Raw genomic sequence first — 139041 nt, forward strand, 5'->3', positions numbered from 1 at the left:
TCTCCAGAGTCGCGATCAATAACATTGATCAAAGTTACTAAAGTTCCCGGTGGAGCATTTTCTGGGACATTCCTCACAACAGGTGTCACTTTTATCTCGGGTGCATTGTCGTTTTCATCAATTATATCGATCAAGACTTGAGCGTGCCCGCTGATTGCAGGTGATCCGTGGTCCACAGCTTGCAAATTCAGAGAATAACTGTTTGATTCTTCAAAATCTATTCCTCCATGAACCCTAATCTCCCCTGTATAAGGATCCAAACGAAACGATTTGAGATCTCTTGCTGAAGCAACGTTGCTGAAAGAATATGTTAATTCAGCATTCAAACCTTCGTCCAAATCACTTGCTCTGATTTTCAGTACCACGGTACCTTGGGGTGCGTTTTCTCTTACGCTGACCTTGTTAATTTCATGCTGAAATACTGGTGGGTTATCGTTCACGTCCCCTACAGTAATGAGAATCTGAGTTGTGCCAGATCTCTCAGGTGTCCCGCCATCAATCGCCGTCAGTACTAGATGCAAGTCTACCTGCAGCTCCCTGTCCAATGGTTTATCTAACTGTAACTCGGCATTTACCACACCGGGAGCAATTCTCTGCGATTTTAGAATAAAATATTCGTTGGAACTGATCGTGTAAGAAACGACAGTATTTAGTCCAATATCTGGATCATTAGCGCTCTTGAGGGGAAAGCACGCACCAGGTGCAATCGCTTCGGATATCTGCAAGGCAATGCTGCTATCCTGGAATGTGGGGGGATTGTCATTTACATCAAGAATCTCCACTTCCCCACGATACACCACCATAGGTGCTTCCAGTATTAGTTGAAAAGGTATAGTGCACACAGGTTTTTGGTCACAAAGAAGCTCCCTGTCGATTCTTTCACGAACAGACAAAATCCCGTTCTCCAAATTAACCTTCAGATAATGTCCGCCATCATCGGAGGTTAGTCGCAATTTACGAGCCGACAATTGCAATATATTCAATCTCAAATCTTCAGCGATTTTCCCAACAAAAGCACCTATCTTCATTTCCTCTGGAATAGAATAGCGAATTTGTCCGAAATTAAGACCAGTGGTACATCCCAAAATAAAGAAAGCAAACCTACTGAACGTAATGGCGCTGCCGAGCGCCAGATTCGCCATTATTCCGCGATGAATTCTGTTCTAAACCCGGGCGTCTGCTCAAATAAACTGAAGAACGGATCTCACCACCGAATTACTTCACCAGTGTGTATACTGTCTGAATACATAAAACCGCGACGATTATCCTGCTCACACCAGGAGTCCACAAGCTGAACCCGCACTGCTCGCTTCTCACGTCGATTCTGCTCTTTCTTGCTCGAATGTGGGAGGGTCAATGGATCCATCTCTGCGTTTCAGATTCTGATTGGTAAACAGCGACACAGCCAGTCCCTTTTAATAACTGCATCTGCATTTCTTAAAGCTGGACTGTGCTCGCGAAGATTTCAGAGTGTACAACCAGAAATTGTAGTCCCTGATAAATTAGCTTTTCTATCTATTTTGCAAGTTAAGCCCTCAAAACTAATGATACCAACTTTAGAGGATAATGTAGCTAAAATAATACCATTTGGTGCCGATGCGCCTTCGGCGTAATATGGGATTAAGAATATTTCATCCAATGCAAGCAACCTGACATACAAACGGCTTGGGCATATAGCATTTTGTTTTTATTAATAATTTTCAATGAAATTTATACTACTGCTGCATCACAAGCAAAATAAATCAAGTGAATGATGACCACTTTCAGACTTACAGCAGCTGTCAACAGGTCGAAGTTGATGTTAGGTAATGTGCCAAATGAACGTACGATATCTCAATATATTAAGTGTCTTCACATTGGATGCAATCAATATAAATTAAACTTGGCTATTAAAAAAATCCATCTAGAAAACTGAACAGAATTATATTACTATCATGACTCTCACAAATCTCTCGAGTACTGTAATCAAGGATGTTTTAAATATATACTTGTACACTGACTCGATCATCTAAACGCGCCGTTCCCTTAACTTTTTATATGCGCAGTGGCAGGACAAATGGATTCATCGTTCTATTTGATATTCTCATTGGTACACTGTGGCATAACTGTTCTTTTACATAACTACTTCGACTGTGGATAAAGCTAGACTACTCCTGTTAAATATTTAATCGTGCACAAATACAAAACCTAGTATTTCTTAAGTTAACAATTCATTTACCTTTGCAACGCCTGCCCTCGATAGTTAGACGTTCTAACAAATATTTAACAGTTTATAACTACAAACCATTGGCATGACACAACTATTCAATTTATTTCGCAACATCCTTTTTCAAACCTCATGATTGTAAGATTAGCATCAAGATCGACCTAAAATTACGCAGTTCTAGACAAACATATCTATGATGTGGAACAAAATATTTAATCAATTTAAGAGAATTGGGCAAATGAACGTTTTGGGACCACAGTAGAATTCCATAACCGTGGAACCTTAAAGAGGTACTTTTCACATTCCTTCCAACATAAGTGAAAGAAGAAATGAACTTCCAAAAGAAGATACACGCAGTTGGCGTGTCAGATATTTCGGGCCACTGATACAAATTTCTTCCAGAACACTCATATCAAGCATCACGCGAAAAAGTATAAAATAATAACGCCGAACTTCAAATTCCGCGGCTTGACAGTGCAGAAATACTTCTGCTATGCCTTGCAGTTCAGTACTTTTGTGCACTCTGACGGTTGATACTGATTGGGCACATCCTCGAATATTTCTTCCTGGATGAACATTTTATTTGACACACCTCACATTACGTGGTTGACTGTGCAGTGCCGAGTTCGCCTGTGTGTCCAGTGCAATGTAACTTATTTTGTTGCACAAATGTCGTCTCAAAGGTAAAACTAATTGCTGTCAAAACTAGGAAGCGGGCGACCGTGTAACACTATGGGATGATGGAGGAGAAGGCAGGTTTCTCTTCGTAATTCTAACATGCGAAAGTGTTGGCACCCAAAATTATTCAATAGCGGCTCTAGTTCACATTCATTAATTTTCACAGAATAATTCTAATTCAGATGGTTTATTTCGCATGTGGACCACGTGCGTAAAAATGACCGAATGCTGCAAAACTGTGAGAACAGCATTCCAATGGAAGTACAATGGCACAAGCTGAGAAGTTGAAGTTGTATGCACGAATATGCTCCCGAGTGGAAGATCTACATAAAAAGATTCAGAAGTGTGTACCATGGTGATTCAGTAATGCGAGCTAAAACCTAAGAAGTATCATATTTATAATTTTTGGACTATATTCAATCGATGTACGAATCCATGGATTTCACATTTCCAGTAAAAAACAAAACATCAAATCTGAATCCGAGTGTATAATCCTGCTGCGTAATTGGTTAAGCTAGATCATATAATGCACTACTTCCATTGCACTGGTCATATACTTCCATTGAAGTATATGACCAGTAATGCACAATTAATTTGCAAATTGACGCAAAATTAAGATTTGAGTTGGAAGTTCAGAAACTAATAGTAAGCATCGCATCAACATAAACAAATATCAGTTCAATTTCTAGTTACAGCGGGTTTTATTATCGATACACAACAATTCACGCCATCTATCGCAGAAAACAAAAACAAACGCAGCGAAAGAACATATTTACCTAATTATATATTTGATAAGGTTCCGCATGGTAAACCGCTCTCGAAGGTTAGATCGCATGGGGTCCAATGAGAGCTAGCTGACTCGAGAGAAAATTGATTTCATGGAAGGGAGGGGAGGGTGACTGTGGAATGTTGTTTCTCAGACCGGGGGCCACAGGGATCGGTGTTCATCAGTGATTTTGCTGGGCTCATTGGTTTTGTGATTTATATCGACGATTTGGATGAGATTACACAAGACATATTTACTACATATGAAGATTGGCTAATGCAATGTAATGCAGAGAAGTGTAAGGTTTGCATTTGTAAAGTCAAACTATGGCAGGATGTACACGGTGACTGATACGGTCCTGGTCCTGATGTAAAGCTAATGGATCTAAGAATACACGTATATGATTCTTTGAAAGTGCCAGTACACGCAAAGAAAGTTTTAGGTCGCTTTCCCTTCATTACCCAGTGTATTGAATAGATTAGTTGTGACGTTATGATACAGTTGCACAAGACTTCTATGTGGCTACCTTTGCAGCATTGTGTTCAGTTTTGGTCCCCGTGCCATGGGAAGGATGTCAATAATCTGGAGAGAATGTAAAGAACAATTATGAGGATGCAGCTAGCGGTGAAGGCTTAAGTGATAGGGAAAGGTTTGGGAAACTAGGAATGTATTCCTTGGAGTTAGGAGGTGAAATGTTGATCTCGCAGACATGCATACAATTATGAGGGGGATATGTAGCGTGAATGCACAGAGAACTTTACCCAGATAACAACAATGAAACAAGCTAAACCGAAGCCTCGGTTTGATGGGAGGGAAAAAGTTTTTAAGGAACTTGAGAGTTTTTTTTTTCCATTCCGAAGGTGTTAGATATATGGAAGTGGTATTTGAGGCATATACCTAAACATCATTTAAAACACACTTAGATGGGTACATGGATAGGAAAGGTTTAGGGCGATATCACCCAAACACGAGCAAATTGAATTATTTTAATGCGGTGTTTGGGTGGCATGGGTAAGTTTGCCCAAAGAGCTTGCTTCCGTGCTCTATGACTCTGTGACACCGGTCGATGAGACCCACATTAATGCATTTCGAAAACAAAGGAAGCTGGGCAAAAAGCCAATCGCGATGTAACAGGATCTTTGCAATTTATCAATGAGCCTGAGCTATCGGAGCGCTGCATGGCTTTAAAAAGAGAAAACCGCTCTTCGCTGATTCAGGAGACAAACAAACTGAGTAATGGTTGGCTTCCGGCACGCGGACCATCCGGCTAGTCCCAGGATACCGTAACGTTTCTTCCATTTCAGATCTTCGAGTAACGGTGTCGCGAGAACTCCCGCCATTGTAACAAAAACGTCTTGAATTATATTCCCGGGTGATACTCATGCTCTGCTTGCATTTAATGCCAATGAGCATAATGATAATCATTAGAAAGAGAGCGGAAGTGCAACCGAACATGATGATCAAATACATATTTAAGTCGGAGAAATTAACTGAGCTTCTCAATAACTGATCATTTTCAGAAACGTTTTCAGTGATGTTCTCCAAAACAGTAATGTGCATTGTTGTTGTGCTGGAGAGAGTTGGCTGCCCATTGTCTTTAACCAAGATTAACAGCGTTTGTGTAATAGCATCCGACTGAGAAATACTGCGCGCTGTTCTAATTTCACCGGAATTTTGCCCAACCGTGAACAAAGTGGGATCGGTAGATTTCACTATCTGATAAAAGAGCCGTGCATTCTGACCAGTATCTGCATCCGTTGCCATTATCTTGGTGACCAAGTGCCCTTGACCCGCTGAGTGGGGCACGATCTCCGTTGCTGCTGATCTACTCTTTTCTGAAGGTGAAACAATTACCGGCGCGTTGTCATTTTGATCCAGGATGATCACATTCACCGTGGCGCTGCTGCTTAGCGGAGGCGCCCCGGCGTCACGGGCTTGTACATGGATCTGGAAGCTCTTGAGTTTCTCATAATCAAAGGAACGCAACGCGTAAATTGTGCCGTTAATTGAGTTAATGCTGAGGTAACTGGACACTGGTAACTTCTGGATTAGGTCCTCCTGAAAGGTGTACGTAACATAAGAATTCTGGTACAAATCTGGATCTGTTGCAGTTACTGCGAAAGTAGAGGTACCCGGAGCGTTATTCTCCATAACATATGCGTTGTAGGATAAGTCACTAAACCGTGGGGCATTGTCGTTTACATCAGATATTGCAATCTGGATGGTTTTATTTATTTCTTGACAGTGAAGGCAACCCAAAGTCCCGAGCTACAATATTTATGTTATACTCAGAGACAGCTTCACGGTCCAGCGGCTCACTGGTAATCAACTCGTAATGATTTTTCGATGACGTTCGAAGACTAAAAGGTGTATTTTTCGGAATATCACATAGAAACTGTCCGTTTTCACCAGAGTCGCGATCAATGACGTTAATCAATGTTATCATCGTTCCCGGTGGAACATTTTCCGGAATTTTATTCTTAAATGATTTCACTTTTATCTCTGGTGCATTGTCGTTTATATCAATTACCTCGAGTAAGACCTTGGAGTGCCCAATAACTGCAGGTGATCCGTGATCCTCAGCTTGAATATTCAGAGAATAGCTGTTTGCTTGTTCATAATCTAACTCTCCTTCAACACGAATCTCCCCGGTGTAAGGGTTCAAACTGAACAATCGGAGAAATCTCGGTGAAACTAGGCTGCTGAAAGAATAGGTTAGCTCAGCATTTAATCCTTCATCCAAGTCACTTGCTTTGACTTTCACCACCAAGGTACCTTGGGGTGCGTCTTCTCTCAATCTAGCTTTATAAATTTGATGATAGAATACAGGTGGATTGTCGTTCACGTCCACCACAGTGATGAGAATTTGAGTTGTGCCGGATCGCTGAGGGTTTCCGCCGTCGTTCGCAGTGAGAACAAGCTGAAAGGCTGACTGCAGCTCTCTGTCCAATGGTTTCTCTAACTGTAGCTCTGCATTTACAACACCATACTCAGTTTTCTGCGCATTTAGGCTAAAGTATTCATTGGAACTGATTGTGTAAGCAGCCACGGTATTTATACCAATATCGGGATCCTGGGCATTTTCGAGGCGGATGCGTAAACCAGGCGTCATCGCCTCGGATATTTGTAAGACAAAGCTGGTGTTCCGAAACGTGGGGGAATTGTCATTCACGTCAACAATTTCCACAACCCCGCGATACACCACCACAGGGTTTTCCAGTATGATTTCAAAAGGTATATTACACACGGTTGCTTCTCCACAAATATGCTCCCTGTCGATTTGTTCACGAACAGACAAAATCCCATTCTCCACGTTAACGTTCAGATATTGTTCGCCATCATCGGAGGTTAGACGCAATTCACGAGCCGACAATTGCGGGAAATTCAGTCTCAAATCTTCGGCGATATTCCCAATAAACGACCCTATTTTCATTTCCTCCGGAATGGAGTACCGAATCTGCCCAAGAATCAATCCCGTTACGTACCCCAGAATCATGAAGGCAACCCGACTGAACGCAATGGCGTTGTCGAACGCCGGATTCGCCATTTTCCGCGTTCAATTATTTTCCAAACCCGGGCGGCAGCTTCAATAAACTGCTCAGTGCGATTTACCAGCAAACAATTCAACAATGTATGTACCTTTTAAAAGCTTAAACGCACAACGTTTAACCTTCTCATCTTGGATTCACGATCTAAACGCGTACTGCTTGCTTTTCTCCTCGATTATGATTTTTCTGTGTGGGATGTGGGAGGGTCAATGGATCCATCTCTGTGTTTCACGTTCTGATTGGTAAACAGCGACACAGCCAGTCCTTTTCAATAACTGCATGTAAATTTCTTAAAGCTAGACTGCTCTCGTGAACATTTAAAAGTGTGCAACCTAAATTCCTATTCGTAGCTAAATTGGCGATTCAATCTACTAACAAAAGTTGTGCGTTCTAACCTTATGATACCAACTTGAGAGGATGACATAACACAAATATTGTCCTCGAGGAGTCTCCAACGTAATATGGGATAAGGATATTTCATCCACTGCAAACAATCATTCAGACTAAAGGCTTGGGTCTATATAATTGTGATTTAATTAATAATTTCCAATGAAGGTTATACCCCTGCTGAAACACACTCAATAAAATCATGTTGCAGATGATCAGAATTTGAACACATGTAGATATTAGGCAATTGATAGTAACCGAATTGATATAAGGAATCCTATGAATATAACAACTCCCAACATTTTATGTATCCTCACGTTGGATGCAAGAAATATACATTAAACTTGGTAATCAAAAGTCACATCAAAGGAACTTGGAATGTGTTGCGATGTTAGCGTGAGACCCACGAGGCTATTCACGGCATTATAATTATAGAATGTTCGACTTATGTGACTATCATCGAAACGCGTAAAATTAGCCGTTGCCTTGGGTGTTGACCTTTTTACTATGTAACGTCTTTTCAACAACAAGGTCGACAATACTTAAAGCAACAGTGCCCTCGTGAAATAGTTAATAGGGTATAAATACAAAACCTGATATTTCTAAAATTAACAATTAATTTTAATTTGCAACAGCTGCGCTCGAAAGCGAGACCGTTCTCGCAAATGTTTAACAGTGTATAACTGTAAAATATATTCATGACACTATTCAATTTTCATCGCAAAATCACTTTGAAACTCATGGTTGTCAGTTTAGCGTCAACATCTACGTAAAAAGAGGAACCTCGCCACAAATATATATGATGTACAATTGGACCAAAACACTTAATCAATTGAGGAGAATCAGGCGCACGATACTTTTGGAAGCACAACAGAATCCGCTGGCCATGTAGTGGGAAAGCGGTACGTCTTTTCGGCGTAGCAGTACAGAAATCCTCCTATGCGATGCCTTGTAGTCAGGTACTGTTGTGTCATCTGGCGGTTGATACCAATTTAGTCTCTTCCACTGGTCCATCATACTGGATGACTATTTCATTGGACACGCCTCGCATTATGTGCTTGACATGCATACTGCCGGATTCCCGTGGTCCGCGTAGAACATTGTAGCTTATTTTGTCTCACAAATGTCTTATTGAATTACAGTAATCTATAACGACGGTAATCAATAACGAGGGTATTGCGACCCGAAGATGAAGCGAGCGACGGTGCAACACTATACAGTATAAGATTACGGTGGAGAAGACTGCTTTCTGTTCGCAATTCGAATCCTCGAATTACCTTGCTGTCGAAACATATTAAATCGGGTCTGTAGTTCACAATAATTGTCACCGGTAATTCCATTTCAATCTCTGCCACCAAGTATATCACCGACTCCGGTGGCGAAGAATGGGAATGGTTTATATTGCACATGTGCACGTCTTGCTTGCACGCCCACCTTTTTTTCCCTTTCTCTCAGTCTTGAGCTGTATTAAAATGAAGTAACCTATGCTGAATTGCTAATACAAGTGTGGATCCTCATCACTGTGTGTGAGTTATGTCAATCCAACACCCGCCGCCCTTTGGAAACAAAGCGCTATCAGCCGCAGACTGGCGCGTAAGGCAATGCACAGCAGCACAGACGGCGCACATTATAATACACACAGCGCTACAGACTTGGCACGTAAAGGTAATACAGCGCTGCCTGTTTGGCACGTAAAGGTTTAAACAGAGCGTTGTCCGTATAACGCGTGGACATTTAAATAAAGAGCTGTCGGCTGCAGCGCTATGGGCTTTAAATAAACCGCTAATGGCTACAGCGCTATGGGGTTTAAATATAGCACTACCGGCCACAGCGCTGTGGGTTTTAAACATAGCGCTATGGACTTTAAACATAGCACTATAGCCACAGCGCTATGCGTCACAGACTATTCACGAAAATGCTCGTGTAACACCCGGCATCATGGGCTTGTACATGGATCTGGAAATTTTACAGTTTCTCATAGTCAAAGGAATGCAGCGCGTAAACGGTGCCGTTCATTTACTTAATGCTGAGGTAGCTGGACACTGGAAAGTCCTGGATAAGTCCCTCCTGAAATGAGCATGAAACATGGACATTTTGGTTCAATTCAGGATCCGTTGCTGTTACTGTGAAAATAGAGGCACACGGAGCGGTATTCTCCATCACATATCTGCTGTAAAATAATTCAGCAAACTGCGGGGCGTTATCGTTTACATCAGCTATTGTAATCATGATGGGTTTATTTCTGGACAGCGAAATCGACCCAAACTCCCTAGCATTTATTTCATACTCAGCGAGAGCTTCACGGTCCAGTGGTTCATTGGTAATCAACTCATAATGATTTGTCGGTGATGTTCGAAGACTAAAGGGTGTATTTTTCGGAATGTCACATTGAAACTGTCCGTTTTCTGCAGAATCGCGATCAATACCATTGATTAAAGTTACAAAGTTCCCTGTGGAGCATTTTCGAGAACTGCGGTCATGACCGAAGTCAATTTGATGTCGGATGCATTTTCCTTTTCATCAATGACCTTGCTCAACACTGTACATCATCCATAGCGCTATATTTGACACAGCATGAACGTTCAGAGAATAACTGTTTGCTTTTTCGTAATCTATCCCTGCGTCAACACGAATCTCCCCGATGTTGCTATCCAAACGGAACAATTTGAGAACTCTTGGTGGAAGGAAGCTGCTGAAAGAAAACGTTTACTCGGCATTCAAGTCACTTGCTTTGACTTTCAGCACCAAGGTACCTTGGGTGGGTTTCTCAGAAGCTGCCCTTATAAATGGTCTCCGAGAATACATGTAGATTGTCGTTTACATCCACTACAGTAATGAGAATTTGAGTTGTGCCGCATCTCGCGGGAGTTCTTCGTCATTCGCCGTCAGAACAAGCTGAATGGCTGATTGCCGCTCTCTGTCCAATGGTTTCTCTAATTGTAGCTCGACATTAACACCACCATGCTAAGTGTTCTGCACTGTCACCCTAAAATATTCAGTGGAGCTGATTGTGTAAGATGCGACAGTAATTATTCCAATATCGCGGTTATCCGCGCTCTCGAAAGGAAAGCGTCGTACACCAGGTGAAACCGCTTCGGCCATTTGTAAGACAAATCTGGAGCCCCGGAACATGGAGGAATTGTCATTTACGCCAAGATTTTCCACTACCACGCGACAAACTACCAAAGGGTTTTCCAAAATGAGTTCAAAATGTATATTACATACAGTTGCTTTTCCACAAAGATGCTCCCTGTCGATTTTTTCACGTCAGCCAAAAACCCCATTCTCCACACTAATCTTCAGATACTGTCCGCCATCATCAGAGGTTAGACGAAATTTGCGAGCCGACAATTGCGGTACATTCAGTCTCAACTGTTCCTCGATATTCCCAACAAACGATCCTATGTTCATTTCCACGGGAATAGAATACCGAATACGCTCGAGAATCAATCCCGTTATACACCGGAGAATTGTGAAAGCAACCCTACTGAACGCAATGTCGTTGTCTATCGCTGGATTCGTCATTTTCCGGATTGAATTATTTTCCGAAACCCGGGCTTCTGTTCCAATAAACCGCTGATTAAGGGTTACCAACAAATAGTTGCAACGATGTATCCACTTTATAAAAACTTAAGGGCACGACGTTTATCCTTCTCATCTTGAGAGCACAAGCCAAACGCGTATTGCTTGCGTTTCTCGTCGATTCTGGTCTTCCTTTCGGAAATGTGGGAGGGTCAATGGATCCATCTCTTCGTTTCAGGTCCTGATTGGTAAACAGCGACATAGTCAGTAATTTTCAATAGCTGAATCTAGATTTCTTAAAGCGGGACTGCCCTCGTGAACATTGAACAGTGTGCAACTATCAATCATAGTCTTTTTAATATTACTATTTCAGTCAATTTTCTGAGATGTGTTCGAACCAAATGATATTAACTTGAGCGGATGACATGGTAAATATTTACCTTTGAAGAATCGTCAACGCAATATAGCATCCTGCAAGCAAACATTCAGACTAAAGACATAGGCATATATCATTTTGATTGTATTAATAATTCCCAATGAAAGTTATACTCCTGTTGTAACACAACACAACGTTGATGATGGTCATATTCTGAACGCCAGCAACATAATTCTAAGTAGATTTTCGACAATAAAAGCAACGGAATGGATATCAATACAATTCTGAACGTATAATCTCCCAACGTTTATGTCTCCTCAAGTTAGATGCAAGTATAAATTAAAATTGGTAATTAAAAATATACATTAAAAAAACCTGAAATGTAAATACTTTGCTGTCGTGCCGCCCACGACGCTCTTCAAAGCATAATAATTATAGAATGTTTTAGGCGTCTTCTTGTTATCTTGCTATATCATCTAAACGCGTTAAATTTGTGGTTTCATTAGTTGTTGATCTTTTTACTACGACGTTATATTTGCGATTCTCACTGGTACACAGTGACTTAACTGGCATTTTCAACAACAACTTCGACAATAATGAAAGTTATACTGCCCTCGTGAAATACTTAATCGTGTGCAAATACACAACCTTTGTCTTTCTTAAATTAGCAATTCATTTTCACTTGCAACAGCTGACCTCGAAAATAAGACCCTTGTCGCAAATGTTTAACAGTGTGTAACCGTAAAATATAATCATGACACAATTATTCAATTTCCATCGCAACATTAGACATTGGAATTCATTATTGGCAGTTTAGCGTCAAGATCTACTTATAATTACGAATTTCACAAGTATGTATATATGATGTACGATGGGACCAAAATAATTCATAATTTGAAGCGAATCAGGCGCACGAACATTTTGGAACGATAGTAGCATCCGATAACCGTGTGATGGGAAAACGGTACTTCGCAAGTTGCACCCAGAAGCAATGAAAATATAAATGGCGTTGGCGTCAGGCTTTTCAGGCTATCAAAATCCATTTCCTCCAGATATTTAAATCCGGTGCAAAATAGCGTAAAATAATATCAACTATCTTGAATTTTCAGGCCTTGACGGCGCACCAAGACATAAATCATCCTGTAATATTGTACACGCCGACAGTTGGTGCTGATTAGTCACTTCCTCGGATCTATCTTATTGGATGAAATATACCTTTAACACACCTCGCATTATGTGCTTGAATGTACAGTGCCGGGTTCCCGCGGTGCGTCCAGATCATTGGAGCTTCTTTTGTCCCACAAATGTCTTCTTAAATTGCAGCATTGAATAAAATATTGTTATTCACTGCCGTCAAGGCGATGAAGCGGCCGATCGTGCAGCAGTATAGGGTACTGGAACATGGCGCAGAAGTCTGGTTCCGCGTCGCGAAAGTACTTTCCTACCGAAATAGGCTGCCGTTCACTTTAATTCATTTTCCTAGCAAAATTCCAATGCAGTTATTTCATTCCGCTTGTGGATTACATGCGTAAAACCGAGGAAATACTATAAAACTGTCAGAACAGCAGCCCAATCTAAATACAATGACATAAGCAAAGTAGCCGAATTAATTTGTACGAATTTTGTAAATAGTAGAAGATCTACTTTAAAAGTTACCTTGGTGATGGACTAATGAGATATAAAACCTAAGATGCATCCCGTTGATACTTGAGACACCATTCATACAATGTAGGATGTACTGCTTCGAGCGATCTCATTCGAGTTATGACGTTATATCTAACATGTGATAACAAGCATTCGTAATACCAAGGAACAGAATAACCGGTAACCTAATAACTATTTATTTCGTTACACTTCAGTCGAAAACGATACCATTTATGCTGTCACTTTACTGGTTTATCTCACCAATTTCGGACGAACTGCGAAACAACAATACATACACTGTTCAACTGAATATGAATTCTCAGAATGCTTTGTCTTGTGATGCTAAACGTTGAAGTACTACAACAAGATTCATGTACTACATTTATTTGGATAGTTGGCCCAATATCAAACATTTGAGTTGGAAAGTCAGAAACTAGTGGTTTGCATACATTCCACGTAAACAAACATTATTTCGAATTCTACTGTACATTGTGTTACTGATACACAAAATATCGCCCGTGCATTGCAGAAAACAAAAATAAACACAGAGACAGAACATATTTACTTAAATATATGCTTGATATGGGTCCGTATGGTAAGCTGTTTTGGGTGGTTAGAACGCATCGGATTCTATAGATCATGCTGACTGGATAGAGAATTGGCTTCATGAAAGGAAGGCAAGGTTTGTTGTGGAATGTCATTTCTCAGCTTAATTACTACGTATGCAGATGATAGTGAAGTAGGTGGCAACGTAGATAGTAAAGCTAGTTATCAAAAATTACAGCAGGTTCCTCATCAACTGAGCAAATGAGCTGCAGTATGGCAAATGCAATCTAATGCAGATAAGTGCGAGGTGTTTCATTTTGTGAAGTCAGAGCAGGACACGACCGATTTAATGTCTGACGCTGTCCTGGGAAGTGTTATAGAAACATAGAAACATAGAAAATAGGTGCAGGAGTAGGCCATTCGGCCCTTCGAGCCTGCACCGCAATTCAATATGATCATGGCTGATCATCCAACGCAGTATTCTTTACCTGCCTTCTCTCCATACCCCCTGATCCCTTTAGCCACAAGGGCCACATCTAACTACCTCTTAAATATAGCCAACGAACTGGCCTCAACTACCTTCTGTGGCAGAGAATTCCAGAGATTCACCAATCTCTGTGTGAAAAATGTTTTCTTCATTTCGGTCCTAAAAGATTTTCCCCTTATCGTTAAACTGTGACGCATTGTTCTGGACTTCCCCAACATCGGAAACAATCTTCCTGCATCTAGGCTGTCCAACCCCTTAAGAATTATGTAAGTTTCTATAAGATCCCCTCTCAATCTCCTAAATTCTAGCGAGTACAAACCAAGTCTATCCAGTCTTTCTTCATATGAAAGTCCTGACATCCCAGGAATCAGTCTGGTGAACCTTCTCTGTACTACCTCTATGGCAAGAATGTCTTTCCTCAGATTAGGAGACCAAAACTGTACGCAATACTCCAGGTGTGGTCTCACCAAGACCCTGTACAACTACAGTAGAACCTCCCTGCTCCTATAATCAAATCCTTTTGCTATGAATGCTAACATACCATTTGCTTTCTTTACTGCCTGCCGCACCTGTATGCATACTTTCAATGACTGGTGTACCATGACACCCAGGTCTCGTTGCATCTCCCCCTTTCCTAATCGACCACCATTCAGATAATATACTTTCCTGTTTTTGCCACCAAAGTGGATAACCTCACATTTATCCATATTATACTGCATCTGCCATGCATTTTCCCACTCACCCAGCCTATCCAAGTCACCTTGCAGCCTCCTAGCTTCCTCCTCACAGCTAACACTGCCCCCCAGCTTCGTGTTATCCGCAAACTTGGAGATGTTGCATTCAATTCCCTCATCCAGATCATTAATATATATTTTAAATAGCTGGGGTCCCAGCACTGAGCCTTGCGGTACCCCACTAGTCACTGTCTGCCATTCTGAAAAGGACCCGTTTACTCATACTCTTTGCTTCCTGTCTGCCACCCAGTTCTCTATCCACATCAATACTGAACCCCCAATACCGTATGCTTTAAGTTTGTATACTAATCTCTTATGTGGGACCTTGTCGAAAGCCTTCTGGAAGTCCAGATATAACACATCCACTGGTTCTCCCTTATCCACTCTACTAGTTACATCCTCGAAAAATGCTATAAAATTCGTCAGACATGATTTACCTTTCATATATCTATGCTGACTTTGTCCAAAGATTTCACCACTTTCCAAATGTGCTGCAATCCCATCTTTAATAACTGATTATAGCAGTTACCCCACTACCGACGTTAGACTAACTGGTCTGTAATTCCCCGTTTTCCCTCTCCCTCCCTTTTTAAAACGTGGGGTTACATTAGCTACCCTCCAATCCACAGGAACTACTCCAGAATCTAAAGAGTTTTGAAAAATTATCACTAATCCATCCACTATTTCTGTGGCTACTTCCTTAAGTACTCTGGGATGCAGCCTATCTGGCCCTGGGGATTTATCGGCCTTTAATCCATTCAATTTACCTAACATCCCGGCTAACCTGGATTTCACTCAGTTCCTCCATCTCATTTGACCCCCGGTCCCCTGCTATTTCCGGCAGATTATTTATGTCTTCCTTAGTGAAGACAGAACCAAAGTAGTTATTCAATTGGTCTGCCATGTCCTTGTTCCCTATGATCAATTCACCTGTTTCTGACTGCAAGTGACCTACATTTGTTTTAACTAATCTTTTTCTCTTCACATATCTATACAAGTGTTTGCAGTCAGTTTTTATGTTCCCTGACAGTTTTATTTCATAATCTATTTTCCCTTTCCTAAGCAAGCCCTTTGTCCTCCTCTGCTGGACTGAATTTCTCTCAGTCGTCTGGTAGGCTGCTTTTTCTGGCTAATTTATACGCTACATGTAGCATGATTCTGGACCCATCTGCTACATTTATGTAGCAGATGGGTCTAGAAAGACCGGTACATGGTTCCCTAAAGTGGGTCACATGTACAGAAGGCTTTTGGTACATTGGCTTCGATCACCTACACTATTCAGTAGAAACTTTGGGGCGTTATGCTAGAGTTGCATAAGACGTCGGTGACGGACACATTTGGAGTATTGTGTTCAGCTTTGAATACCCGGCCATAAGAAGGATGTTAGTGACCTGAAATGAGTGTAGAGAACATTTAGGAGGATGCTGCCAGGACTCGAGTGCTTACGTTCTAGGGAGAGATTGGGAAAACTCGGAGCCAGAAGGCTGAGAGCTAATCTTATAGAGTTGCATACAATTATGAGGGGAATAGATAGCGTGAGTGCGCACGGTCATTTACCCAGCGAAAGGCAATCAAGAAGCAAAGGACATGAGTTTACGTTGAGAGGAGAATGTTGTATTAGGAATGTAATTACAAAGAAACGCAGATGCTATTATATTCCAAATGTAGTTACACAATGCTGGAGTAACTCAGCTTATCCGGTAGAATCCGGTAAAATGGAGAGGTGAAGTTTCGGAAGAATCCTGACCCGAAACGTCACCTATCCATATTCTGATGAGACGTTCCCTGACCAGTTGAATTGCACAGCATTTTAAGTAAAGGTTTATTACGGTTCTGAGGGACATTTGTTTTCGCGCAGAGCGTGATCGGTTTACAGATCGACCTTCCAGAAGAGACAATTGAGACAGGTATCTTAATAACATCTAAAATACACTAAGATACAAGATACATGCATTGATAGGAAAGGTTCAGTGGGACATAGGTCAAACGCGACCTAAGGGATTATCTGTTAGGGGGGCATTTGGGGCGTCATGGACGAGTTTAGCCGGAATAACTGTTTGGATGCTGTTTGACTCTATGAAACCGCTCAAAGTGATCCATCTCAATAATCTAAAAAAAAAATCGCTGAAACGCCAATCGCAATATTATCAAATCCTTGCAATTCATCATTGCGCCTAAGACGTGGGAGCGCTGCATGGCTTCAAAAAGAGAAAATCGCTTTTCGCTGATTCAGGAGACAGGCAAACCGAGTAGTGGTTCGCTTCCGGCACGCGGACTAACCGGCCAGTCCCGGGATACCGTAAAGTTTCCTCCATTGCAGATCTTCGAGTAAAAGTATCACGAGGATCCCCACTATTGTAACAAAAACGCCTTGAATTATATTCCTGGGAAGCACTCATGGTCTGTTTACATTTAATGGCAATTAACAGAATGATAATCGCAAGAAAAAGAGCGGAAGTGCAAGTGAAAACGATTATTAAATAAAGATTCAAGTCGGTGAAATGATTTGAACTGCTCAACAAGTTATCACTTTCAGAAAGGTTTTCCGTGATGTTCTCCAAGACTGTAATGTGCACTGTAGCCGTACTGGATAGGCTTGGCAGCCCATTATCTCTAACCAAGAATAAAATAGTTTGTGCAATAGTATCGGTCTGAAAAATAATGCGCGCCGTTCTGATTTCACCGGTATTTTGTCCAACGTTGAACAGTGTTGGATCAGTAGATTTCACCATCTGATAAAAGAGCCGTGCGTTCTGACCGGAATCTGCATCAGTTGCTATTATCTTGGTGACCAAGTACCCTTGGCCAGCTGACCGGGGCACAGTCTCCACTGCTGCTGATCCACTCAGTTCGGAAGGTGAGACAATTAGCGGCGCGTTGTCATTTTGATCCAAGATGATCACATTCACCGTGGCGCTGCTGCTTAGCGAAGGTACACCAGCGTCACGGGCGAGTACATGGATCTGGAAGTTCTTGAGTTTCTCATAGTCAAAGGAACGCAGCGCGTAAATCGTGCCGTTCATCGAGTTAATGCTGAGGTAACTGGACACTGGAATATTCTGGATAAGCCCCTCGAGAAAAGAGTAAGAAACATAGGAATTCTGGTTCCGATCAGGATCTGTTGCAGTTACTGCAAAAATAGACGTACCTGGATCGTTATTCTCCATAACATACAAGTTGTATGACAATTCACCAAACCGCGGGGCGTTATCGTTTACATCAGATATTGCAATCTGGATGGTTTTATTTGTTGACAGTGAAGGCGACCCAAAGTCCCGAGCTACAAATTGTATATTATACTCAGCAACGGCTTCACGGTCCAGCGGCTCACTGGTAATCAACTCATAATGATTTTTAGTTGATGTTCGAAGTCTGAAGGGACAGTACTTAGGAATGTCACATTGAAACTGTCCATTTTCTCCAGAATCTCGATCAATGACATTGATCAAAGTTACCAAAGTTCCTGGATGAGCATTTTCTGGAACATTGCTCGGAGCAGATGTCACTTTTATTTCGGGTGCATTGTCGTTTACATCAATTAACTCAATCAGTACTGTGGTGCGACCCGTCATTGAAGGTGATCCGTGGTCCACTGATTGGACAGTCAGCGAATAAATGTTTGCTTCTTCGTAATCTACCCCGCCTTCAACGCGAATGGCCCCGGTGTGGGGGTCCAAACTGAACAATTTGAGAACTTTTGGTGGAACTAAGCTGCTGAAATTATAGGTTAGCTCAGCATTCAGACCTTCGTCCAAATCACTTGCTTTGACTTGCAGTACCAATGTACCTTGGGGTGCGTCTTCTCTTAAACTGGCCTTGTAAATTTCGCGATGAAAAACTGGTGGATTATCGTTAAAGTCCACCACGGTAATACGAATCTGCGTTGTGCCAGATCTTGCAGGTGTCCCACCATCATTCGCCGTCAGGACCCACTGAAAGGCTGCCTGCAGTTCTCTGTCCAGTGCTTTTTCTAACTGTAACTCAACATTTATAACGCCGGACGGAGTTCTCTGCGCTTTAAGAGTAAAATATTCATTAAAACTGATTGTGTAAGCAGCGATAGTATTCATACCAATATCGGGATCTTCCGCGCTCTCGAGGGGAAAACGTACACCGGGTGCAATCGCTTCGGACATTTGTAAGACAAAGCTAGTGTCTCGGAACGTTGGGGAATTGTCATTTATATCAATAATTTCCACTACCCCGCGAAACACCACCAAAGGGTTCTCCAGTATTATTTCAAAAGGTAGAATGCACACAGCTGTTTGTCCACAAAGCCGCTCCCTGTCGATTCTTTCACGAACAGACAAAATCCCATTCTCTAAATTAACCTCCATGTACTGTCCGCCATCATCGGATGTTAGTCGCAATTTCCGAGTCGACATTTGCGGTACATTTAGTCTCAAATCTTCAGCGATATTTCCAACAAAAGACCCTATCTTCATTTCTTCGGGGATAGAATACCGAATTTGTCCGAAAATCAATCCGGTTGTACAAACCAGAATTATCAAAGCGAACCTATTGAATGCAATGGCGTTGTCGAGCGCTGAATTCGCCATCATTCCGCGTTGAATTATTTTCCAAACCCGAGCTTCTCATCGAGTATACCTCCGACAGGCCTTACCATCAAATAATTCCAGCAATGCTAATTGCATAAATGGGTGACGTTTATCCTTCTCAGTTTCTGTAATCTGAAACCGCACTGCTAGTTGTTCTCGTCGCTTCTCGTCTTTATTTCTGGGATGTGGGAGGGTCAATGGATCTAGCTTTGCGTTTGCGATTCTGATTGGTTAACAGCGACACAACCAGCCTCTTTCAATAGCTACATGACATTTCTTAAAGCTAGACTGTGCTTGTGAATATTTAATAGTGAACAATCCGAATGCGTCTTTTTTCACAAATTGGCCATTCAATTTATTTTGCAAGGTCCATCTTCAAAATAAGTCGAATTTATTGTCATTTGCACAAGTACACAGAGGTACAGATGTAATGGTCATTTTACTTGCAGCAGCATCACGGAATCAAAGATACCGACAATATCACAATAATATGATTAGACACAGATTATATGTAAGATAAACAGAAATTCGGCAGAAAATAACTGTGCACATGACAATCGTTCATGATCAACACAAACAAGTCTTTGGTTCTGCGGGAGGTCGTCCGTGATATTCCGTTCTCGAGGGAGGATTAGTGTTGACCAAGTTTGTTCAAGAACTGTGTATGTAGGAAAGTAGATACACAATACTGAGGTAACTCAGCGCGTCATGCCACATCTCTGTACAAAAGGAATAGATGACGTCTCGGGTCGACGCCCTTCTTCAACCCTTGCTCCCCCTTTGTGGGGAAAGTGACAATTCCAGAAACTGATGGCGTGGCACCTCATGACCTCAGTACCTCTTGCATGATGGTGGCAGCGAGAAGAGATAGGAGGGGACCCTCGACGAGAAATTCCTCCTTTATGAGGCAGTGCCTCATGTGGATGCTTTCGATGGTGGGCAGATTTGTGCCCCTGATGGAGCCCGCTCATTTCATGTCTCTCTGCAGCCTCTTGAATCACGTGTGTTATAATTGCCATTCCACGTGAAGTTGCAATCAGTCAAGATACCTTCCATAGCAAACCCGGGCATGTTTGTTAGAGAATGTGTTGATATGTTGAATGTTTTGAAAATTTCGCAAGCAGTAGAGGTACCGGTGCGCCTTCCTATTATTCTATGCGCTGGGTTCAGGGCAGGTCATCTGAAATGTGAACGCTCTTAAATTTCAAGATACTAACTATATCCCCCGCCGACCACCAATTAAAAATTACATATGTTCTTCCTGATTCCCTTATCTGAACTCAACGATTAGTTCCTTGGTGTTGTTGAAACTGAGTGAGAAGTTTTGTTCTGGCACCACTTAAGCAGATGCCTTATCTCTCTCCAGTACGCTGACGCATCACCATCCGTATTTCGGCCGCCAACAATTATGTCATCTGTGAATTTATAGATGACACTGGATATTCGTTTAAACGCACAATCACAAATGTACGGAAAGTAGAGATGGTAACTAAGAACACAGCCTTGGGTTGAACCCGTGCTGATGGTCAGTGAAGAGATAATGGCGTTATCAACCCACACTAATTGATATCTGCACTGGGGGAGACAAATATCCAGTTACAAAGGGAGGTACAGAGATGCAGGTCGTGGCAAACTGAGGTGAATTTCGAGAGGTGTGGTAATGCTGTACTTTGAGCTGCAGTCAATGGCCAACAGCATGATGTGTGTATTTCTGTTATCCAGATAGCCCAATACAGAGTGGAAAGTCAGTAAGATATCACATGCTAGAAAATAAAAGAACTGCAGATGCTGCCTACACAAAAGGGCAACAAGTGCTGGAATAACTCAGCGGGCCAGGCAGATTTCCCGGAGAAAGGGATAGGTGATGATTCAGATCAGGGCCTCTCTTCAGCCAATTCTGGTTTCTTGGAAACGGGTATGATAGATGCCCTTTTGACACAGCTAGAACCTCATGCAGCAAAAGTTAGAGGCTGAAGATATCTTAGAATACTCCAACCAATTGGCCAATTCTTTAGAAGTCAGCCAGTAAATCGTCCGAGCGGTCACAATGTAACAAGGTTCCTTGAAGTCGTGAGTAACAACATTAACAGTCTGAAGAAGGTTCTCGACCCGAAACGTCACCTCTTCCTGTTCTCCAGAGATGCTGCACGACCCGTTGAGTTGCTCCAGCTTTTTGTGTCTATCTTCGGTTTAAACCAGCATCGACCGTACCTTCCTAAACAGTAACTGCCACGCCACCAGGTGGCTGATAGGCAGAGTTGACCAGGGGTAACCGATTGGTTGATCAGGTCTAAAGATCTATTCTGTTATTATACATGATATATTTGCTCTCATTACAAACTTAAATGGATTGAATGCTGACACCAGTTTCTCAAACTTTAATACACATTCTGCTCATTATTGTGCTATGGTATTCAAAAATAAATCCTACAAATCTGTAAATTCACCAGACGTTTTCGAACTGAGCATCCATGGCTTCAATGGAGCCACAATCATAACGGAGAAGTGCGCTCTTCAACAGCTAACCAGGAGCCAGAACAACTAAACAGAATCTGATATTATTTTACTGTATTGCAGAAGTCATCCCAGGATATGATGTGGTCAATCGGGCGAGGAGGTACAAGATTCTTGGTTCGCCGTACCTAACATGTCGCATGGAAAGCAAATGGTGGTGACATAACGATTACCACAGTCATAAAGGGCCAGACTATTATTAGTTCTGGCTTATGGTTATATGAATGCAAATTTCCTTGCCCGAATTCTATTTTATATCCCTGTGATATGTTTGTAATCGTAATCACTAAAGATCCAATTTCCACAATATTTGCAGGGAGTAAATTATCGTTTTGAAGTGAGATTTGAACTCAGATCTCTGAATTATTAGCTAAATTCTCTAGATTATCCACAGTCGCTCATGGCTATCGCGTTTTATCTTATGGTACCTTAAATGTACCGGAATGAGCAAATGAGAGGAACAGCAAACTCCTCGCGTGAGCGACAACATCTTTCAGTACTTACCAAATACCTGGAACATGGAAACCAGATTTTTAATACTTCTTCTGGTGCCTGGACTGGGCTTTCAGGTCCTCAGCTTCTGTTTCAGTGGCAAATTAGTCACCCAATGCCCCAGCCCATCCACACACACAAATCTCTGATACAGTTATTAACTGTGAGTCGAGGAGCCAGGAGCTGCAGATGCGGGAGTGTGCTGGAGGAACCTGTGAGGCTGTTTCTGCGGGGGAAATAGACGGACGGCACTTCGGGTCGGAATCCTTCCGTCTGAAGTTGAGTCTTTTCCCACCACAGATGTTGCCTGACTCGCGAATTTTCTTCAGCACTTTAGTTTCGCTATTAATTTTCAATGATATGTTCCTAACAATCACCACGATTAAATGCAAGGTGTGTCAGCGCTGCAGAGGTTAAGGACCTATTCATATCCCAGGTAAGTATCTTACTCCAAAATTGTCTGTCACGATCGAATTCGTCAAGTTAACTCCATGATCTTCATGATCCAAGGCGTAACTGTGGGCACTCGCATGGGCCACAGCTTTGCCTGGCTCTTCGAAGGGTACGTCGAACAATCACTGTTCCAGGCGTACACTGGCCCTATCCCCGAACTCTACTTCCGCTACATTGACGACTGCATCGGCGCTGCCTACTGCACCCATGCAGAACTCACTGACTTCATGAACTTCACGACTAATTTCCATCCTGCACTCAAATTCACTTAGACCATCTCCGCCATCTCCCTACCGTTTCTGGATCTCACCGTCTCCATCACAAGAGACAGATAATTGACCGACATCTACTGCAAACCTACTGACTCCCATAGCCATCTGGACTACACTTCTTTCCAGCCTGCTTCATGTAAAGACACTATCGCCTACTCCAAATTTCCCCGTCTACACCACATCTGCACCCAGGATGATGTTTTCCTTACCAGATTATCGGAGATGTCCTCATTCTTTAGGAAATGGAGGTTCCCCTCTTCCATTCTAGATGAGGCTCTCACTAGTGTCCCCTCGATACCCCGCAGCTCTACTTGCCCCCCCCCCCCCCCCCCCCACTCGCAACAAGGACAGAGCACCCCTTGTCCTCACCTTCCACCCCATCAGCCGTCGCATACAGCGTATATGTATATAAGCATAAATATATATATAAACGCGTCCCTTCCACTGCAACCGCAGGAGATGCACCATCTGCCCATTTACCTCCTCACTCGACTCCATCCAAAGACCCCGACAGTCTTTCCATGTCAGACAGAGCTTCATTTGCACCTCCTCCAACCTCATCTACTGTATCCGCTATTCCATGTGTCAACATTAGTACATCGGCGATCGTTTCGCTGAATACCTCCACTCAGTTCGCCTCCACATTCCTGACCTCCCTGTTGCTCAGCACTTTAACCCCTCCTTCCATTCCCAATCTGACCTTTCTGTCCTGGGCCTCCTCCATTGTCGTGGTGAAGCCCAGCGCTCATATTTCGCTTGGGTAGCTTAGACCCCAGCGGTATGAACATTGACTTCTCTAACTTCAATCAGCTCTTGCTTTCCCTCCGTCTCCATCCCCTCCCCCATCCCAGTTTTCCCATTCGTCTTCCTGTCTCCGACTACATTCTATCTCTGTTCCGCTCACTCCTCTGACATCAGTCTGAAGGGTCTGGACCCGAAATGTCACCCATTCCTTCTCACCAGAGATGCTGCCTGACCCACTGAGTTACTCCAGCATTTTGTGTCTATCCATGATCTTCAATTGTGGTCAGCGAATGATGGATCGCAACACGTGGACTTCGGTAACAAATAATCTGTTTATAATGCATTTCGGTTTCAGTTAGTAAATAAGGCGCCAATAAACCCAATTTCGGAGACGTCAAATTGATACCTTTAATATCGCTTCTACAAGTTCCACTATGTGAAGGAATTTGTCAAACGGAGCTCTTCGAATATCCATATCCTCCAAAGATGCTGTCTGACCCACTGGGGTACTCGGCACTTTGTGTTTTACAGATATCCTTTTCAAAATTCCCCGTGTATCACCGCACCTGCCAATCTTTGAAAATTTGGAGCTGGCATCATTCTAATGCCTGATATGCATTCTCGATGTATTAACTCCAAACCACCGCGTGAAATATTTTTTTTTTGTTGCATTCCAAGATAATTAAACTGGCACAGAAGTATCTTTACGCATCCAACAAACGGGCTCATGGAAACACATCAGCGATGCAAAGTTCTCCACAAATCTGGGCCTACAGCCTGCCTTTCTGGTTGGCCATGGGAATGGACGGCGTGACGTTAGCAGCCTGGAACAATGCAAAGAAAGGTGCTTATTAAACGGACCAAACATTGTTTTCCTAATGTTTACAAATCATATTTCGAATTGCCTGCCGAGGGGAACGATCGCATATAACAATTAAAGTATTGAACATGAAGCAGTACAGAACTGGGATAGGCCCTTCAGTCCACCATGAATGCGCCCACCACAAAGCCAATCTACCTACTCAAATCTGTCTGGACACGGTCGGTAAGTTTCCGTTCGATATTTCTCCATGCGCTTGTTCAATTGTCGCTTAAACGTAATCATCTGATTCAACCATCTTACCGGCAACGCATTCCAAGCAGCTGCCTCTGCCTATGTAAAGCATTTGCAACGCAGTCGTCTTTACATTCCCCCCTCGCACTGTAAATCTATGCCCTCTTCTATGTGTCATTGCCATGTTCGGAAAAGATTCTGACTATATCTTCTGCCTCTACCGCATTATAAGAGGTTTGGAAAATGTACAATTATATATTTCTATCTGCTCGCCCTCGCAAAATTACAATCCAAGTTTGTCTAAACGTTCCTGATCAAAAACACCCCGCGGGCATCGTTGCACTCACTGCAAATCCACCATATCTTTCCTGTAGCATGGCGATCAGAAATACGCAGAATAGTTCAAATGTGGCCAGGTTCATATTGATGCAACATGACTTCCCACCAGCTATCTTTGTCAGCAACACCACTTGCATCCCTACTCAGGATTGTTGTGCGGCATTACCATGGAATGATTGTTAATCGGTTGTCCTGTTCTTGAAATCCGCTTTGCCCGTACATCAAGAGCGAGAGAGAGGGGAAATCAAGCAAGGTAATAACTGGAAAGGCTAAGATCTGAGAACCTATAAGGGAATTGATCAATTCTGAAATGAAAATACTAACTAGTGAAGATATTTGCAAATGCCTCATTTAAATGACTGGTTGTAAAGATTATTCGAACATGGTTTATTCTGTAAGAAATGTATCAAAAATAACTAGAATGTGCACCGATTCACTTACTGAAATAAGCACGTCCACATTTCCATTCGTGGAGTTCTGCACTGTTATCATGGCAATTTCAAACAATTTCAAACGCTCCGACCTAATGCAGCACGTTCACAATTCACAAACGTGCACGAACAGGCATACACATCACATGCTGCCCGTGACGCGTTGATAATCCATGCACTGGTGTGGAGTTGGCATTTTAACTGACGAATGGACTACAACCAGGATTTCTTGAGGATTGTGCAGGGAAAGCGAACGACGGAAGGTGCGCCCCGAAATACTGGATTTCCAGCGATTGGCACTTGGTGGAAACGGCCTTACAGAATCCAGTATCTCGAGAATGTGAACATCAGAAATGATGCAAAACCCTGTAAAGTAATATCACTCAAGTTGAAATATCAGACGCTGTCGGTGACGGTGTTACTCCAATAGGCTCCCTTCACTACTTGCGGACTCTTCGGTCAGGTGACATCAATCAGACATCACCTGGCAACCTTTCAATGTTCTTCTTTCCTGGGATATAGCGTGATGCTATAGACAATTTAGCCCCAGCCTCTTGTGATTTGTCCAGTCAATCGCAGCTATTTTGGCCCAGAAATCACTCCCCAAACTGCTGCAAACAATATCACGGAATTCATATTCGCGATGGAATTGTGAAGTAATCTAAATCGGAACACTTTGAACGATATATTAACCATCAAATATACATTTAGTGCTCATCTAGAGTACAATCATATTTATTGCCAACTGCGGCGAAACATTTTATTCTTGGATCTGATTTGATTAACCTGCACAATAAAAGACTTCAGCAGCTACTTTTAAATTAATATACAACAACTACTCTTACAGCTTTTCCTTTATTCAATGTAATATACTTGCGTTTAAAATCGATATAAATGAGAGGATCACGTGCACATTGTATCTAAAACAAAATCTACACATATCGAAACAGAATCACCGTCAGATTCAATTAGATGGCTGAAACGATTAATACATAATCCTTTTCAACAAGTTTGACGACATATTCTTGTTGATAAATGTTTTCAATGTCTGCAATTGTGCGGACGCACTGAGATGTTTCTGTGTAGTTTGCAGATCAAAAACGGTATAATGCAACATTCGGTGATCATTTGTAGGTTTTCCTTCGCAGATGTTGGTCGTCGTTTTTTCCGACCTTTTCCAGAAATGAGTTCCTTTTCTTAACAGCGTAAACACAAATTGAATATTTGCATACATATTTCACTCCATATAATAGCATAACTAGATATAACATTGCCCGACAATGGTTCGTTGCTGCTTTATGTCAGTCGACCATTCTAATTCAGCATCGGGCCTGGGACGTGGAAACGCCGTATGGCTTTAAAAACAGAAAATCGCTCTTGGCTGATTCTGGAGACAGACAGACCGAGTATTGCTGCGGTTCTGGGACGGAGAGCACCCGGCCTGTCCCGGGATAGCGTAAAGTTTCCTCCATTGCAAGCCTGCAAGGAAACGCATCTCGAGAATCTCCAGGTCTGGAACAATAGCTTGAAGAATTGTATTCTTCGACGGTATTTCTGTCATGTTTACACATGATGCCAATCAGAAGAATGATAACCACGAGAAAGAAAACGGAAGTGCAGCCGAAAATTATAATTAAGTAAAGATTCGCATCAGAGAAATATTCTGGTTTTGCTACGAAGTTGCTGATTTCAGTAATTATTTCAGTGATATTCTCCACAGTTGTGATGTGAATTGAAACCGTACTGGAGAGCGAAGGCTGCCCATTGTCTTTCACCAAGATAACGAGAGAATGTGTGGTCGTACCTGATTCCAAAATAGGCCTGGCAGTTCTGATTTCACCGGACGTTCGTCCAACGTTGAACAAACTGGGATCGGTGGATCTTTGCACCTGATAAGATAGCCGTGCGTTCTGACCAGAATCTGCATCTGCTGCTATGATCTTGGTGATCAAGTACCCTTGGCTCACTGTTTGGGGCAGCATCAACACTGCTGCTGATCCCATCTGTGGTATTGGTGAAACAATTACCGGAGAGTTATCATTTTGATCCAGGATTATCACAGTCACAGTAGCACTGTTGATTAGCGGGGGTACACCAGCGTCACGGGCTTGAACATGGATCTGGAAGCTTTTAAGTTTCTCATAGTCAAATGAACGTTGTGCGTACATTGTGCCGTTTATCGAGTTGATGCTGAGGTAGCTGGACGCAGGAAAGTCTTGGCGAAGATTTTCCTTAAAGGAGTAGGAAACATATGAATTCTGGGCCTGGTCAGCATCGCTTGCAGTCACTGCGAAAATAGATGTACCCGGTGCATTGTTCTCCATCACATATACGTTGTAAGAGGATTCACCAAAACGTGGGGCGTTATCGTTTACATCCGATATTGAAATCTGGATTGTTTTATTTGTTGACAGTGACGGTGACACCATGTCCCAAGCTAGAAAATGTATGTTATACTCAGAGACACTTTCACGGTCCAGGGATTCACTGGTAATCAACTCATAATGATTTTTGGACGACGTTCGAAGTCTAAATGGGATATTTTTTGGTATCTCGCAGTGAAACAGCCCGTTTTCTCCAGAATCGCGATCGACAACATTGATCAAGGTTATTAATGTGCCCGGGGGACCATTTTCCTGAATTTTGCGTTTTGTTGATGTCACCTTTATCTCTGGTGCGTTGTCATTTACATCTATTACATCGATGAAGAATTTGGAGTGCCCTGCAATTGCAGGTATTCCATGGTCCACAGCTTCAATATCGAGTGAATAGCTGCTTGTTTCCTCAAAATCTAGCCCTACTTTGGTCCGAATCTCCCCAGTGTGCGGGTCCAAAGTAAACAGTTCTTTAACTCTTGCTGAGGACAGCTGGCTAAAATAATATGTTAACTCGGCATTCGGCCCTTCGTCCAAATCAATGGCGTCGACTTTCATAACTAACACGCCTTGAGGTGTATTCTCCTTTACGCTGCCCCGATAAATTTCATGGTCGAATACAGGTGGATTATCATTTATGTCCACCACGGTGATAAGTATCTGAGCAGTGCCTGATCTCTGAGGGATTCCACCGTCAGTCGCGGTGAGCGCCAGTTGAAAGGATGACTGCAGCTCTCGGTCTAAAGGCTTCTCCAGTAGTAACTCAGCAATTATAACACCGTCATCGGTTCTCTGCGTGTTTAGACTAAAATGCTCGTTGGAACTGATTGTGTAAGCAGCGATGGTATTTATTCCAATGTCGGGATCTTCCGCGCTCATCAGCCGAAATCGAACACCTGGTGCAATCGTTTCGGCTATCTGTAAGGAAATGCTGCTGTTCCTGAAGCTGGGTGAATTGTCATTTATATCAAGAACCTCCACTTCCCCGCGTTGCGATTCCAAAGGATTTTCCAGTATTATTTCGAAAGGAATAGTACAGACGTCTGTTTGTCCACAGACCTGCTCTCTGTCGATTCTTTCACGAATTAACAAAATCCCATCATTCAAATTCACCTTCATGTAATGTCCAGCGCCCTCGGAAGTGAGCCGAAATTTACGAGCATACAACTGCGGTACGTTCATCCCCAAATCTTGAACAATATTCCCAACAAATCCCCCTACTTCCAATTCCTCGAGAATAGAATAGCGGATTTGCCCGGTACACAAATCTGATGTACATACCAGAATCAGGAAAGCGAAGGTTTTGAAAGCAACGCCTCTGTTTTTCACCGAATTCGCCATTGTTCCGCATTGAAATATTTTCCAAAACCAGGCCTCAGGTCGACGAAACCGGGGAACCGATCGTATCATCGAATTACGGCAAAAAAAAAAAAAAATATTCTGAATGGACAATTATATGATGTTATCCTTTACACCTAGACTCCACGATCTAAACGCGTACTGCTCGCTATTCTCGCCGATTCTGATCTCTTTCTTTGAAATGTGGGAGGAGCACTGGATCCATCTCTTCATCTGTGCTTCTTATTGGCACACAGCGACACAACCAGCCCCTCTCAGCAACTACATCGATAATCCTTAAAGCTAAACTGTTCTCGGGAATATTTATGTGTGTACAATTGTAATATATGATCATTCACAAATCAGGTACTCAGCTTAAAAATTAACATCCGAAAGACCCGATGCCTTTTTTAGGAGGATATAAATAGGTGGAATTATCAGTTCTCCCCCCATGATAATTTCAATATAATGTTGATCCATGAAACTTCATTCACTCAAACCTCTCAGAAGAATCCTATTTGATTACACCGATCGCGGAGTCGACTATAAACGAGAATTTCTCTAATCAAATTGATGGTGTGACTGCACAGATTGTCCCTAACTGGTTGGCACTAGCAAAACGAATATGCATTGAGTATCACAGATAAACAGATATTGCGCATTAAAAGCGATTAGAAAACGAAAGTGATATAAAGACCCTCTTTTCTCGCTGTTTATTCTTGGGCGACAAAACAGATGCAAACGCAACAAATAAAAACCTTTTCTGGTCGCTGGTCTAATTCAAGACGACTAACAAGGTGAACTGGTCTTAAGTACATCGAAAGCAATGCATTGTGATTGATGGGAAGTAAATATTATTCTAACTTTCTGCAACACCTGTCATACATTTGCTACATTTGAAACTGCTAGAGTCAGTTATCAAAGATGGGATAGCAGCACATTTGGAAAGTGGTGAAATCATTGGACAAAGTCAGCGTGGATTTACGAAAGGTAAATCATGTCTGATGAATCTTACAGAATTTTTCGAGGATGTAACTAGTAGAGTGGATAGGGGATGACCAGTGGATGTGTTATATCTGGACTTTCAGAAGGCTTTCGACAAGGTCCCACATTAGCGATTAGCATACAAACTTAAAGCACACGGTATTGGGGGTTCATTATTGATGTGGATAGAGAACTGGCTGGCAAACAGGAAGCAAAGAGTAGGAGTAAACGGGTCCTATTCACAATGACAGGCAGAGACTAGTGGGGTACCGCAAGGATCAGTGCTGAGACCCCAGCTATTTACAATATATATTAATGATTTGGACGAGGGGATTGAATGCAACATCTCCAAGTTTGCGGATGACACTAAGCTGGGGGGTAGTGTTAGCTGCGAGGAGGAAGCTAGGAGGCTGCAAGGTGACTTGGATAGGCTGGGTGAGTGGGCAGTATGGCAGTTGCAGTATAATGTGGATAAATGTGAGGTTATGCACTTTGGTAGCAAAAACAGGAAAGCAGACTATTATCTAAATGGTGGCCGATTAGGAAAAGGGGAGATGCAACGAAACCTGGGTGTCATGGTACACCAGTCATTGAAAGTAGGCATGCAGGTGCAGCAGGCAGTGAATAAAGCGAATGGTATGTTAGCATTCATAGCAAAAGGATTTGAGTATAGGAGCAGGGAGGTTTTATTGCAGGTGTACAGGATCTTGGTGGGGGATAGAGGGGAAATCCTATAAGACCGAGATGAGAAAAACATTTTTCACAGAGAGTGGTGAATCTCTGGAACTCTCTGCCACAGAAGGTAGTTGAGACCAGTTAATTGGCTATATTTAAGAGGGAGTTAGACGTGGCCCTTGTGGCTAAATGGATCAGGGGTTATGGAGAGAAGGCAGGTACAGGATACTGAGTTGAATGATCAGCCATGATCATATTGAATGGCGGTGCAGGCTCGAAGGGCCGAATGGCCTACTCCTGCACCTATTTTCTATGTTTCTATGTTTCAATATCAAGACCCGCCCACAATGGCTGTAGGAAATACAAAGGGGTAAAGATTGTAGTAGTGAAAGTAGTGAAGGTCTTCCACTGTTGTCGCAACTTTTCTCTCGGCTATGTATTTTCAGGGACAGTGTAAGATAACATTGGAATTGTCATTACTATTTTACGATACACTAGAAACAGCAAAGGCCGGCAGATATGGAGATATATATTAACAACAGAATGAACTCCAGATCCTGTAATCATGAGAAAGACACAAAATTATAGGATAACTCAGGCAGCATCTGTGGACATAACGGACTGACAACCTTGTATGGACGGATCACTTCAGTCTGAAAAGATTTCCTGACGAGAAACGTCGCCTGTCATTTCCCTCCACAGATGCTGCCTCGCCCGCTGAACTCCTCCGGCACTTGGCGTTTTGCTGACGATAAATATTGTTCATTGTACAACATTATTCTGCGTTGGCCATGTTTGGATATTTTAAATTTCATGGGCTGAGTGCACCTTCCATGGTCGGCATTTAGAACACAACCCAAATTGCACGAAATTGAGTGATTTGATAGGCAATCGCTCAAATTGAAGCCACTTGTTCCACGCCGATACCGAGGGAGGGGAGTGGGTGCTGGTGTGTGTCTATTGCATCGGTTATATTTCCCCTTCTGTTGATTTACTGTCGCCTTGTATTTTTTTCTTGCTAACATATGTCCATGAGCGCTCCAATTTGGTCTTTTCTTTGTAAATTGTGGGTTATTTATATCATCTCATAATCACAAAAGAACAAATATGTGGCGGAAAAATGGAAATCGTTAATTGGCGGTACCTCTGACAGGGCGAAGCGATCAGTCTGCACAGAGAGGAGGGAAAGTTAAGATAAATCCCCCCGTTCCTGAAACGTGAGGAAATAGCTGCGCCACCGTGCGGCCTAAAGACGAAATTAATGGGAATGAACAACAAGAATATAAATACATCTTACACTTGCTTTCCCCCATCAATGTGCGAGTCTTGTTGCATTCGTAGGTCTTTGGTCTTCTACAGACAAATATCCATGCAAGGAATATTGGCTTTACACGCTGTTAGATTTTAATTGACTATCTATTCTTGCCCTCGCGAAGCTCCCTTCTTTAACCGCTACAATCTTCAAGGTCCGAATGTACCCACAATAAGAGGCCTGGAGTCCAGTTCCTGGAAGTCTAGACTTGACCATTGCAATATCCGAGCCCTAATTTTTGCGAAAAAATAGATAAAGGTAGGTAGGTAGTTTTGAACAACGTCAATGTAACCAGATTGGAGTTTCAATAATTGTAATTGTAAGATAACTGTTTCGAAATTTGAGACTGCGTTCAGCCACGATACTAATCATACTTGCTTTACGTTTGTGCTAATATTTCTCGGCAACTGTTTCTCTAATCAGAAAATCAAAGTAATTGATTGTACATTCAAACATACTGTACAAGCCAGTGTAACTTTCCTTGCTTCGTGCCGTCCTCTTTTTAGTTTACACATAATTCTGAAATGCACGATGAATATTTTAAGAATTGTCAGCATTCAACTTCCGTACAATTGATTAATTTACTTTTAATTCCCTAATCTCCAACTTTCAATATTAAAACAATCTTGTCCAAAGCATGCATGCAATCTACCATGACTGACTCTTTCTCGTTAGAGCCACAATTAAGACAGCACATTAGCTAATGCGTTATCTATAAAGATGATACCCAAATAAACATGCCGGATATGCTCCAGTTTTGGATAGATTACGTCTTTGTGATCCCGAGTTGTTAGTTACTGTTATTCTGTTGTTCGGTATCTCCTATTTAATTCCAGCCAGCATGACTTTTGCATAGCACGTCTAAAGAGCATAACATCTCATGTAAAGCACAGGGAAATTCCAAACGTTTTCCTTGCAATAAAATTGAACATTGAAAATTATATTAGATTGATGATTGTTGTTCATTTTCTGTGCATAAGACCCATTGCCCGTCTCATTACATGGTTCCCAACATATATGAATAATCAGTTTATATTCCATATTAACCCGGATTCCATATTAACCCGATGGGGGGGGGGGGGGGGGGGGGGGGGGCAGTCATATGTTGATAGAATGGAGAGACTAAGCTTGTATACACTGGAATTTAGAAGGATGAGAGGGGATCTTACTGAAACATATAAGATTATTAAGGGCTTGGACATGTTAGAGGCAGGAAAAATGTTCCCAATGTTGGGGGAGTCCAGAACGAGGGGCCACAGTTTAAGAATAAGGGGTAGGCAATTTAGAACGGAGAGGAAGAAAAACGTTTTCACCCAGAGAGTTGTGAATTTGTGGAATTCTCTGCCTCAGAAGGCAGTGAAGGCCAATTCTCTGCATGTTTTCAAGAGAGAGTTAGATAGAGCTCTTAAAGATAGCGGAGTCAAGGGATATGGGGATACGGCAGGAACGGTGTACTGATTGTGGATGATCAGCCATGATCTTAGTGAATGGCGGTGCTGGCTCGAAAGGCCGAATGGCCTACACCAGCACCTATTGTATATTGAGCCTACTTCGTCATTCAACGATGGGTGATTTTCATGCAAACCATCTTACGTTAACTTTGGTCAAGAACGTTTCAATCTTCGCTTTAAAAATACCCAATGAACTGGCCTGCACAGCCTTCTGAAGCAATGATTTCCTCAAATTCCTCCTTATCTTTCTAAATATACACCCTTTCATTCCGCGGTTCTGCTCTCTGATCATAGACTCACCCACTGGTGGAAACAACGCCTCCACTGCCACTCTTTCTAGGCCTATCACTATTTATTGAGATGTCCTCCCCCGCCCCCCTCCCCTCACCCCCCAGGGTCTCGACCCGAAATGTCACCCATTCCTTTTCTCCAGAGATGCTGCCGCTCCCGCTGAGTTACTCCAGCATTTTGTATCTACCTTCTTCTCTATGCGATTTTCTTACTTTGTGACATGTAACTTCTCGGCTGACATTAACCCCAGAGAGTCCATCTCGGGCCTATTTTAATCAGACTCTGACGATCGATACTGACCCTAAAGGTTGTCTGTCCATTCCCTCCGCAGATACTGCCTGACCCGTTGACTACTTCCAGCACTTTGTACTTAGTTCAAAATTCCAACATATGCAACTCCTTGTGTCAACACAACGTGAAGCCCATTCACCAACTAGTAGTACAATTACCTTCCAAATTAACAGAAACGAATTACAGACGGTTGGATGATAATTAGCGTAGCCTTTATTTTAGACTATTAGTGTAACCAAACACCAACCCTCTCCCAGAAATACCGCAAAAGAAACATACAGAAATTGAATATTTCTTTCAATACTTTACGCACAGTAATCCACATTCCCAGATATGAAGAGATCCCTCCATAAATTGGCAATTTCTCTTCGCATTACCGGATTGTTGCAATTTATCTTTCGGCCTGATAACTAAGAACGGTATAAGGCTTCAAAAAGCTAAAATCGCCCTTCGTTGAATCTGGAGACAAACAGACCGTATAATGGTGTGGTTCTGCCTCGTGAATCAATCTGCTGGTCCCGGGATAGCGCAATGTTTCCTTCATTGCATGTCTTGGGTGAAAGGAATCGTCGGTATCTCCAGGTTTCTAACAGCGATTAGGAGGTATGTGCCCTCGCAGGGGTTTCCTGTTCTGTTTGAACTTGATGCCTATTAGCAGAATGATGATATTCTGGAGGCATAGTCGCGATTCTCGTCTAAAACCGAAATGTGGGCTGTAACCCAGTTGGAGTGGCTTGGTCGCCTATTGTCCTTCACTAAGAACACGAGAGAACGTGCTGTGGTATCTGACTTCAATATTGTTTTCAAGCATTTCTGATTTCACCGGAGTTCTGACCAACATTGAACACACTGGAAGATAGACACAAATTGCTGGAGTAAATAAGCAGGCAGCTTCTCAGGAGAAAACGAAGACGTGACGTTTCGGCCCGGACCCCTCTTCAGACTGAGAGTTAAGAGAGAGGGAAACTAGAGGTATGAAAAGGTTCAGAACAAGTCAGATCCGACACCGATGACAAAGGAGAAGAGGTGCCCGCACTGGCCATTTGTCGTCTGTGGAAGAGGTGATAGTGATTAGATCCAGGCAGAAATATCTCTCGCTTAATTGAACAAATAGCATTTGTACCAGACTTGCTTGAAGACTTGATTGCATCTGTCTACGCCGATTTCATTGCAAATAGTAAGAAATCGGTGCCACTTTTAGAAGATTGGATTGCATTTGATGAAAATGTTAATTTCGACCATTACACCAGCTGGCCCCTCTTTTAATGAGGGTCTGCAGATGCTGGAATCTAGAGTAAAAGTCAAATTGCTAAGTATCTCAGCGGACCAGGGAGCAGGGGGGCGGGGGGGGGGGGAATTATTTTCTGAAATATTACATACACATCCATTTATATATTTGTATAGACTAATGGTTTCATATAAGTGGGCGTTCATTAAATATACCCATCATTGAGCCTGGGAGATAGGAGCTCCGCATGGCTTCAAGAAAAGAAAATCGCTTTTAGCTGACTCTGGAGACAGACAGACAGAGTACTGATGAGATTCCGGCACACGGGCTACCCGGCCTGTCCCAGGATAGCGTAAAGTTTCCTCCATGACGGCTCTTCCATTAAACGTTCCCAGCGAATCTCCACGATTGTAACAATAACTGGGGGAGTTATACCCTTGGATAATACTTCTGTCCTGTTTACACTTGATGCCAATCAACAGAACGATGATCAGAAGAAAGACAGCGGACGTGCAACTGAAAATGACGATTAAATAAACATTTGGATCAGTAAAAAACCCCGGGTTTTTCACCAAGGTACTGCTTTCGGACATTCCTTCAGTGCTGTTCTCCAAAACTCTAATATTCATTGTAACGGCGCTGGAGAGGCTTGGCTGCCCATTGTCCTTGACCAAGATGACCAGAGTTTGTGTAGTCGCATCTGACTGCAAAATATTGCGCGCAGTTCTGATTTCACCGGAATTTTGCCCAACGTTGAACAAACTGGGATCGGTAGATTTCACCATCTGATAAAAGAGCCGTGCATTCTGACCAGAATCTGCATCAGTTGCCATTATCTTGGTGACCAAGTACCCTTGACCCGCTGACCGGGGCACGATCTCCTCTGTTGCTAATCCACCTTGTTTCGAAGGTGAAACAATTACCGGAGCGTTGTCGTTTTGATCCAGGACGATCACATTCACCGTGGCGCTGCTACTCAGCGGAGGCACCCCAGCGTCACGGGCTTTAACGTATATCTGAAAGTTTTTGAGATTCTCATAGTCAAACGAGCGCAGCGCATAAATTGTACCGTTCATCGAGTTAATGGTAAGGTAAGTGGACACTGGCAAGTTTTTGACTTGATTCTCCAGAAAATCGTAGGAAACATAAGAATTCTGCTCCAGATCAGGATATGTTGCAGTTACTGTGAAAATGGACGCACCCGGAACATTATTTTCCATGACATAAATGTTGTAGGAAGATTCAGCAAACCGTGGAGTGTTATCATTAACGTCTGAAATTATAATCTCAATGGTTATATTTGCGGACAGTGATGGCGACCCTTTGTCCCAAGCTGAAATATATATTTCATACCCAGATATCACTTCACGATCAAACATTTCACTGGTAATTAATTTGTAATGATCCGTCGCTGATTGTAGTTTAAATGGAATGTTATTTGGGATCTGGCAGCGGACTTGGCCGTTCTCTCCAGAATCTCGATCCATAACACTGATCAACGTTACGAAAGTTCCTGGCGGAGCATTTTCCGGGATTTTGTTGGATGCTGATGTCACCTCTATCTCGGGTGCATTATCGTTCACATCAATTACTCTGATCAGCACTTTGGAGTGTCCAGTCATTGCAGGCGAGCCGTGGTCCACAGCTGTAACATCTAGAGTATAGCCGTCTGCTTGTTCAAAATCCAAGGGGCCTTCAATGCGAATCTCCCCGGTATCTGGGTCTAAACGGAACAAATTACGAGCTTTTCGCACGGCAACATCACTAAACAAATATGTTATCTTAGCATTCTGTCCTTCATCCATATCATTTGCTTTGACTTTCATCACTGAGGTACCTTTGATGGAGTTCTCGCTTACACTTCCCCTGCAAATATCACGATCGAACACAGGCTGATTATCATTGAAGTCCAACACAGAAATGAGAATCTGAGTTGTGCCTGATCTTGGAGGGGTCCCACCGTCAGTCGCAGTAAACAAGAGTTGAAATGATGATTGTATCTCTCGGTCCAAAAATTTATCCAACAGCAATTCGGCAATTATAAACCCGTCATCGGTTTTCTGTGTTTTTAGACTAAAGTACGCACTGGAACTGATTGTGTAGGCGGCCACGGTATTTATTCTAATGTCAGCATCATCTGCGCTCTCGAGACGGAAACGTACACCGGGTGCGCTCGCTTCCGATATCTGGAGGACAATGCTGCTGTGCGGGAAAGTGGGCGCATTGTCATTTACATCAAAAATCTCGAGTTTTCCGCGATGCACCTCGGAAGGATTTTCCAGTATTGTTTCGAAAAGTATAGTACACTTATCGTCCTGTCCGCAAATACGTTCCCTGTCGATTCTTTCACGAAGAGACAATATTCCATTCTCCAAATTAACCATCAGGTACCGTCTGCCATTATCAGACTTCAATCGTAATTTGCGAGCAGACAATTGCCAGATATTAAGCCCCAAATCCTCGGCGATATTCGCAATAAATGCCCCCAGCGCCGTTTCCTCGCGAATAGAATAACGCATTTGCCCGGAAATTAGACCAGGTGTACATTTCGTAAACATGCACACAAACACAGTGAAGGCAAACCTCGGTCGGTACGCCATTGTTCCGCGCTCAGTCAATGTCCAAAACCAGGCCTCTACTCGGCTATTCCGTAAAATGTTCCAATCACAAGATTTAAATATATATATATATATATAATCTAAATACAGAATCGAAACAGTCGGGATATGTTCCTCCTAACATTGATTCCGCAATCCATACGCAGGCACTGCTCGCCTTTCTCCTCGCGTCTGACGTTTTTATTCTGGGGTGTGGGAGGGGCACTGGATCCATCTGTGCACTTGAGCTTCTCATTGGTAGACAGCGACACGACCAGTTCGTTTCGACAATTGCAGCTACAATTCTTAAAGCGGCACTGCTCTCCTGTTATTTAAAGGTGTGCAACCTTAAAACCTGTTAAAAAAAAAAACAATGGTCCTATTTGGTTTGCAGCATGTAACATCGCAATTCACGTTCCGAAGGGTTTTGACCCACACGGGATAGTCATAATGCAATGGAGAATAAATGGATGGCATCGGTACTTCTATGATGCAACCTACCACATCGGAAACATATATTTCCCTACAGTTGTTGGAACTCTCACAGTCGCACATAAGGATAGGAGGAAAAGATATCCTTATAATGATAACGTAATGACTCCTTCTTTGACATGTGAAGTCTAATATCATGCCCTCTCTAACAAAAATACTTTATGTGAAGTTGACCTCCACTGTAATCAGAGGATATAATCTGAAAACATGCATTATCGCTTTTCAGATATTGGAGAAGGTATTCGTGAACATACTACTTTCGACTGGGCAATTGTTGAAGCAAATTCCTGTTTGAAGTAAGTGCTTATTGGATAAAGACATCGTCACGTCCATGTCAAGACGAGTTTGTTGACACATGCAAAAGTAAGCTGGGGCATTGCTGCTAAATAAATCTTGCATGCAGCAGTTTCACAGGCACATAACCCGCAGACCCTGACGGATATTAGGGGAAGCATGGAACACAGGGATTTGTGTATGGTTGAGCGCGGGAAATTTGGTGAACTTTTGAATTATTATTTCCTTTGTAAATCTACGTTTCATGTTTTTCCATCCAATGGTTCCGTTATTGAAATTTGTAAATAAATGACATAATCACCCATTGATTTGCAGGTGATTGTTCGTTTAAATGCGCCCTTATTAACACTAATATTTTGGTGCTATATTTACAGTGTAAAATGGCATTTGCAGTGAACGTTGAGTTATAATGTGGTCAGAAAAATGTAGTTTCATTTCTGCAACTTGAGTTTCCAGTGGATGGTCAAAGTCGGGCATGATCCTGGCAACTTTAAAATGAGGCAAGGCGCAGAGGATACAATGTTAATCAAAATATTACATTTGTCGTGTTCTCCATTGGTTGCAAGATTTGTGAAGATTTCTAATGTCGCAATAGGTCAAATAGATGCCTATTGGACGACATTCTCAATTTAGCTCTGGGATTTACATTTTAATATCCCATAACAGCGGGGATATAATACAATAACCGAACCACGCGAAAGTATCAACAATCAAATCCTAAAATAAATATCAATCCAAAATTTGTAATAAAACCTGCAAAAAATCACCACGAAAAACTATAGTGAGATTGGGAATCATTCTTCCACTAAACAGGAAACATGCTGCTATCGTGATTTAGCTATTGCTGAAAACACTTACACCGACTCAAATATCACCCGAGGAAGGTAATCAAATTATAAGTACTGTGGAATAATGAAAATATGTTTTTTTTCCTCAATAGGTGAGGATGGGAATAAAGGAGACAAATATACGCAGGTAGTTGATGGAGCTGTTAGGACAAACTATGCTTCATTGTTTCTGTAATAGCTTATTTAATGAATGGCTAATAAGGCAATGGGACATGCTCCTGTTAACAAACTGAAGTGGATATGTGGTAAAAGAAAGGAGATTTTTTGTTTAAATGGGAACACGTGTAGACAATGTTGTGATGAAGGCATATGGCATGGTCGCCTACCTTAGCAGTGGTATTGAATGCAAGAATTGAGTTTTGGTTAAACACAACAAATTGGCTGGATTTGAATTATTCTGTGCAGGTCTCGGCAGTACGCTGCAGAAAAGGTTTGTTTAAACCAGAGAGGGAAAAAGCCAGACTCCAAGAAAGTTGCCAGGATAAGAGGGTTTACGTTAGCATGGCTGGTTGTTTAGGCGAGAACTATACTCCCTGCAGTGAACACAGTTGAGGAAAGTCATGAGAGCGATATATTCAATCATGAGAGGCACAGGTAGGGCAGTTGGCCAATAGTCATTTCAAATGTTACGGACGTCCAAACGTATAAGATGTAGTTTTAAGATCAGAGATCTAAAGCATTTCAGCGGTCTCATCATGTCTAAAAAGAAGAACAGAATCTGGGTTGAATTAGCGCTATAGGTGGTCGAGACAGGAAAACGTAAATGCGTCATAGGTACTTAACGATAATTTGAAAATGCAGGGAATTGATAGATATGTAAAACATGCAAGTGTTGAATTAATGTAGATAAACATTATTGTCAGCGTAGATGCGGCGTGTTTCTATGTTCTATTCTTTAGAAACATGTAACTTATAAATGGACTGGACAAGCTAGATGCAGGAAAAATGTTCCCAATGTTGGGGATGTCCCGAACCATAGGCTAAGAATAACGGGGAAGCCATTTAAAATTGCGATGAGAAAAAAAACTTTGCACTCAGGGGATTGTGCATTTGTGGAATTCTCTGCCACAGAAGGCAGTGGAGGCCAATTCACTGGTTGAATTTAAAGTTGAGTTAGATAGAGCTCTAAGGGGTAGCGGAATCAAGGGATATGGGGAGAAGGCAGGCACGGGTTACTGATTGTGGATGATCAGCTATGATCACGATGAGTGGCGGTATCAAAGGGCCTCCTCACACAACTATTTTCTATGTTTCTACACCTCAATGCAAAATAGTGGAAAACCGAACCTAAATGATAACAGACAACAGTGCTGAGATCAAGAGGGTTCCAACGTCCATTTGGAAGACGAAGTTCAGTTTTTCAATCGAGCGCCTTTGCTTTGTCCTTGTTCCAACAGTGCTGGAAGTCAGAAACAAAATTGTTAACGTGATGAAATTGTGAATAAAAATGTTATGCAAACGGAAATATCAGCTTAATCCCTGCAGATTGTACGCACGTGAAGATAGATACACATGCTGGAGTAACTCAGCAGGTCAGGCAGCTTCTCTGGAGAAAACGAATAGGTGACGTTACGTGTCGGACCCTTCTTCACACTGGGAGTTAAGAGAAAGGGAAACCAGAGGTATGAAAAGTTTCAGAACAAATCACCGATCGCCGACACCAATGAGAAAGGATAGGAGGAGCCCGCACTGGCCATTTATTGTCCGTGGAAAAGATGATAGCGAGGGGATATGTGGATACCAAGAATGGAGCTAGTAGGCCGAACCGGATGAACAAGAACGAACTAGCAGTTGAACGAACTAGGATCAGTAATCCACTCCATCTGAAATGAGCCATGTTTACTGACTTGTATCTCCTTCAGTTGCTATAATCGCCATGACCGAGTACCCCTGACTCGCTGACTGCGGCACGATCTTCAATGCCGCTTGTCCTCTCCATACTGGCGGCGAATCCATTACGGGTGGTTTGCATTTTTTATCCAGAATGATTTTCAGATCACCCGTACAATAATTCTATGCTATCCCACTTCCGCATGTTAAACTCTGGAGGGAATTTACAGACGCTAATTAATCTATAAACCTACAAGTCTTTGGTATGTGGGAGAAAAACGAATACTCGGAGGAAACTCACGGGGCGTACAAACTCCGTACAGTCAGCATCCACGATCAGTATTGAAACGGGGTCTCTGACGTTTTGAATGAATGAATGAATCAATAAGTTTATTGGGTAAGTATGTACACAAACTAGGAATTTGCCTTGGTGCTCCGATCGCAACTAACAACAGCCATTAAACAATTAAGAATGAAGCATAAAACATTAAGAATAAAAAATTACACTTTAAACATGTGAATGAAGTAAAATACCAGAGCGAAAGAACTTTTGGTTATTGAGTAGAGCTACTTCTCGTGGGGGAAAAAAAACTTTTTTTATGTCTGGCTGTGCCGGCTTTGACAGTCCGGAGTCGCCTTCCAGATGGAAGTGCTTCAAAGAGTCTGTGGCCAGGGTGAGAGGGGTCAGAGATGATTGAGGCAGCAACTCTGCCGCTGAGGCACTAAGCCGAACTTCATCGCCTTCAGCTTGGTTCTCCACCACCCCCCCCCCCCCCCCCCCCCCTCCAAGATTCCAGCATCACCATATTGTATTCAATAATGTTGTCTTCATTTGAAATGTCTCCGTTTGTAATTTTAACTCTTTTATGCTATGGATGATCTTGTCGATGAATGCTCGGATAGCAGTGTTCCAATATTAACACATCAGCAAACAATTGGCTACAGACAGAAATATATTTCGCGTAATTGAACAAATAACATTTGTACCACTCTTGCTTGAAGGCCTGATTGCATTTGTGTACGCCCATTCAATTGCAAATAGCAAGATTCCCTGCAGAGAAAATCGGTGCCACTCTTAGAAGATTGGATTGCATTTGATGAGTATGTTAATTTCGACCATTACACCAACTGGGCCATCTTTGCGCGGACATGAAAAACCGAAGGAGCGGGGAGGACAGAGGCGAAATTTCGGATCGGACCACTTCTTCAGACAGAAGTGCTTATTTACCGAAATGTTACATACACAACCATTAATATATTTGTATAGACTAATGGATTCATATAAAGTGGCCATTCATTAAATGTACCTATCATTGAGTCTGAGAGAGAGGAGCTCCGCATGGCTTCAAGAAGAGAAAATCGCTTTTAGCTGACTCTGGAGACAGACAGACAGAGTACTGATGCGATTCCGGCACACGGGCTACGCGGCCTGTCCCAGGATAGCGTAGAGTTTCCTCCATGACGGCTCTTCCATTAAACGTGCCCTGTGAATCTCCACGATTGTAACAATAACTGGGGGTGTTATACGCTTGGATAATACTTCTGTCCTGTTTACATTTGATGCCAATCAACAGAACGATGATCAGAAGAAAGACAGCGGACGTGCAACTGAAAATTACGATTAAATAAACGTTTGGGTCAGAAAAAACCCCCGGCTTTTTCACCAAGGTACTGCTTTCGGACATTGCTTCAGTGCTGTTCTCCAAAACTCTAATATTCATTGTAACGGCGCTGGAGAGGCTTGGCTGCCCATTGTCCTTAACCAAGATGACCAGAGTTTGTGTAGTCGCATCTGTCTGCAAAATATTGCGCGCAGTTCTGATTTCACCGGAATTTTGCCCAACGTTGAACAAACTGGGATCAGTAGATTTCACCATCTGATAAAAGAGCCGCGCATTCTGACCAGAATCTGCATCAGTTGCCATTATCTTGGTGACCAAGTGCCCTTGACCGGCTGACCGGGGCACGATCTCCTCTGTTGCTGATCCACCTTGTTCCGAAGGTGAAATAAATACCGGAGCGTTGTCATTTTGATCCAGGACGATCACATTCACCGTGGCGCTGCTACTCAGCGGAGGCACCCCAGCGTCACGGGCTTGAACGTGTATCTGGACGTTTTTGAGATTCTCATAGTCAAACGAGCGCAGTGCATAAATTGTACCGTTCATTGAGTTAATGGTCAGGTAAGTGGACACTGCCGAGTTTTTGGCTTGATTCTCCAGAAAAGCGTAGGAAACATAGGAATTCTGCTCCAGATCAGGATCCGTTGCAGTTACTGTGAAAATGGACGAACCCGGAGCATTATTTTCCATGACATAAATGTTGTAGGAAGATTCAGCAAACCGTGGAGTGTTATCATTAACGTCTGAAATTATAATCTCAATGGTTATATTTGCGGATAGTGATGGCGACCCCTTGTCCCAAGCTGAGATAAGTATTTTATACACAGATATCACTTCACGATCAAACATTTCACTGGTAATTAATTTGTAATGATCCGTCGCTGATTGTAGTTTAAATGGAATGTTATTTGGGATCTGGCAGCGGACTTGGCCGTTCCCTCCAGAATCTCGATCCATAGCACTTATCAACGTTACGAAAGTTCCTGGCGGAGCATTTTCCGGGATTTTGTTGGAAGCTGATGTCACCTCTATCTCGGGTGCATTATCGTTCACATCAATTACTTTGATCAGCACTTTGGAGTGTCCAGTCATTGCAGGTGAACCGTGGTCCACAGCTTTAACATCTAGAGCATAGCCGTTTGCTTGTTCAAAATCCAAGGGGCCTTCAATGCGAATCTCCCCGGTATCTGGGTCTAAACTGAACAAATTACGAGCTTTTCGCACGGCAACATCACTAAACAAATATGTTATCTTAGCATTCTGTCCTTCATCCATATCATTTGCTTTGACTTTCATCACTGATGTACCTTTGGTGGAGTTCTCGCTTACGCTTCCCCTGTAAATATCACGATCGAACACAGGCTGATTATCATTGTTGTCCAACACAGAAATGAGAATCTGAGTTGTGCCTGATCTCTGAGGGGTCCCACCGTCAGCCGCAGTAAACAAGAGTTGAAATGATGATTGCATCTCGCGGTCCAAAGATTTCTCTAACAACAATTCGGCAATTATAAATCCGTCATCGGTTTTCTGTGTTTTTAGACTAAAGTACGCACTGGAACTGATTGTGTAGACTGCCACGGTATTTATTCCAATGTCAGCGTCATCTGCGCTCTCGAGACGGAAACGTACACCGGGTGCGCTCGCTTCCGATATCTGGAGCACAATGCTGCCGTGCGGGAAAGTGGGCGCATTGTCATTTACATCAAAAATCTCGAGTTTTCCGCGATGCACCTCGGAAGGATTTTCCAGTATTGTTTCGAAAGATATAGTACACTTATCGTCCTGTCCGCAAATACGTTCCCTGTCGATTCTTTCACGAAGAGACAATATTCCATTCTCCAAATTAACCTTCAGGTACCGTCCGCCATTATCAGACTTCAATCGTAATTTGCGAGCAGACATTTGCCATACATTAAGCCCCAAATCCTCGGCGATATTCGCAACAAATGCCCCCAGCGCTGTTTCCTCGCGAATAGAATAATGCATTTGCCCGGAAATTAAACCAGGTGTACATTTCGTAAACATGCACACAAACACAGTGAAGGCAAACCTCGGTCGGTACGCCATTGTTCCGCGCTCAGTCAATGTCCAAAACCAGGCCTCTCCTCGGGTAATCCGTAAAATGTTCCAATATTTAAATATATATATATATATAATCTAAATACAGATTCGAAACAGTCGGGATATGTTCCTCCTAACATTGATTCCGCAACCCAAACGCAGGCACTGCTCGCCTCTCTCGTCGCGTCTGACGTTTTTATTCTGGGATGTGGGAGGGGCAATGGATCCATCTGTGCACTTGAGCTTTTCATTGGTGGACAGCGACACGACCAGTTCTTTTCGACAATTGCAGCTACAATTCTTAAAGCTGCACTGCTCTCCTGTTTTTTTAAAGGTGTGCAGCCTTAAAACGTATTAAAAAAAAACATCGCTTCTATTTTATTTTGCAGCATTTAAGTTCGCAATTCACATGTTTAGAGAGGGTTTGACCCAGAACGTTAATACGTTAATACGTTCTGTCAGATCAGTCCTAATGCAATAGATAATACATGGATGGCATCGGTGTTTCTATGATGCAACCAATCTTGCAGTTGTTGGAACTCTGACAGTCGCACATAAGGGTAGGAAGAAAATATATTCATATAATGATTACGTAATTATTCCTTTGACATGTGAAGTCTATTATCATGCCCTTTCTAACAAAATACGTTATGCGAAGTTGACCTCCATCGTAATTAGAGGATATAATCTGAAAAATTGCATTGTCACTTTTCAGATCTTGGAGAAGGTATTCGTGAACATACTACTTTCGACTGGGTAATTGTTGAAGCAGGTTCCTGTTTGAAGTAAGTGATTATTGGATAAAGACATCGTCACGTCCATGTCAAGAGAATGTTATTGACACATGCAAAAGTAAGGTGAGGGATTGCTGCAAAATAAATCTTGCATGCAGCAGTTTCACAGCCACATAACCCGCAGACTCAGACGGATATTAGGGGAAGCATGGAACATAGGGATTTGTGTAAGGTTGAGCGCGGGAAATTTGGTGAATTTGTGAATTATTATTTCCTTTGTGAATCTACGTTTCATTTATTTCCATCCAATGGTTCTGTTATTGAAATTTACAAACAAATTACCCAATTACCCATTAATTTGGCCCGGACAACCGTTGGTGCGAGGAGGAGTTACCTGGAGCTGTGAGTATAAAAACAGCGCGGGGCTTGCTTCTACAGAGGCCCAGGTTGGTGCGAGGAGGAGTTACCTGGAGCTGTGAGTATAAAAACATCTGCAACGTTCCATCTCACTTCCAGAGAAGGAGTCTGGTGGAAGCCTTTGATTGGTCGAATGGACTAGGGGAAGCAGCTGATTGGCTTATATCCCGGGTAAGGCTTTATTGTATTCGGATAAGGGGGAGAATAAGGGCCAGGGCAGTTTACTGTTCTGGATGTCAGATGTGGGAGGTCATGGAGTCTGAGTGCCCTCCAGACGTCCACATCTGCCCCAGGTGCGTTGAGATGGGGGTTCCTAAGGGACCGTGTTAGGGACCTGGAGCAGCAACTCGGTGACCTATATCTGCTCAGGGAGAGCGAGGAGGTCATAGAAAGGAGTTACAGGGAGGTGGTCACTCCAAGACCACGGGAGACAGAAAACTGGGTCACAGTTAGGAAGGGCAATGGGCAGAGGCAGGGACTGGTGAGTACCCCGGTGGCTGTACACCTTGAAAATAAGTACTCATGTTTGAGTAATGGTGGGGGAGACAGGCTACCTGGGGGCAGCGACAGCGGCCGGGCCTCTGGCAAAAAGACCGGTCCTGTTGCTCAGAAGGGTAAGGAAAAGAAGAGGAGGGCAATTGTAAAAGGGGACTCTATAGTCAGGGGGTCGGATAGGCGATTCTGTGGACGCAGACAGGAGACCCGGATGGTAGTTTGCCTCCCTGGTGCGAGGGTCAGGGATGTGTCTGAACGTGTCCAAGAAATCCTGAAATGGGAGGGAGAGGATACTGAGGTTGTGGTACATATAGGTACCAACGACATAGGTAAAAAAAGAGAAGAGGTCCTGAAAGAAGAATTTAGGGAGTTACGTAGAGAGTTAAGGAAAGGACTGCAAAGGTAACAATCTCAGGATTACTGCCTGTGCCACGCGATAGTGAGAGTAGGAATGGAGCGAGGTGGAGGATAAATGAGTGGATGAGGGACTGGTGCAGTGGGTATGGATTCAAGTTTCTGGATCATTGGGACCTCTTTTGGGGAAGGTGCGACCTGTACAGAAAGGACGGGTTGCACTTGAACTCGAGGGGGACCAATATCCTGGCGGGGAGATTTGCAAAGGCTACTGGGGAGACTTTAAACTAGTATGGTTGGGGGGAGGGACTCAAATTGGGAAAGCTAGCAGTCAGTGTGTGAGGCAGGAGGCAGAGAATGGAAGCACTCTGACCCAAAATGTAGGGGAGAGAGAAGAAAAAGACAATAAACAGAGAATAAGAGAGGGTGGGTTTCTTAGATGTGTATATTTTAATGCTAGGAGCATTGTAAGAAAGGTGGATGAACTTAGAGCCTGGATTGACACCTGGATGTATGATGTTGTGGCGATCAGTGAAACATGGTTGCAGGAGGGCTGTGATTGGAAACTAAATATTCCAGCATTTCGTTGCTTCAGGTTTGATAGAATTGGAGGGGCAAGAGGTGGAGGTGTTGCATTGCTTATCAGGGAAGATATTACATCAGTGCTTTGGCAGGATAGATTAGAGGGCTCGTCTAGGGAGGCTATTTGGGTGGAACTGAGAAATGGGAAAGGGGTAGCAACACTTATAGGGGTGTATTATAGACCGCCAAATGGGGAGCGAGAATTGGAAGAGCAAATATGTAAGGAGATTGCAAATATTAGTAGTAAGCACAAGGTAGTGATTGTGGGAGATTTCAATTTTCCACACATAGACTGGGAAACACATTCTGTAAATGGTCTGGATGGGTTGGAGTTTGTAAAATGTGTGCAGGATAGTTTTTTGCAGCAATACATAGAAGTACCTACTAGAGAAGGGGCGGTGCTGGACCTCCTGTTAGGAAATGAGATGGGTCAGGTGGCAGAAGTATGCGTTGGGGAACAGTTCGGGACCAGTGATCACAATACCATTAGTTTCAATATAATTATGGAGAGGGTCAAAACTGGACCTAGGGTTGAGATTTTTGATTGGAGAAAGGCTAACTTTGAGGAGATGCGAAAGGATTTAAAAGGAGTAAATTGGGACAGTTTGTTTTATGGGAAAGATGTAGAAGAGAAATGGAGGACATTTAAAGGTAAGATTTTAAGAGTACAGAATCCTTATGTCCCTGTTCGGTTGAAAGGAAATAGTAAAAATTGGAAAGAGCCATGGTTTTCAAGGGAAATTGGACGCTTGGTTCGGAAAAAGAGAGAGATCTACAATAATTATAGGCAGCATGGAGTAAATAAGGTGCTTGAGGAGTATAAAGAATGTAAAAAGAATCTTAAGAAAGAAATTAGAAAAGCTAAAAGAAGAAATGAGGTTGCTTTGTTAAGGTGAAAGTAAATCCAAAGGGTTTCTGCAGCTATATTAATAGGAAAAGGATAACGAGGGATAAAATTGGTCCATTAGAGAGTCAGTGGACAGCTATCTGCAGAGCCAAAAGAGATGGGGGAGATATTGAACAATTTCTTTTCTTCAGTATTCACCAAGGAGAAGGATATTGAATAATGTGAGGTAAGGGAAACAAGTAGAATAGCTATGGAAACTATGAGATTCAAAGAAGAGGAAGTACTGACACTTTTGAGAAATATAAAAGTGGATAAGTCTCCAGGTCCGGACAGGATATTCCCTAGGACATTGAGGGAAGTTAGTGTAGAAATAGCAGGGGCTATGACAGAAATATTTCAGATGTCATTAGAAACGGGAATAGTACCGGTGGATTGGCGTACTGCGCATGTTGTTCCATTGTTTAAAGAGGACTCTAAGAGTAAACATAGCAATTATAGACCTGTTAGTTTGACGTCAGTGGTGGGCAAAGTAATGGAAAGGATATTTAGAGATAATATATATAAGCATTTGGATAAACAGGGTCTGATTAGGAACAGTCAACATGGATTTGTGCCTGGAAAGTCATGTTTGACTAATCTTCTTGAATTTTCTGAAGAGGTTACTCGGGAAATTGATGAGGGTAAAGCAGTGGATGCTGTATATATGGACTTCAGTAAGGCCTTTGACAAGGTTCCTCACGGAAGGTTGGTTGAGAAGGTTCAATGGTTGGATATTAATGGTGGAGTAGCAAGATGGATTCAACAGTGGCTGAATGGGAGATGCCAGAGAGTAATGGTGGATGGTTGTTTGTCAGGTTGGAGGCCAGTGACTAGTGGGGTGCCACATGGATCTGTATTGGGTCCACTGTTGTTTGTCATGTACATCAATGATCTGGATGATGGTGTGGTAAATTGGATTAGTAAGTATGCAGATGATACTAAGATAGTTGGGGTTGTGGAAAATGAAGTCGATTTGCAAAGTCTACAGAGAGATTTATGCCAGTTGGAAGAGTGGGCTGAAAGATGGCAGATGGAGTTTAATGCTGATAAGTGTGAGGTGCTACATCTTGGCAGGACAAATCAAAATAGGACGTACATGGTAAATGGTAGGGAATTGAAGAATGCAGGTGAACATAGGGATCTTGAAATAACTGTGCACAGTTCCCTGAAAGTGGAATCTCATGTAGATAGGGTGGTAAAGAAAGCGTTTCGTGTGCTGGCCTTTATAAATCAGAGCATTGAGTATAGAAGTTGGGATGTAATGTGAAAATTGTACAAGGCATTGGTGAGGCCAATTCTGGGGTATGGTGTACAATTTTGGTCGCCTAATTATAGGAAGGATGTCAACAAAATAGAGAGAGTACAGAGGAGATTTACTAGAATGTTGCCTGGGTTTCAGCAACTAAGTTACAGTGAAAGGTTGAACAAGTTAGGGCTTTATTCTTTGGAGCGCAGAAGGTTAAGGGGGGACTTGATAGAGGTCTTTAAAATGATGAGAGAGATAGACAGAGTTGACGTGGATAAGCTTTTCCCACTGAGAGTAGGGAAGATTCAAACAAGAGGACATGACTTGAGAATTAAGGGACAGACGTTTAGGGGTAACATGAGGGGGAACTTCTTTACTCAAAGAGAGTGGTAGCTGTGTGGAATGAGCTTCCAGTGGAGGGTGGAGGCAGGTTTGATTTTATCATTTAAAAATAAATTGGATAGTTATATGGACGGGAAAGGAATGGAGGGTTATGGTCTGACCGCAGGTATATGGAACTAGGGGAGAATACGTGTTCGGCACGGACTAGAACGGTCGGGTGGCCTGTTTCCATGCTGTAATTGTTATATGGTTATATGGTTATATGGTTATATGATTTGCAGTTGATTGTTCGGTTAAAATGCGCCCTAGTTAACACTAATCTCTTGGTACTATATTTAAAGTGTAAAATGGCCTTTCCAATGAATATTGATTTGCAATGTGTTCAGACAACTCCATTTCAGTTTTATTTGTCATATGAGGTTAACACAGGGTCAACGGTACAATGAAATGTGTTTGACAAGACAACGGAAAAGATTAGATAAAAGTGACATTGGTAGGTAAAATACAATAATAAATAAAATAATCAACATGCATGATATGTTTATGAGTTCTGAAGCCTGATAAAGCATGTTGATAAAAACTGTTCGTATGTCTGTTGGTGCGTGCAGCCATGCTCCTGTATCGTCTGCCTGACGGTAACAAGAAGAACACTCTGCGTGCTGGGTGGCTGTGGTCCTTGATGATGCTGTGTCGCTTCCGCAGGCACCGACTGTGGAAAATGTCCTGAATGACCGGGATACAGTTGCCTGTGATGTGCTGTGCCACCTTCACCACTCTATGTAGTGATTTGCGGCTGTGGGCAGAACAGTTCCCGTACCAGACTGTGATGCAGCGCGTCAGCAGACTCTCGATGGTGCAACTGTAGAGGTTTGTGAGGATGCTGGCGTTAATGTCAAACTTCCTCAGTCTCTTCAGAAAAAAAGAGCCGCTGGCGGGCTTTCTTAGTTACTGTGTCTGTGAGCAGTGTCCAAGAGAGGCCCACAGTAATGAGCACACCGAGGAGCTTGAAGCTGCTGACCCTTTCAACCTCAGCATCACCGATTTCCTGGCACCAGTTATTTACCTCCTCTCTATAGGTTGTTTCATTATTGTCCGTGATGATGCCCAGGATGGTCCTGTCGTCAGCAAACTTAAAGATGATGTTGGAGCTGTGCTTATCAATACAGTCGTGCGTGAAAAGGACTGAGCACAAAGCCTTGTGGTGCGCCTGTGTTGAGGATTAGTGAGGAAGAGGTGTGACTGCCCATTCTCACCACCTGGGGCCTGCTCGTCAGGAAGTCAAATATACAGCCGCAGATGGAGGTCCCCAGTCCAAGATCAAGGAGCTTGGGGATTAGTTTTGAGGGAATGATATTGTAGTTTCATTTCTGCTACTGGAGTTTACAGTGGATGCTCAAAGTCGGGCATGATCGATAGTGAGATCAAGAGGGCGCTGCATGATGGCTGCCTCTGACTACAGTCTGTTTGTTTTCCTAACTTTTTTATTTTTTAGTTTGTTAAAAGTATGTTTTGGGGGATTTTTTCAGTATTTTATGTGGGGGAGGGGGGGTCGGGGAAAACCGTTTTTCAGTCACTTCCTGGCGAGGATGCGACTATTCTCCGAGTCGCGCCCTCTCTCCCCTCCTCGCGGCCTACCAACTGGATTGACGCGGCCTTTCCTGCCGGGGATCGGACCAGAGCGTCAGCAGCGGCGGCGCAGCGCTGGATACCGCGGAACCAGCGATGCGTCAGCAGGGAGCGCCGTTTGAGGCTCCGGAGCGTTGGGCCTGCTGCATCAACATCGCGGAGCTGTGGTTTGCAGAGCTCCCAGCGCGGGCGGCGCTGACCAACATCGCGAAGTCTTTGGAATTTGTGGAATTCCCTGCCACAGAGGCCAGTGGAGGCCAAATCACTGGATGGATATAAGAGAGAGTTAGATAGAGCTCTAGGGGCTAGTGGGATCAAGGGATATGGGGAAAAGGCAGGCGCGGGTTATTGATTGGGGACGATCAGCCATGACCGCAATGAATGGCGGTGCTTGATCGAAGGGCCGAATGGCCTCCTCCTGCACCTATTTTCCATGTTTCAAAAAAATCAAAATCACCACGAAAAACTATAGGTGAGATTGGGAATCATTCTTCCACCAAACACGAAACATGCTGCTACCGTGATTTAGCTATTCCTGAAAACACTCACCGACTCAAATATCACCTGAGGAAGGTAATCACATTGCTTACACAAAACAAGCTGGCGAGCCTCAGCGGGTGCAGCAGCATCTATGGAGCGAAGGAAATAGGCATCGTTTCGGCCCGAATCGTTGCCTATTTCCTTCGCTCCATAGATGCTACTACACCCGCTGCGTTTCTCCAGCTTTTTTGTGTAACCTTCGATTCTCCAGCATCTGCAGTTCCCTCTTAAACAAGGTAATCACATTATCGCTTCATGCCTTAGATCCTTTATAAGTACTGTGAACGAATGACCAAATGTGTTTTCAAGGAGGGAAGAGATGGAAACTAAGACTTTGCCTCCATCACAGTGAGGATGTGCTTGGTGAACTCACTGTGGTGGATGTTTAATTGGTGTTTATTGTATGTTTTGTTATTATTGATTCTGTGTATGACTGCAGGCAACATAGTTTCGTTCAGACCGTAAGGTCTGAATGACAATAAAGGATCTATCTATCTATTTCAGTGTTTGAAGATGGGAGCTGTTAGGACAAACTATGCTTCATTGTTTCTTTAATAGCTAATTTAATGAATGACCAATAGGAAGGGAATTGGACATGCTCCTGTTAACAAACTGATGTGGATATGTGGTGAAAGAAAAGTGTATTTTGTTTAAAAGGGAACACGCGTGCACAGGGTTGTGATCAATGTATATGGCATGGTCGCCTCCCTTAGCTGCGGTATTGAATGAGATAATTGAGTTTTAGTTGAACAAAACATTGCATTGGCTGGATTTGAATTATTCTGTGCAGGTCTCGGCAGCACACTGCAGAAAGGGTTTGTTTAAGCCAGTGACAGGGAAAAACAGACTCAAAGAACTTTGCCAGGGTAGGAGGGTTTACGTTAGCATGGCAGGTTGTATAGGCTAGAACTGTATTCCCTGCAGTGAACACAGTTGAGGGCAGTCATGAGAGCGATATATTCAATCATGAGAGACACCGGTAGGGCAGTTGGCCAATAGGCATTTCAAATGGGACGGACGTCCAACAGTAGAAGATGGGGTTTAAAGATCAGCGGGAGGAGGTTTAAAGCCGCCTGCCGGTCTCAACATGTCTGAAAAGAAAAACTACATGTGGATTGAATTAGCGCTTTAGGTGGAGGAGACAGGATAACGCAAATGTGTCAAAAGTGCTTAACGGTAATGTGAAAATGCGGGGAATTGACGGATATGTGAAATATGCAAATGGTGAATTAATGTAGATAAACATTATTGTCAGCGTAGACGCGGCGTGTTTCTATGTTCTATTCTTTAGAAACGTATAAAATATAAATGGACTGGACAAGCTAGATGCAGGAAAAATGTTCCAAATGTTGGGGGTGTCCCGAACCAGAGGCTAAGAATAAAGGGGAGGCCATTTAAACCTGCGATGAGAAAAAAACAACTTTGCACTCAGAGAGTTGTGCATTTGTGGAATTATTTGCGACAGAAGGCAGTGGATGCCAATTCACTGGTGAAAGATAGGGCTCTAAGGGGTAGCGGAATCAAGGGATATGGGGAGAAGGCAGGCACAGGGTTACTGATTGTGGATGATCACCTATGATTACAATGAGTGGCGGTGCCAAAGGGCCTCCTCCTCCTACAACTATTTTCTATGTTTCTACACCTCAATGCAAAATAGTGAAAACCCGAACCGAAATGATAAGAGACAACAGTGCTGAGATCCAGGGGGTTCCAACGTCCATTTGGAAGATGATGTTCAGTTTTTCAATCGCGCGCCATTGATTTGTCCATGCTCCAACAGTGCTGGAAGTCAAAAACAAAACGGTTAACGTGCAAATATTGTGAATAAAAATGTTATGCAAACAAAAATATCAACATAGTCCCTGAAGATTGTACGCACGTGAAGATAGATACACATGCTGGAGTAACTCAGCAGGCCAGGCAGCTTCTCTGGAGAAAACGAATAGCTTACTAGAATAGAATATTAATATAGATATTAATCTAGAAACCTACATGTCTTTGGTATGTGGCAGTAAACCGAAGTGCTCAGAGGAAAATCATGCGGTCACAGGTCGGGATTTACAAACTCCGTACAGACAGCATCCGTAGTCAGGAGTGAACCGGGGTCTCTGATGTGTTGAATGAATGAATGCATAAGTTTATTGGCTAAGTATGTATACATACAAGGAATTTATCTTGGTGCTCCGATCGCAACTAACAACACGACATTCAGTAAACAATTAAGAATGAAGCATAAAACATTAAGAATAAAACAGGATAGTTGAAACATGTTAATACAATAAAATACGAGAGCGAAAGGAGGCTGCAGACTTTTGGTTATAGAGTAGTGTTACTGCTCTTGGGGAAAAAATGTTTTTTTTTTAAATCTGACTGCGGCAGCTTTGACAGTCCAGAGTCGCCTTGCAGATGTAAGTGCTTCAAAGAGTGACCCGGGTGACAGGGGTCAGAGATGATTGAGGCAGCAAGTCTACCGCTGAGGCACTAAGCTGCACTTCTTCGCCTTCAGCTTGCTTCTCCCCCCCCCCCCCCCCCCCCCCACCCCAAGATTCCAGCATCACCATATTGTATTCAATAATGTTGTCTTAATTTGAAATGTCTCCGTTTGGATGTTTTATGCTATGCATGATCTTGTCGATGGATCCTCTGATTGCAGTGTTCCAATATTAACACATTAGAACATTATTAGATCCAGGCATAAAGATCTTCGGCGTAATTGAACAAATAACATTTGTGCCACTTGCTTGAAGGATTGATTACATTTGTGTACGCCCATTCAATTGTGAATAGTAAGATTCCCTGCAGAGAAAATCGGTGCCACTCTTAGAAGATTGGATTGCATTTGATGAGTATGTTAATTTCGACCATTACACCAACTGGCCCATCTTTCCGCTGACATGAAAAACCGAAGCAAGGGGGGGGGGGGGGGGGGGGGGGGGGGGGGGGGGGGATAGGCGAAATTTCGGACTGGGCCACTTCTTCAGACAGAAGTACTTATTTACTTAAATGTTACATACACAATCATTAATATATTTGTGTAGACTAGTGGATTCATATAAAGTGGCCATAAATTAAATATACCTATCATTGAGCCTGAGAGAGAGGAGCTCCGCATGGCTTCAAGAAGAGAAAATCGCTTTTAGCTGTCTCTGGAGATAGACATACAGAGTACTGATTCGATTCCGGCACGCGGGCTACCCGACCTGTTCCAGGATAGCGTAAAGTTTCCTCCATGACGGCTCTTCCATTAAACGTGCCCTGTGAATCTCCACGATTGTAACAATAACTGGGGGAGTTATACGCTTGGATAATACTTCTGTCCTGTTTACACTTGATGCCAATCAACAGAACGATGATCAGAAGAAAGACAGCGGAAGTGCAACTGAAAATGATGATTAAGTAAACATTTGGATCAGAAACCCCCCCTGGATTTTTCACCAAGCTACTGCTTTCGGACATTGCTTCAGTGCTGTTCTCCAAAACTCTAATATTCATTGTAACGGCGCTGGAGAGGCTTGGCTGCCCATTGTCCTTCACCAAGATGACCAGAGTTTGTGTAGTCGCATCTGTCTGCAAAATATTGCGCGCAGTTCTGATTTCACCAGAATCTTGCCCAACGTTGAACAAACTGGGATCGGTAGATTTCACCATCTGATAAAAGAGCCGTGCATTCTGACCAGAATCTGCATCAGTTGCCATTATCTTGGCGACCAAGTGCCCTTGACCGGCTGACCGGGGCACGATCTCCTCTGTTGCTGATCCACCTTGTTCCGAAGGTGAAACGATTACCGGAACGTTGTCATTTTGATCCAGGACGATCACATTCACCGTGGCGCTGCTACTCAGCGGAGGTACCCCAGCGTCACGGGCTTGAACGTGTATCTGGAAGTTTTTGAGATTCTCATAGTCAAACGAGCGCAGCGCATAAATTGTTCCGTTCATCGAGTTAATGGTCAGGTAAGTGGACACTGGCAAGTGTTTGACTTGATTCTCCAGAAAAGCGTAGGAAACATAGGAATTCTGCTCCAGATCAGGATCCGTTGCAGTTACTGTGAAAATGGACGCACCCGGAACATTATTTTCCATGACATAAATGTTGTAGGAAGATTCAGCAAACCGTGGCGTGTTATCATTAACGTCTGAAATTATAATCTCAATGGTTATATTTGCGGAAAGTGATGGCGACCCCTTGTCCCAAGCTGAGATAAGTATTTTATACACAGATATCACTTCACGATCAAACATTTCACTGGTAATTAATTTGTAATGATCCGTCGCTGATTGTAGTTTAAATGGAATGTTATTTGGGATCTGGCAGCGGACTTGGCCGTTCTCTCCAGAATCTCAATCCATAACACTGATCAACGTTACGAAAGTTCCCGGCGGAGCATTTTCCGGGATTTTGTTGGAAGCTGATGTCACCTTCATCTCGGGTGCATTATCGTTCACATCAATTACTTTGATCAGCACTTTGGAGTGCCCAGTCATTGCAGGCGAGCCGTGGTCCACAGCTTTAACATCTAGAGCATAGCTGTTTGCCTGTTCAAAATCCAAGGGCCCTTCAATGCGAATATCACCGGTATCCGGGTCTAAACGGAACAAATTACGAGCTTTTCGCACGGCAACATCACTAAACAAATATGTTATCTTAGCATTCTGTCCTTCATCCATATCATTTGCTTTGACTTTCATCACTAAGGTACCTTTGGTGGAGTTCTCGCTTACGCTTCCCCTGTAAATATCACGATCGAATACAGGCTGATTATCATTGAAGTCCAACACAGAAATGAGAATCTGAGTTGTGCCTGATCTCTGAGGGGTCCCGCCGTCAGTCGCAGTAAACACGAATTGAAATGATGATTGCATCTCTCGGTCCAAAAATTTCTCCAACAGCAATTCGGCAATTATAAACCCGTCATCGGTTTTCTGTGTTTTCAGACTAAAGTACGCACTGGAACTGATTGTGTAGGCGGCCACGGTATTTATTCCAATGTCAGCATCATCTGCGCTCTCGAGACGGAAACGTACACCGGGTGCGCTCGCTTCCGATATCTGTAGCACCATGCTGTTGTGCGGGAAAGTGGGCGCATTGTCATTTACATCAAAAATCTCGATTTTTCCGCGATGCACCTCCGAAGGATTTTCCAGTATTGTTTCGAAAGATATAGTACACTTATCGTCCTGTCTGCAAATACGTTCCCTGTCGATTCTTTCACGAAGAGACAATATTCCATTCTCCAAATTAACCTTCAGGTACCGTCCGCCATTATCAGAATTCAGTCGTAATTTCCGAGCAGACATTTGCCATACATTCAGCCCCAAATCCTCGGCGATATTCCCAACAAATGCCCCCTGCTCCATTTCCTCTGGAATAGAATAATACATTTGCCCGGAAATTAGACCAGGTGCACATTTCGTAAACATGCACACAAACACAGTGAAGGCAAACCTCGGTCGGTACGCCATTGTTCCGCGCTCAGTCAATGTCCAAAACCAGGCCTCTCCTCACGTAATCCGTAAAATGTTCCAAGCACAAGATTTAAATAATATATATATATATAATCTAAATACAGACTCGGAACAGTCGGGATATTTTCCTCCTAACATGGATTCCGCAATCCAAACGCAGGCACTGCTCTCCTCTCTCGTCGCGTCTGACGTTTTTATTCTGGGATGTGGGAGGGGCAATGGATCCATCTGTGCACTTGAGCTTCTCATTGGTGGACAGCGACACGGTCAGTTCTTTTCGACAATTGCAGCTACAATTCTTAAAGCTGCACTGCTCGCCTGTTATTTAAAGGTGTGCAGCCATAATACGTATTAAAAAAACAACAATGGTTATTTTGCTTGCAGCATTTAACTTCGCAATTCACATGTTCCGAGGGTTTTTGACCCAGAATGTTAAAACGGGACAGTCATAATGCAATAGAGAATAAATGGATGGCATCGGTATTTCTATGATGTAACCTATCATATCAGAAACATATCTTTACCTACAGTTGTTGGAACTCTCACAGTCGCACATAAGGGTAGGAAGAAAATATATTCACATAACGATTACGTAATGATTCCTTGTTTGAAATGTGAAGTCTATTATCATTCCCTCTCTAACAAAAATACTTTATGCGAAGTTGACCTCCACCGTAATCAGAGGATATAATCTGAAAAATTGCATTATCACTTTTCATATATTGGAGAAGGTATTCGTGAACATACTACTTCAACTGGGCAATTGTTGAAGAAAATTCCTGTTTTGAAGTAAGTGATTATTGGATAAAGACATCGTCACGTCCATGTCAAGACGAGTTTGTTGACACGTGCAAAATTAAGGTGAGGGATTGCTGCAAAATAAATCTTGCATGCAGCAGTTTCACAGGCACATAACCCGCCGACCCGGACATATGAGGGGAAGCGTGGAACATAAGGATTTGTGTACGGTTGAGCGCGGAAATTCGGTGAACTTTTGAATTATTATTTCCTTTGCGAATCTACGTTTCATGTTTTTCCATCCAATGATTCCGTTGTTGAAATTTGCAAATAAGTGACAATTGCCCATTGATTTGCAGGTGATTGTTCGTTTAAAATGCGCCCTGATTAACACTAATCTCTTGGTGCTATATTTACACTGTAAAATGGCCTTTGCAGTGAACGTTGAGTTATAATGTGATGAGAAAATTGTAGTTTCATTTCTGCTATTGGAGTTTACAATAGATGCTCAAAGTCGGGCATGATCCTGGCAACTTACAAATGAGGCAAGTCGCAGAGGATACAATGTTAATCAAAAATGGTGCATTGGTCATGTTCTCCATTGGTTGCAAGATTTGCGAAGATTTCTGGTGCCGCAATAGGTCAAATAGATGCCTATTGGACGACATTCTCAATTTAGCTCCGGGATTTACATTTTATTATCCCATAACAGCGGGGAGATAATACAATAACCGAACCAGGTGAAAGTATCAAAAAATCAAATCCTAAAATAAATATCAATCCAACATTTGTAATAAAACCTGAAAACCAAAATCACCACGAAAACTATAGGTGAGATTGGGAATCATTCTTCCACTAAACACGAAACATGCTACTATCGTGATTTAGCAATTGCTGAAAACACTCACCGACTCAAATATCACCTGAGGAATGTAATAAAATTATAAGTACTGTGAAAGAATGAAAATACGTTTTTTTTCTCAGTAGGTGAGGATGGGAATAAAGGAGACGAATATACGCAGTAGTTGATGGAGCTATTAGGACAAACTATGCTTCATTGTTTCTGTAATAGCTTATTAAATGAATGGCTAATAGCAAGGGAATGGGACATGTTCCTGTTAACAAACTGAAGTGGATGTGTGGTAACAGAAAGGTTTTTTTTTGTTGTTTAAATGGGAACACGTGTAAACAAGTTGTGATGAAGGCATTTGGCAAGGTCGCCTACCTTAGCAGCGGTATTGAATGCAAGAATTTAGTTTTAGTTAAACAAAACATTGCATTGGCTGGATTTGCATCATTCTGTGCAGGTCTAGGCAGCACACTGAAGAGAGGGTTTGTTTAAGCCAGTGGGGGAGAAAGGCAGACTCCAAGAAAATTTGTCAGGACAGCAGGGTTTAGTTAGCATAGCACGTTGGATGCGAGGTATTCCCTGCAGTGAACACATTTACTGGGTTATGAGAGCGATAATTTAAAGAGACACATGTAGAGTTGCTCACTCCAAATGGACTCCGTGAAATTAACGGGATAAGGGGAGATTTAAAGCCGACCAGCGGCACTGAAATGGTTACTGATTGTGGAGGTGGTGGATCAGGAAAAAGCAAACGTGTCAAAGTTACTTAACGGTAATGTGATAATGCGAGGAATTGGCGGATATGTAAAATATACTAATGTTGAATTAATGTAGATAAACATTATTGTCAGCGTAGACGCGGCGTGTCGAAGGGTGTGTTTCTATGCTCTATTTTTTTATAGAAATATAAAATTATAAAAGGACTGGACAAGCTAGATGCATGAAAAAAATTCCGAATGTTGGTTGAGTCCCGAACCAGGGGCCATAGTCTAAGAATAAAGGAGAAGCCATTTAATACTCAGATGAGAAAAATCTTTTTCACTCAGAGAGTTGTGAATTTGTGGAATTCTCTGCCATAGAAGGCAGTGGAGGCCAATTTACTGGGTGAATTTAAAGGAGAGCTCTATGGGCTCGTGAAATTAAGGGATATGGGGAGAAGGCAGGCACGGGTTACTGATTGTGGATGATCAGCCATGATCACAATGAGCGGCGGTGCCAAAGGGCCTCCTCCTGCACCGATTTTCTATGTTTCTATATTTCTACACCTCAATTGAAAATAGTGAAAACCGAACCGAAATGATAACAGACAACAGTGCTGAGTTCCAGACTCCAACTTGTCCATATGGAAGATGAAGTTCACTTTTTCAATCGCGCGCTTTTGGTTTGTCCGTGTTCCAACAGTGCTGGAAGTCAGAAACAAAAATGTTAACTTGTACTGAAATTGTGAATAAAAATGTTATGTAAACAGAAATATCAGCTTAATTCATGCAGACTGTACGCATGTGACGATAAACACAGATGCTGGAGTAAATCAGCGGGACAGGCAGCTTCTCTGGAGAAAAGGAATGAGTGACGTTTCTGGTCGAGATCCTACTACAGACTGTACGAATGTGCTTTACAAAACAATGGCACAACCCTCTTTCAATGTCTCCAATACAGTGTCATCACTTTGGGAAGGCCAAATACACACGTTATATTGACAGAAGAGCAAGAAAATCACTGCTTCACCTGAAAGAATGTTGGGTGCTGGAAAGGATTTGGTAAAAGAAAAGTGTTACACGTTTTGTGGTTTCATGGAAAACTTCCAAAGGACGGTGAGTGATCGGAAGGGTCAGAAGCCCAAAACAGGGATTGATGAAGGCCACATACTTTTGAACTACTAAACAGGTAGAAAAGGATCATCTGTGCTCAGTAACGAAATATATTTCGAATTGTGGTAAGCTGCATTGAATGTGAAAGCTAGTGAGTGGACGATGACAAATAGGGGAACATTATTATTGTTCTCCCCAGCAACAGAGGCGGGGAGAAGCCACTGTGAACAGATCCCTACGCGATTGCTGGGTGTGTTGGCAGCACTTTACACATCACAAAAAAAGCACAATTTGAACCTCACGGTTATGCCTGCTACTATATTCGCTCGTTTATCCTCCCCCTTTCATAGATATATATATTCTATTAATACATTCCTCATCTGTCTGCTTCTTCCAAAATAACTTTCCTCATTGTGCCAAAATGCCCGTTTCTCAACAGAATTTGTCCTTTCCCAATATGTGCAGCCCAACGTGCTCAGTGTTTCCAGTGCCTCCAACCCGAGATCCATAGGCAGGACTACCTCGTTTGGCCCATTCATTTTAGCCTACTGTTGCACAACTGAACTCATATGCTCATACCTCGAGTCTATCGCCGAATCCCCACCCCAGTCCTGTCCCTTACCTCTCCATCAGGAAACAGCTCACCACTTATTCAACTTGCAAAATCCATGCCAATCCTCATTTTACCATGGACAACGTCGATTTTCCGCTTCCATTCCGCAACAGGAAGCCATTGGAGCATTCCGTTTAATCTAAGAATGGAGATTCAGTCTGTTCTCCTCAACGTATGCTCTCCTCCCCATGAATGAACTGCCAAAATGTTGCTTGGGTTTCAGCAACTAAGTTACAGAGACAGGTTGAACAAGTTAGGTCTTTATTCTTTGGAGCGCAGAAGGTTAAGGGGGGACTTCATAGAGGTCTTTAAAATGATGAGAGGGATAGACAGATTTGACGTGGATAAGCTTTTCCCATTGAGAGTAGGGTAGATTCAAACAAGACAACATTACTTGAGAATTAAGGGACAGAAGTTTAGGGGTAACATTAGGGGGGACTTCTTTACTAAGAGAGTGGTAGCTGTGTGGGATGAGCTTCCAGTGGAAGTGGTGGAGGCAGGTTCGATTTTATCATTTAAAAATAAATTGGATAGGCATATGGACGGGAAAGGAATGGAGGGTTGTGGTCTGAGTGCAGATAGATGGGACTAGGGGGAGAGAAAAAAGTGTTCGGCACGGACTTGAAGGGCCGAAATTGCCTGTTTCTGTGCTGTAATTGTTATATGGTTATAAAATGCCCTCCTCACCTGAATCCAAACTACCACTTGCTATCGTTTACTCTATGCCTTCCCCGCGTCTCTATCTACCAACAACTTTCCTCTCCTGTACTCACGAAAGGCTCGACCCTAAAAGTTGGGCTGGTTGGGCTCCGCAGGTGCGGTCTGATTCGCTGATTTCCTCTGGTAAGTTGTGCTCACGATCTCAGCATCTGCCGTCACTTGTCATTCAAATATATGGGTTGATTTATTTCCTGCGCCAGCTATTTGTTCTTAAGCATTTCTGTACGAGCTCGTATCTACAATTCCAATGGAACGTATCGTTACGCGATCGGGAATCTTTTCACCGCAATTTTCATACATTAATACTTCAACTTGTAACTGGATCCAGCCAATCAAATCAAACACGCAATCCAATAAATGGCAACTAATTAGTGCATGTTATCGAATGACTAGCAGAAGGTCTGCCGTCGGAATTAACGGACACAATTTCAAGATACTTTCATTCCAGGTGCAGGAGCAATTTATTTTTCACAATTACAACAACCGTACTCCCATAAAGCGAAAGAGAACAATGCAACAATGGAATGTGTTCTCGAATATTTCACTAGCACTGATTCAGATTCTTGCGCAGATAAAATGGCCGCATTATTTTTAATAGTGTTCCTTTATACTACACATCAGCGCAATTTAGCTTTGAGCTTGAGAGGTGGAAGCGCCGCATGGCTTCAAGAAGAGAAAATCACTTTTCGCTGACTCTGGAGACAGACAGACCGAGTAATGATTCATATCTGCAACGCGGACTACCTGACCTGTCCCAGGATAGCGTAAAGTTTCCTCCATGGCAGGCCTTCCTTTAAACGTATCGTGAGAATCCCCACGATTGTAACAATAACTGCGGGAGTTATACTCTTGAATATTATTTCTGTCTTGTTTACACTTGATGCCAATCAACAGAATAATGATCAGAAGAAAGACAACGGAAGTGCAACTGAAAATGACGATTAAATAAACGTTTGGATCAGGGAAATATTCTGGATCCATCAATAAGATGCTTGTATCCGCGATTCCTTCAGTGCTGTTCTCCAATATTTTAATGTTAATTGTAACCGTACTGGAGAGGCTTGGCTGCCCGTTGTCCTTCGCCAAGATGACCAGTGTTTGTACAGAAATATCTGACTGTAGGATGTTGCGCGCTGTTCTAATTTCACCGGAATTTTGCCCAACTTTGTACAAACTGGGATGAGTAGATTTCACTATCTGATAAATGAACCGACCATTCTGACCAGAATCTGCATCAGTTGCCATTATCTTGGTGACCAGGTACCCTTGACCCGCTGACCGGGGCACGATCTCCATTGCTGCCGATTCACTCTGTCCTGGCGGTGAAACAAATATCGGAGCATTGTCATTTTGATCCAGAATGATGACATTCAGCATAGCACTGCTGCTCAATGGAGGCACCCCTGCGTCACGGGCTTGAACTTGTATTTGGAAGTTTTTGAGTTTCTCATAATCAAAGGAGTGTAACCCATACATGGTCCCGTTAATTGCGTTGATGCTGAGGTAAGTGGAAACTGGCAGGTTTTCTATGTGTTTATCCACAATGGAGTAAGATACATAGCAATTTTGTTCTATATCAGCATCCATTGCAGATACTGTGAACATTGATGTACCTGGGGCGTTATTCTCCATCACATATACATTGTAGGATGATTCAGCAAACCAAGGGGCGTTGTCGTTTACGTCTGAAATGGTAATCTGGATGGTTAGATTTGCGGAGAGTGAAGGCGACCCCAAGTCCCATGCCGAAATAGTCACATTATACTGAGATATCGCTTCACGGTCCAACATTTCACTGGTAATTAATTTGTAATGATCCGATGCTGTTTGTAGTTTAAATGGTATGTTCTTTGGTAACGAACAGCGGACTTGGCCATTCTCTCCTGAATCACGATCCATAACATTGACCAACGTTATCAAAGTCCCTGGCGGAGCATTTTCCGAGATTTTATTGGAAGCTGATGTCACCTGTATCTCGGGAGCATTGTCGTTTACGTCCATTATTTTGATCAACACTTTGGAGTGTCCTGTCATTGCAGCCAAGCCGTGATCTATAGCTTGAACATCTAGATAATAGACCTTTGTTTCTTCAAAATCCAAGTGCCCACCAACTCGAATCTCTCCAGTATCTGGGTCTAAACTGAACAAATTACGAACCTTTCGCACGGCGACATCACTAAAAGAATATGATATCTCCCCATTCAGTCCTTCGTCCATATCGTGTGCTTTGACTTTCAATACCGAGATACCATTGGCGGAGTTCTCGCTTATACTCCCCCTGTAAATATCCTGGTCGAACACTGGTGGATTATCATTGATGTCCAATACATTAATGCGAATCTGAGTTGTGCCTGATCTTTGAGGGGTTCCACCGTCAGTCGCAGTTAGCAAGAGTTGAAATGATGATTGCAGCTCTCGATCCAAAGATTTCTCCAACAACAACTCGGCAATTACAAACCCGTCCTCGGTTTTCTGTGTTTTTAGACTGAAGTGCTCACTAGAGCTGATTGTGTAGGCGGCCACGGTATTTATTCCAATGTCAGGATCTTCTGCGCTCTCGAGACGGAAACGTACACCGGGTGCACTCGCTTCAGATATCTGTAAGGCAATGCTGCCGTGCGGGAAAGCAGGGGGATTGTCATTTACATCAAGAATCTCTATTTTTCCGCGATACACCTCCAAGGGATTTTCCAGAACAATTTCGAAGGGTATAATACACACATCCGCTTCTCCACAAATACGTTCCCTGTCGATTTTTTCACGGATAGACAACACTCCATTGTCAGCACTAACCTTGATGTACCGTCCGCCATTATCAGAGCTCAGTCGAAATTTGCGAGCTGACAATTGCCGTATGTTCAGGCCCAGATTTTGAGCGATATTGCCCACAAATGCCCCTTGCTCGATTTCCTCGGGAATAGAATAACGAATTTGCCCGGAGATTAGATCCGGTGCATATATCGCAAACATGCAAACACACACTGTGAAGACAAACCTCGGTAGGCACGCCATTGTTCCGCGCTGTCAATGTCCAAAACCAGGAATCTCTTAGGTTAATCCGTAAAAAGATTCCAACTACTAGCTTTAAACAAAATCATACATATTCTAAATACCGATTCGAAACAAACGGGAAATCTATCTTCCTCAGCTTGATTCCGCAATCTAAACGCAGGCACTGCTGACCTCTCTCGTCGCGTCTGACGTTTTTATTCTGGGGTGTGGGAGGGGCAATAGATCCATCTGTGTGGTTGAGCTTTCCATTGGTAGACAGCGACACAGCCAGTTCTTTTCAATAACTGCAACTTCAATTCTTAAAGCTGTAACGCTCTCCCAAACATTTCAGGGTGTACAGCCATAAAGCGTCTTCTTAAAAAGCGAGCTTTCTGCATTTAACTTCGAAACTCAGGGTAGACACATGCAAAGGGATTTTTGATGGAAAATGTTATCATGGTCTGTTGTTTCACTCATAAGGCAATACCGAATTAATAGATGGTATCAGTGTTTATATCAGATACATGATCTCTACGTGCAGATTCTCCCTGCGCGCCTCATCGTAGCAAAAATATATTCATTTAATGACTTCATAATTTTCCTTTCTTTGACGTGAATTCTATTATTATGCCTCTTGCACAAAAATAATTTTCGAGTAAAGTTGAGCTAGTTAGCGATCATATAAGATAATCATGAGAATATCAATGCAACTTTCCAAATGTTGAAGTCGCTGCCCGTGCACATTATGCTTTCCATTAAGTAATTGTTGAACCCATCTCTTGTTTCAAGGAAGTGATTCCTGGAGAAAGGCATCGTCACGTCCATTTCATCTTTGGTTTGCTAACACATGCATATGTAAGGTGAGGTCCTGCTGCATTTTAAACCATGTTTCCAGCAACCTCACAGGCTCATGACCCAGCAGACTCCGATTGATATTGTAGGGATCAGAGAAAACAGGTGTCCATGTCTGGTTGGACATGGAAAAAATTGTGAATTTTTAACTTTTTATTCTTATTTACCTTGAGAATCTCCGTTTCATACTGGGTTTCTTGCAAAGGATCCTTTATTTCAATTTGCAAGTAAACGACACAATTAACCTTTCATCCATGGATCGTTGCTCATTTAAAATTCACCCGTGAAATCATTACTCCCCTGTTACCAGATTTATCCTGTAAAACGCCCTTTTCGGTAAATGCCATTCGGAATTTCAGAGCTGCCATCTTTGTTGACATGCGCCATCTTTTGAGGAGATTTTCCAGAAACAGATACATTTCCTTAGAAACAGATACAGCGGGTAAAATAGAAAAATCGTATTCGCAGGGCAGACTCCAAACCTCTACTTTCTTTTCCCACATTGAAGGCTGCAACAACCTTGCTACGCGCAGTCATTTGATGCACTCCATTCATTAAAGTCCCAACCCTTACTTGATACGGATTTCAACTTTACTTTACCGTCATATCCTTTTATCCCAAAGTTGCAGAAATTGGTTATAATGTGATCAAACAACTGCAGTTGGTTAACAGCGGATATTCAACGACGCACATGGTCTCGTCAAAACGGTGATGGAACAAGTTGTTTATGTCGTGGAAGATAGGATGTTTAATCAAACACAGTATTTCAATATTGGCACCAGATATACCATCGGATTCTAGTTTTGTGGTAAATAACTTCGGCTGCCTGTCAAATTAGAATCCATGGAAAGACTCAGACGAGCCAACGATAATATTTCGATGACATGATGAGTGTAACAATGATGACATTTCGTGCGCGTCAACAACTGAAAATGCTGAAAACACGGATTGCGGAAACATCATCTGCGGAAAGAAATACAATTAAAGGGCCTGTCCCACTTGGGTGACATAATCCGCGATTCCAGAAGAGTGCCTTCGACTTTCATGCTCGAGGGCACTCTTCTGGAAAGTGGATCGACCGGCCGCGTTGAAACCGCGAGCGGCATCTACCGACCACACACACACACACACACACACACACACACACACACACACACACACACACACACACACACACACACACACACACACACACACACACACACACACACACACACACACACACACACACACACACACACACACATCGCGAAGGAGGGGGCCAGGGAAAGCGGATGAGCACTGTCTGCGTGGTGAAGAGGAAGGTAAACGGCTACCACAGAGCGCGTAAGTCCTTTAGATAGCGCGGGGGGGGGGGGGGGGGGGGGGGGGAGAAGGGAGAGACGGAGAGAGAAGCGGAGGGAAGGGGGGGGAGACGGGGGAGAGGAGAGAAGGGGGAGAGGAGAGACGGTGGGGAGAAGGAGTGGAGATATATAATAAAGTTTAGCGGGCACTTTACCTACCGGTAGGTCTTCCTAGGTCGTGAAACTCCAATGAGCCAATCAAATTGGCCCTCAGCGAAGGAGATGGCCTACGACTGCCCTCCAGTGCCCTCCAGTGAATAGCGACCGCACTCCCCTGCACCGCACTCCAGTGGATGGAGAATCTGGCGGATTCATTGCCACAATGTTATGTCGAAGTCGTTATAGTATATTGTTAAGGCAGAGATTAATAGGTTATTGATTAGTAAGGGTATCAAAGGCTAAGGGAGAGGGGGGAAATAGATCAGCCTTGATCGAATCACGGAGCAGATTCGAATGTGCCCGTGGCCTAATTGTGCTCCAATATCTTATGGCAGTGCCACCGCATTGGGAAGACCAAACATCTACATTACATTGAAAAAAAAAGCGCAAGCAGATCACTGCTTTACCGGGAAGATGTTTTGGTCCTGTACAGTGCAAGGGAGTGGTACTGTACAAGAACCTTACATATTTTGTGTTTTCATGCGAAACTGCCAACGGAAGGTGAGTGGTTACAAAGCGAGAACAGGGATTAGTGAAGGGGTGATATTTGCCAATTTCTGAACAGGCATGGAAGGGAAATATTTGCCCAGTGAATTGCATTGAATGTGAAAACTAGTTAGTAGAATGGGACAAGCAGGGACAACCTGATCTCTTGCCGATTGCTGGGTACGTGAGCACTAAATTACAAAGAGCAAATGGATAATGCGAACCTCGCGGTTATCTGCTGCTACATTCACACGTTTTTCCTCCTTATTCTGCTACTCACCAGTTCACCAAACAAGTGTGGTTTCACTTGTTCTCGGTGTGACAAACAGCCCCGTTTCTCGACATAGCATTTTACTGCTCCACATGTGTAGCCCACATGTTCAGTGGGTCTTGTGTACTACCTGGGATCCTTAGATAGGGCAGTCCCGTTTAGGCCATTGTTTCCGGCCTGCTATTGTCCGACTAAATTTATCTCCTCATACATCGAATCTATCGCCGGTCCCCCATCCCTGTCAGGGTTCATGCCATCCTCCATCCGAAAACACCTCACATGTTCTCCATCACTTTAACAACTTGCAGATTTTATGTCAATACTCATTTTTTTATTATGGACGACGTCGCTTTGCACTTCCATTAAGCATCAGGAAGACATCAGAACTTTCCGTTTCATCTACGAATGGAGACTCAACCACTTCTCCCCAACTAACAATATCCTTCACATTATTACGTGCATCTGCTGATTATTGTAAGTTGTATTTTGTACAACGAACTATTAATAATTAATATATAATGCATGGGAACGCAATCAGGAAACCTTTCAACGCAAATTTCTCTTATTAATACCTTGCCATGTAACTGGTAACAGGTACACAAATCTTTGAGTACATAACTAAATTACAACACATTTGTGCACATTATCATGTGACGAGCATAAAGACTGCCTTCAGAATTAATAGATGCATTTTCAAGATGTTTTCAATCCAGTTGCAGGAAATTTTATTTTGGACAATTACAAATAGTTTACTCCCAATTACGCGAAAGAGACAATATGCAACAAGGGAATGTTTTCATTAATATTCCACTCGTACTGATTCATATTCCTGGGCAGACAAAAATGGCTGCTTTAAAAATAAAATGGTATTCCTTAACACAAGCCATCAGCGGGATTTAGCTTAGGAGGTGGAAGCGCCGCATGGTTTCAAGAAGAGAAAATCGCTTTTCGCTGATTCTGGAGAAAGACAGGCCGAGTATTGATTAAGATCTGACACGCGGACTACACGTCCTGTCCCAGGATTGCGTAAAGTTTCCGCCATGGCAAGTCTTCCATTGAACGTGCCGTGAGAATTGCCAGGATTGTAGCAATAACTGCGGGAGTTATACGCTTGAATGTTATTTCTGTCTTGTTTACACTTGATGCCAATCAACAGAACAATGATCAGAAGAAAGACAACGGACGTACAACTGAAAATCACGATTAAATAAACGTTTGGATCAGATAAATATTCTGGATCCATCAATAAGTTGCTTCTTTCCACGATTCCTTCAGTGCTGTTCTCCAAAACTTTAATGTTCACTGTGACCGTGCTGGACAGGCTTGGCTGCCCATTGTCCTTCACCAAGATGACCAGACTTGTCTGACTTACAGCAGTGTCTGACTGCATGATGTTGCGCGCTGTTCTAATTTCACCGGATATTTGCCCAACTTTGTACAAACTGGGATGGGTAGACTTCACCATTTGATAAACGAGCCGAGCGTTCTGACCAGAATCTGCATCAGTTGCCATTATCTTGGTGACCAAGTACCCTTGCCCCGCTGACCTTGGCACAGTCTCCACCGCTGCTGATCCACTATGTTCTGACGGCGAAACAATTACCGGCGCGTTGTCATTTTGATCCAAGATGATCACATTCACCCTGGCGCTGCTGCTCAGCGGAGGCATCCCCGCGTCACGAGCTTGAACGTGGATCTGGAAGTTTTTGAGATTCTCATAGTCAAACGACCGCAGCGCATAAATGGTACCGTTCATTGAGTTAATGGTTAGGTAGGTGGACGCTGGCGCGTTTATGACTTGATTCTCATGAAAAGTATAAGAAACACGCGAATTCTGGTCCAGATCGGGATCCGTTGCTGTTATTGTGAAAATGGACGCACCCGGAGCGTTATTCTCCATAACGTATATGTTGTAGGATGATTCAGCAAACCGAGGGGCGTTATCATTAATGTCTGAAATTGTAATACTCATGGTTATATTTGCGGACAGTGAAGGCGATCCCAAGTCCCAGGCGGAAATAAGTATTCTGTACTCAGATATCGCTTCACGATCAAACATTTCGCTGGTAATTAATTTATAATGATCCGATGCTGTTTGTAGTTTAAAGGGTATGTTCCTTGGTACCGTGCAGCGAACATGGCCGTTCTCTCCAGAATCACGATCCAAAACACTGATCAACGTTACTAAAGTTCCTGGCGGAGCATTTTCTGGGATTATGTTGGAAGCTGATGTCACCTTTATTTCGGGTGCATTGTCGTTCACGTCAATTACTTTGATAAGCACTTTGGAGTGCCCCGTCATTACAGGTGAGCCGTGGTCCACTACTTCAACATTGAGAGAATAACTGTTTGCTTCTTCAAAATCCAGCTGCCCGCCAACTCGAATCTCCCCGGTCTCTGGGTCTAAACTGAACAAATTACCGACTTTTCGCAAGGCAACATCACTAAATGAATATACTATCTTTGCATTCTCTCCTTCGTCCAAATCATTTCCTTTGAGTTTCAACACCAAGGTACCATGCGGTGCGTTCTCACTTATGCTGCCCCTGTAAATATCACGTTCGAAAACAGGTGGATTGTCATTGTTGTCCAATACAGTAATGAGAATTTGAGCTGTGCCTGTTCTTCGAGGGGTCCCACCATCAGTCGCAGTCAGAAAGAGCTGAAATGATGATTGTAGCTCTCGGTCCAAAGATTTCTCCAACAGCAATTCGGCAATTATAATATCGTCCTCGGTTTTCTGTGTCCTCAGACTGAAGTACTCACTGGAACTGACTGTATAGGCGGTCACGGTATTTGTTCCAATGTCGGGATCATCCGCGCTCTCGAGACGGAAACGTACACCGGGTGCATTCGCTTCCGATATCTGAAGGGCAATGCTGCTCTGCGGGAAAGTGGGCGCATTGTCATTTACATCACGAATCTCTATTTTTCCGCGGTACACCTCCAAGGGCTTTTCCAATATTATTTCGAAAGGAATAATGCACACATCCGCTTCACCGCAAATACGTTCTCTGTCGATTCTTTCACGAATAGACAATATTCCATTGTCCAAACTGACCTTCATGTACCGCCCTCCGTCATCAGCGCCCAGTCGGAATTTGCGAGCTGACAATTGATGTACGTTCAGGCCCAGATCTTGAGCGATATTCCCAACAAATGCTCCTTGCTTCATTTCCTCGGGAACAGAATAAATAAGTTGCCCGGAAATTAGACCGGGTGCACATATCGTAAACATGCACAGAAACGCATTGAATGCAAACCTCGGTAGGAACGCCATTGTTCCGAGCTCAGTCAATGTCCAAAACTCTCCGAGTAATCCGTAAAAAAGGTTAAAACCACAAGATTTAAAAATAAATCAAAGATGTTCTAAATACCGATTCGAAACAGATGGGATATCAATCCTCCTCAGCTTTATTCCGCAATCCAAACCAGGCACTGCTAGCCTCGCTGGTCGCGACTGACGTTTTTATTCTGGGATGTGGGAGGGGCAATGGATCCATCTGCGTACTTGAGCTTCTCATTGGTAGACAGCGACACGACCAGTTCTTTTCAGCAACTGCAGCTACAATTCTTAAAGCTGTGCTGCTCCCCAAAACATTTAATGTAGCACCAAAAAACATACCCTAGAAAATGGCGGGATTGTACTAAATATTTGAATTCTTATGTACCTTGAGGATGTGCATTTCACTTTGCTTTCTTTCCATTGGTTCCATTATTGCAATTCAATTACGTAATTTCCCATTTATCAGCATGTCTTTTCTCATTTAAATTACACCCTGGTTAACATTAATCTTTTGATGCCGTGTTCCCCTTGTAAAATGGCCTTTTCAGTACGTTGGTAAGGTGGCCCAACGTACTTGTAATGTGTTCAGACGATTGTAGTTTCATTTCTGCCTTGGAGATCCACAACATCGTACAAGATCCTGGCAAAGCTTGAATGGGGCAAGTTCTTTATGTCGTAGAGAATAGGACGTTAATCACCTACAGCTACAATTCTTAAAGCTGTATCGCTCTCCTTAATATGTAATGGTGTACATAAACAGTACTCGACAAAAACAGCAGTTCCTTTTTGTTTACAGCGTTTAGCTTCGCAATTCACAGCAGACGTGTTCAGAGGGGATTTAGACCGATAAATCGTTTCACTCAGAACGCAATAGCAAGCAAATAAATGGCACCAGTATTTCTATGATGCAGCGTTTCATATCGATAATATAGTCTCCGTTTACAGATGTTGGGCCACTTACAGTTGCGCCTAAGGGTAGCAACAATATACTTTAATTTAACGACTGTATAGTTGTCCTTTTTTGATATGTGGTGTTTATTATTATGCCCCTCGCAACACAATACTTTTCAAGCAAAGTTTACCTCTTTAGCGATCAAAGGGCATAACATTGTGAATATTATTGTCACTTTCAGATATTTTTCGTGAACATAGTGCGTTTGATTAACCAATTGTTGAAGCAAATTCCTGCTTGTCGCTTGATCCTTGGAGAAAGGTATCGTCAAGACCAAATTAAGCCGTTTGTTGACATATGCACAGAGAAGGTGAGGCGCTGCTGCAGTGTAAAAATGTGTTTGCAGGAACTTCACAGGCACATAACGCCACTGGCCCCGACGGATATTGTGGAAAATGTTTAAAAAAAATAGGGCGTGAGGTTTTGCGCGGTAAATTTTGTGATTTTTTGAATTCTTATTCACCTTGTGAGGTGTCGTTTCTTCTTTCTTTCTTTCTTTCCAAAAGTTCCCCTATCGTAATTTGCAAATAAATTATTCAATTGCCCATTGATCTACAGATCATAGATCTTTATAAAAACGCCTTGGATAACACTAATATATTGTTGCCAGATGTTTGCAGTAAAATTGCGTTTCAGTGAACGCCATTCGGAATTTCAGATCCATATTGCTGTTATTGTCGGCCTGTCTTCTACCAAACAAGAATAATTCTACTATAATTATTTAACAATAATGGTAATTAACGGTAATCAGTGAAATATGAAGTTTCATGTGTGACAACAACTGAAAATGCTGAAAATACTCATCGACTCAGATATCATCTGAGGGAAGAAATAGAATTAACGCTTCAAGACTGGGATCCTGTGTCAGAACTGCAAAGGAATTAAAATGTTAATTTTTTTTCAGGAGGATTGAGAATGGGAGGTAAAGCAGAGAAAACATGAATCTCTTTGAGGCCGAGACCAAATAAATGTATACACTTAGAGCAGCTATTAGGGCACGTTATGCTTTTTGCTTCTGTGGGTCATGGTTAATAGTAACGGAAATGGGCATGCTCGTGTTATTGAACGGACAGGGAGTTGCGGGTAAAATAAAGGTGTTCTTTAAACATTGGAACACTGGTACACAGGGTTTGAAGAAAGTTGTGAATTATTGTGTGTAGCACAGAACAGAAAGGATTTGGTCAAGCCACAGAAGGAGCTGAGCAGACTCTCAAGAAGGTTGCCCGGATAGGAAGGCTTACATTAGCAGGGGAGATTGTAAGTCAAGATCTGGAATCCCTGGATTGAAAACAGTTGAGGAGTGTTATGAGAGAGATACAGAAACATGCGAGACACAGATAGAGTAGATGGCCAATAGCATTTCCAACTATAGGACCGTCCAAAGCTAGAAAATATAGATGGGTGATACTGGAAACCATTGATGTCAAAACAGCGTGATATGCAAGGATAATGAGATGCAATTGAATGCGTTTCAGTGAACGCCATTCGGAATTTCAGATCCATATTGCTGTTATTGTCGGCCTGTCTTCCACCAAACAAGAATAATTCTGCTATCGTTATTTAACAATAATGGTAATTAATGGTAATCAGTGAAATATGAAGTTTCATGTGTGACAACAACTGAAAATGCTGAAAACACTCATCGACAGATATCATCTGAGGGAAGAAATACAACTAACGCTTCAAGACTGGGATCCTTTGTCAGAACTACAAAGCTAGAAAAATATAAGATCAGAGAGATGAGTTTTAAAGCTGACCGGGTGTGGCGGACTAATCATTTCAGAAAAAAAAGAGAACATAGCATCTCGACTGTGATGTCAGTGTAGGTGGTGAAGACGGGAACAGATGAGTATGAAAAATGTACTTAATGGGTATGTGACGTGCAGGGAATTGGTGGAAATGGAATTTATGGAAGGATGGAATTCGTTGTGATAAACATGGTGGCCAGCGTCGATGCGTTGTACCGACAGATCTGTTTCTATGTTCTACACCTCTATGCAAAATAGAATGAAGAACTAAGCCGACATTTTAACAGATGGAAGATGAGGCGCTGTTTTTCAAGCGTGCTCGATCTGGAGTCCTGCAAGTCAGAGACAAAAGCATCAGCTCATGCTGAAATTTTGAATTAAACTGAAAAGGAACCGGAAAATATGTATCTTTACTGCAGACGTGCTCTGCAAAGAATGGCGCAATCCTCTCAGTGTTTCAACACACTCGCCACATTGGGTAGACCAATACTTACATTGTATAGGGAGAAGAGAAAGCAAATCACTGCTTCACCGGGGATAATTTCACGTCCTGTATGGTGGAAGGGAATCTGTAAAATAACGAACGTGAAACGTTTTGTGGTTTCATGGAAAACTGTAAAGAACGGTCAGTGGTCGGTATGGTCAGAAGACCAGAATAGGGATCGATGAAGGAGTGATACATTTGAACTACGAATCAGGCAGGGTAGTATATATGTGCTCAGTAGCGAAATGTTCGAATTGTATTGAACGTGAAAGCTAGTGAGTGGAAGATGACAAACACCTACACTTTTTTTAAACGTTTCGTACTGTTTTATCAGGAACTGGATTCTTTTTTTATTGTTTTTATTTTATGCGTGAAATGTTTAAGTTTTATGTGCGATGCTCCGGTATTCCCTGGGAAACGTCTTCTCATTTTGTACTGTACAACGTTGCTTTGCAATATGACAATAAACGATTATGATGATGATGATGGTGTTAGCAGTACGTTACACATATCAAAAAGCACAATCTGAGCCTCATGGTTACGACTACATTCGCTCGTTTTCCTCTCCCTCTCAGAGATAAAACATTTATTCCATTAATACCTTCCTCGACTTCTGTTACTTCCAAACTATAGTCTTTTAACTCTTAGTCAGTTTGCCAAATTACCCGTTTCGCAACATAGAATGTTACTTTGACCCACATGTGCAGCACCGCATGTTCAGTGTTTCTCGTCTCAACTCACATGCTCCCCACCAAATAACAACTTGCAAATGTTTTGCCAATCCTCATTTTTACCATGAACGATGTCGCCTTGCATTTTCATTCCACATCAGGATATCAAGGCATTCAGTTTCATCTAAGAATAGAGGTTCAACCAGTTCACCTCAACCTATGCTGACCCCCACATGAATCAACTGGCAAAATTACTATCATCACCTGGATCCACTTGCTATCGGTTGCTCCAAGCCTTACTATCGACCATTTTCAACCAGCAACCTTCCTCTCCTCTCGTCACCAAGGGTTCGATACCAAACGTCTTATGCCAGTTTATCTCCACAGATGCTGCCTGACTTTCTGATTTCCTCCAGCATGTTGAGCTCAAAATTCCAGCATCTGCAATCTCTTGTGATTCTAATATATGAGCATAATTATTTCCTTCGCCAGCTGATTATTGTTATAGGTATTGTCTGTACCACAAACTATAAGCAATTATTCAAGAACATGTCGGTAGAATGCACCAGAGAAAACTTCAACCTAAATTCCACATATTAGTACTTCAGCCACGTAAGTAGCTCCAGGTACCCTGGTCATTTGCGTAATTGGCTAAATGGCAACGCGGCTGTGCAACATTTTGCAGTGACAAGCTGAAATACTGCCTTCGGAATTTAAAGATGCAATTTCATGATGTTTTCATTCCAGTTGCAGGAAATTTTATTTTGGACAATTACAACTTTACACCAATTTAAACGAAAAAGAGAAAAGATGCACCAAGAGAACGTTTTCTTAAATATTTCACTCGCACTGATTCACATCCTTCAGCAGAAATAAAATGGTCGCACACAAAATTACCATTCCTTAATCTACGTATCGACGTAATTTAGCATTGGTCTTGAGAGGTGGGAGCACCACATAGCTTCAGGAACAGAAAATCGCTTTTCGCTGACTCTGGAGACAGGCAGACCGAGCATTGATTCAGTTCTGGTCCTCGCACTACTCGGCCTGCCCCCAGGATAACGTAATGTTTCCTCCATCGCAGATATTCCATTAAACGTGCCATGCGAAACCCCGCCGTTGTAACAATAACTGGGAGAGTTATACTCTTGGGTAATATTTCTGCCCTGTTTGTACTTGATACCAATCAACAGAATGATGATCAGAAGAAAGACCACGGAAGTGCAACTGAAAATGACGATTAAATAAACGTTTGGATCAGAGAAATATTCTGGATTCTTCACCAAGGTGCTGCTTTCGCTGATTCCTTCAGTGCTGTTCTCCAAAACTCTAATGTTCATTGTAATTGTGCTGGACAGGCTTGGCTGCCCTTTGTCCCTAACCAAGATGATTAGAGTTTGTACAGCAGTGTCTGACTGGAAAACATTGCGCGCTGTTCTAACATCTCCGGAATGTTGTCCAACGTTGTACAAACCGGGGACGGTAGTTTTCACTATTTGATAAAAGAGCTGCGCGTTCTGACCAGAATCTGCATCAGTTGCCATTATCTTGCTGACCAAGTACCCTTGACCTGCTGACCGGGGTACGGTATCCACTGCTGCTGACCCACTTAGTTCTGAAGGTGAAATTATTACCGGCGCGTTGTCATTTTGATCCAGGATGACCACGTTCACCATGGCGCTGCTACTCAACGGAGGCACCCCGGCGTCACGGGCTTGAACATGGATCTGGAAGTTTTTTAGTTCCTCATAATCAAAGGAACGCAGTGCGTAAATAGTACCGTTAATTGAATTGATAGTGAGGTAAGTGGATACTGGCACATTGTGTATATGGTTATCGAGAAAGGAGAAGGAAATATAGGAATTTTGATCCAGATCAGGATCTGTTGCAGTTACTGTGGAAATGGACGCACCCGGAGCGTTGTTCTCCATTATATATATGTTGTAGGATGACTCTGTGAATTGTGGTTCGTTATCGTTAACGTCCGAAATTGCAATCTGGATGGTTGTATTTGATGAGAGTGACGGCGACCCCAAGTCCCAGGCTGAAATAAGAATGTTATACTCAGGGATGGCTTCACGGTCCAACGTTTCACTCGTGGTTAATTTATAGTTGTTCGATACCTTTTGCAGTCGAAATGGGACGTTCTTTTGTCTTAACTCGCAACGTACTTGACCGTTCGCTCCAGAATCACGATCCATCACATTAATCAGACATATGAAACTTCCTGGTGGCGCATTTTCCGGGATTTTGTTGCAAGGTGATGGTACCTTTATCTCAGGTGCGTTGTCGTTCACATCAGTGACTTTGATCAGTACTTTGGAGTGTCCTGTCATTGCAGGGGAACCGTGGTCCTGGGCTCGAATATCCAGAGAATAGCTGTTTACTTGTTCAAAATCTAGAAGCCCTTTGACTCGAAGCTCCCCAGTAACTGGGTCTAAACTGAATAATTTTCGCGCTCTTATCAAAGAAATATCACTAAAACAATACGTCAGCTCCGAATTCAGTCCTTCGTCCAAATCATTTGCTTTGACTTTCAGCACCAACGTACCCCGCGGCGCGTTCTCACTTACGATGCCTCTGTAAATATCATGATCGAACACAGGTGGATTATCGTTGATTTCCAATACAGTAATGATAATCTGAGCTGTGGCTGATCTCTGAGGGGTGCCACCATCAGTCGCCGTAAACAAGAGTTGAAATGATGATTGCTGCTCTCGGTCCAAAGATTTCCCTAACAGCAACTCGGCAATCATAATACCGTCTTCGGCTCTCTGTGTTTTTAGAATAAAGTGCTCACTGGAGCTGATTGTGTAAGCGGCCACGGTATTTGTACCAATGTCGGGATCATCCGCCCCCTCGAGTCGGAAACGTACACCGGGCGCACTGGCTTCCGATATCTGCAAGACAATGCTGCTCTGCGGGAAAGTGGGGGAATTGTCATTTACATCAAGAATCTCCAATTCCCCGTGATACACCTCCAAGGGGTTTTCCAATATTGTTTCGAAATGTACAGTACATTTATCATTCTGTCCACAAATACGATCCCGGTCGATTTTTTCACGAATAGACATTATTCCATTGTCCAAACTGACCTTCATGTACCGCCCTCCGTCATCAGAGCTCAGTCGGAATTTGCGAGCTGACAATTGCCGTACGTTGAGGCCCAAATCCACAGCGATATTCCCAACAAATGCCCCTTGCTCCATTTCCTCGGGAATGGAATAACGAATTTGCCCGGAGATAGGACCTGGTGCACATATCGCAAATATGCAAGCAAATGCTATGAGGGCAAACCTCGGTACGTACGCCATTATACCGCGCTCTGTCAAAGTCCAACACAGGGCCTCTCCTCGAGTAATCAGTGCAAATGGTCAAATCACGAAATAAGTATTCACAGATATTCCCAATACCGAATCGAAACAGACGGGAAAACTATCCTCTGCCTCTTTCGTCAATCTAAACGCAGACACTGTTCGCTTCTCTCGTCGCGTCTGACGTTTTTATTCTGGGATGTGGGAGGGACAATGGATCCATCTCTATACTTGAGCTTCTCATTGGTAGACAGCGACACGACCAGTCCTTTTCAACAACTGCAGCTGCAATTCTTAAAGCTGTACTGCTCTCCTATACATTTAATGGCGTGAATCTGTAAAACGTCCTCTTTAAAAAGAATCTTGAAGAAGGAACTTTTCTTTACACTTAACTTCGAAAGTGAAATCCCCAGAACGTTATCACGTTCTGTCTGTTCATTCAGAATTCCATAACGAAAACATAGATGGCATCATTATTTCTATGATGCCACACATCATATCGGATATATAATTTTTGCTTACAGATGTTTGAACCTTTACAGTCGCACATTAGGGCAGTAAGAAAATATATTAATGCAACGACTACATAATTTTCCCTTCTTTGGTAAGGGAATTTCATTATCACTTTTCAAATTTTGGAGAATATAATACTTTCAATTGGCCGATTGTTGAACCAACTTCCTGTTTAATGTGACTGTTTTAGAAATACATCGTCACGCCCAGGTCAAGCCAGGTTTATTGACACGAGCATGCATAGGCAAGCAGAGGCACTGCTGCAATGTGAATCTTGCTTGCAGCAGCTTCACTAGCACATAACACAGCAGACCCCGACAGATATTGTAGGAAGCATGGAAAATAGGTGTCGGTGTGAGGTTTTGAGCAGGAAATTAGGTGAATTGTTGATTCTTATTTAACTTGAGATTCTCTGTTTCGTTTTTCGGGGTTTTTTTCCATTGGTTTTGTTAATGCAATTTGCAACTAAATGAATGAATTACTAACTAATCCGCAGATTTGTTCTCATTTAAAATGAGCCCCAGTTAACACTAATCTCTTGGTACTACACTTACCGTGTAAAACTGCCTTTTCAGTGAACGTTAACAAGGTGGCCCAAAGTACTTGTAATGTTTTTAGGCAATTGGAGTTTCATTTCTGCTGCTGGAGTTTGCAGTGAATGTTCAACGTCATACATGACCCAGGCAAAGTTTGAATGGGACACGTTTTGATGACGTGGTGGATAGAATCTACGTCTTCTTTAATTAAACGGAATGCATTGATCATGTTCGCCATTGGTTGAAAATGTTCTGAATATATCTGATGCCACACTTGGTTCACTGGATGTCAATTGCAAGTCATTCTTAAGTTAGCGCTGGGTTTCACCTTTTATATTCCATTGCCAAACAAAGGTTTGCCATGACTGAACCACACGAGACTAGCAAAAAAATTCTAATAGCAATAAAATGAATATCAACCGAATAATTGTAATAAAATCTGAAAAAAAGATCCAAATCAACGCGAAACACTGCAGGTGAGATTAGAGATAATTCCTTCCACCAAACAAGAGGCATACTGATATCGCTATATAGCAATTGAATGACAAGCAGTCAACTGTGCAACAACAACTGAAAATGCTGAAAACGCTCATCGATTCTAATATAATCCGAGGAAAGATATACAATCAACGCTTCGGGCCCTGGATCCTCTATCTGAACTATGAAATGTGCTATTTTTCCATAACAGCGAGCATGGGAATTAAAGGAGAAAAAATAGGATTTTTTTTCTCAGAGGCAAGACCAAATGAATATACATCCTGTAATCACCTCAATATAAGAGATCGGCGACTTCATTGTTTCTGTGGTGTATGGCGAACAACATGGGAATGGGACCTAGATGAGAATGGGGCCAAGATCGTTCCTTGATGAGACCTAGCAGGAATAAAGGGAATGGGACATGTTCAGGTCATTGAACAGCTGTGGATTTTGGATTAAAGCAATTTGTTCTTTAAAAATGAGAAGAGTGGTAGACAGGATCGTGTAGAATGCATATGGCATGATTGCCTTCCTCAGTAGCGGTACTGATTGAAATAGTTGAGGTCTATTGCAGTTGAATAAAACATTGCTTGGGCTGGATTTCAATTATTGTGTGCACGTCTGGTAAGCACAATATGTAAGCGATTGGGTTAAGCCAGAGTGGGAGCAGGCCACACTCCAAAGAACGTTGCCAGGATGGGAGGGTTATGTCATGAGGGGAGATTGTATAGGCCAGAACTGTATTCCTCTGGATAGAACACAGCTGAGCGATGCCATGACCCAAACACTTAGGGCACGGATAAGGTAGATGGCCAATAAGCATATCCAAATGTAAGGCGCCCAAAAACTAGAGGATGGGTTTTAGGATCAGAAAGAGTACTTTTAAAGTCGACCGGATGGCTAATCATTTCAGAACAAGGGAATATCGCATGTGGATTGAGATGACAGTTCATGTGGTGGAAACGGGAACAGGAAAGTGTATAAGAAGGAACTGCAGATGCTGGTTTAATCCGAAGATAGACACAAAAATATGGAATAACGCAGAGAGACAGGCAACATCTCTGGAGATAAGAATGGGTGGCGTTTCATGTCGAGATCCCCTTTGAGACCTGTTAGGGATAAGGACAACGAGAGAGGTAGACGACGATGTAGAGAGATGAAGAACAATGATTGAAAGATTTGCAAAAGTAACGATCATAAAGGCAACAGGCCGTGGTTAGCTGTTTGTTGGGTGAAAACGAGAAGCTTGTGCGACTTGGGTGGGGAGGGATAGAGAGAGAGGGAATGCCGGCGTTACTTGAAGTTAGAGAAATCAATATTCATACCACTGTGCTGTAAGCTGTCCAAGCAAGATATGAGATGTTACTTTACCAATTTACGTTTAGCCTCACTCTGACAATGGATGAGACCTAGGAGAGAAAGGTCTGAGTGCGAAAGGGAAGGAGAATTAAAGTGTTTAGCAAACGGGCGATCAGGTAGGTTCAGGCGGACTGAGCGAAGGTGTTCAGCGAAACGATCGCCCAGCATCCATTCCTTTTTTTCCAGAGATGATACCTGTCCCGCTGAGTTACCCCAGCTTTTTGTGTCTATTTCAGCTAAGTATGTAAAAAGTACTTAATGGGAAGGTGAATACATAGGGAATTGATGGATACGGAATTAATGCAAGGGTGGAATTAATACAGATAAGCATGATGGTCGGCGTAGATGCGATGTAACGAATGGTTTGTTTATATGCCCAACACCTCGGCACACAACAGCTCGGCACACAAAAGCGCAAGACTAAACCGAAATGATAACATACAACAGTGGCTTGTCCGTATGGAAGATGAGACGCTATTTTTGAAACGTGCGTCTTTGCTTTACCCTTGTTCCAATCGTGCTGGAAATCAGAGAAAAAAAAGATTAGCTAGCGTGAAATTGTAAATGAAAATGTTAAACAAACGGGGAAAAAAACTGCTTAATTCCTGCAGATTGTACGCACGTGTGCTACAATGCAATGTTACAACCATCTTTCAGTGTCTCCAAAACAATGTTACCACAGTGGGAAGACCAAATGTTTACATTATATTGACGGAAGAGCAAGCAGGTCACTGCTTCACCGGGAAGAATTTGCCGTCCTTTACGCTGGAAGGGAATTGGTAAAAGAACGAAAGTTACACGTTTTGTGGTTTCATAGGAAACTGCCAAAGGATGGTGAATGGCCGGTAAGGTCGGATGACTAGAATAGGGACTGATGGATGAGTGGTACTTTTGAATTGTTAAACAGGCAGGGAAGGGGAATCTGTACACAGTGAAGGAATTTTGTTTGAATTGAGGTAATTTGCATTGAATGTGAACGTTTGTGAGTGGAAGATAACACATGGGGAAACCATGTTCTTGTTCCATCCAGAGGGGGTGGGTAGTGAGATGTTGGGAACCGATCCCTTCCTGATTTCCGGGCGCGTAGTAGCTTACGTAGAGCAAAAACACAATTTGAACCGCACGGTCACACCTCCTACTGCTTTCGCTCGTTTTTCTTCTCCCTTTCAGACACAATACATTTATTCCATTAATACAGACCTGTTCCTCACCTGTTCAATTAAATGCAAACTAAAGTGGTTTTACTTGTTCCTCAGCACGCCAAACTGCCCGTTCCTCAACATAGAATGCTGCTGTTCCCCGCATGTGCAGCCCAACGTGCTCTGTGCTTCCAGTCCCTCTTCCCGTGCTCTCCACCATTTTAATAACGTACTTTTTTTTGCCAATCCTCATTTTTACAATGGATGACGTCGCTTTGCATTTTTATTCCGCATCAGGATGACATCAAAGCTTTATGATTCATCTAAAAATGGAGACTCAGCCTGTGCTATCCTCCACAAGAAGCAACTGCCAAAAATCCCCTCCTCACCTGGACCCAACTATCACTTGATATAGTTTTCTCTAAGCCTTCCCCTCGTCCATTTCTAACAACAATGCAACTTTCCTGTGGCCATGATGGGCTCGACACCAAACGTCATCTGCCTGTTTCAATCCACGGATGCTGCCTGACTCACTGAGTTCCTCCAGTCAATCGTGCTCATAATTATAACTTATTTCATGAATTTCATATAAATGAGCTTAATTATTTCCTTCATATGTTGATTATTATTAAAGTGCCATGCATATTTGTTGTACCGCGAACTATCAACAATACTTCCAGAATGCATGGATACGGAGTCAATGAACTCTTCAAATCAACTTTCGCATGTTAGCACTTCAGCTAAGTAAGTGGATCCAGGTACCCAGATCATTTAAGCGATTGACTAAATGGCAAAACGTTTGTGCACTATCCAATGACAAGCAGAAAGACTGCCTTCAGAAATAAAATTTGCAATTTCAAGATGTTTTCATTGCAGTTTTATTTTATTTTTTTCCAATTACAACCGTACTCCCATTTAAGCGACAGAGAAAAAAATGCAACAAGGGTAGGTTTTCTAAACAATGCACTCGCACTGATTCACCCCCCCCCCCCCCCCCTCCTCCCCTACCCCCCAGCAGCAATTAAATGGCCGCATACTAAATGGGATTCTTCAATCTACGTACCAGTGTTATTTAGCTTTGAGCTTGAGAGGTGGGAGCGTCGCGTGGCTTCAGGAAGAGAAAATCGCTTTTCGCTGACTCTGGAGACAGACAGATTGAGTATTGATTCAGTTCTACCCCCCGGACTACGCGGCCCGTCCCAGGATAACACAATGTTTCCTCCATAGCTGATCTTCCATTAAACGTGCCGTGCGTAACCCCATGATTGTAACAATAACTAGTGGAGTTATGCCCTTGGATAATATTTCTGTCCTGTTTACACTTGATGCCAATCAACAGAATGATGATCAGAAGAAATATCACGGAAGTGCAACTGAAAATGACGATTAAATAAACGTTTGGATCAGAGAAATATTCTGGAGTCTTCACCAAGGTACTGAGTTCGCTGATTCCTTCACTGCTGTTTCCCAAAACTCTAATGTTCATTGTAACTGTGCTGGACAGGCTTGGCTGCCCATTGTCCGTAACCAAGATGACTAGAGATTGTAAAGCAATATCCGACTGCAAACTATTGCGCGCTGTTCTGACTTCTCCGGAATGTTGTCCAACGTTGTACAAACCGGGGTCGGTAGATTTCACTATCTGATAAAAGAGCCGTGCGTTCTGACCAGAATCGGCATCAGTTGCCATTATCTTGGTGACCAAGTACCCTTCACCCGCTGACCGGGGTACGGTATCCACTGCTGCTGAAGGTGAAACTATTACCGGCGCGTTGTCATTTTGATCCAGGATGATCACATTCACCATGGCGCTGCTACTCAACGGAGGCACCCCGGCGTCACGGGCTTGAACATGGATCTGGAAGTTTTTTAGTTCCTCATAATCAAAGGAACGCAGCGCGTGAATAGTACCGTTAATTGAATTGATAGTGAGGTAAGTGGATACTGGCATGTTTTGGATATGGTTATCGAGAAAGGAGTAGGAAATATGGGAATTTTGTTCCAGATCAGGATCTGTTGCAGTTACTGTGCAAACGGACACACCCGGAGCGTTGTTCTCCATTATATATATGTTGTAGGATGACTCTGTGAATTGTGGTTCGTTATCGTTAACGTCCGAAATTGCAATCTGGATGGTTGTATTTGATGAGAGTGACGGCGACCCCAAGTCCCAGACTGAAATAAGAATGTTATACTCAGCGATGGCTTCACGGTCCAACGTTTCACTCGTGGTTAATTTATAGTTGTTCGATACCTTTTGCAGTCGAAATGGGACGTTCTTTTGTCTTAACTCGCAACGTACTTGACCGTTCGCTCCAGAATCACGATCCATTACATTAATCAGACATATGAAACGTCCTGGTGGCGCATTTTCCGGGATTTTGTTGCAAGGTGATGGTACATTTATCTCAGGTGCGTTGTCATTCGCATCAGTGACTTTGATCAGTACTTTGGAGTGTCCTGTCATTGCAGGGGAACCGTGGTCCTGGGCTCGAATATCCAGAGAATAGCTGTTTACTTGTTCAAAATCGAGAAGCCCTTTGACTCGAAGCTCCCCAGTGACTGGGTCTAAACTGAATAATTTTCGCGCTCTTATCAAAGAAATGTCACTAAAACAATATGTTAGTTCCGAATTCAGTCCTTCGTCCAAATCATTCGCTTTGACTTTCAGCACCAACGTACCCCGCGGCGCATTCTCACTTACACTGCCTCTGTAAATATCATGATCGAACACAGGTGGATTATCATTGTTATCGAATACAGTAATGAGAATCTGAGCAGTGGCTGATCTCTGTGGGGTTCCACCATCAGTCGCCGTAAGCAAGAGTTGAAATGATGATTGCTGCTCTCGTCCAAAGATTTCCCTAACAGCAACTCGGCAATCATAATACCGTCTTCGGCTCTCTGTGTTTTTAGACTGAAGTGCTCACTGGAACTGATTGTATAAGCGGCCACGGTATTTGTACCAATGTCGGGATCATCCGCGCCCTCGAGTCGGAAACGTACACCGGGCGCACTAGCTTCCGATATCTGCAAGACAATGCTGCTCTGCGAGAAAGTGGGGGAATTGTCATTTACATCAAGAATCTCCAATTCCCCGTGATACACCTCCAACGGGTTTTCCAGTATTGTTTCGAAATATACAGTGCATTTATTATTCTGTCCACAAATACGTTCCCGGTCGATTCTTTCACGAATAGACATGATTCCATTGTCCAAACTGACCTTCATGTACCGCCTTCCGTCATCAGAGCTCAGTCGGAATTTGCGAGCTGACAGTTCCCGTACATTCAGGCCCAAATCCACAGCGACATTCCCAACATATGCCCCTTGCACCATTTCCTCGGGAATAGAATAACGAATTTGCCCGGAGATTGGACCCGGTGCACATATCACAAACATGCAAGCAAATGCTGTGAGGGCAAACCTCGGTATGTACGCCATCATTCCGCGCTCTGTCAAAGTCCAACACAGGGCCTCTCCTCGAGTAATCCGTGCGAATCGTCAAACCACGAAATAAAAATTCACATATATTCCCAATACCGAATCGAAACAGACGGGAAATCTATCCTCCTCACCCTGTTTCGTCAATCAAAACGCAGGCACTGCTCGCCTCTCAACACACGTCTGACGTTTTTATTCTCGGATATGGGAGGGACAATGGATCCATCTCTGTGCTTGAGCTTTTCATTGGTAGACAGCGACACGACCAGTTCTTTTCAGCAACTGCAGCGACAATTCTTAAAGCTGTACTGCTCTCCTATATATTTAATGATGTGCAACCATAAAACGCCCTCTTTAAAAAGTAGCTTGAAGAAGGAATTTTCTTCCATTTAACTTCGAAAGTCGAGAGGGGGGTGTTCGTGAATATAATACTTTCAATTGGTCGATTGTTGAACCAACTTTCTGTTTAAAGTGATTGTTGTAGAAGTACATCGTCACGCCCAGGTCAAGCCAGGTTTATTGACACGTGCATGCATCGGCAAGCAGAGCCACTGCTGCAATGTAAATCTTGCTTGCAGTAGCTTCACAAGCACATGACACATCAGACCCCGACCGATATTGTAGGAAACATGGAAAATAGGTGTCGGTGTGAGGTTTTGCGCAGGAATTCTGGTGGATTTTTGATTCTTATTTAACTTGAGATTTTTTGATTCGTTTTTCTGTAGTTTTTCCATTGATTTTGATAATGCAATTTATAACTAAATGAATGAATTACTAACTAATCCGCAGATTCGTTCTCATTTAAAATGAGCCCCAGTTAACACTAATCTCTTGGTACTACACTTACCGTTAAAAATGACCTTTTCAGTGGACATGTTCAGGTCATTGAACAGCTGTGGATTTTGGATGAAACCAATTTGTTCTTTAAAAACGTGAAAAGTGGTAGACATGATCGTGAAAAATGCATATGGCATGGCTGCCTCCCTCAGCAGTGGTACTGATTGTAAGAGTTGAGATCTAATGTAGGTGTATAAAATATTGCTTAGGCTGGATTTGAATTATTGGGTGCACGTCTGGTAAGCACAATATGTAAGTGATTGGGTTAACCCAGAGTGGGAGCAGGCCACACTCCAAAGAACGTTGCCAGGATGGGTGGGTATGTCATGAGGGGAGATTGTATAGGCCCGAACTGTATTCCCTGGATAGAACACTATCCAGGGAATACAGAGCGTGCTATGGCCCAAACACGAACGTCACGGATAGGGTGGTGGCCAATAGACATATCCAAATGTAAGACGCTCCAAAACTAGACGATGGGTTTTAGGATCAGAAGGAGTACTTTTAAAGTCGACCGGGTGGCTAATCATTTCAGAACAAGGGAATATCGCATGCGGATTGAGATGACAGTTCAGGTGGTGGAGACGGGAACAGGTAAGTGTGTAAGAAGGAACTGCAGATGCTGGTTTAAACCGACGATAGACACAAAAACATGGAATAACGCAGAGAGACCGGCAACATCTCTGGAGACAAAGAATGGGTGACGTTTCGTGTCGAGATCCCTTTTCAGACTTGTTAGAGATAAGAGAAACGAGAGGTAGACGATGCTGTAGAGAGATGAAGAACAATCTGAATGAAAGATTTGCAAAAGAGTAACGATCATAAAGGCAACAGACAATTGTTAGCTGTTTGATGGGTGAAAACGAGAAGCTGGTGCGACTTCGGTAGGGAAAGATAGAGAGCGAGGGAATGTCGGGGTTATTTGAAGTTAGAGAAATCAATATCCATACCACTGTGCTTTAAGTTGCCCAAGCAAAATATGATATGTTACTCTTCCAGTTTGCATTTAGCCTCACTGTGACAATGGAGGAGACCCAGGACAGTAAGGTCTGTGTTCGAAAGGGAAGGAGAATTAAATGTTTGGCAAGCGGGCGATCAGGTAGGTTCAGGCGGGCTGAGCGAAGGTGTTCAGCGAAACGATCGCCCAGCACCCATTCCTTCTCTCCAGAGATGTTGCCTGTCCCGCTGAGTTATTCAGCTTTTGTGTATATTTCAGCTAAGTATGTAAAAGATACTTAATTTGTAGGGAATTGATGGATACGGAATTAATGCAAGGGTGGAATTAATACAGATAAACATGATGGTCGGCGGAGATTCGATGTAACGAATGGTTTGTTTCTATGTATGAACAACACCTCGGCACACAAGAGTGCAAAGCTAAACCGAAATGATAACAGACACGAGTGGCGTGTCCATATGGAAGATGACACGCTATTTTTCAAACGTGCGCCTTTGCTTTCCCCTTGTTCCAACAGTGCTGGAAATCAGAAAAACAAAGATTAGCTAGCGTGAAATTGAGAGTAAAAATGTTAAACAAACGGGGAAAAACCTGTTTAATTCATGCAGATTATACCCACGTGTGCTACAATGCAATGTTACAACCATCTTTCAGTGTCTCCAAAACAATGTTACCACAGTAGGAAGACTAAATGTTTACATTATATTGACGGACGAGCAAGCAGGCCACTGCTTCACCGGGAAGAATTTGGCGTTCTGTACGCTGGAAGGGAATTGGTGAAAGAACGAAAGTTACACGTTTTGTGGTTTCATTGGAAACTGGCAAAGGATGGTGAGTGGCCAGTACGGTCAGATGAGTATATTAGGGACTGATGGATGAGTGATCATTTTGAACTGCTAAACAGGCAGGGAAAGGGAATCTGCACTCAGACGGAGTTGTGTTTAAATTGAGGTAATTTGCATTGAATGTGAACGTTTGTGAGTGGAAGATAACACATGGGAAACCATGTTCTTGTTCCATCTGGGAGGGGGGGGGGGGGGGGGGGTGTTGGGAACCGATCCCTTCCTGATTACTGGGCATGTTTGTAGTAGCTTACATAGGAGCAAAAACACAATTTGAACCGCACGGTTACACCTGCTACTACTTTCGCCCGTTTTTCTCCTCCCTTTCAGACACAATTCATTTATTCCATTAAAACTCACCTGTTCCTCACTTGTTCAATTAAATCCAAACTAAAGTGGTTTTACTTGTTCCTCAGCGCCCGTTCCTCAACATAGAATGCTGCTGTTCCCCGCATGTGCAACCCAACGTGCTCTGTTTCCAGTCCCTCTTCCCATGCCGGCTGCCATTTTAATAACTTCCTTTTTTTTTGCCAATCCTCATTTTTACAATGGATGGCGTCCCTGTGCATTTTAATTCCGCATCAGGATGACATCAAGGCATTTTGATTCATCTAAAAATGGAGATTCAGCTAGTTCTCTCTAACCTGTGCTCTCCCCCACAACAAGCAACTGCCAAAAATCCCCTCCTCAACTGGATCCAACTACCACTTGATATAGTTTGCTCTAAGCCTTCCCCTCGTCTATTTGTAACAACAATGCAAATTTCCGGTGGTCTTGATGGGCTCGACACCAAACGTCATCTGCCTGTCTCTCTCCACGGGTGCTGCCTGACTCACTGAGTTCCTCCAGCCAGTCGTGCCCATAATTTCAACTTCTTTCATGAATTTCATATACATGAGCTTAATTATTTCCTTCATATATTGATTATTATTATAGTTCCATTCATATTTGTTGTACCACGAACTAGCAACAATCCGTCCAGAATGCATGGGTACGCAATCAATAACCCCTTCAACGCAACATGTTAACACTTCAGCTAAGTAAGTGGTTCCATGTACCCAGATCATTTATGATTGACTAAATGGCAACACGTTTGTGCACATTATCCAGCGGCAAACAGAAGGACTGCCTTCAGAAATTAAATTTGCAATTTCAAGATGTTTTCATTCCAGTTTTATTTTTTTCAATTACAACCGTACTCCCATTTAAGCGACAGAGAAAAACAATGCAACAAGGGTAAGTTTTCTAAACAATGCACTGGCACTGATTAACATCCTCAAGCAGCAATAAAATGGCCGCATATAAATTGGCATTCTTCAATTTACGTACCAGTGTTATTTAGCTTTGGGCTTGAGAGGTGGGAGCGTCGCGGGGCTTCAGGAAGAGAAAATCGCTTTTCGCTGACTCTGGAGACAGACAGACTGAGTATTGATTCAGTTCTGCCCCCCGGACTTCCCGGCCCGTCCCAGGATAACATAATGTGTCCTCCATAGCTGGTCTTCCATTAAACGTGCCGTGCGAAACCCCATGATTGTAACAATAACTAGGGGAGTTATACTCTTGGATAATATTTCTGTTCTGTTTACACTTGATGCCAATCAACAGAATGATGATCAGAAGAAATATCACGGAAGTGCAACTGAAAATGACGATTAAATAAACGTTTGGATCAGAGAAATATTCTGGATTCTTCACCAAGGTACTGCTTTCGCTGATTCCTTCAGTGTTGTTTCCCAAAACTCTAATGTTTATTGTAACTGTGCTGGACAGGCTTGGCTGCCCATTGTCCTTAACCAAGATGACTAGAGTTTGTAAAGCATTATCTGACTGGAAAATATTGCGCGCTGTTCTGACTTCTCCGGAATGTTGTCCAATGTTATACAACCCGGGCTCGGTAGATCTCACTATCTGATAAAAGAGCCGTGAGTTCTGACCAGAATCTGCATCAGTTGCCATTATCTTGCTGACCAAGTACCCTTGACCTGCTGACCGGGGTACGGTATCCACTGCCGCCCATTCACTCTGTTCTGAAGGTGAAAAAATTACCGGCACGTTGTCATTTTGATCCAGGATGATCACATTCACCGTGACGCTGCTGCTCAACGGAGGCACCCCGGCGTCACGGGCCTGTACATGGATCTGGAAGTTCTTGAGTTCCTCATAGTCAAAGGATCGCAGCGCGTAAATGGTACCGTTCATTGAATTAATGGAGAGGTAAGTGGACACTGGCATGTTTTGGATATGATTATCGAGAAAGTAGTAGGAAAGATAGGAATTTTGATCCAGATCGTGATCTGTTGCAGTTACTGTGAAAATGGATACACCCGGAGCGTTATTCTCCATTACATATACGTTGTAGGATGACTCCGCGAATTGCGGTGCATTGTCATTTACGTCCGAAATAGCAATATGGATGGTTTTATTTGATGTTAGAGAAGGCGACCCCAAGTCCCAGGCTGAAATTACAATGTTATACTCAGAGATCGCTTCACGGTCCAACGTTTCACTGGTGACTAATTTATAGTGGTTTGATATCCTTTGCAGTCGAAATGGGACGTTCTTTTGTATCTCGCAACGTACTTGGCCGTTCGGTCCAGAATCACGATCCATCACATTAATCAGACATATAAAACTTCCTGGTGGAGTATTTTCCTGGATTTTGTTGGAAGCTGATGTCACCTTTATCTCAGGTGCATTATCGTTCACGTCAATTACTTTGATCAATATTTTGGAGTGTCCTGTCATTGCAGGGGAACCGTGGTCCTGGGCTTGAATATCGAGAGAATAGGTGTTTACTTCTTCAAAGTCTAGAGGCCCTTTAACTAGAATCTCCCCAGTGCGTGGATCCAAACTGAATACATGTTGCACTCCTCGCAAAGCAACATCATTGAAACGATATGTCAGCTCCTCATTCATCCCTTCGTCCAAATCATTCGCTTGTACATTCAGCACCAGCGTACCCCGCGACGCGTTCTCACTTACGCTGCTTCTGTAAATATCATGGTCGAACACAGGTGGATTATCGTTCTGGTCGAATACCGTAATCAGAACTTGTGTCGTAGCTGATCTCTGAGGGGTCCCACCGTCAAACGCAGTAAGCATGAGTTGAAATGATGATTGCATCTCTCGGTCCAAAGATTTCTCTAACAGCAATTCGGCAATTATGATACCGTCTTCGGATTTCTGTGTTACTAGACTAAAATACTCATTGGAACTGATTGTATAGGCGGCCACGGTATTTGTACCAATGTCGGGATCATCCGCGCCCTGGAGTCGGAAACGTACACCGGATACACTGGCTTCCGATATCTGCAAGGCAATGCTGCTTTGCGGAAAAGTGGGGGAATTGTCATTTACATCAAGAATCTCCATATCGCCGTCATACACCTCCAAAGGGTTTTCCAGTATAATTTCGAAACGTATAGTACATTGATCATTCTGCCCACAAATACGTTCCCGGTCGATTCTTTCACGAATAGACATGATTCCATTGTCCAAACTAATCTTCATGCACCGCCCTCCATCATCGGAGCTCAGCCGGAATTTGCGAGCTGACAGTTGCCGTACGCTCAGGCCCAAATCCACAGCGATATTCCCAACAAATGCCCCTTGCTCCATTTCCTCGGGAATAGAATAACGAATTTGCCCGGAGATTAGTCCCGGTGCACAAATCGCAAATATGCAAGCAAACGGAGTGACGGCAAACCTCGGTAGGTACGCCATGTTCCGTGATCAGTCAAAGTCCAACTCTAGGTATTTCTCCGTGTAAATAGTCCAAGCACAATAAAATAATTCATATATATTCCCAATACCGAATCGAAACAGATGGGATATCTATCCTCCTCAGCCTTTTTCGGCAATCGAAACGCAGGCACTCCTCGCCTTTCTCGTCGCGTCTGACGTCTTTATTCTGGGATGTGGGCGGGACAATGGATCCATCTATGTACTTGAGCTTTTCATTGGTAGACAGCGACACGACCAGTTCTTTTGCACAACTGCAGCTACAATTCTTAAAGCTGTACTGCTCTCCTACACATTTGATGGTGTACAACCATAAAACGCCCTCTTTGAAAAGAAGCTTGAAGAATGTTTTTTTTTCATTTAATGTCGAAATTCACATCAGGCACGTCGGAAGTGGGTTATCCTCAGAACGTAAACATGTTTTGTCGGTTCAGTCAAAAGTCCACAACGAATAAATAAATGGCATCGTTATTTTTATGATGCAACATATCATATCGGATATACAGTATTTGCTTACACATGTTTGACCCCTTACAATCACACCTTAGGGCAGTAAGAAAATATAAGAAGATAGCACAAAAAGCTAGAGTATAACTCACCGGGACGGGCAGCATCTCTATTCATATAACGACTACATAATTTCCCTTCTTTGATAAAATTATTTCATTATCACTTTCCAAATTTTGGAGAAGGTGTTCGTGAACATAATACTTTCCATTGACCAATTGTTGAACCAACATCCTCTTTAAAGTTATTGGTGGAGAAATGCATCGTCACGTCCAATACAAGCCGAGTTTATTGACTTGTGCATGCATAGGACGCAGAGGTACGGCTGCAATATAAATCTTGCATGCAGCAGCTTAACAAGCACATAATTTGCTTGTTGTTGGAAACATCCATGGAAATTTTGTGATTTTTTGAATTCTTATTTAACATGAGATTCTATTTTTCTTTTTTCTTTTTTACGTGACTGGTTGTGTTACTGCAATTTGCAACTAAATTACTGAATTGTCCATTAATCTGCAGATTTGTTCTCATTTTTTGTCAATCCTCATTTTTACAATAGACGACGTCGCTTTGCATTTTCATTCCGCATCAGGATGACATCAGGGCATTCTCGTTCATCTACAAATGGAGACTCAGCCAGTTCTCCGCAACCTGTGCTAACCTCCACAAGAAACAACTGCGAAAAATCCTCTCCTCACCTGGATCCAACTACCACTTGATACTGTTTGCCTTCTCTATGCAGAACGGACCTCTCCACCAATCATGACGGGCTCGACACCAAACGTCATCTGTCTGTTTCTCTCCACAGGTGCTGCCAGACTCTCTGAGTTTCTCTAGCCAGTCGTCCTCACAATGTCAGCATCAGGCATGAGTTGTGTTGCAAAAAAATGGGCTTAATTATTTATTTCGCCTGTTGATTATTATTATATGTATATTTTGTGGCACGATCTATCAAGAATTCTTCTAGAATACATGGCTACCCAATCATTAAACTCTTCAACGCAACTTTCGCACATTAGTACTTTCATCCACGTAAATGGATCCAGGTACCCAAACCGTTACGTAATAGGTTAAATGGCAACGCGTTTGTGCGCATTATCCAGTGACAAACAGAAGGACTGACTGCCTTCAGAAATAAAACATGCAATTTCAAGATGGTTTCATTCGAGTTGCAGAACATTTTACTCTTTCAATTACAACCGTACTCCCATTTAACCGATAGAGAAAAACGTGCAACAAGGGTAAGTTTTATAAATATTTCACTCGCACTGTTTCACATGCCCCGGCAGAAATAAAATGGCCGCATACAAAATTGGCTTTCTTCAATTTACGTATCAGCGTAATTTAACATTGACCTTGAGAGGTGGCAACACTACATGGCTTCAGTAAGAGAAAAATCGTTTTTCGCTGACTGGAGACAGATTTACCGAGTATTGATTCAGATCTGGCCCGCGGACTGCCCGCTCTGTCCAAGGATAGGGTAACATTTCCTTCATCGCAGATCTTCCATTAAACGTGTCGTGCGAAACCACACGATTGTAACAGTAACTGGGGGAGTAATACTCTTGGATAATATTTCTGGCCTGTTTACACTTGAAGCCAATCAATAGAATGATGATCAGAAGACAGACCACGAAAGTGCAACGGAAAATGACAATTAAATAACCGTTTGGATCTGAGAAATATTCTTAATTCATCACCAAGGTACTGCTTTCGCTGATTCCTTCAGTGCTGTTTTCCAAAACTAATGTTCATAGTAAATGTGCTGGACAAGCTTGGCTGTCCATTGTCCTTAAGCAAGATGACTAGAGTTTGTAAAGCAGTACCTGACTGCAAAATATTGCGCGCTGTTCTGATTTCTCCAGAATGTTGTCCAACGTTGTACAAACCGGGGTCGGTAGATTTCATAATCTGATAAAGGAGACGTGCGTTCTGACCAGAATCTGCATCAATTGCCCTTCATATCACGACTACATAATTTTCCCTTCTTTGATAAGAGTATTTCATTATCGCTTTCCAAATTTTGGAGAAGGTGTTCATGAACATAATGCTTTCAATTGGCAAATTGTTCAACCGACTCCCTGTTTAATGGAAGTGATGTTTGGGGAGAGGCATCCTCACGTCCAAGTCAAGCGAAGTTTATCGACACGTACATGCATATGAAGCAGAGGCAATGCTACAATGTAAATCTTGCTTGCAGCAGCTTTGCAAGCACATGACCCAGCAGACTCCGACAGATGTTTTGGAAACATAGAAAATAGATGTCGGTGTGAAGTTTGGCGCGGAAAATTTGTGAATTTTCGAATTCTTATTTAACTTAGGATTCTCAGTTTCGTTTTTTCTTTTTTCTTAATTTGTTTTATTACCGCAATTTGCAATGAAGTGACTGGATTACCCATTAATCCGCAGAAGTTTTGTTCATTGAAAATACTCCCTAGTTAACATTAATCTCGTGGTACCACACTTTGCGTGTAAACAAGTATTTTTAGTGAACGTTAACACGGTGGTCCAAAGTACTTGTAATGTGGTTAGACAATTGAAGTTTAATTTCTGCTCCTCGATTTTGCAGTGGATGTTCAACGTCATGCACGATCCCGGCAAAATTTGAATGGGACAAGTTTTTCATGACGTAGAGGATAGAATCTCTAATCAAACTAAATGGTAATGTTCTCCATTGGTTGAAAATGTTCTGGAGATTTCTGAAGCCACACTTGGGTTATTGGATATCAATTCCATATCATTCTCAAGTTAGCGCTGGGTTTCACCTTTTATATTCCATAACCACACAAAAGTTTTACAATGTCTGAACCACGCGCTCCCCGATCAAATCAAATTGCAATAAAATTCAATCAACCGAATAATTGTAATAAAATCTGCAAAATAAAAACGCAAACATCACGAAAAGCTACAGGTGAGATGATGGATAATTCCTTCCACCAACCAGGAAGCATGCTGTTTTCGCAATTTAGCAATTAACTGATAAGCAGTCAAAAGCGCAACAGTGTCATGTGCAATAACAACTACAAATGCTGAAAACACTGATCGATTCAGATATCATCCGTGGAAAGAAATACAATCAATATTTCGGGGCTTGGCTGCTTTATCTGAACGATGCATTATTAAAAATAGTTAATTTTTCAGTAAGTTTAATGATGGGAAGTAAAGGAGAAAAAAAAGGAAAGAGGCTGATAGGACAAATTATGCTTCGTTGTTTCTGTGGTGTGTGGCTAATAGCAAGGGAATGGGACATGTTCAGGTTATTGAACAGACGGGGATTCCGTCTGAAATAAATGTGTTCTTTAAGACTGTGAACAGTGGTGGACAGGGTCTTACCGACGACATTTGGCACGGTTGTCTCCCTCAGCAGCGGTACTGAATGTAAGAGTCGAGGTGTAATATCTTTGAATAAAACATTGGTTAGGCTGAATTTGAATTATTGTGTGCACATCTGGTATGCAAAATATATAAGTTGTTGGGTTAAGCCAGATAGGTAACAGGCCGCACTCCAAAGAACGTTGCCATGATGGGCAGGTTTACGTCATGAGGGGAGATTGTGTAGGCTAGAACTGCATTCCCTGGAGTGAACATAGCTGATCGGTGCCATGACACAATCACGAGCGACAGAGACAGGGTAGATCTCAGGAAGGTTGCAACTTGTCCATTTGGAAGATGAATGCTGTTTCTCAAGCGTGCACCTTTGCTTTGCACTTGTTCCAACAGTGTTGGAATTCAGAGGCAAAAATAAAAAATAGTGTGAAATTGTGAACGGAAGTGTTAAACAAACGGGGGGGGGGGGGGGGGGGGGGGGGGGGGGGGGGGGGGAATCAGTTTAATTCCTGCAGACTGCACGCACGTGCTCTACAATGCAATGGCACAATCTTCTTGCAGTAGGTATGTTACAAAACCTACCTGAATCGTGTCTGAGAATCTGCCCCACCCCTTGTGTGTGATTTTGCCGCTGTTTAGAGGGGGCGGGTTTAAAACGCGATTTTTACTAGGCTGTTGCAATCGAAAATGTTCAGCCTAGTAAATCATTAACGTAAAATCGCTGAAAGACCCCGTCGCAAAAGGTATTATTAGTTTTTATGGCCTTGTATAATAGTTATAGTAGTTTAAAAACCACTCTCTAAACCCGCGACCTCTCGCAGCCCCACGGTTTTATAAAGCAAACAATTAAAGGTATGTACCTTATTTTTACATTAAAAGGGTCTTCTTAAGAACCCTGTATATAAAGTTTTCTATAGCGAATAGTTCATTTTGGGCTCTTTATATCCTGCAGTATTTTTCTGGGCATTTGGGGGCACAAATCCACTGCAATGTGAACGTTCTAAACCAGCGCGTTCACAGGAACCCACTAGAAAGCCGATTTAAATTGACTTTAATTTACAGCAATTGAACACTAAATTCCTTCCATTTGGCCTATAAATTGATGTAAATGAGATTTAAAAATCATGTTTTATCGTGAATTATTTGTGAATATTATTTGGACACTTAGGCTATTTAAAAATGTTAATCATTTATTAAGAAATGGATAGATGTTTAGATCTAGTAATTGAAGTTTGAAATTAGCTACAATTGGGTAACTAACTAATTATATGCTTTAATTTCAGGTCCTCCAAGTAAGATTATTTTATATTTGTTTCAGAATGGTTCAATCTATGATAACTGAAAATTTCACTCAGTTCTCTTAATTTTTAAGAAGGTTATGGGCTTTTGACTGTCCTCAATCACAGCTTTTTTGTTATGTCCATAGAAAATCAATAGGGAACAAGATGCTAATTTCCGAGTATGAAAATGGCCATAACGTTTTTATTACTTGAGATATGAAAGTGAATTAGGTGTCAAATTAAACTTATTGTTATGCTTTATCTGGTGGGATAAATTGCAGACTTGATTTTTTAAATCTCAAAATGTTGTAACATTGCTACTTGCAGTGTCTCAAATACAGTGTTACCACATTGGGAAGACCAAATACTTACATTATACTGACAGAAAGGCAAGCAGATCACTATTCCACCGAGAAGAAATTCGGGTCTTGTATGGTGGAAGGGAACTAGTAAAATAAACGAACGTTACACGTTTTCTGGTCAGTTGACTACCATATAGCTCGATGAAAAACTGTTACATTTGAACTGCTGAACAGACAGGGAAGGGGGTATCTACTCGGTGACGGAATTGTGTTTAAATTGAGGTAAATTGAATTAAATGTGAAAGTTAGTGAATGGAGGATTCAATAAGGAAATGCTGTCCTTGTTCCATCCAGAAGAGCGAAGATGCTGAGAACCGATCCCTTCCTGATTGCTGCGCGTGTTAGCAGTACCTTACCCAGAACAAAAAAACACAATTTGAACCTCACGGTCCGATATTAGGGGACATGATCAATTTTGAAACGCATAAATGAATAGTTAACATTATCTTTAAAGATTACAATGTACGATATTTAATTAAAAACACCGTGTTACACTAACGGGATACACATCTATGTAATAAGCGAGTTCGGTATTCCGTCTGCGCATGCCCAGGTCATAGGTCGCTGGTTATAAAGTCACCGCAACGGTGGTGCTGCATTGTGTCCAGGCTTTCGTCTCGTCCGTGGCCGGGGACGGGGTGGGGGTCGAGGTGGGGGTGCTCTTTTTGCTGCTGGGGCGTCCTCGTCACATCCCCAGTGTCCCGTCCCTGTCCGGAGGTGTCCGGGGTAGCTTTGGGCTGGCGGGGCGGCCCCTGACTTGCAGCCGCTGGCTTCAGATCGGCTGTGCGGGGTGGCCGGCAGCCCTCCACCTCCACCCCCGTCGCCTCAGTTTGACACCGAGATCCTGCTGAAGGTGGTAAGCCGCCAGCTGGAAGAAGTGGCAGAGGGTACCGTAGGGGCAGAGCGCAGCTCGGCCAGGCCGTGGGCGAACTGGCACCATCCAGCCGCCGCTGCGCCTGTCCCCGTCCTCTCCCGAGTGTCCCGTCCGTGGGCCACCAGGGACGTCCGGGGCGGCGGGACAGGCAGAATCGAGCTGGGGCCGGCGCCTCCCCTCCGCTGGCTGCGGGCCTGGGCCAACACTCCCGTCCGCGGACCTTTGGATAGAAGACCCTCCTTTAGACTTCCTACGCATTAGACTTTTGCGCCGTGGTTGGGATGGATGGGAGCGGGGATGTCCACGTGTGCAAGCAACAAATGACTTAAAGTTTGCGTTGAGTGAACTGAGTGTTCTTAACGTTCTCGCGGTACACCGGCGATTTGTGAGTGGTTCGATCCCAGCTTCAGCTCAACAAACGTAGGTCACATTACCCGGACAGGCGGCGGGGGATCTGGAGCTGATTTGAGGCATCGGCGATGCTCTGGAATCCTAGTCGGCCGCCGCCAAGCAGCCGGTTCGAGGAGGCAGCGCCCGACCCGGGGAGTAGAGGTGTCAGTTCTACCAGCGGCGAGCGGAGAGGCACCAGCTACCGCGGGCCACTCACCTGTCGGGCGCTGACTCCTCCATTCCGGGATCCAACCACTCTCACAAAACGCCGGTGTACGACAAGGACGGTAAGAACACTCAGTTCACTCAACGCAAACTTTAGGTCCTGTGTTCCTTGCGACCGCGGAAATCTCCAGCGTGGTCGAGACGATGTGGTTCTGAAGGTGCATTCTCTCGATTGAGGACATTTTATCGACTTTCCTAGAAGCAGTGAGCCATTTCTTTACCAATGGTTGTCTGTCTCGCTGAAATCTCTCTCCCCCACCTCTCACAGTCTCTCCCTGTCTCCCACTCGCATTTGCCTCTTCTCTCTCGCTGGTGTACCCAGCTCTCCCCACTACCGCTCGTTTTTTTTAAACTCTCGGATGACCTTTGACAAATCCCACGATTCCTTGTGTTTTTCGAAATACCGAACTGGCTTATTGCAGTCATTTTCTTAACCGTGGTATTCTCTCTATTGTAGATTATCTCCTTCACATTCGGAGCCGGAATGTGATGTATAAATTTAACACATCTGCAATTATTGGTGATTGTTCGTGATTGAGAGAATGTCCTTTTGGGTCATGCAATGCCATTAACCTGGTTTCCTCATGCACCCGGGGGTGTCCTTTGGGGTCATGCAAAACAATGCCTTGTTTTTTCTTGGTTTGCAGCATACACGACACTTAGTCTAGTACACTATGTGTTAACACAGCATAGATAGAGTTGATATGGACAGGATGTTTCTACTGGAGGTAGAGTTTTGTACCAGTGGTCATAGCCTCCGAATTAAAGGGCGCTCTTTTAGAAAGGAGGCGAGGAGGAACTTCCTGAGTCAGACGGTAGTTAATCTGTGCAACTAATTGCCACAGAGGGTTGTCAGTGGATATGTTTAAAACAGAGATAGATAAATTGTTGATTAGAACGGGTGTCAAGGGTTATGGGGAGAAGTCAGGAAAATAAGATTAGGAAGCAGAGATCAGCCATGATTGCATGTCGGGGGAGGCTCGATGGGCCGACTGGCCTAATTCTACCCCTATAACTTGTGAACCAAGCTGCTAATTGCCTTTACTTTCGCTCGTTTTCTCCTCCCTTTCACACGTAATACATTATTCCATTCATACGTGGTCCTCACCTGTTCCTTTACTTCCAGACTAAAGTGGTTTCAATTTTTCATCAGTGTGCCACACTGCCCGTTTCGCACATTCCCCCACTTGTGCAGCCCAACATGCTCAATGTTTCCAGTCTCATAACACATACCCCCGACCACTTTATCAACCTGTACATTAATTGCAAATGCTGATTTTAACCATGGATAACGTCGCTTTGTCTTTCCTCTCCACATCAAGATGACTCAGGGGCTTTCCGATACATCCAAGAATGGTGATTCAGGCATTTTTCCTCAACCCAGGCTATCCTCAACAAAAATGAACTGCATAAAAAATCCCCTCCTGAACTGAATCCAACCACCACTTGATACTGTTTGCTGTAAGCATCCCCTCGTCTATTTATACCAACAATGTTCTTCTCCTGATGTCACGAAGGGCTCGACACCAACCGCCATGTGCCTCTCCGCTCTTGTCGTCCCCCCCCCCCCCCCCCCCCCCCCCCCCCCCCACCACACTCAGATCATTGAGTTCTTCTAGTCAGTAGTGCTCACAATCTCAGCATCTGCCATCAATTCTCTTTCAGATATAGGAGCTTCATTATTTCCTTCAACTGTTGATTATTGTTATATGTTTTTTTTGTACCACGAACTAACAGCAATTCTTATAGAACGCGTGTGTACGCAATTAGAAAATTCTTCACCGCAACTTTCCCTTATTAATACCTAGTGGATCTAGGTATCCAGGCACTTTGCGTAATAAACTAAATGGCAACACGTTTATGCACATTATCCAGTGACAGAATGACTGCCTTCAGAAATAAAATATGCAATTTCAAAATGGTTTCATTCCCGTTTCAGGAATTTTTATTTTTGACAATTGTACTCCAATTTAAGCAATAGAGAAAAAACGCAAGAAGGGAATGTTTTCCTCAAATTTCACTCGCATCGATTCATATTACTGGGCAGAAAGAAAATGGCCGCATAAGAATAGGCATCCCTTAATCTACGTATCAGCGTAATTTAGCATTGGGCTTGAGAGGTGGGTGCGCCGCATGGCTTCAAGAAGAGAAAATCGGTTTTCGCTGACTCTGGAGAAAGACAAACCGAGTATTGATTCGGTTCTTGCACGCGGAGTACCCGGCCCGTCCCAGGATAGCGTAAAGTTTCCTCCAGGGCAGGTCTTCCACTAAACGTACCGTGAGAACCCCCATAATTGTGAGAATAACTAGGCGAGTTATACTCTTGGATACTATGTCTATCCTGTTTACACTTGATACCAATCAATAGAATAATGATCAAAAGAAAGACCACGGAAGTGCAACTGAATATGACGATTAAATAAACGTTTGGATCAGAGAAATATTCTGGATTCTTCACCAAGGTACTGCTTTCGCTGATTCCTTCAGTGCTGTTCCACAACAATCTAATGTTGATTCCAACTGTGCTGGACAGGCTTGGCTGCCCATTGTCCTTAACCAAGATGACTAGAGTTTGTAAAGCATTATCTGACTGCAAAATATTGCGCGCTGTTCTGACTTCCCCGGAATGTTGTCCAATGTTATACAACCCGGTTGCGGTAGATTTCATCATCTGATAAAAGAGCCGTGCGTTCTGACCAGAATCGGCATCGTTTGCTATTATCTTGGTGACCAAGTACCCTTGACCCGCTGTCTCGGGCACGACCTCCACTGTTGCTGGGCCACTTTGTTCTGAAGGTGAAACAATTACCGGCGCGTTGTCATTTTGATCCAGGATGATCACATTCATCGTGGCGCTGCTGCTCAACCGAGGCACCCCGGCGTCACGGGCTTGAACATGGATTTGGAAGTTCTTGAGTTCCTCATAGTCAAAGGGACGCAGCGCGTAAATAGTACCGTTAATTGTGTTAATAGTGAGGTAAGTGGACACTGGCAAGTTTTGGATATGATTATCGAGAAAGGAGTAGGAAACATGGGAATTTAGATCCAGATCAGGATCCATTGCAGTTACTGTGGAAACGGACGCACCCGCCGCGTTATTCTCCATTACATATACGTTGTGGGATGTCTCACTGAACTGTGGTGCGTTATCATTAATGTCCGAAATTGAAATCTCGATGGTTTTATTTGTTGATAGTGACGGTGAACCCAAGTCCCAGGCTGAAACAAGAATGTTATACTCAGAGATCGCTTCACGGTCCAACGTTTCACTGGTGACTAATTTATAGTGGTTCGATGTCTTTTGCAGTCGAAATGGGACGTTCTTTTGTATCTCGCAACGCACTTGACCGTTCGTTTCGGAATCGCGATCGATCACATAAATCAGGGATATGAAACTTCCTGGTGGAGTATCCTCCTGGATTTTGTTGGAAGCTGATGTCACCCTTATCTCAGGTGCATTGTCATTCGCGTCAATCACTTTGATCACAACTTTGCAGTGCCCCGTCATTGCAGGTGAACCGTGGTCCTGGGCTTGAATATCGAGAGAATAGCTGTTTACTTCTTCAAAATCTAGAGGCCCTTTAACTAGAATCTCCCCGGTGCGTGGATCCAAACTGAATAAATGTTGCACTCTTCGCAAAGTAGCATCATGTAAACGATATGTTAACTCCGCATTCAGTCCTTCGTCCAAATCATTTGCTTGGATTTTCAGCACCAACGTACCCCGCAGTGCGTTCTCACTTACGCTGCCTCTGTAAATATTATGATCGAACACAGGTGGATTATCGTTGAAGTCCAGCACAGTAATGAGAATCTGAGCTGTGGCTGATCTCTGAGGGGTTCCGCCATCCATCCCCGTAAGCAAGAGTTGAAGGGATGATTGCTGCTCTCGGTCCAACAACTTCTCTAACAGCAACTCGGCTATTATAATACCGTCTTCGGCTCTCTGTGTTTTTAGACTAAAGTACTCACTGGAACTGATTGTGTAAGCGGCCACGGTATTTGTACCAATGTCGGGATCATCCGCGCCCTCGAGTCGGAAATGTACACCGGGTGCACTGGCTTCCGATATCTGCAAGACAATGCTGCTCTGCGGGAAAGTGGGAGAATTGTCATTTACGTCAAGAATCACCAATTCCCCGTGATACATCTCCAAAGGGTTCGCCAGTATGGTTTCGAAAGGTATAGTGCATTTATCAGTCTGTCCACAAATACGTTCCCGGTCGATTCTTTCACGAATAGACATGATTCCATTGTCCAAACTGACCTTCATGTACCGCCCTCCGTCATCAGAGCCCAATCGGAATTTGCGAGCTGACAATTGCCGTACGTTCAGGCCCAAATCCACAGCGATATTCGCAACAAATGCCCCTTGCTTCATTTCCTCGGGAATAGAATAACGAATTTGCCCGGTGATTAGACCCGGTCGACATATCACAAATATGCAAGCAAACGCAGTGAAGGCAAACCTCGGTAGGCACGCCATTGTTCCGCGCCCTGTCAAAGTCCCAGACCAGGCCTCTCCTCGGGTAATCCGTGCAAACGGTCCACGCACCAGATAAAAAATCTTATAGATTTCCAATCCCGAATTCATACAGACGGGAAATCTATCGTCCTCAGCCTGCTTCGGCAATGGAAACGCAGGCACTGCTCGCCTCTCTCGTCGCGTATGACGTTTTTTATTCTTGTGCACAGTTCTAGTCTGAACGCCATTGGTAGGCGAGCTGGAACCTCCTATTGCAACTCCGGAATTGCAACATTTCTTCAAATCCCATTCAAAATGAAATCTCTCGTCCTCAGTTTACTCCATACTCAGATGGAGGACATATACAAACTGAAATACCAGCACCCCATATTCCGCATGTGTGGCCTACAATCCAAAGGCATGAACCTGCATTGTTCCAATTGTAGATTACCGCCCACCCACCCCCTTCTCCTGCTGATCCATACGGGTCCCCACACTCACATCCTCCTCTACCCGTCGTACTGTTTCGCATGAGCCTTGCCTGCCCATACTTCTATAGTTTGTTTCGTACATTCCCTTTTTATCGGATCCACCATCTCGTTCTTCTTTTTCACATGTTAACTCCCGCCTATGTGACCATCTCCATCCGTTGTTTTCCATCTGCAAGCCAAGTTTTCCTTGCCTGGATTCCACTTGCCAGCACTTGCCTCACCATTTTCATTTACCTCTTTCTACCAGCTAACGCTCCCCTAGTCCGGATTGGAGGGGCGGGGCATCCTGAAACGTTATCTATCCATATCCCAGCTCACTTCGGGGCCCACCTGTTTCCCGGTGAGTTTTCCGCCAACTCAATTTATCTTACACAATATTTCAGCTTTCGCATCTTGTGTTTCTCATTCACTTATTATTTTCATTTCCGTCTTCTAAATTTGTTATTTAGTTATTTGCTCTGTACCTATCAGCACTTCATATGGAATATGCTGACGTCGAATTTTTTAATCGTATTTTTTACTTTAGGCAAGTAAATGGATTTAGCATCCTTAATGTGATTGACCCAGCAGCAATGTATATCATCTGTACGTCGTTCAAAAATAGGCAATATGATTTCTTCTGAGTTGACAGATACCTCTCAGACGATGGGCTTTATTTGCTAAAAGTTATATATTCGTTACCATTACAACAAATGCACAATTTAAAGGAAATCGAAAACATGCACAAACATTTTCATAAATATTTCACTCACGAGTTATTCATATGCCTCGAGAGTAAAATGACCCCAAATAAGAAGATGCGTCTTCCTAGAGCATACGCATCATTAGGCCTGAGACGTGGGAGCGCCGTATGGCTTCAAGAAGAGAAAATCACTTTTCGCTGATTCTGGAGAAAGGCAGACCGAGTAGTGATGCGGTTCCGGCACGCGGCCAACCCGGCCTGTCCTGGGATAGCGTAAAGTTTCCTCTATGGCAGGTCTACCATTAAACGTACCGTGCAACTCTCCACCATGTAACAATAACTGGGGGTGTTATACCCTTGGATAATACTTCTGTCCTGTTTACACTTGATGCCAATCAACAGACCGATGATCAGAAGAAACACAACGGAAGTGCAGCTGAAAATTATGATAAAGTACACATTTGGATCAGAGAAATATACTGGATTCTTCACCAATGTACTGCTTTCGGTGATTCCTTCAGTGCTGTTTTCCAAAACTCGAATGTTCATTGTAACTGTGCTGGACAGGCATGGCTGCCCATTGTCCCTGACCAAGATGACTATAGTTTGTACAGCAGTGTCGGACTGGAAAATATTGCGCGATGTTCTAACATCACCGGAACGTTGTCCGACGTTGTACAAACCGGGGTCGGTAGATTTCACTATCTGAAAAAAGAGCTGTGCGTTCTGACCAGAATCTGCATCCGTTGCCATTATCTTGCTGACCAAGTACCCTTGACCCGCTGACCGGGGTACGGTATCCACTGATGATGAGCCACTTTGTTCTGAAGGTGAAACTATTACCGGCGCGTTGTCATTTTGATCCAGGATGATCACATTCACCATGGCGCTGCTACTCAACGGAGACACCCCGGAGTCACGGGCTTGAACATTAATCTGGAAGTTTTTTAGTTCCTCATAATCAAAGGAACGCAGTGCGTAAATGGTACCGTTAATTGAATTGATAGTGAGGTAAGTGGATATTGGCACGTTTTGGATATGGTTATCGAGAAAGGAGTAGGAAATATAGGAATTTTGATCCAGATCAGGATCTGTTGCGGTTACTGTGGAAACGGACACACCCGGAGCGTTGTTCTCCATTATATATATGTTGTAGGATGACTCTGTGAATTGTGGTTCGTTATCGTTAACGTCCGAAATTGCAATCTGGATGGTTGTATTTGATGAGAGTGACGGCGACCCCAAGTCCCAGGCTGAAATAAGAATGTTATACTCAGCGATGGCTTCACGGTCCAACGTTTCACTCGTGGTTAATTTATAGTTGTTCGATACCTTTTGCAGTCGAAATGGGACGTTCTTTTGTCTTAACTCGCAACGTACTTGACCGTTCGCTCCAGAAGCACGATCCATCACATTAATCAGACATATGAAACTTCCTGGTGGCGCATTTTCCGGGATTTTGTTGCAAGGTGATGGTACCTTTATCTCAGGTGCGTTGTCGTTCGCATCAGTGACTTTGATCAGTACTTTGGAGTGTCCTGTCATTGCAGGGGAACCGTGGTCCTGGGCTCGAATATCCAGAGAATAGCTGTTTACTTGTTCAAAATCTAGAAGCCCTTTGACTCGAAGCTCCCCAGTAACTGGGTCTAAACTGAATAATTTTCGCGCTCTTATCAAAGAAATATCACTAAAACAATATGTCAGCTCCGAATTCAGTCCTTCGTCCAAATCATTTGCTTTTGACTGTCAGCACCAACGTACCCCCGCGACGCATTCTCACTTACGCTGCCTCTGTAAATATCATGATCGAAACACAGGTGGATTATCGTTGTTGTCCAATACAGTAATGAGAATATGAGCTGTGGCTGATCTCTGAGGGGTGCCACCATCAGTCGCCGTAAGCAAGAGTTGAAATGATGATTGCTGCTCTCGGTCCAAAGATTTCCCTAACAGCAAGTCAGCAATCATAATACCGTCTTCGGTTTTCTGTGTTCTTAGACTAAAGTGCTCACTGGAACTGATTGTATAAGCGGCCACGGTATTTGTACCAATGTCGGGATCATCCGCGCCCTCGAGTCGGAAACGTACACCGGGTGCACTAGCTTCCGATATCTGCAAGACAATGCTGCTCTGCGGGAAAGTGGGGGAATTGTCATTTACATCAAGAATCGCCAATTCCCCGTGATACACCTCCACGGGGTTTCCAGTATTGTTTCGAAATATACAGTGCATTTATCATTCTGTCCACAAATACGTTCCCGGTCGATTCTTTCACGAATAGACATGATTCCATTGTCCAAACTGACCTTCATGTACCGCCCTCCGTCATCAGAGTTCAGTCGGAATTTGCGAGCTGACAGTTGCCGTACATTCAGGCCCAAATCCACAGCGATATTCCCAACAAATGCCCCTTGCTCCATTTCCTCGGGAATAGAATAACGAATTTGCCCGGAGATTGGACCCGGTGCACATATCACAAACATGCAAGCAAATACTGTGAGGGCAAACCTCCGTATGTGCGCCATTATTCCGCCTCTCCTCGAGTAATCCGTGCAAATCGTCAAACCACGAAATAAATATTCACATATATTCCCAATACCGAATCGAAACAGACGGGAAATCTATCCTCTTCTGCCTGTTTCGTCAATCAAAACGCACGCACTGCTCGCCTCTCTAAACGCGTCTGACGTTTTTATTCTGAGATATGGGGGGGACAATGGATCCATCTCTGTACTGGGGCTTCTCATTGGCAGCTGCAATTCTTAAAGCTGTACTGCTCTCCTATATATTTAATGGTGTGCAACCATAAAACGTCCTCTTTAAAAAGAAGCTTGAAGAAGGAATTTTCTTCCATTTAACTTCGAAAGTCGAGAGGGGGGTGTTCGTGAATATAATACTTTCAATTGGCCGATTGTTGAACCAACTTCCTGTTTAAAGTAATTGTTGTAGAAATATATCGTCACGCCCAGGTCAAGCCAAGTTTATTGACACGTGCATGCACAGGCACGCAGAGGCACTGCTGCAATGTAAATCTTGCTTGCAGCAGCTTCACAAGCACATAACACAGCAGACCCCGACAGATATTGTAGGAAACATTGAAAATAGGTGTCGGTGTGAGGTTTTGCGCAGGAATTTAGGTGGATTTTTGTTTCTTATTTAACTTGAGATTTTCTGTTTCGATTTTCTGTAGTTTTTTCATTGGTTTTGTTAATGCAATTTGCAACTAAATGACCGAATTACGAAGTAATCCGTAGATTTGTTCTCATTTAAAATGAGCCTCAGTTAACACTAATCTCGTGGTACTACACTTACCGTGTAAAACCGGTTTTTCAGTGAACGTTAACAAGGTGGCCCAAAGTACTTGTAATGTTTTTAGGCAATTGAAGCTTCATTTCTGCTGCTGGAGTTTGCAGTGAATGTTGAACCTCATACATGACCCAGGCAAAGTTTGAATGGGCCACGTTTTCATGACGTAGAGGATATAATCTACGTCTACTTTAATTAAACGGAATGCATTGGTCATGTTCGCCATTGGTTGAAAATGTTCTGAATATATCTGATGCCATACTTGGATGTCAATTGTACGTCATTCTCAAGTTAGCGCTGGGTTTCACCTTTTATATTCCATTGCCAAACAAAGGTTTGCCGTGACTTAACCTCACGAAACTAGCAAAAAAATTCTAATACCAATAAAATTAATATCAACCGAATAATTGTAATAAAATCTGAAAAAAATCCAAATCATCGCGAAACACTACAGGTGAGATTAGGGATAATTCCTTCCACCAAACAAGAGGTATGCTGCTATCGCTATATGGCAATTGAATGACAAGCAGTCAGCTGTGGAACAACAACTGAAAATGCTGAAAACACTCATCGATTTAGATATCATCCGAGGAAAGAAATACAATCAACGCTTCTGACCGTGGATCGTCTATCTGTGAAACCATGAAATATAAGTTCCTTTTCAATAACAGCGAGTATGGGAATTAAAGGAGAAAAAAATAGAAATCTTTCTCAGAGGCAAGACCAAATAAATGTATATCCTTTAATCACCTCAATGTAAGTGATCGGGGACAAATTGTTTCTGTGGTGTATGGCGAATAGCAAGGGAATGGGACATGTTCAGCTCATTGAACAGCTGTGGATTTTGGATGAAAGCAATTTGTTCTTTAAAAATGAGAAGAGTGGCAGAGAGGGTCGTGTAGAATGCATATGGCATGGCTGCCTCCTTAGGCAGCGGTACTGATTGTAAGAGTTGAGGTCTATTGTAGTTGAATAAAACATTTCTTGGGCTGGATTTGAATTATTGTGTGCAAGTTGTTGTGGTAAGCACAATATGTAAGTGATTGGGTTCAGATTCAGATTCAGAAAACTTTATTGTCTGTCGTAACAGAAAATCTTCTTTGACGTGGCTCAACATACAGACAGGTCAATGTACTGATAAGCAGTCATACAGCACAGATTTCTGCGAGCACACACAGTGTGTATGGATCTTAAAAGCAAATATAAAGATTAAAGACGGTAAAAATAGACAAGATAAAAGTTGTGGATACGTGTAAAGTGACAATGCGTCAGGGTTAATTTGTCCATTGTTCATTTTTTATTTAAGCTGTTTATGGCAATGGGTATGAATGAGTTTTTGTGGATGTTTTTCTTGGATAGGGGGACTTTATATCGGCGGCCTGATGGCAGAAGTTGGAAAGACTTGTCCAGGGGTTGGGTGGGATCCTGTGTAATGAAATTGGCTTTCCTTTTAACTGCCTGGGTGTGGAGTACTGATGATTTTGAGTTTTGCCAGTTATTTTGCTTGCCTGATTGATGATCCGGGAAAGCTTTGATTTGTCTTTGACAGAGGTGAGGGTGAACCAGGATGTGATGTTAAAGGTGAGTACAGATTCTATGTGATTTATAGACAGCTGTTAAAATGTCCTGTCTGACATCAAAGCTCCTGAGTTTCCTCAGCAAGAACAGGCGTTGCTGTGCCTTCTTGTACACAGAGTCTGTGTGCTGGGAGAAGGACAGGCGGGTGTCAATCTCTGTGCCCAGGTATCTAAAGGCCTCTACCTGCTCAACTGTCTGCCCATTCAGCCTCAGAGGTTCAGAGAGAGGTTGGGGGGAAGATGTTCGCCTCCCCCCACAACACAGCTCCTTGGTTTTGGAGATGTTAAGCTCCAGAGAGCTCTCTTTGGTCCACAGCATCAGGGTGTTGACCTGCTGATAGTAGGCAGCCAGAGAAGTGTGGTCCTTGATGTGAGCCACCAGGGCCATATCGTCTGCATACTTAAAAAGGGAAATGTCACTGTTATTGTTTGTTATGCTGTTTGTGTAGATGGAAAATAAAATCGGTGATAAGACACAATCCTGGGGGACACCAGTGTTTAAAACCATGTTATTGGATTTAAAACCATTTACCACCACATGCTGAGGCCGGTCCTGCAGAAAGTCTTTGATCCACAGGATAGGTGATGGGTTGACTTGTAGATCCAGAAGGCGGTTGCAGAGGGTGACCGTGTTAACTGTGTTAAAAGCTGAAGAAAAATCCATAAATAAAATCCGTGTGTGGGGGTGTGGGGAGTCCAGCTGTCTGCTAACTGTGTCCAGGAGAGTCAAACAGGCATCCTCCACCCCACGCCTTGCCTTATAGGCAAACTGAAGTGGGTCAAGCCTGTACACCACCATAGCAGCGAGGTGATCACTTACCACCCCCTCCATACACTTGGAAAGAATGGATGTGAGTGCCACCGGTCTGTAGTCCTTCATCTCCCTGGCGTTAGATTTATTCGGCACCGGTATGAGTGTGGACTCCTTCCACATCCGTGGGACACAGCTGGAGTCAAGGAAATGCTGGAATAGCTGAGTGATAACATCACCCAGCTGAACTGAGCATCCCCTCTAAGCCAGAGTGGGAGCAGGCCACACTCCAAACAACGTTGCTAGGATGGGAGGATTTTGTCATGAGGGGAGATTGTATAGGCCAGAGCAGTATTCCCTGGATAAAACGCAGCTGCGCGATGCTATTACCCAAACACGGCTACGGTAGATGGTCAATAGACATATCCAAATGCAAGGCACCCCAAAACTAGACGATGGGTTTTAGGCTAATCATTTCAGAACAAGGGAATATCGCATGTGGATTGAGATGACAGTCAGGTGGTGGAAACGGGAACAGGTAAGTATGTAAGAAGGAACTGCAGATGCTGGTTTAATCCGGAGATTTAAAACCGAAGAGACAAAAACATGGAATAACGCAGAGAGACAGGCAACATCTCTGGAGATAAGGAATGGGTGACGTTTCGTGTCGAGGTCCCTTTTCAGACGTGTTAGATACAAGGGAAACGAGAGCGGTAGACGATAATGTAGAGAGATGAAGAACAATAAATGAAAGATTTGGAAAAGAGTAACGACCATAAAGGCAACAGGCCATTGTTCGCTGTTTGATGGGTGAAAACGAGAAGCTTGTGCGACTTGGGCGGGGAGGAATAGAGAGAGAGGGAATGCCGGTGTTTCTTGAAGTTAGAGAAATCAATATTCATACCACTGTAAAGCTGTCCAAGCAAGATATGAGATGGTACTCTGCCAATTTACGTTTAGCCTCCCTCTGACAACGGAGGAGACTTGGGACAGTAAGGTCTGCGCCCGAAAGGGAAGGAGAATTAAAGTGTTTCGCAAGCGGGCGATCATGTTGGTTCAGGCGGACTGAGCGAAGGTGTTCAGCGAAACGATCGCCCAGAACCCATTCCTTCTCTCCAGAGATGATGCCTGCCCCGCTGAGTTACTCAAGTTGTTTGTGTCTATTTTAGCTAAGTATGTAAACGGTACTTAATGGGAATGTGAATATGTAGGGAATTGATGGATAGGGAATTAATGCGAGGGTGGAATTAATACAGATAAACATGATGGTCGGCGTAGATGCGATGTAACGAATGGTTTGTTTCTATGACCAACACCTCGGCACTCAACAGCTCGGCACACAATAGTGCAAGGTTAAACCGAAATGATAATATACAACAGTGGCGTGTCCATATGGAAGATTAGACCCTATTTTTCAAACGTGCGCCTTTGCTTTACCCTTGTTCCAACCGTGCTGGAAATCAGGGGGGAAAATAGATTAGCTAGCGTGAAATTGTGAATGAAAATGTTGGGGGGGGGGGGGGGGGGGGGGGGGGGGGGGGGGGGGGGGGGTGGGGGTGTTAAAACAAAGGGCGCTGGGGGGCGGGCCCCCGGGGGGCCGGGGGGGGGGGGGGGGGGGGGGGGGGGGGGGGGGGGGGGGGGGACTGCTTAATTCCTGCAGATTATACCCACGTGTGCTACAATGCAATGGTACAACCATCTTTCAGCGTCTCCAAAACAGTGTTACCACAGTGGGAAGACCAAAGACTTACATTATATTGGCGGAAGAGCAAGCAGATCATTGCTTCACCGGGAAGAATTTGCCGTCCTGTACGCTGGAAGTAAAAATGTAATTGGTAAAAGAACGAAAGTTACACGTTTTATGGTTTCATTGGAAACTGGCAAAGGATGGTGAGTGGCCGGTAAGGTCGGATGACTAGGATAGGGACTGATAGATGAGTGGTACTTTTGAACTGCTAAACAGGCAGGGTAGGGGAATCTGTTCACAGTGACGGAATGTTGTTTAAATTGAGGTAATTTGTATTGAATGTGACCGTTTATGAGTGGAAGATAACACATGGGGAAACCATGTACTTGTTCCATCCAGAGGGGCCGGGTAGTGAGATGTTGGGAACCGATCCCTTCCTGATTACTGGGCGTGTTTGTAGTAGCTTACATAGAGCAAAAACACAATATGAACCGCACGGTTACACCTGCTACTACTTTCGCTCGTTTTTCTCCTCCCTTTCAGACACAATTCATTTATTCCATTAATACTCACCTGTTCAATTAAATCCAAACTAAAGTGGTTTTACTTGTTCGTAAGCACGGCAAACTGTCCGTTCCTCAACATAGAATGCTGCTGTTCCCCGCATGTGCAGCCCAACGTGCGCTGTGTTTCCAGTCCCTCTTCCCGCGCTCTCCACCATTTTAATAACTTACTCTTTTTTTGCCAGTCCTCTTTTTTTACAATTGATGACGTCGCTTTGCATTTTTATTCCGCATCAGGATGACATCGAGGCTTTCTGATTCATCTACAAATGGAGACTCAGCCTGTGCTATCCTCCGCAATAAGCAACTGCCAAAAAACCCTTCCTCACCTGGACCCAACTACCACTTGATATAATTTGTTCTAAGTCTTCCTCGTCCATTTCTAACAACAATGCAACTTTCCTGTGGTCATGATGGGCTCGATACCAAACGTCATCTGCCTGTTTCTCTCCACGGGTGCTGCCTGACTCACTGAGTTCCTCCAGTCAATCGTGCTCATAATTACAACTTCTTTCATGAATTTCATATAAATTAGCTTAATTATTTCCTTCATATGTTGATTATTATTAAAGTTCCATGCATATTTGTTGTACCAAGAACTATCAACAATCCGTCCAGAATGCATGGATACGGAGTCAATAAACTCTTCAACGCAACTTTCGCATGTTAGCACTTCAGCTAAGTAAGTGGTTCCAGGTACCCAGATCATTTATGATTGACTAGATGGCAACACGTTTGTGCACATTATCCAGTGACAAGCAGAAGGACTGCCTTCAGAAATGAAATTAGCAATTTCAAGAAGTTTTCATTCCAGTTTTATTTTTTTCAATTACAACCGTACTCCCATTTAAGCGACAGAGAAAAACAATGCAACAAGGGTAAGTTTTCTAAACAGTGCACTCGCACTGATTCACATCCTCCAGCAGCAATAAAATGGCCGCATATAAATTGGCAATCTTCAATTTACCTATCAGTGTTATTTAGCTTTGGGCTTGAGAGGTGGAAGCGTCGCGTGGCTTCAGGAAGAGAAAATCGCTTTTCGCTGACTCTGGAGACAGACAGACTGAGTATTGATTCAGTTCTGCCCCCCGGACTACGCGTCCCGTCCCAGGATAACACAATGTTTCCTCCATCGCTGGTCTTCCATTAAACGTGCCGTGCGAAACCCCATGATTGTAACAATAACTAGGGGTGTTATACTCTTGGATAATATTTCTGTCCTGTTTACACTTGATGACAATCAACAGAATGATGATCAGAAGAAAGACCACGGAAGTGCAACTGAAAATGACGATTAAATAAACGTTTGGATCAGATAAATATTCTGGCGTCTTCACCAAGGTACTGCTTTCGCTGATTCCTTCACTGCTGTTTCCCAAAACTCTGATGTTCATTGTAACTGTGCTGGACAGGCTTGGCTGCCCATTGTCCTTAACCAAGATGACTAGAGTTTGTAAAGCAGTATCTGACTGGAAAATATTGCGTGCTGTTCTGACTTCTCCGGAACGTTGTCCAACGTTGTACAAACCGGGGTCGGTAGATTTCACTATCTGATAAAAGAGCCGTGCGTTCTGACCAGAATCTGCATCAGTTGCCATTATCTTGCTGACCAAGTACCCTTGACCCGCTGACCGGGGCACGGTATCCACTGCCGCCGATTCACTCAGTTCTGAAGGTGAAATGATTACCGGCGCGTTGTCATTTTGATCCAGGATGATCACATTCACCGTGACGCTGCTGCTCAACGGAGGCACCCCGGCGTCACGGGCCTGTACATGGATCTGGAAGTTCTTGAGTTCCTCATAGTCAAAGAAACGCAGCGCGTAAATAGTACCGTTCATTGAATTAATGGAGAGGTAAGTGGACACTGGCATGTTTTGGATATGATTATCGAGAAAGGAGTAGGAAAGGTAGGAATTTTGATCCAGATCGTGATCTGTTGCAGTTACTGTGAAAATGGATACACCCGGAGCGTTATTCTCCATTACATATACGTTGTAGGATGACTCCGCGAATTGCGGTGCGTTGTCATTTACGTCCGAAATAGCAATCTGGATGGTTTTATTTGATGTTAGAGAAGGCGACCCCAAGTCCCAGGCTGAAATTACAATGTTATACTCAGAGATCGCTTCACGGTCCAACGTTTCACTGGTGACTAATTTATAGTGGTTCGATGTCTTTTGCAGTCGAAATGGGACGTTCTTTTGTATCTCGCAACGCACTTGGCCGTTAGCTGCGGAATCACGATCCATCACATAAATCTGGGATATGAAACTTCCTGATGGAGTATTTTCCTGGATTGTGTTGGAAGCTGATGTTACCTTTATCTCGGGTGCATTGTCGTTCACGTCAATGACTTTGATCAATATTTTGGAGTGTCCTGTCATTGCAGGGGAACCGTGGTCCTGGGCTCGAATATCGAGAGAATAGGTGTTTACTTCCTCAAAATCTAAAGGCCCTTGAACTCGAATCTCCCCAGTGCGTGGATCCAACCTGAATACATGTTGCACTGCTCGCAAAGCAACATCATTGAAACGATATGTCAGCTCCGCATTCAGTCCTTCGTCCAAATCATTCGCTTGCACTTTCAGCGTCAACGTACCCCGCGACGCGTTCTCGCTCACGCTGCTTCTGTAAATATCATGGTCGAACACAGGTGGATTATCGTTCTGGTCGAATACCGTAATCAGAACCTGTGTCGTAGCTGATCTCTGAGGGGCCCCGCCGTCAAACGCAGTAAGCATGAGTTGAAATGATGATTGCATCTCTCGGTCCAAAGATTTCTCTAACACCAATTCGGCAATTATAATACCGTCTTCGGATTTCTGTGTTTCTAGACTAAAGTGCTCATTAGAACTGATTGCATAGGCGGCCACGGTATTTGTACCAATGTCGGGATCATCCGCGCCCTCGAGTCGGAAACGTATCCCGGATACACTGGCTTCCGATATCTGCAAGGCAATGCTGCTTTGCGGAAAAGTGGGGGAATTATCATTTACATCAAGAATCTCCAATTCGCCGTCAGACACCTCAAACGGATTTTCGAGTATTGTTTCGAAATGTATAGCACATTGATCATTCTGTCCACAAATACGTTCCCGGTCGATTCTTTCACGAATAGACATGATTCCATTGTCCAAACTAACCTTCATGTACCGCCCTCCGTCATCAGAGCTCAGCCGGAATTTGCGAGCTGACAGTTGCCGTACATTCAGGCCCAAATCCACAGCGATATTCCCAACAAATGCCCCTTGCTCCATTTCCTCGGGAATAGAATAACGAATTTGCCCGGAGATTAGTCCCGGTGCACAAATCGCAAATATGCAAGCAAACGCAGTGAAGGCAAACCTCGGTAGGTACGCCATGTTCCGTGATCAGTCAAAGTCCAACTCTAGGTCTTTCTCCGTGTAAATAGTCCAAGCACAATAAAATAACTCATATATATTCCCAATACCGAATCGAAACAGATGGGATATCTATCCTCCTCAGCCTTTTTCGGCAATCGAAACGCAGGCACGCCTCGCATTTCTCGTCGCGTCTGACGTCTTTATTCGGGGATGTGGGCGGGACAATGGATCTATCTGTGTACTTGAGCTTTTCATTGGTAGACAGCGACACGACCAGTTCTTTTGCACAACTGCAGCTACAATTCTTAAAGCTGTACTGCTCGCCTACACATTTGATGGTGTACAACCATAAAACGCCCTCTTTGAAAATAAACTTGAAGAATGTTTTTTTTTCATTTAACGTCGAAAATCACATCAGGCCCGTCGGAAGAGGGTTATCCCCAGAACGTAAACATGTTTTTTCAGTTCAGTCAAAATTCCACAACGAATAAATAAATGGCATCGTTATTTTTATGATGCAACATACCATATCGGATATGCAGTATTTGCTTACACATGTTTGACCCCTTACAATCACACCTTAGGGTAGTAAGAAAATATAAGAAGATAGCACAAAAAGCTAGAGTATAACTCACCGGGACGGGCAGCATCTCTGTTCATATAACGACTACATAATTTCCCTTCTTTGATAAGATTATTTCATTAGCACTTTCCAAATTTTGGAGAAGGTGTTCGTGAAAATAATACTTTCAATTGACCAATTGTTGAACCAACTTCCTCTTTAAAGTTATTGCTGGAGAAATGCATCGTCACGTCCAATACAAGCCGAGTTTATTGACTTGTGCATGCATAGGACGCAGAGGTACGGCTGCAATGTAAATCTTGCATGCAGCAGCTTAAAAGCACATAACTTGCTTGTTGTTGGAAACATCCATGGAAATGTTGTGATTTTTTGAATTCTTATTTAACATGAGATTCTATTTTTCTTTTTTCTATTTTTCGTGATTGGTTGTGTTACTGCAATTTGCAACTAAATTACTGAATTGCCCATTAATCTGCAGATTTGTTCTAATTTTTTTGCCAATCCTCATTTTTACAATGGGCGACGTCGCTTTGCATTTTCATTCCACATCAGGATGACATCAGGGCATTCTCGTTCATCTACAAATGGAGACTCAGCCAGTTCTCCTCAACCTGTGGTATCATCCACAAGAAACAACTGCGAAAAATCCCCTCCTCACCTGGATCCAACTACCACTTGATACTGTTTGCTCTAAGCCTTCTCTATGCAGAACGGACCTCTCCACCAATCATGACGGGCTCCACACCAAACGTCATCTGTCTGTTTCTCTCCACAGGTGCTGCCAGACTCTCTGAGTTCCTCCAGCCAGTCGTCCTCACAATGTCAGCATCAGGCATGAGTTGTGTTGCAAAAAAATGGGCTTAATTATTTCCTTCGCCTGTTGATTATTATTATATGTATATTTTGTGGCACGATCTATCAAAAATTCTTCTAGAATACATGGGTACCCAATCATTAAACTCTTCAACGCAACTTCCGCACATTAGTACTTTCATCCACGTAAATGGATCCAGGTACCCAAACCGTTACGTAATAGGTTAAATGGCAACGCGTTTGTGCGCATTATCCAGTGACAAACAGAAGGACTGCCTTCAGAAATAAAACTTGCAATTTCAAGATGTTTTCATTCCAGTTGCGGGACATTTTACTTTTTCAATTACAACCGTACTCCCATTTAAGCGATAGTGAAAAACGTGCAACAAGGGTAAGTTTTCTAAATATTTCACTCGCACTGTTTCACATGCCCCGGCAGAAATAAAATGGCCGCATACAAAATTGGCATTCTTCAATCTACGCATCAGCGTAATTTAACACTGACCTTGAGACCTTTAACACTACATGGCTTCAGTAAGAGAAAAATCGTTTTTCGCTGACTGGAGACAGACTTACCGAGTATTGATTCAGATCTGGCCCGCGGACTGCCCGCTCTGTCCAAGGATAGGGTAACATTTCCTTCATCGCAGATCTTCCATTAAACGTGCCGTGCGAAACCCCACGATTGTAACAGTAACTGGGGGAGTAATACTCTTGGATAATATTTCTGTCCTGTTTACACTTGAAGCCAATCAATAGAATGATGATCAGAAGGCAGACCACGAAAGTGCAACGGAAAATGACAATTAAATAACCGTTTGGATCAGAGAAATATTCGTAATTCATCACCAAGGTACTTCTTTCGCTGATCCCTTCAGTGCTGTTTTCCAAAACTAATGTACATCGTAAATGTGCTGGACAGGCTTGGCTGTCCATTGTCCTTAAGCAAGATGACTAGAGTTTGTAAAGCAGTACCTGACTGCAAAATATTGCGCGCTGTTCTGACTTCTCCAGAATGTTGTCCAACGTTGTACAAACCGGGGTGTTCGTGAACATAATGCTTTCAATTGGCCAATTGTTCAACCGGCTCCCTGTTTAATGGAAGTGATGTTTGGAGAGAGGCATCCTCACGTCCAAGTCAAGCCAAGTTTATCGACACGTACATGCATATGAAGCAGAGGCAATGCTGCAATGTAAATCTTGCTTGCAGCAGCTTTGCAAGCGCATGACCCAGCAGACTCCGACAGATGTTTTGGGAACATAGAAAATAGATGTCGGTGTGAAGTTTGGCGCGAAAAATTTGTGAATTTTTGAATTCTTATTTAACTTAGGATTCTCAGTTTCGTTTTTTCTTTTTTCTTAATTTGTTTTATTACCGCAATTTGCAATGAAATTACTGGATTACCCATTAATCCGCAGATATTTTGTTCATTGAAAATACTCCCTAGTTAACATTAATATCGTGGTACCACACTTAGCGTGTAAACAAGTATTTTTAGTGAACGTTAACAAGGTGGCCCAAAGTACGTGTAATGTGGTTAGAGAATTGAAGTTTAATTTCTGCTCCTCGAGTTTGCAGTGGATGTTCAACGTCATGCACGATCCCGGCAAAATTTGAATGGGACAAGTTTTTCATGACGTAGAGGATAGAATCTCTTATCAAACTAAATGGTAATGTTCTCCATTGGTTGAAAATGTTCTGGAGATTTCTGATGCCACACTTGGTTTATTGGATATCATTTCCATATCATTCTCAAGTTAGCGCCGGGTTTCACCTTTTATATTCCATAACCACACAAAGGTTTTACAATGACTGAACCACGCGCTCCCCGATCAAATCAAACTGCAATAAAATTCATTCACCCGAATAATTGTAATAAAATCTGCAAATTAAAACGCAAACATCACGAAAAACTACAGGTGAGATGATGGATAATTCCTTCCACCAACGAGGAAGCATGCTGTTTTCGCAATTTAGCAATTAACTGATAAGCAGTCAAAAGCGCATCGATTCAGATATCATCCGTGGAAAGAAATACAATCAACATTTCGGGGCTTGGCTGCTTTATCTGAACGATGAATTATTTAAAACAGTTCATTTTTCAGTAAGTTTAATGATGGGAAGTAAAGGAGAAAAAAAAGGAAAGAGGCTGATAGGACAAATTATGCTTCGTTGTTTCTGTGGTGTATGGCTAATAGCAATGGAATGGGACATGTTCAGGTTATTGAACAGACGGGGATTCCGTCTGAAATAAATGTGTTCTTTAAAACTGTGAACAGTGGTGGACAGGGTCTCACCGAAGGCATATGGCACGGTTGTCTCCCTCAGCAGCGGTACTGAATGTAAGATTCGAGGTGGAATATCTTTGAATAAAACATTGGTTAGGCTGGATTTGAATTATTGTGTGCACATCTGGCATGCACAATATATAAGTTGTTGGGTTAAGCCAGATAGGTAGCAGGCCACACTGCAAAGAACGTTACTAGGATGGGCAGGTTTACGTCATGAGGGGAGATTGTATAGGCTAGAACTGCATTCCCTGGAGTGAACATTGCTGATCGGTGCCATGACACAATCACGAGCGAGAGAGACAGGGTAGATTCCCACAGCCAATTCCAATGTTTGGGCGCTCCAAAACTAGAACATAAGTTTTAGGATCAGAGGGAGTACTTTTAAAGTCGACCGGATGGCTATTAATTTCAGAAATACGGAATACGGCAGGTGGATTGAGATGTCAGTTTATGTGACGGAGACGGGAACAGTTAAATATGTAAAAGGTACATAATGGGAATGTGACTATGTAGGGAATTGATGGACATGGAGTTAATGCTCGGGTGGAATTAGTACAGATAAACGTGATGGTCATCGTAGATGCGACGTAACGAATGGTTTGTTTGTATGATCTACACCTCGGCAAACATGATGCAAAACTAAACCGGAATGATAACAGACAAGAGTGGCGAGCTCAAGAAGGTTGCAACTTGTCCATTTGGAAGATGAATGCTGTTTCTCAAGCGTGCACCTTTGCTTTGCACTTGTTCCAGCAGTGTTGGAATTCAGAGGAAAAATAATAGATAGTGCGAAATTGTGAACGAAAGTGTTAAACAAATGGGGAAAAAATCAGTTTAATTCCTGCAGACTGTCCGCACGTGCTCTACAATGCAATGGCACAATCTTCTTGCAGTGTCTCAAATACAGTGTTACCACATTGGGAAGACCAAATACATTATATTGGCAGAAAGGCAAGCAGATCACTATTTCACCGAGAAGAATTTCGGGTCTTGTATGGTGGAAGGGAACTGGTAAAATAAACGAACGTTACACGTTTTCTGATCAGTTGACTACCATATAGCTCGATGAAAAAGTGTTACATTTGAACTGCTAAACAGACAGGGAAGGGGGTATCTACTCAGTGACGGAATTGTGTTTAAATTGAGGTAAATTGAATTAAATGTGAAAGTTAGTGAATGGAGGATTCAACAAGGAAATGCTGTTCTTGTTCCATCCAGAAGAGCGAAGATGCTGAGAACCGATCCCTTCCTGATTGCTGGGCGTGTTAGCAGTACCTTACCCAGAACAAAAAAAAACACAATTTGATCCTCACGGTCCGATATTAGGGGACATGATCAATTTTGAAACACATAAATGAATAGTTAACATTATCTTTAAAGATTACAATGTACGATATTTAATTAAAAACACCGTGTTACACTAACGGAATGTAATGTAATCTATGTAATAAGCGAGTTCGGTATTCCGTCTGCGCATGCCCAGGTCATAGGTCACTAGTTATAAAGTCTCAGCAACGGTGGTGCTGCATTGTGTGCAGGCTTACGTTTCGTCCGTGGTCGGGGTCGGGGTGGGGGTCGAGGTGGGGGTGCTCTTTTTGCTGCAGGGCCGTCCTCATCACATACCCAGTGTCCCGTCCCTGTCCGGAGGTGTCCGGGGTAGCTTTGGGCTGGCGGGGCGGCCCCTGACTTGCAGCCGCTGGCTTCAGATCGGCTATGCGGGGTGGCCGGCAGCCCTCCACCTCCACCCCCCTCCGCTCAGTCTGACACCTAGATCCTGCTGAAGGTGGGCAGCCGCCGGCTGGATGAAGTACCATAGGGGCAGAGCGCAGCTCGGCCAGGCCGTGGGCGAACTGGCACCATCCAGCCGTCGCTGCGCCCGTCCCCGTCCCCTCCATAGTGTCCGGTCCGGGGTGCGACCAGGGACGTCCGTTGCGGCAGGACAGGCAGAATCGAGCTGGGGCCGGCGCCTCCCCTCCGCTGGCTGCGGGCCTGGGCCGACACTCTCGTCCGCGGACCTTTGGATAGAAGACCCTCCTTTAGACTCCCTACGCATTAGACCTTTGCGCCGTGGTTGGGATGGATGGGAGCGGGGATGTCCACGGGCGCAAGCAACAAATGACTTAACGTTTGCGTTGAGTGAACTGAGTGTTCTTAACCTTCTCGCCGTACACCGGTATTTTGTGAGTGGTTCGATCACAGCTTCAGCTCAACAAACGTAGGTTACATTACCTGGACAGGCGGCGGGGGATCTGGAGCTGATATGAGGCATCGGCGATGCTCTGGAATCCTAGTCGGCCGCAGCCAATCAGCTGGGTCGAGGAGGCAGCGCCCGACCCGGAGAGTAGAGGTGTCAGTTCTACCAGCGTCGAGCGGAGAGGCACCAGCTACCGCGGGCAGCTCACCTGTCGGGCGCTGACTCCTCGATTCCGGGATCCAACCACTCTCACAAAATGCCGGTGTACGACAAGGACGGTAAGAACACTCAGTTCACTCAACGCAAACTTTAGGTCAGGTGTTCCTTGCGACCGCGGAAATCTCCAGCGCAGTCGAGACGAGGTGGTTCTGAAGTTGCATTCTCTCGATTGAGGACATTTTATCGACTCTCCTAGAAGCAGTGAGCCATTTTTTACCAATGGTTGTCTGTCTAACTGAAACCTCTCTCCCCCACCTCTCACAGTCTCTCCCTGTCTCCCACTCGCATTTGCCTCTTCTCTCTCGCTGTTGCACCCCGCTCTCCCCACTACCGCGCGTTTTATAAAAAAAATATCGGATGACCTATGACAAATCCAATGATTCCTTGTGTTTTTCGAAATACCGAACTGGCTTTTTGCAGTCATTTTCTTAACCGTGTTATTCCCTCTATTGTAGATGATCTCCTTCACATTCGGAGCCGGAATGTGATGTATAAATTTAACACATCTGCAATTATTGGTGATTGCTCGTGATTGAGAGAATGTCCTTTGGGGTCATGCAATGCCATTAACCCGGTTTCCTCATGCACCCGGGGGTGTCCTTTGGGGTCATGCAAAACAATGCCTTGTTTTTTGTTGGTTTGCAGCATAAAGCATATAGTACACTATGTGTTAACACAGCATAGATAGAGTTGATATGGAAAGGATGTTTCCACTGGAGGTAGAGTTTTGTACCAGTGGTCATAGCCTCCGAATTAAAGGGCGCTCTTTTAGAAAGGAGGCGAGGAGGAACTTCTTGAGTCAGACGGCAGTTAATCTGCGCAACTCATTGCCACAGAGGGCTGTCAGTGGATATTTTTAAGACAGAGATAGATAAATTGTTGATTAGAACGGGTGTCAAGGGTTATGGGGAGAAGGCAGGAAAATGGGATTAGGAAGCAGAGATCAGCCATGATTGCATGTCGGAGGAGACTCGATGGGCCGACTGGCCTAATTCTACCCCTATAACTTGTGAACCAAGCTGCTAATTGCCTTTACTTTCGCTCGTTTTCTCCTCCCTTTCACACGTAATACATTATTCCATTCATACGTGGTCCTCGCCTGTTCCTTTACTTCCAGACTAAAGTGGTTTCAATTTGTCATCAGTGTGCCACACTGCCCGTTTCGCACATTCGCCCACTTGTGCAGCCCAACATGCTCAGTGTTTCTAGTCTCACAACACATACCCCCCACCACTTTAACAACTTGTACATTAATTGCAAATGCTGATTTTAACCATTGATAACGTCGCTTTGTCTTTCCTCTCCACATCAAGATGACAGGGGCTTTCCGATACATCCAAGAATGGTGATTCAGGCATTTTTCCTCAACCCAGGCTATCCTCAACAAAAATGAACTGCATAAAAAATCCCCTCCTGAACTGAATCCAACCACCACTTGATACTGTTTGCTGTAAGCATCCCCTCGTCTATTTCTACCAACGATGTTCTTCTCCTGAAGTCACGAAGGGCTCGACATCAACCGCCATGTGCCTCTCCGCTCTCGTCCCCCCACTCAGATCATTGAGTTCTTCTAGTCAGTAGTGCTCACAATCTCAGCATCTGCCATCAATTCTCTTTCAGATATAGGAGCTTAATTATTTCCTTCAACTGTTGATTATTGTTATATGTATTTTTGTACCACGAACTAACAACAATTCTTATAGAACGCGTGGGTACGCAATCAGAAAATTCTTCACCGCAACTTTCCCTTATTAATACGTAGTGGACCCAGATATCCAGACACTTTGCGTAATAAACTAAATGGCAACACGTTTATGCACATTATCCAGTGACAGAATGACTGCCTTCAGAAATAAAATATGCAATTTCAAAATGGTTTCATTCCCGTTTCAGGAATTTTTATTTTTGACAATTGCACTCCAATTTAAGCAAAAGAGAAAAAACGCAAGAAGGGAATGTTTTCTTCAAATTTCACTCCTATTGATTCACATTACTGGGCAGAAAGAAAATGGCTGCATAAGAATAGGCATTCCTTAATCTACGTATCAGCGTAATTTAGCATTGGGCTTGAGAGGTGGGTGCGCCACATGGCTTCAAGAAGAGAAAATCGGTTTTCGCTGACTCTGGAGAAAGACAAACCGAGTATTGATTCGGTTCTTGCACGCGGAGTACCCGGCCCGTCCCAGGATAGCGTAAAGTTTCCTCCAGAGCAGGTCTTCCACTAAACGTACCATGAGAACCCCCATCATTGTAAGAATAACTAGGCGAGTTATACTCTTGGATACTATGTCTGTCCTGTTTACACTTGATACCAATCAATAGAATGATGATCAAAAGAAAGATCACGGAAGTGCAACTGAATATGACGATTAAATAAACGTTTGGATCAGAGAAATATTCTGGATTCTTCACTAAGGTACTGCTTTCGCTGATTCCTTCAGTGCTGTTCCACAACAATCTAATGTTGATTAGAACTGTGCTGGACAGGCTTGGCTGCCCATTGTCCTTAACCAAGATGACTAGAGTTTGTAAAGCATTATCTGACTGCAAAATATTGCGCGCTGTTCTGACTTCCCCGGAATGTTGTCCAATGTTATACAACCCGGGTGCGGTAGATTTCATCATCTGATAAAAGAGCCGTGCGTTCTGACCAGAATCGGCATCAGTTGCCATTATCTTGGTGACCAAGTACCCTTGACCCGCTGTCTGGGGCACGACCTCCACTGTTGCTGAGCCAATTTGTTCTGAAGGTGAAACAATTACCGGCGCGTTGTCATTTTGATCCAGGATGATCACATTCACCGTGGCGCTGCTGCTCAACGGAGGCACCCCGGCGTCACGGGCTTGAACATGGATTTGGAAGTTCTTGAGTTCCTCATAGTCAAAGGAACGCAGCGCGTAAATAGTACCGTTCATTGTGTTAATAGTGAGGTAAGTGGACACTGGCAAGTTTTGGATATGATTATCGAGAAAGGAGTAGGAAACATGGGAATTTAGATCCAGATCAGGATCCATTGCAGTTACTGTGGAAACGGACGCACCCGCCGCGTTATTTTCCATTACATATACGTTGTAGGATGTCTCACTGAACTGTGGTGCGTTATCATTAATGTCCGAAATTGAAATCTCGATGGTTTTATTTGTTGATAGTGACGGTGAACCCAAGTCCCAGGCTGAAACAAGAATGTCATACTCAGAGATGGCTTCACGATCCAACGTTTCACTGGTAGTTAGTTTATAGTGGTTCGATGTCCTTTGCAGTCGAAATGGGACGTTCTTTTGTATCTCGCAACGCACTTGACCGTTCGCTCCTGAATCACGATCCATCACATTAATCAGGGATATGAAACTTCCTGGTGGCGCATTTTCCTGGATTTTGTTGGAAGCTGAAGTTACCTTTATCTCAGGTGCATTGTCGTTCACATCAGTGACTTCGATCAGTACATTGGAGTGTCCTGTCATTGCAGGGGAACCGTGGTCCTGGGCTTGAATATCGAGAGAATAGCTGTTAACGTCTTCAAAATCTAGTGGCTGTTGGACTCGAATCTCCCCGGTGCCTGGTTCCAAACTGAATACATTTTGCGCTCTTCGCAAAGCAACATCACTAAAACGATATGTCAGGACCGCATTCAGTCCTTCGTCCAAATCAATTGCTTTGACTTTCAGCACCAACGTACCCCGCGGCGCGTTCTCACTTACGCTACCTCTGTAAATATCATGGTCGAACACAGGTGGATTATCATTGTTATCGAATACAGTAATGAGAATCTGAGCTGTGCCCGATCTCTGAGGGGTCCCGCCGTCAGTCGCTGTAAGCAAGAGTTGAAATGATGATTGTAGTTCTCGGTCCAAAGATTTCTCCAAGAGCAATTCGACAATTATAATGCCGCTCTCGGTTTTCTGTGTTCTTAGGCTAAAGTGATCACTCGAACCGATTGTGTAGGCGGCCACGGTATTTGTACCAATGTCGGGATCATCCGCGCTCTCGACTCGGAAACGTGCACCAGCAGATGCACTCGCTTCTGACATCTGCAAAGCAATGCTCCTCTGCGGGAAAGTGGGGGAATTGTCATTTACGTCAAGAATCTCCAATTCCCCTTCATACACCTCCAAAGGGTTTTCCAGTATTATTTCGAAACGTATAGTACATTGATCATTCTGTCCACAAATACGTTCCCGGTCGATTCTTTCACGAATACTCATGATTCCATTGTCCAAACTAACCTTCATGTATCGCCCTCCGCCATCGGAACTCAGTCGGAATTTGCGAGCTGATAATTGATGTACACTCAGGCTCAAATCCACAGCGATATTCCCAACAAATGCCTCTTCCTCCATTTCCTCGGGAATAGAATAGCGAATTTGCCCGGAGATCAGACCCGGTCGACATATCGCAAATATGCAAGCAAACACAGTGAAGGCAAACCTCGGTAGATACGCCATTGTTCCGCGCCCCGTCAAAGTCCAAGACCAGGCCTCTCCTCGGTTAATCCGTGCAAATGTTCCACGCACCAGATACAAAATCTTATATATTTCCAATCTCCAATCTAAACAGACGGGAAATGTATCCTCCTCAGCTTGTTTCGGCAATCGAAACGCAGGCACAGCTCCTCTCTGTCGCCGGGTCTGGCGTTTTTATTCTGGAGATGTGGGAGGGGCAATGGATCCATCTGTGTACTTGAGCTTCTCATTGGTAGACAGCGACACGACCAGTTCTTTTCAACAACTGCAGCTACAATTCTTAAAGCTGTACCGCTCTCCTGCACATTTAATTGTGTGCAACCATAAAATGCCCTAAATAAATAAACGTTTGAAGAAGGAGCTTTGTTTTACGTTTAACTTCGAATATCACATCAGGCACATCCGGGTAGGGTTATCACTAAAACATTCTGTCCGTCTGTTAGAATGCACAGCGATATTCCCAACAAATGTTCCTTGCTTCATAAATAGATTATCGGATATATCGTCTTTGTTTACAGTTGTTAGAACTCTTATAATCGCTCATCCGGGTAGTAAGAAAATAGCGGAGAAGGTGTTCGTGAACACAATGCTTTCGATTGGCCAATTGTTGAACCAAATACCTCTTTAAAGGGAACGATTGTTGGTGAAATGCATCGTCACGTCCAATGAAGCCGGATTTATTGACACATGCATGCATAAACATTGTGAGGTGTAAGGATGAACAGCAGATGCCGGTTTAATCCGAAGACAGACACAAACAGCTGGAGAAACTCAGCGGGACAGCCAACATCTCTAGAGAGAAGGGATGTATGACGTTTCTGGTCGAGACTCTTCTCCAGTCTCGACCCAACACGTCACCCATGGTATTGTAAGGTAATGGTAAAATGTAAATCTTCCCTGCATCAGTTTCACAAGCACATAACCTAGCAAACCCGACAGATATTGTGGGAAGCATGGAAAATGGTTATCGTTATGTGTATCACCGCAGGATATTTGGTATTTTTTACATTCTTATTTCATTTCTGCTGCTGGAGTTTGCAGTGGACGATCAACATCGTGCATGATCCGAGCAACGTTTGAGAGGGACAAGTTCTTAATGTCGTGGAAAGAATCTTAATCAAAAGGGATGCTTTGGTCATGTTCACCACTCATTGAACATTTTCTGAAGATTTCTGATAACACAACAGACTAATTGGGTGTCGGTTGTACGTCTTTCTTCAGTTAGCTCTGGGTTTCACATTATATATTCCATAACCACACAAAATCTTTTCATTGACTGAACCATGCGAAACTAGCAAAAATCAAATTGTAATAAAATCAATATCAACCGAGTAATTGTAATAAAACTTGCAAACATTCCGAATCAACACGAAAAACTTGAGGTGACAACAAGAATGGAAATAATCATTTTTTCTGTAGGAGTGACGATGCGGAACTAAAGGAGAGAAAATAGGAATCCCTCTCAAAGGCCCCCACCAAATACATATATAAACTCGTCGGAGCAGATGTTAGGACATAAAATGTTTCACTGCTTTTGTGGTGCATGATTAATAACAAGGGGAATTGATATGCTCATGGTAATAAAAGGACAGGGAATTGGGGTAAACTAGATTTGGTCTTTAAACATGGGAGCATTAATAGACATGGCTTCAAAGAAGGCAATGGACATGGTCGGCTTCATTGGCAGCTGTACTTGATGAAAGAGCTGAGAAGTGTTACAGATGCACAAAGCATAGATTTGGCTGGATTTGAATTATCGTTTGCAGAGCAAGTCATCATCTTACAGAAATAGTTTGGTTACGCCTGAGAGGGAGCAGGCCAGACACACAAGAACATTGCCAGGTTATGCGGGTTTACGTTATCGAGGGAAAAACTAGAAGATCAGAGTATTGCGCGTTGTTTAAATTTTACCGGAATTTTGCCCAACGTTTAAAAAAAACTGAGATCGATAGATTTCACCTTCTGATAAAAAAAAGATCCGAAATTTCTGACCAGAATCGGCATCTATGCGATTATTTTGGTGATCAGGTACCCCTGAACCCGCTGACTGGGTTACGGCCTCCAGTGCTGCTGATCCACCCTGGTCCGAGGGTGAAACTATTCCAGGCGCGTTGTCATTTTGTCCAGAATGTTTCATTCACCGTGGCGCTGTTGGTCGGAGGAGGCACTACAGCGTCACGGGCTTGCACATGGATCCGGGAGTTCTTGAGGTGCTCATAGTCAGATGAGCGCTGCGCGTATATGGTGCTGTTATTTGCGTTAATGTTGAGGAAAGCGGGAACTGGCAAGTTTTTGGATGTCCACAAGGAAGTAGAAAGATAGGGATTTTCCGGGTTTTTTCTAGACGGCTGGGGTCAAGTGATGGGAACAAGTAACTGCATAGAAACATAGAAACATAGAAAATAGGTGCAGGACGAGGCCATTCGGCCCTTGGAGTCAGCATCGCCATTCATTGTGATCATCGCTGATCGTCCCCTATCAAAAGCCCGTGCCTGCCTTCTCCCCATATCCCTTGACTCCACTAGCCCCTGGAGCTCTATCTAACTCTCTCTTAAATCCATCCAGTGATTTGGCCTCCACTGCCCTCTGTGGTAGGGAATTCCATAAATTCACAACTCTCTGGGTGAAAATGTTTTTTCTCACCTCAGTCTTAAATGACCTCCACTTTATTTTAAGACTATGGCCCCTAGTTCTGGACTCGCCCAACATTGGGAACATTTTTCCTGCATCTAGCTTTCCCAGTCCTTTTATAATTGTATATGTTTCTATAAGGTTCCCCCTCATCCTTCTAAACTCCAGTGAATACAAGCCTAGTCTTTTCAATCTTTCCTCATATGAAAGTCCCGCCATTCCAGGGATCAATCTCGTGAACCCACGTTGCACTGCCTCAATCACAAGGATGTCCTTCCTCAAATTAGGAGACCAAAACTGTACACACTACTCCAGATGTGGTCTCACCAGAGCCCTATACAACTGCAGAAGAACCTATTTACTTCTATACTGAAATACTCTTGTTATGGAGGCCAACATCCCATTAGGTTTCTTCATTGCCTGCTGTACCTGTAAGCCAACTTTCAGTGACCTGTGTACAAGGACGCCCAGGTTTCGCTGCACCCCCCCCCCCCCCCCCCCCCCCTACCTAACCTAACTGCAGTAGTTGGAATCTAGAACTAAACACAAAGTGCTAGAGGATGCTAGCTGACCGCCTGAATTCCATTATCACTTTGTGCTCTGCTGCAGTCTAATATTGTTCCCATACCAACAAATTAAGCAAGGGAGACCTTGTTTAAGTAGATATTCTTTATCATTTTTGTGTTAATTTTAGGAGATTAAAGCGAGTTAGTGATTTTTTTAACGCTTTCAATGTCACCAGCTGATTAAGCGATTTTGCCTTTCAAATAAAGAGTTCGCGGATAAGAGAATCGAGAACTCGAAATCAAGAAGTTATTATCAGGTGCGTTTCCTACCGGCACTGAAAATTTAGAAAACTTGTATATTTGGATTGCTTCTGTCAGATGTGTCTGCATTACTGCGCGCATTATAATCCAGGAAATCAGACCGATATTATGGGAAGCAACGAATTTCGGTATCGGTGCGTGCTGGAACGCGGAAGAGTTGGTGAATTTCTGAAGTCCTCTTTAATTTGTGAATCGCTGTTTCATTGTGCTTTCCTTCCACACATTCACTTCGTGCAATCACCACATAAGGGACTCAATGACGCATTGATCCATGGAGCTTTCTTTATTAATCATTCTTTATCCTTCGAGAAAAAATATTTCTAGTTACCAAACCTGTCGCCTAAATTTAAGCTTTACAATAAACGCCATTCGTAATTTCGTAGCTGGGATTGTACATGTCATTATCGACAGAAACATTAGAATTGATATCCCAGGAAGGGAGCGATTAATGTCAAAATAAATCAGTTGCAAATCGAAACGCAGCAAGATTTTATCCTTTGGCATAAAATTGAAGGCCTTCAATGCGTTAGGCCAGACGCGAGCTGCTTCCGTTATTCTACTATTTTAATTCCCGCAATAATACTGATGCGCCTAGCTCATTTTACGCACTTCTCCCTTGATGCTGTTTCACAGCTCTTTCCTGCTATATCTTATTTGTGCTTTACTCCATCGTCTCTTGTACTATATCGTCGACAAGACTGCCTGGTCTACGTCTGATCTGTTAAAATATCCGCACATTCATTCTACGGAAGATTATAGTGGTGAAGTGGGCAAGATTTTTACATCCTGGCAGATAGCAGGTTAATCGTAAAGCACCCATTCGTCAGGAACTCCACTGAATGAAAATTTACGGTGGATTTCCGAAGCCACAGTGGTCAAATACTGATTGGATGCCAATTTTCTTGCTACTTTGAATTTGGGATTTTTTATTTCCTATCTGCAGATATGGTTATTAATGATTGCGTCACGCGAACCTAGCAAATATCAAATTCTAAGACAAGGAATATTGATTGTAACAATACGTGCCAAATCAGTACAAGTAAACATGAACAATTAGGAAATAATATAAGGAATAAAATCAAAGCAAAGTGTGATTCGGAAATCTTTGTATTAACATAATTCTGGAGATGAGCCAGTTAGCTTTTAAATGCCGAATTATTATGTTTTAATGGTATGTTATATTACCAAATGTGGCTTCTTTTTGTTCTTAATAATTTCGGCTGCAGAGCGATATACAATTACGTCAACACATTTGACCCAACTATGAAATCTCATCTCTATAAAACCACTAACAGACAAGGCCGCAAAACCTCATCTGGCCATTAATTAACTGAGGAAAGGTAAACGATTAACGTAACAGCTTTGGGACGCTTCATCAGAGCTGGGAAAGTTGAAGGTAAGTTCGTTTAAATCGGTGAGCGGAGGAGAGAAAATATGAATATCTCTCTCAGAAAATAGCAGGGGACCGCGGGTCAAAGGAGTTGGAGGAATTGAGTGAAATCCAGGTTAGCCGGGAAGTGGTGTGAAATCCAGGTTAGCCGGGAAGTGGTGTTGGGTAAATTGAATGGATTAAAGGCCGATAAATCCCCAGCGATTAAGATGGGAGGGAGGGAGAGAAAACGGGGAATTACAGACCAGTTAGTCTAACATCGGTAGTGGGGAAACTGCTAGAGTCAGTTATTAAAGATGGGATAGCAGTACATTTGGAAAGTGGTGAAATCATTGGACAAAGTCAGCATGGATTTACAAAAGGTAAATCATGTCTGACGAATCTTATAGAATTTTTCGAGGATGTAACTAGTAGCGTGGATAGGGGAGAACCAGTGGATGTGGTGTATCTGGACTTCCAGAAGGCTTTCGACAAGGTCGCACATAAGGGATTAGTATACAAACTTAAAGCACACGGCATTGGGGGTTCAATATTGATGTGGATAGAGAACTGGCTGGCAAACAGGAAGCAAAGAGTAGGAGTAAACGGGTCCTTTTTCACAATGGCAGGCAGTGACTAGTGGGGTACCGCAAGGCTCACTGCTGCGACCCCAGCTATTTACAATATATATTAATGATCTGGATGAGGGAGTTGAAGGCAATATCTCCAAGTTTGCGGATGACACTAAGCTGGGGGGCAGTGTTAGCTGTGAGGAGGATGCTAGGAGACTGCAAGGTGACTTGGATAGGCTGGGTGAGTGGGCAAATGTTTGGCAGATGCAGTATAATGTGGATAAATGTGAGGTTACCCATTTTGGTGGCAAAAACAGAAAAGCAGACTATTATCTAAATGGTGGCCGACTAGGAAAAGGGGAGATGCAGCGAGACCTGGGTGTCATGGTACACCAGTTATTGAAAGTAGGCATGCAGGTGCAGCAGGCAGTGAAGAAAGCGAATGGTATGTTAGCTTTCATAGCAAAAGGATTTGAGTACAGGAGTATGGAGGTTCTACTGCAGTTGTCCAGGGTCTTGGTGAGACCACACCTGGAGTATTGCGTACAGTTTTGGTCTCCAAATCTGAGGAAGGACATTATTGCCATAGAGGGAGTGCAGAGACGGTTCACCAGACTGATTCCTGGGATGTCAGGACTGTCTTATGAAGAAAGACTGGATAGACTTGGTTTATACTCTCTAGAATTTAGGAGATTGAGAGGGGATCTAATAGAAACTTACAACATTCTTAAGGGGTTGGACAGGCTAGATGCAGGAAGATTGCTCCCGATGTTGGGGAAGTCCAGGACAAAGGGTCACAGCTTAAGGATAAGGGGGAAATCCTTTAAAACTGAGACGAGAAGAACTTTTTTCACACAGAGAGTGGTGAATCTCTGGAACTCTCTACCACAGAGGGTAGTCGAGGCCAGTTCATTGGCTATATTTAAGAGGGAGTTAGATGTGGCCCTTGTGGCTAAGGGGATCAGAGGGTATGGAGAGAAGGCAGGTACGGGATACTGAGTTGGATGATCAGCCATGATCATATTGAATGGCGGTGCAGGCTTGAAGGGCCGAATGGCCTACTCCTGCACCTAACTTTTATGTTTCTATGTTTGTAAGACCAAATACCTATGTGCAGCGGCGGAGGTAGCAGTGAGGATAGGTTTATGTTTCATTGGTTCTTAGGTGCATCGCAAAATGTTTCTCATGTCTGAGCCCTGCAGGATAGACCACATCCAGTGCACGGAAATGACTTTGAGTTTGAAGGTCAGAGAGATATTTTGGCTACAGGAAAGCAGTTCTTTGAAAACGGGATCACAGGGAAACAACGTGGTAAAGAAGTCATATGACATGATTGCATTCATTAACTTATGGACTGAGTAAAAGTAATGAGATTTATTACCGTTGAACAAAAGATTACTTCGGCCACATTTGAAGTATTGTGCACAGTTCTGGTCAACACGACATAGGAAGCATGTGATGAAGCCAGGGAGGGAGCAGGAACAATTCCATGGAATATGGTCACAAATGGAGGACGGAAAGCAAACGAGCGCAACGTTATCCTAACATTTAAACCGACTGCAACGTTCACTCGTTTTGGCCTCATAGCATCAGAGGTTCAGTTCTTTCAGAGCTAACTCGTTTTCTCGTCTACCGGTACTTATGAATGGACCCGCATCGGAAACGAAACTATTGTGTTTCCACATGTGCTGCCCGAGATGCCGAGTGTCTCCAGGAATTCAGCAATCGGTGGTCAAAGGGACTTGGGAGCACCAACACTAAAATATTCCCTAAAGGTTAATTTGCAAGTTGAATTGGTAGTAAGGAAGGTGAATGCGATGCTTGCATTTATTGAGAGGTCTAGAATACAAAGATAGGGATGTAATGCTGTGGCTTTATAATGCACTGGTCAGACCGTATTTGGAATAATGTGTGCAATTGCTGGCCCCATATCCGAGGAAGGACGTGATGGCGTTCGCGATGATAGGGACGAGGTTTACGAGAATGATCCAAAAATGATTGGGTTAACATACGATGAGCGTTTGGCGGCACTGGGCTGGTACTCACTAGAGTTTAGAAAGGCGAGAGGGAAATTTGCCGAATAGTGAAAGGCCTGGATAGAGTGGTTACTTCCACTAGTGAGAGAGGCAAGTACCAGAGGCCATAGCCTCAGAATAAATGGAGATACGGAGGAATTCCTTTAGTCAGAGCGTTCATTGTGGAATTCTTCCTCTTTCGTGTGGCGTGCACAGCCTAAAGTTGTTGGACAACTTGTTCTATTTGATCTTCGGTTTGTGCACGCCGAGTTGATTGCATTAGTCGAAACAGGGCGGACCACGTGAAGGTTGCAATCTACCACCCCATTGTGGAAATTATTGCCGCAGACGGCAGTGGAGGCCAAATCAATGGATATTCTTATGGTGGAGATTGATAAGATTCAAACTGAAATACCAGCATCCCATATTCCGATTTCATAGCTGCAAGCCAACGGAATAGACATCCCATTTTCCATTTATATGTTAACCCAAATCCACCCTCACTACTGTTGATCTGCATGGCCTCCAACGCACATCACCTTTTCCACTCTCCACCTATCAGTCACAGTTCCTTTCTGATCCCCCGTCTCATCCTTCTGCTCCTCATCCTCCCCTACACCCTTTGGGATCCTTCACTCCCATCCTCTCAATTGTTCCTTCCCACCCACTATCCCTTCCTCTCGTTCTGCATTTCATTCCTAAATGTCCTTTCTTATTAGATTCCACCACCTGATTCCTTTTTCCACCTCATTCTAGTCTAAGTCGCTATACCCACCCATCGTTCTGCACCTTCCCCATCTGACAATCAACCCTTCCTTACCTGGCATCAACTTGCCAACTCTTAGCACGCCACTTCAATGCACCTATTTATTTATACTAGCTACATCTTCTGTACTTCAAGCTTGAGAAATTGCCCCAACCCAATGCGTGAACCGTCCATATCCTTCCGCAGATGTCTACTGACCCCAGATGCTTTGTCATTTGTTTGCACAAGATTTTAGCATCCACACTCTCGTCTGTTTCACGTGCATCATATATTGAAATTGTTGTCATCTCCATTAATTATTTAGTTATTTTCTACATTGGATATCAGAACATGATATGGAATATGCACACGACAAATGTTTTGGTCGTAATTTTTAAATGTTATTACTTTAACCATATGAACGGATTCAAGATCCTGAACGTAATTTATCTAGTCGCAATGAATGTCTATACGTGGTTCAATGAAAGGTAAGAGGAATCCCGTCGTAGTTAACAATTCCCACTCAGCCGAGTGTATTTTATTTGCTAAAAGTTATATTTTACCATTACAACAAATGCACAATTTAAATGAAAGCGAAATTGCACAAAATAATATAATCTTAAATATTTAATTCACGAATGAATTCACATTCCTTGAGATTAAATGGCCCCAAATAAGGTGCGTCTTACTTGAGGTTACACATCGTTAGGCCTGAGACGTGGGAGCGCCGCATGGCTTCAAGAAGAGGAAATCACTTTTCGCTGACTCTGGAGACAGGCAGACCGAATATTGATGCGGTTCCGGCACGCGGACCACCCGGCCCGTCCCGGGATAGCGTAAAGTTTCCTCCATGATAGGTCTTCCATTAAGCGTGCCGTGCAAGTCTCCACGATTGTAACAATAATTGGGGGTGTTGTACCCTTGGATAATGCTTCTGTCCTGTTTACACTTGATGCCAATCAACAGAACGATGATCAGAAGAAAGACAACGGAAGTGCAACTGAATATGATGATTAAGTAAACATTTGGATCAGCGAAATATTCTGGATTTTTCATCAAGGTGCTGCTTTCGGTGATTCCTTCAGTACTGTTCTCCAAAACTCTTATGTTCATTGTAACTGTACTGGACAGGCTTGGCTGCCCATTGTCCTTCACCAAGATGACCAGAGTTTGTAAAGGATTATCGGACTGCAAAATATTCCGTGCTGTTCTGATTTCGCCGGAATTTTGCCCAACGTTGAACAAAGTGGCATCGGTAGATTTCGTCATCTGGTAAAAGAGCCGCGAATTCTGACCAGAATCTGCATCGGTTGCCATTATTGTGGTGACCAAGTAACCTTGACGCGCTGACCGGGGCACGACCTCCGCTGCTGCTGATCCACTCTCTTCTGAAGGTGAAACAATTACCGGCGCGTTGTCATTTTGATCCAGGATGATCACATTCACTGTGGCGCTGCTGCTTAATGGAGGCACCCCGGCGTCACGGGCTTGTACTTTGATCTGGAAGTTTTTGAAATTCTCATAATCAAAGGAACGCAGCGCGTAAATCGTTCCATTTACGGGGTTGATGGTCAGGTAAGAGGATACCGGCAGGTTTTGGATGTGATTGTTCACAAAAGAGTAAGAAATATAGCCGTTCTGCTCCTGATCATCATCTAGTGCAGTTAATGCGAAAATTGATGCACCCGGAGCGTTATTCTCCATCACATAGACATTGTAGGAGGATGCAGCAAACCGCGGGGCGTTGTCGTTTACATCGGTGATAGCAATTCGGATAGTTTTATTAGATGTCAGTGAAGGCGACCCCAAGTCCCATGCCGTAATTACTAATATATATTCAGAAATCACCTCACGGTCCAACGTTTCACTGGTAACCAATTTCGATGCTGCTTGTATTCTAAATGGGACGTTCTTCGGTATCTCGCAGTGGAATTGGCCGTTCTCTCCAGAATCACGGTCAATAATATCAATGAACGTTATGAGTGTTCCTAGTGGAGCATTTTCCGGAATTTTGTTGGAAGCTGATGTCACCTTAATCTCGGGTGCGTTATCGTTCACGTCAATGACTTTGATCAGCACATTTGCGTGTCCAGTAATTGCAGGTGAACCGTGGTCTACAGCTTGAATATCTAGAGAATAGCTAGTTGCTTCTTCAAAATCCAGCGGTCCTTCTACACGGATCTCCCCACTATCTGGGTCTAAACTGAACAAATTACGCGCTCTTCGCAAAGCAACATCACTAAAAGTGTACGTTAGCTCCGCATTCATTCCTTCGTCCGCGTCATTTGCATTGACTTTCATCACAATGGCACCTTGCCGAGCGTTCTCACTTAAGCTGCTCCTGTAAATATCATGATCGAACACTGGTGGATTATCATTAATGTCCACTACAGTAATGAGAACCCGAGCTGTGGCTGATCTCTGAGGGATCCCACCGTCAACCGCTGCAAGCAAGAGTTGATATGATGATTGGACTTCTCGGTCTAAATATTTCTCTAACAGTAACTCGGCTACCATAATACCATCTTCTGTTGTATGCGTTTTTAGACTAAAGTGCTCATTGGAACTGATTGTGTAGGCGGTGACGGTATTTATTCCAATATCGGGATCTTCCGCGCTCTCAAGACGGAAACGTACTCCGGGTGCAATCGCTTCAGATATCTGCAAGGCGATGCTTCCGTCTCCGAAATTCGGAGGATTATCATTGATATCGAGAATCTCTACTTCCCCGCGGTACACCTCCAAAGGATTTTCCAGTATTGTTTTAAAATACATGGTACACATATCTGCATGCCTACAAATACGTTCCCTGTCGATTCTTTCATGAATAGATAATACCCCATTGTCTGAACCAACCTTCATGTACCGTCCTCCGTCATCAGAGCTTAGTCGTAACTTGCGAGCCGACAATTGCCGTACGTTCAGACCCAGATCTAGAGCGATATTTCCAACATAAGCGCCTTCTGCCATTTCTTCGCGAATAGAATAACGAAGTTGCCCGGTAATTAGATCCGGTGCACATACCAGTAACATACACGCAAACACATTGCAGGCAAACCTCGTTTTTTGGTTTTTGTACGCCATTGTTCCGCAGTCAGCTAATGTCCAAAACCACGCCTCTCGTCGGGTGATCCGTAAAAATGTTCTTACCACAAGATAAAGAAAATCACATATCTTGAAAGCCGTAAGGAAACACACGGTAAATCTATCCTTCTCTGC

General features: G+C 43.2%; 12 protein-coding genes across 12 annotated transcripts in view; all 12 read right to left on the reverse strand.

The window, feature by feature from the left end:
* LOC129701366 (uncharacterized) overlaps window positions 1-7371 on the reverse strand; it is a 27420-nt gene extending 20049 nt beyond the window's left edge. Inside the window, 3 exon segments of the mRNA XM_055642501.1 lie at window positions 1-1163; window positions 4809-5885; window positions 5887-7371. The exon segment at window positions 1-1163 is cut by the window's left edge and continues 1246 nt beyond it. Coding sequence (XP_055498476.1) covers window positions 1-1163; window positions 4809-5885; window positions 5887-7197 — 3551 coding nt within the window. The 5' untranslated portion in view covers window positions 7198-7371.
* A 5844-nt stretch (window positions 7372-13215) lies between these two features.
* LOC129701525 (protocadherin gamma-C5-like) lies at window positions 13216-19603 on the reverse strand. Its single transcript, XM_055642774.1, has one exon. The coding sequence runs from the start codon at window positions 19454-19456 to the stop codon at window positions 17069-17071; it is 2388 nt and encodes a 795-aa protein (XP_055498749.1). The 5' UTR covers window positions 19457-19603; the 3' UTR covers window positions 13216-17068.
* A 5724-nt stretch (window positions 19604-25327) lies between these two features.
* Window positions 25328-66059, reverse strand: LOC129701367 (uncharacterized). Its single transcript, XM_055642502.1, is given in 8 exon segments — window positions 25328-29567; window positions 35919-38432; window positions 43075-45540; window positions 51564-51707; window positions 54337-54448; window positions 55749-58167; window positions 58289-58450; window positions 63497-66059. Coding segments are annotated over 8 exon segments (12693 nt in total). The 5' UTR covers window positions 65877-66059; the 3' UTR covers window positions 25328-27071.
* A 3645-nt stretch (window positions 66060-69704) lies between these two features.
* Window positions 69705-72270, reverse strand: LOC129701526 (protocadherin gamma-C5-like). Its single transcript, XM_055642775.1, has one exon. The coding sequence runs from the start codon at window positions 72244-72246 to the stop codon at window positions 69868-69870; it is 2379 nt and encodes a 792-aa protein (XP_055498750.1). The 5' UTR covers window positions 72247-72270; the 3' UTR covers window positions 69705-69867.
* Window positions 72271-75455: 3185 nt separating this feature from the next.
* On the reverse strand, window positions 75456-79736 carry LOC129701527 (protocadherin alpha-C2-like). Its single transcript, XM_055642776.1, is given in 2 exon segments — window positions 75456-77161; window positions 77163-79736. Coding segments are annotated over 2 exon segments (2388 nt in total). The 5' UTR covers window positions 79422-79736; the 3' UTR covers window positions 75456-77032.
* Window positions 79737-84481: 4745 nt separating this feature from the next.
* Window positions 84482-87008, reverse strand: LOC129701349 (protocadherin alpha-C2-like). Its single transcript, XM_055642484.1, is given in 2 exon segments — window positions 84482-86310; window positions 86313-87008. Coding segments are annotated over 2 exon segments (2373 nt in total). The 5' UTR covers window positions 86893-87008; the 3' UTR covers window positions 84482-84517.
* Window positions 87009-90465: 3457 nt separating this feature from the next.
* On the reverse strand, window positions 90466-97396 carry LOC129701528 (protocadherin gamma-C5-like). The gene has a single exon (XM_055642777.1). The coding sequence runs from the start codon at window positions 93247-93249 to the stop codon at window positions 90865-90867; it is 2385 nt and encodes a 794-aa protein (XP_055498752.1). The 5' UTR covers window positions 93250-97396; the 3' UTR covers window positions 90466-90864.
* A 4761-nt stretch (window positions 97397-102157) lies between these two features.
* LOC129701530 (protocadherin gamma-C5-like) lies at window positions 102158-104882 on the reverse strand. The gene has a single exon (XM_055642778.1). The coding sequence runs from the start codon at window positions 104824-104826 to the stop codon at window positions 102334-102336; it is 2493 nt and encodes an 830-aa protein (XP_055498753.1). The 5' UTR covers window positions 104827-104882; the 3' UTR covers window positions 102158-102333.
* Window positions 104883-105064: 182 nt separating this feature from the next.
* LOC129701531 (protocadherin alpha-C2-like) lies at window positions 105065-108534 on the reverse strand. Its single transcript, XM_055642779.1, is given in 5 exon segments — window positions 105065-106200; window positions 106203-107616; window positions 107619-107681; window positions 107683-108065; window positions 108068-108534. Coding segments are annotated over 5 exon segments (2376 nt in total). The 5' UTR covers window positions 108396-108534; the 3' UTR covers window positions 105065-106012.
* Window positions 108535-114204: 5670 nt separating this feature from the next.
* Window positions 114205-119498, reverse strand: LOC129701532 (protocadherin gamma-C5-like). Its single transcript, XM_055642780.1, has one exon. It carries the CDS (start codon window positions 117117-117119, stop codon window positions 114735-114737), a length of 2385 nt encoding a protein of 794 aa, XP_055498755.1. The 5' UTR covers window positions 117120-119498; the 3' UTR covers window positions 114205-114734.
* A 5586-nt stretch (window positions 119499-125084) lies between these two features.
* On the reverse strand, window positions 125085-127807 carry LOC129701534 (protocadherin gamma-C5-like). Its single transcript, XM_055642782.1, has one exon. The coding sequence runs from the start codon at window positions 127643-127645 to the stop codon at window positions 125258-125260; it is 2388 nt and encodes a 795-aa protein (XP_055498757.1). The 5' UTR covers window positions 127646-127807; the 3' UTR covers window positions 125085-125257.
* Window positions 127808-136337: 8530 nt separating this feature from the next.
* LOC129701535 (protocadherin gamma-C5-like) overlaps window positions 136338-139041 on the reverse strand; it is a 3741-nt gene continuing 1037 nt past the window's right edge. The window contains exon 1 of the mRNA XM_055642783.1: window positions 136338-139041. This exon is cut by the window's right edge and continues 1037 nt beyond it. Within this exon, the coding sequence (XP_055498758.1) occupies window positions 136528-138906 (2379 nt within the window). The 5' untranslated portion in view covers window positions 138907-139041 and the 3' untranslated portion in view covers window positions 136338-136527.

The sequence above is a fragment of the Leucoraja erinacea genome, chromosome 11 (assembly GCF_028641065.1).
Source record: "Leucoraja erinacea ecotype New England chromosome 11, Leri_hhj_1, whole genome shotgun sequence".
In the NCBI taxonomy this organism is placed as follows: Eukaryota; Metazoa; Chordata; class Chondrichthyes; order Rajiformes; family Rajidae; genus Leucoraja; species Leucoraja erinaceus.

Excerpts from the sequence above, each read along its gene's own strand:
- LOC129701525 (XM_055642774.1), bottom strand. The coding sequence starts at position 19,456 with ATGATGGCGAATTCAGCGCTCGACAACGCCATTGCATTCAATAGGTTC.
- LOC129701526 (XM_055642775.1), bottom strand. The coding sequence starts at position 72,246 with ATGGCGTTCCTACCGAGGTTTGCATTCAATGCGTTTCTGTGCATGTTT.
- LOC129701528 (XM_055642777.1), bottom strand. The coding sequence starts at position 93,249 with ATGGCGTACCTACCGAGGTTTGCCGTCACTCCGTTTGCTTGCATATTT.
- LOC129701530 (XM_055642778.1), bottom strand. The coding sequence starts at position 104,826 with ATGAATTCGGGATTGGAAATCTATAAGATTTTTTATCTGGTGCGTGGA.
- LOC129701532 (XM_055642780.1), bottom strand. The coding sequence starts at position 117,119 with ATGGCGTACCTACCGAGGTTTGCCTTCACTGCGTTTGCTTGCATATTT.
- LOC129701534 (XM_055642782.1), bottom strand. The coding sequence starts at position 127,645 with ATGGCGTATCTACCGAGGTTTGCCTTCACTGTGTTTGCTTGCATATTT.